The following is a 144,179-nucleotide window of genomic DNA, read 5'->3' as shown; positions in this document are numbered from 1 at the left end:
ACACACCAAAAGTTTATCATCGTGGAATGCCAGACCATTTACATCTTTGAGCTTGTGTCCTTGATGACCCTTCAGAGTTCTTTTTGACCAACATTCTGAAAGGTCAAAGGTCAAAATAGGATCAGCAGAACATGAAATAGAACTACAGTTAACGATAGGCTGTACCACAGGGGACAGATGAAAGTCCCCTGGGGTGGGGAGGAGGGTTTTTTGTGCAACAGTTTACCTTATTTGATTTTATTAATTTTGACTGTGATATTTCAAATAAAGAGTTCAACTCCACACCGTCTGAATACTTATATATACCGACAAGTCCTTATCTCCTCTCCAACTTGTGTATTCACCACTGTAATTGCTCCGAAAACATTGCCAACTTGCTAATCCGCTGTCCGTATCAGCAGTCAGACGGTGTGGAGTGAACTCTTTATTTGAAATATCACAGTCAAAATTAATAAAATCAAATATGGTAAACCGTTGCACAAAAAAACCTCCTCCCCACCCCAGGGGACTTTCATCTGTCCCCTGTGGCTGTACTTGATGTGGTATACCTGGAAAGTGAAAATAACTATAGACACAAATAATAGTCAAATACAAAGTCAAATGTTCAGCCAAGCTTTTTAGTGCATTTATCATCATCATATCATAAATTTTGATACCTTATTACCATGGTAACACAATTGTTTGTTTTGTCAGAAATGGTCATTTCCAAATGTTGTTTACCAATATCTCAGCTTCTTTAGGTGTTTTGTTGATCAAATTTGATTTTAGTTCATTAGTGCTGTAAGGGGAAGTGTGTCCAATGTAGCCAATGAAGTGACAGCTATGTTGCCATGGCAACATTTTTTACATTACAAATCGGAATTCAAGAATCAAACCAGATATGAACTGAATATGCTCACGTGTTTTACAACAGGTTCATTAATCCTTCACAGAACAATAAGATATATGTTATCACTATATGTAGCAGGTTTTTTTCAACTTCGCACAGTACTCTCAGAGTTTAATCACTAATTACAAAACTTTATTTAATATGCAAATGAGCTGTTAATTAACTTGACACTGCTCAATGCTTCATGGGACAATTAGATATCCATCAGGTCAACATTTGTAGCACGTTTTATTTAATTTAGTGCTGTAATTTTAGAGTAATGTCACTAATTACAAAGTTCATTAAATATGCAAATAAACCCTAAATTAACTTGACACGGTTCAATGATTCATAGCACAATTAAATATTTATCAAATCAATTTCTGTCACACGTTTCACAAAATTTAGTGACGTAATTTCAGAGTTATAAACCTAACTACAAACTTTATTAAATATGCAAATGAGCTAATAATTAACTTTACGCTACTAAATGCTTTACAACACAGATATCTGTCGGATCAGTATATGCAGCAGTTTTCATGACGTTTGATGCAGTTATTTCGGAGTTATATGACTAATTATAAAACTTCATGAAATATGCAAATGAGCTAATTCTTAACTTGACACTGCTCAATGCTTCTCAGTACAATTGGATATTTATCAGATCAACATCTGTAGCAAGTTTCATCAAAATTAACGCTGTAATTTTTGAGTAATATCACTAATTACAAAGTTCATTAAATATGCAAATGAACCCTTAATTAATTTCACACTACTAAATGCTTTACACTACAGTTAGATATCAGTCAGATCAGTATCTGCAGCAGATTTCATCACATTTGGTGAAGTTATATCGGAGTTATATGACTAATTACAAAACTTCATAAAATATGCAAATGAGCTATTTGTTAACTTGACACTGCCAAATGCTTCTAAGTACAATAAGATATATATCAGATCAATATTTGTTGCAAGTATCATCAAGTTTGGTGCAGGAATTTCAGAGTTATCTCACTAATAACAAAAGTTCGTTAAATATGCAAATGAGAAGATAATTGACATGACACTCACAGTATCATCATAATGTTCTGAGACTGTCATCTGTGAAAAGTTTCATGAAATTTTGTGCAGTATTTCTTGATATATGTCTACACTGTCATTACCGTCTCCATAGGGAAACCATTGTACGAAAAAAAAACGATATTGCATAACTTCATTAATATGCAAGCCACACTAACCAAAATCTAATCAGTTCTTGCAAGTAGCATATGGTACCTGTGTACCAAATCTGGCTTGAATCCGTTCAGGCGATTTTGAGTTATCGTCTTAACAGACAGACAGACACACACACACACACACACACACACACACACACACACTAACACACTAACACACGAACACACACACGGACAGACAGAGAGACATCGCTATAACATTAGCCAACGTGTTTACACACGTGAGCTAATGAATACATGACAAAATGGTTTTTTTTTGGTAAATATGACATTTCTGCAAGTTCACCAGATGAAACAAAAAACTTTTTACCATTTAAATTCCGTAATTTACAATGTGAATAACATCATGTCCGTAAATCTTGTGCTCATTTGTGAATGGTGTTAGTCCTCACGGACACCGTCGGGGGGGGGGGGGGGACTTATAGGTTTGGTCATGTCCGTTGGTGCGTGCGTGCGTGCGTGCGTGCGTCCCTCACAAACAGATATCTCAGAGATGCAAGGAGCGATTTCATTCAAACTTGGTACAAGGATTACTTCATATGTCATACAGATGCACGTCAATTTGTTTTGTGATACGATCCAATATGGCCGCCAGGCGGCCATTATATTACGATTTTTTCATGTACAGAGCCATAACTCAGACATGTTTCAACCGATTTTATTCAAAGTTGGTACAAGGACATTGACTAATGTCATAAATATGCACATCCAGTTGTTTGTGATACGATCCAATATGGCCGCCAGGGGCCATATTATTACGATTTTTTCATGTACAGAGCCATAACTCAGACATGTTTCAACAGATTTTATTCAAAGTTGGTACAAGAACATTGACCAATGTCATAGATATGCACGTCAATTTGTTTTGTGATACAATCCAATATGGCTGCCGTGCGGCCATTTTGTTACGATTTTTTCATGTACAGAGCCATAACTCAGACATGTTTCAACCGATTATATTCAAAGTTGGTACAAGGACATTGACTAATGTAATAGATATGCACGTCAATTTGTTTGTGATATGATCCAGAATGGCCGCAGGCGGCCATTTTATTACGATTTTTCATATACAGAGCCATAAGTCAGACATGTTTCATCCGATTTTATTCAAAATGGTACAAGGACATTGACCACTGTCATAGATATGCACGTAAATTTGCTTTGTAAATTTGCTTTGTGATACAATCCAATATGGCTGCCCTGTGGCCTTTTTGTTACAATTTTTTCATGTACAGAGTCATAACTCTGGCATATCTCAACCGATTTTATTCAAAGTTGGTACAAGGACATTGACCTATGTCATACATATGCACGTCAATTTGTTTTGTGATACAATCCAATATGGCTGCCGTGCGGCCATTTTGTTACGATTTTTTCATGTACAGAGCCATAACTCAGACATGTTTCAACCGATTTTATTCAAAGTTGGTACAAGGACATTGACCAATGTCATAGATATGCACGTCAATTTGTTTTGTGATACGATCCAATATGGCTGCCCTGTGGCCATTTTGTTATAATTTTTTCATGTACAGAGCCATAACTCTGGCATATCTCAACCGATTTTATTCAAAGTTGGTACAAGGACATTGACCTATGTCATACATATGCACGTCAATTTGTTTTGTGATACAATCCAATATGGCTGCCGTGCGGCCATTTTGTTACGATATTTTCATGTACAGAGCCATAATACTCAGGCATATCTCAATTGATTTTATTCAAAGTTTGTACAAGGACATCAACCTATGTCATACATATGTAGGTCAATTTGTTTCTATGATATGATCCAATATGGCTGCATGGCAGCCATTTTGTTACAATTTGTTCACGTCCTTAGCCAAAATTTGGGCACGTCTCAACTGATTTTATTCACCAATTTTATTCAAACTTAGTACAAGGACATTGACCTATGTCATACATATGCACATTGATTTGTTTTATGATACACTCAAATATGGCCGCCGTGTGACCTTTTTTTTCTGATTTTTCATGTCCGGAACCATAACTCAGATATGTATCAAGCGAATTTATTCAAAGTTGGTACAAGGACATTGACTTATTTATACATATGTATGTCGATTGGTTTCATGAGATGGTCCAATGTGGCCACATGGTGGCAATTTTGTTATGGTTGTTTCATGTCGAGAGCCATAATTCTGGCAAGTTTCAACTGATCTTATTCAACGTTGGTATGTGCATGGACATTGACTTATGTATACATATATACGTGTTGACTTTTTAAACAGTAAGATCAAATATCGCTGCATGGCGGTGATTTTGTTACAATTTTCAATGTACAGAGCTATAACTCAGACATATTTCCACCAGTATCATTCAAAGTTGGTACAAGGACATTGACCTATTTCATACATATGCTTGTCAATGTGTTTCGCGTCATGTAGCAGTAACATGTCAATTATTGAAGTTTCGTAAGTAGGCTGATATGTCAAGAAATATTGCACCAAATTTCATGAAACTTTGTACAGATGTTAAGCTCACATTGCTTTAACACTGAAAAAAAGGCATTATCAGTGTCATTTTAATTAATTTGTAATTGCATATGTAATGAACTTCCTAATTAGAGTGATATATCCACAAATTAATACAACGTCAAATTTGATGAAACTTGATACAGATGTTGATCTCATAGTGTTGTAAATACTGCATCAAACTTTATGAAATATTGGACCGGTGATAGTCTTTTAAGTGTTAGGATTGTATGCAAAAATGTTTTGCAACATCCTGTTGATAATTCTTAGTTGACTCATTTTATGAACTAAGGACGGTGGCCTACATTGGTTTTATGTTGTCATCACCATGGAACTCATTCTTGGCCATTGAGCGCCATCGGTATCAAAGTTTTTTTATCACAGACCTAATTAATGAAGAGGACTCTATCCTCTCTGAGGACTTGTATTAACGAGTGGGGACTGTGTCATCAATGATGACTTGTTCTTAGTGTAACTTAAATGTGATAAATTTACGGATGTTTGTGTTGTCATAGCAACACTTGTGGTCCAAATGTTAAAGTTCATCACCTGAATTATGCTGTCTTATCAGTAATGTTTATTTAAAATTCTCTAACAGTACAGGTACAAAATTACACAGCACAGTGGACAATGCCCTAAAATAATGGGGACAATGCCATTTATATGTGTGTTATTTATTTATTTAATGATAATTTTAATTGTTTTTATAGTTCTCATTTAGCCACAATTTGTAAAAATATGGCTCCTTTCAAAAACTTATGATGTCAAAATTTAAACGATAAAGTTTATTGCATTTGATTTATCAAGTGTTTCAGTTACTGTCAAATCTTGCTTTGTTTATCTACTTGACATGACCAACAAAGGGCAACATTTTACAAGTGGTATAGCCACAAAATGATGACATCAAATCACCGTAAACAAAACACAGACGCCTTGTAATTATGGCACTGTGTATTGTGTACGGCGATTTGACGTCATCAATTTGTGGCTATACCACTTGTTAAATCGCGCCCCAACAAAGTTGGTTTGTTTATCAACTTGACATGACCAACCAAGTTGGTCATTCTCTTTAAGGGACTGTGGATAATTAAAACGCATGCACAGTTGACACAATGTCTGCATTTAGGTAGAAGGGAGTTTGGCTGTGTCTCCATTACCATACACAAAATTATTTCTGTCCCAACATCTCGCCACACGTTTTGTAAATCGCAAAATATTGCACTACATTGTTTGGAGTGTACCAGGCCAATGCATCACCAGCACTACATGTACACCAACATTCTTTTGACATACATGCGGTTCAGTACCCGTGTGAAAATCATTTAAAATTTGGATACACATATCAATTCATTTCATTCAATTCGTCATATCATTGTGGAGTTGGAGCTGCACAAAGATTGAATACAAATGTAGGGGTGGTGGTAATTTGTTGCAATTTCATAGCGACATAATTACCAGTTGTACCATTAGGTAGAATGAGGCTTGGTTGGATTTTCCCACTTCCAAACTTTGTTTTGGGAGGGGGGGTTTGTGTTCAAGGCCACACCCAATTACGTGCATTTAACCAGATTTTCCCGCTTCCAAACTTTTGTTTTGGGGGGCAGGGGTGTTCAAGGCCACACACAATTACTTGCAGTTTAACCGTGTGCATGTCTTAATTATCCACAGCTCCTAAGGAGAATTTCCTTTGTTACATCGATTCAAAAAAAGTAACCACACCCTATATTGGCTATACAGGGGAAACTGGTTTCTCCATTTTCACTTATTACCTTTATCATAAAACTGTGTATAAGAACATTATGTATCTGGAAATTTCCAAGTCCTCCATCAAAAAGTCATCAATAATTTCCTGTTTATTCAAATTAAGCAATGAGAATTAATAGGTCCTTAAAAGCGAATTATCTCTGAATTTTGATACGACTGACTGCTAGGGTTTTTCATGTCATTGTAATTGTACAAATCATGTTAAATTATGGGTAATTTGCATCACACACTTGAAAAATTACTTAGAATAATTTCAGATGATATTTTTTTGCTAACAACTTGACGTTTTTCAGTACAAATGTTTTATTTCTCTATTGTAGGTCAATTTACATACAATGGAGTCATCATGCATGTACAGTATTAGTGTGGGCCTTCTGGAACCTAATCAGCATTTTATGTAAGTTGATTTTAAATTCATATTTTATGATCTCAACATAAACAATAGTACCATTACATAACTAGAAAAGATTTTGCTCATTGTTAATATTACTTATATAAAGTTCGGGTCATTTCCTAAATAGGCTATGCTACACCATAATATTTTTTTTCTTCCTTTAACCAGTAAGCAGCCAGCACACCATCAGTAAAAGTTTGACACAAATAGCTCCAGAGTGTATTTCCTGGCAACCTCAACATGGGTTCACGGTTACGTAAGCCATGGTGTGTTGCCTAAAACTGCTCCGCTGCACCATTCACACAACTTTTGAATGTATTATTATCATAGATCAGTGTCAAAAATATTTTCAGTAATTGTTAAAGTGGTTGTTAGAGTGGTTGCATATTCATGGCAATATACAGATGTCATTTGTGAAATGAATAATTAATCATGCCGTACATTCTGTCAAAATGGCGTATCATGTTTAGTCTGGCTTAGACAACCAAACCCCATATATTGATTTGATGCCCGGACTCTGGCCTGAAATCCTGCAAAATATCAATGGCGTACCTACACAGATCCTTCAGAAAACCCAATTTGTATTGGATATGGCAGCCATCAAAAATTCTATGCGAGAGAGATGAAGGAAATCAGGAAAGGGTAATCAAAATGAATCGTAAATATCTTGGTTTTGCTACTTTGCTTGATGGTCTTATTGTTTGTTAAAGTATTCTTGGAGAACATAAGATCATGTTCATCATGAAAGAAGTGCAGTTTTATATTTTAAAGCCTACATGATACAATGATGGCAGTGTTCGCGCTAGCGCTCGCCACACTCGCAAAATGGGAATAAAACTCTCATTGGCGAAAAATTTTTGAAAGTCATTAGCCACGCTTGCGAATTGAATTTCTCGCCCCCCCCACCCCCACCCAAATTGTTTGGACACATCGTCGGATCAGTCACTTCAACTACGCTCGCCTCTGCACTATTGCTTCCGGGTGCTGGAATACTCAGTTCACCAGAATAGGAATATGTGTGAGCAAATCCACTACCCGAACTCACGGGCTAGCAGTTTTTACTGCCGGGCAAGTAATTTTTGGTACCTCTACTAGACCGATAGGCTAGCGTAATGTAGGAGACAGCTGAGGAGAGTAGCAAAGTTGATCCGGAGCAAACGACATGTAGAAACGCATTGCCTGCAGCAAAACGAACACAGAGACAGACGTTTCCGAGCCTATGTAACTGACATAAAATTTCTCAGCCAAGTTTGATTTCAAAGAACGTATGCAATTCTGGGATGAAGAAGACGAATTTCTAAGAAATTACAGCTTGAATTTAATCTCGGAAAAAAGACAAACAATTCATACGATTTGACGTCAAGCTCATACGTAAAATTGCAACTGATATGGGTCTAGTACATGCATGCACTGTGATTTAGCCGTAGCAGCATGCAAAACACAGACTTTCAAAGATAAAAATAAACATTATAGCAATGAAATTTGTTGTTGTCATGAGTGAAATTCCTCAAATAAAACTATCATTCATTTGGATCGTGCTGTGACAGATGAAATCTCTCTTGTCAAGAAAGAAAATAATCGTCCATTGCGACGTTGAGATAACTGGACGGCATAGCAGCTATGGCGGATATGACATCAAAAAAGACTTTTCTATTAGGGCAGAGGATCGAGGATTAAAAATACCGCAAATAAGTTTGTTTTACTTGCCGTTCCATCACTTGAACTTCCATTCCCATTATTTTGTTATCCTCTACTGCTTTCTTCATCAGTAAGGTAATTTTATTAAACGTAATGGGTTTGTAAACGTTCCTGATATTTGCTCACCCCTTTCAACAAATAGTCCCCTCATCATGACCGTCCATGCCTTTTAATACAACACATGCATGTACTAGGAGTCAACCACCATCACACGACAGGGTATTCTATAGAAATAACGGGCGACGCGCTGACCATTTTCGTTTATTTGTGGGCAAGGGCGAGAGGAAAGCCAAAAATAAATATTGGCATATCCGGAGATGTTTTCAGAAAAAAGTATCTCAACTTGACCTACAAATTTTATTTTGTGATTGATTATGATTTACGTTTGAGCTGTAAAGTTACGATACTTTGAGTTGTTAATCTTATTATTCATATACAAGGGCATGTTAACAAACCATTACTGTGTATTTGTGGTCAGTCACGTGGTTCAGCTCAACCAATCAAAATGCGACGGACAGGGCATAGGGTTATTGTGTTCACAGAGATATTCACATGGAGCTCCCGACGTTGTAGGAAAGCGCAAAAGTATAGTATAGTAATATCATGTATAAACGGTCATGCTCTACGCTAATAAAATAACTGATTCGTATCTTCAAAGACAAGGATAAAAAAGTCTGTGGTACTTTGCTACAATTTTTGGTACAAAAGTTTCATAAATTTAGGAAAAAATCATCATGTCAGACTCAATTTTTCCCTCACATTTTCAGCTGAAGAGCAGGCAGTGAAACCATAAGCATAAGTCACAGGCAGGCCAGTTGAAACAGGCTGGGCAATTTTTTTGTCTTCTAGCCCGTGAGTTAGTGACTCAAAAATGATTTGCTCATGTAGTGTGTTTAGAAATGTTACTGCGACGTCCAACATTGTTTACTTTGAATAAGAGAGTCACATCAGTGGCACATCTTTGTGTTTTGAGTAAAATATTTGCGTGGCTAATCAATTTTTGCTGTGGCTAATGTTTTTTTGCATGAATTAGCCACACCAGCAGACTGTGGCAAATTTGAAAAAAATCCTAGCACGAACACTGTGATGGCAAACCTGCAGTGAGTGCAATCTTATCAATAACATAATTCAATCGGTGATTGGCTGATCATGGAAATAATATTATGGTATAGCGTCGCCAATTTTGGAAATGACCCAGTTTGTGCCTCAGAAATGAAAGAATTTTGCTCAAATTTTTCTCAAGCAAACTCTCAAGCATTCTCTTTCAAAATCAAGAATAAATTCAGAGGTCATGCAAATTTTGGTACTACCAGACAAACAAAGTGCGTATATTCACCAAGAATTGAAATTCAAAATGGCTACCATCCCCTATGTTATCTCTAAAGGGAAAAACAGTGAAATTCCTGATTTTCTCAAAACACAGCCGATGAAAACTTTACTCTATATAAGCCCCCACAATATGTTTCTCTAACATTTTTCCCCAAGGCACATTCTTTAACATTGAACTTATAATAAATTCTTTTCAACCTGTCAGTGTTACTAATTACCCCTACGTGCTAGCCGTATTACAGTACTGGTATGTGTGTAAGAAGTTGTGTTGATATCACTCCAAAATTAGGAAAAGTGGTAATACAGTGAATATTCCATGGTAGTGCTGGCATACTAGCATTCATCATGCACAGTTTTCCCCTACTTTTTTATTTCTTGTGGCAAAAGTTTGCCATCGGATATAAAATCAGGTGGCAATTATGAAAAATCTGGTGGCAGTTTAACACATCATGTGATCGGTATAATACAACATTTTGTCATTGCGACATACTCATTCTAATTTATAAATTCTTGAAAATATGGTGAGTACACGTCACAAAAAGTCAACCCATACTGCAGGCCTCGAAAAAAAATTTTCAAACTTACTAACCGTGGGACACGTGAATTTCATTTTTACTTGCCCGAGAGGAAAAATTACTTGCCCTAAATTTCTAATAACTTTACCAGTAATTTGAAAAAGAGAGCAAGAGTTTGGCTATATGAAATGAATTCAAAGAGGGGAATAACAGATTCAAACATGAACTACATGTACATCTTGTTAAAATGAAGGACTATTACCAAATCTGAAATGTAGCAGAAGAAATGTGAGAATACTTTAGTCTTTTCTGTAGATTTGGCCATCTCGAAAACATCTTTGAATTTGGAATTTTTCCACAACCTAATCCAAATTAAAATCTTTGCATAAGAGTAATAAGCTTGTGTGATTTACAATGTGCATGGCTGGCTGCTGCTCTTTATTATCACGCTGAGATCACAAACAACTGCTCTGCTAGTAGTAGTGTTTATCTTCCAATGCATACGCACATGTACATCTGCAACCCTTTTAACTGTTTACATGTTTGCTCACTGAGCACAGCAGTCTTTCAAAGTTATATTTTGATAAATGTATTTGTGAAGAAAGCAGATTCAAGTTTTGTTTTCGTTACTCTTCAGTGCAGATTTGTTTTCTGTAAGTGAGAACCGATCCCTAACAACCAAGGTCACGTAATTTGAAACTGTCTGCATCTCACGCACTACGTAGCTGCAATATGTGGCCTCCTTGGTCGACTGAGCCCGTTTCGACTACGATGTAAACTTGTACTTTTTCAACAGGGTGTTGATTTACGTTGAACAGTAAGCATTGCCGAGATCCATGGCTTCGAATAAGTTTACATCCATTTACCAAGCACATGATGCAATTACACTATCGCGTGAAGCCGATCGACTGTCATACGACTCATACACTTGCACAAAGAGAATGGCAACCACTGTCAAGAGCATACCACTTTACGGCACACATACAAAACAGTGAGTTCACTCCGTGTCGTCGGAGAGAACATGTCGCAAAACTCTATTTTTACGACTTTTTGTGTTTTACAACAGCAAGAACGATTATTTTGCGATGTCGGGTGGATTTTCGGGGATTTTCAAGGGTTTTCAGAAAAAACTTCTGAGAGTTGAAGGACTTACAATGATTGTAGGCGTGTACAGACCTAATGAAATACGTTTTCAAGCTTGAATTGTCCAGAGCTAAGTTAATTCAACCGCTGGTGCACTTGCCCGTCGGACGGGAAGCATATTGATTTTACTTGCCCGAACGCAAAATTCACTAGCCACGGGCGTCGGGCGATAGGAATTTTGAGCCCTGTACTGGCTAATAGTCAATCTAAGCCAAAAAAGTGGTCAACCTAGGACTAATTGCAACAGAAATTATTTCTTCACCATGCATTTTGGAAAGGTCCTAGAAATAACATACTAAAAGTATAATAAAATATAAGGGGTGCAGCAGTGCCTAATTTGCATAAATGTAAAAGGGAGCTCATGGGTATAAAATTGTCTGTGATAGATGGTTTCTGCTTAAAATATGAGGCTAAACATGATTTTGATACAGGTTTTTTGGCTTATTTGCCTCGTTTTTGGTCTAGGCAATGTTGATGGAAATATTTTGATGTCATAGAAATATTCCTCATTTGCATAAATCCAATATGGCCGCCACAACACTTCACTTTTCTTTGTTTTTCTCTAATTAATAACTATTTTTAAGCTACTACTGACAGCAATAGAATAATTTTTTCACATTTTATTTTAGAGAAGTCCTAGAATAACATACTTTAAGCCTAGTACAATCTAGAATTGTAAACAGTGCCTAATTTGCATAATTGTAAAACGATTATGGCTACAAACTTAGTGCTGATAGAATGTTTCTGCTAAAAATAATTGGCGAAACATGATATGTTATGCAGGTTTTTGGCTTACTTGGCTTGTTTTTGGTTTAGGTAATGTCAATGGAAATATTTCGTCGTCATAGAAATATTCCTCATTTGCATAAATCCAATATGGCCGCCACAACCTTCACTTTTCTTTGTATTTTTCCCAATTAATAACTATTTTTAAGCTACTTCTGACAGCAATAGAATTATTTATTCACTGTGTATTTCAGAGAAGTCCTACAATGACATACTAAAAGCCTAGTACAATCTAGAAATGTAAACAATGCGTAATTTGCATAAATGTAAAAACATTATGGTTACAAACTAGTTGCTGATAGAATGTTTCTACTAAAAATATTTGGCTAAACATGATATATGCAGGTTTTGGGCTTATTTGCCTTGTTTTGGTTTAGGCAATGTTAATGGAAATATTTAGTCGTCATAGAAATATTCCTCATTTGCATAAATCCAATATGGCCGCCACAACACTTTGCTTTTCTTTGTATATCCCCAATTAATAACTATTTTAAGCTACGTCTGACAGCAATATAATTATTTTTTCTTTGTGTATTTTAGAGAGGTCCTACAATGATATACTTTAAGTCCAATACAATCTAAGAGGTATACCGTTACCTAATTTGTATAGATATAAACGGATAATGGGTGCAATACATTCACTGATAAAAGAAATATGCTGTTTGAATTGAGAAAAATGCGACATTATGTTCAAGTAATGTATGCATTTATCTTATTTTGTGTCCAGGCAACATTTTTTGAATACATTTTATCACCCGAGAAATATTCCTTATTTGCGTAAATCAAGTATGGCTGCCACTGTGTTTCACTTTTCACTGCATTTCACTTAAAAATTATATTTATTCATACAACAAGTAGTTTTTGTTTCAACCCTGTATTGAATGTATAGAATGACAAACAATATGACTAGTTAACTCTAAGAGGAAGAGGTGAGACAGTGCATAATTTGAATAAATATAAAACTTAGTAATGGGAACAAAATCGTTGCTGTTAATAGATTTCTTAAAAATATATTGAGCAAATTGACATTTTATTCAAGCAATTTGATCATTTAATGTATTTTTTGTGTGTAGGCAATGCATCATATGATATCATTTAAGATTCCTCATTTTACATAACTGCAATGTGCCCCTCCCACCACTTTACTTTTCCCTTTCTTTGACCTATAAATGACTATTTATAATGTTAAACAACAACAGAGATCATTAGAACTATTTCTTCATTGTAAATTTTAGTAGGGTCATGGAAATTACATACCGCAAGTTTAAAGGCCTTTGTTGGCACCAGATTGTCTCATCAGAAAATTTACCCACCAGATTACAATTTCAATGGAAAACAAAAGGCTATCAAACCTCCATAATCTTCTTACAGACTAGAACAAAGGCGATCTCAGGGATCGTGAACAGTGCCTTTAATGAAGTTGTGCATAAAACAGCTAATTTACCCAAATGTTAAATGGATCATAGATACTATACAAACCGATGCTGATAATCTATTTACGAAATAAGCTGACATTGTAATGACTATGTAACATCATTTTACGCTCCCATATATGCATATGTATATATGCAAATGGGAGGTATTCGTATAAGGTGGCAAAATGGCGTCTGTGTGTATGTATGTAAGTATGTATGTATGTCTGTTAGTCCGTCCGGATCAAAAACACAAAAACTACAAGACGATATGTCTTCATATTTGGTAATTAGAGGCATCCTAGGTTGGAGATGTGAATTTGTTCAAATGAAGATGTATGTGTCAAAAATATTCAAATGAGGTACAAAAAAGTGAAAATTGGTGAAGATGCTGTAACTCGGTAACCACCGGGCAGAATGTGTTGATATTTTGTGTGTAGGTAGGTAGCGTCAATCCTTTAAAAAACTGTTAATTTTAGAGGGATATTATTAATTTTATATTTTTAAGAATTTTTTTTTCATTTTTAGGTTGAATATCTTTGTTCTTCAAAAATATTTGTTTGAGAATCTTAAAACTTGGTGTCCACATTACTATGGATTATCCATGCATTTTGTATGTATTTGAATGGTGATGTTTTGGTTGTTTTATTGTAGACTTTTTTTTTAACACGCATTGAAAGTCAATGTTCAAGGTCAATTTATTTTCAACTGCGTCACTGCTGCAGAGCCAGCTCCACCTATTTCAACGCGTCATTGCTGTTACGGTTATAGTGTAGCACCCTGTTGTTGCACGCTGAAGAGAGACATGTAATTAGGGAATAGTAACAATTGATGTAATAGCCAAATTGTGACGCAATACATGCCATTGTGCGTAAAGAAAAGTTGAAGCTTGAACTCGCTACTACTCTGGACTTCCAGATATTTCTTGCGTTTTGCAAGATTTTTGGGTGCACTTCACGAGTCAGAAGGTAAGCTATTCTCTATGTCTATCAATACCTGTTTTAAAATGTATGGTCTATTATATTTATGCATATTTTTACATGGAGAAGTTGTGTATAGTGGATTGTAGTGTGTGAACGGGTACTTGAACTTTAGCGCTTGTGAAATTGTTGAGAATGGCATTGCCGAGTCAAAATATTCCGAAGTGACAATGGGGATTACATGTTGTGAGGTTACTTTGAGATATAGAGTGTTGCGTAGCATGCATTTTGATATGAATTTGAAACTGCATGGTCAGTTGTCGATTTTCATCCGTTCAGCTACAGTGCACGGAGCTGAGTTAACGGACTGTGTGGTTAATCACGGTCCCTCCACAAAAAATCGATATTATACGGCGGTTCAGCCCATGCGCAGCGTTGATGAACTTGATGTCTGTTCGAACCGCTGAAACAACAGCAAAACCTTTCTTAAAAAAAACAACTCAGTTGAACACATACACGTGTATTGTTTAAAGTAGAGGTTTCAAACAGTGTGTTCCTGAGATATTCCGCGGTACTTAGATACGTCAAACTGTGTGGACTTTGAAGACGTGTTCTGTATCTAATAATACGCTGGGCGCGCACATCATGTAATTTGGCGAGGCGGGGTGCTAGAAAACGAAGATCGATGCAAGTTTTGGATTCAAAATCGACTGTATTTTCTGCAGGAGGACCAGCGGTTTTTTCTATATCAGTCTGTAGGGCTGTGGTGGGAGGCCGTATAACGCCGGTAACACACATCCTGCCATGCAGAGCTATAGAGGCCGTTTCTAAATGAGCTTGCGTGTTTGCGTGCTGTTCAAGTGAGGCTTTTTTCACTTGACGTTCAACGTTACGCAGTTTGAACCCTTCCTCAACTGAGCAATTTCCGCCGAAATAGGAAGAAATTGATCGGGACCAGCAACAACTGTCGTGCATGACGATTCGATTTGCCGCTGCGTGGGTCACGGCCGCAATGTGCATGCATCGCGTTTGTAGGTAGGCGACGTTACAGTCAATCGTCATTTCACACGAGACTGCCTTGAGCATATTACTAGTATACACGTGACGTCATAACTCTCGCGAGACTAGGGTGTTTGAGAAAGCATGCACCAGCTGCAATGAATGCGGAAGTAAATGTAGTTTGAGCGGGTCATTGAGAGAGAAACGAAAGTCGACAACGACTAGAAAACAGACCAGTATTCGAATCTTGTTTTCCACTTCGTCGAGATAAAAATCAACTTTGCCTTGGGACGATTTTCCTTGCCACTTCGGTTTCAAGTGTCATCGCCGCACGTGGCGATCCCCGTGAATATATCTGAATGGGCCGCGCTGTAGGATGCGCTTTTGTATACAGTGCATTTCAAAAGGACGAACCTAAAACGGTAAATGCGTTTTCGTTTAATATCGACTCGTGTCGGTCGTGTGAAGTCGATCGGGTATCAGTTAATTCGAACGTAGGTGTACTGTGGCATTAGTCTGTGGCATCAGTTCGTACAATTAAAGGTTCATAATTTGTAGGTGTGTGAGTGGGTTATATCAGTTAATGTCGGAGAGTACAGCGTTAGTTGCGTGGCAGTTGTAGTAGTAGGTACATGCATGGTACATGTGACCTGTTTCGTTTTCAACTCAACTTCAAGTTGGCTCATGGTTCATTGGTTGTAAATAAGTTTGCTTGCTTAATTTCATTATCATATTTGTGATAAGTTCTTGTTTTAACAAAGACAGTATTTTTCCCTTAGTGTGTAGTAGGTAGCAATGAAAAAAAATATATCAAATTTGACGTTTCATTGTCTAAAAAAAACAGTTGCCCATGTGGGCTACGACTGAAAGTAGTACAAGATGTATATAGTTGCACAAGGACCAACCCTGGTATACCAATCTGTTAGCACAGAGATACCGGGGAATTTCGAACCCTTTTAATTTATTTAATGTGACTCTTTATTTAAATCTTATCCTCTTGGGAGAGATGATTTGAATTAAAAGGGTATCTACAAACAAAAAGATTTGTTTTATTGTTTCTTCTCTTGCTGTTTTATTGTATCATGTTTGTGAGGACTTCTGGTTGACTACACAACAACAATTATGATGCAATGTGTTGCACAATATTTTCTTTCAGGGTGTTTTGAATTGTTATTTATGCACACCTCTTTTATTCAAAAAAACATTGAATTGTAGGATGCCTGGGTATCAATTAAAAATATTCCCTATTGACGTGGAGTTAGCATAACTAATTATGAATTAATACTTTATCTCTACCAGTCTGTAAATAGTTTTGAAAATTATATTTTGTTTTTAATACATAGGTTGAAAATACAGCATGCCAAAGAAGAAATATTGGCGAAAATCAGTTGTGAAACAACGAGTAAGTGTGTACAAAATTCTGCTCACGGGTGAGCAGGCTTAAAGGGCTAGATCATCGGTTGTAAGTCTAGTCTGGTGTTAGTGCTTTTACATTTAATTAGTCTGTGTGTCTCAACATCCTGGTATGTTTGTGTAAGCTTACCACCATAATTCAATTATATGATTGTTCAGCCTCAGTAGACACCTTATGCATTAAGTAAACAATTTCAGCAGAGTTATCGGCATATTAGCACAAAAGGATGCACGGTTAATATTTATTTACCAAAGACCATGGAAAATTACCAGAATGCAAGGCCATGCAGTGGTTATTGATATGTTGCGATAATTATATGTGGGCTTGTGGATGCTTTGGAAAGTAAAAGCTCCTATGTGTGGTACTTTGTTGCCTATATTTTTTGTTTTCAACACCACATTGCTTGAATGTAAACATGGTCACTGAGGAATAACTCAGCCACAGGTAGTGAACAAACTGATTGCTTTGTAGTTTCATGGTTCTGTTGAATTATTAGAATTTCTGTTCAATTGATGGTATTTTGAAGACATGCTTCGCAATGTCACTCAACATACTCTCTTCAATCACGGGCCCTACTTCACATTTGTGACATGCAGGTGTGTGTTTATGTATGAAAAAATTTTGGTCATACTGGCCTATACGATTTATTGTTGTTGTTTAATTCATTTTTTTGCCAGTAACTATATTCATATACAACTGTCTGGCATTCCAGCCTAACTTAACATAATACAGTATTGTTAACAGCGTTTGTGATTCTTTTCCTTCATGCTTTAATATTTGAAAAAGGCACATACAATAAACAAACTAGTAAAAACATGTCCTGTTATTTTCATATTAATCAACATACAAATTTTCTATGTAACTAATTTAGCCATTTAGGCTTGTCTTGTAACTTATTAAAGTTTTCCACCCAACATTATTTCAATTCAGGATATGAGAAGGACACATATGGTCAGGTGAAACAATCTTATGAAGAACTATGACAATGGCAGATTTGTCTGGCCAGGCTAAAGTCGCTCTCTGGGGTCCATGCTATGATACTGATTTAAAAACCGAACAAGTTATCATGGTATACATTGTAAGAACATCACCAAGTTATAGGAGAATCACTTCTTAACTAAAGGCTATCATAACAGCAACGATGGTAAGCAATTAACACACTGTTGACCCTTGATGGAGTCATTCCAATTTAAGATATCAATATCAGTGGCCATAGTCTGAACTTTTCCAAAATTACAAATATTGTAACATTGCCATCACATTTGGATACAATTTAATAATTAACATTAATACATATTGTTTCAGATGTGATATTTTGTATACAGGTCCCTGGAAGTGACCATCATCGTTATTATGGAATCTGCAAGTTTAAGTAGTCAAGTCTGTTAAAGTACAACTTTAAAAAAAGTCGTCACTCAATTACTGTTTATGCAATCAGAATGTGATGAATCTTTGTCATTTAAGGCGACTTTTGCCGTTTGGTCACACAGTCAATAAAATCACTTATTACAGTACTTTGAAAGTGTCACTGTGTGTTAGGGATGCTCTAAAATTGCTGTATTTTACTCTAAAATTGCTGTATTTTGCTCTAAAATTGCTGTATTTCATTCTAAAATCAAAATTCTCATCTGCCATTTCAGGACAAAGAAAAGTGGTAAACGTTTTTAACAACCTGTTGGATGACACAGATGCTGCTTCACATTGGATAACAGCTTCAATGTATGTTTTAGCTGGGCTAAAACGGATTCATCTGTGCTCAACTCAGACTTGTGATCAGCATAGACGTAAATGTCAAAAATATGTAAGACCCTCCTTCCTATCATTATAGCAATAGATATGGAATCCAGCTGTTAGTGCCAGATCAAGAATACATGTGTGCACATACATGTTCCTCTCATAGAACCAGCTTTTTTCCCCAAATACTGAAAATGTATTCATACAGAATATCTATACAGCTCCAGATGAAACCTGTTTAAAAACATTTCCAGTGTCTTTCAACTATGATACAAGCCTTTTTCATTCTTACCTATTATGATTACTTTGTTGGTCTGCACCTAGGTTTACACAATTTTACATGTTGTTTCGATGCTCTCTTTGACAGCATTTCACCAATGCAAGGGAGGATTACCCAAGCTGAGTTGTTATAGGTCCTATAGCTTCTGTAAGTAGATTGCAATCGACCATAAGGCATACTTCTCGCAAACAGAGGAAAATCTCCTACTGTAACACTGGCACAAGTTCAGGACCTCAAAATTATATGCCTTGCATTATACTGACTCATTTGCATTTTGGCACTTATATCAAGGTCCCATGCAAAAATAATCATCTCAATACATATCAGTAACACCAGACAATTAAGTTTGAAGCCCTGACAATGTGCATGTGTCACCTCTCACAGTGTTGCCTTAGATTTGAAGTTAATAACATGAAAATTTTCCCTTGAATAAACTGTAAGAGATGACACCTGAATTCCACTTTATACACCTGAATTTCACTTTATATTTCATCTACAAACAAATCATGTTTCACCATTCTAATCTTTGATACTGGGATATTATTATCATTTCAGATTTACTTTCTGCAGGAAGAGTTGGTCCCCACAATCACAATCTGGTGTAGTTTTTACATTGCACCTCAATGATGCTGTTCAGTCAACGACATACACAGTTTTCCACAAGCAAGCAAAGATTCTTCTCGTCAACATCTCAACTAGGCAACATGAGCAACACAGCTAGAGCAGCAAATGCAAAAAGAACTGTCTAATGTCTGTAATGACAAACTTCACCAAGAAGTTAGAGTGAAGGTTACAAAAGCTTAAAATTTAGTCACACCATTTGGTGAAGATTCACCCTTAGGTTTGAAAATGAATTGTGTAACACTTTGTTCCCCAAAGATTCCATTCACTCAATCAGGTACAAAATTTTCCCCAAGCAAGCAAAGATTCTCCTATGCCATCTCAAAAAAACATGTACAATATAGAACAACTATTAAATGTCGATGGCATGTAATACCACCACTGACATTACAAAAGTTGGCAACAAAATCTGTTTGTGTGTTTTATGAGGATCAAGTCTGTGTTTCTGGCACCAAGCAGTATAGTGTTGAAGTTACACATAAAAGTCACAGTGAGAGCTAGGTCATACCACTTAGTGCAGAATATTGTGTTAAGTTTGAAAATTATTTTTTTCTGACTTTTAAACTATTTATTTACACCCTACTAGTTTGAAACTTTTCATTTTATTTTCTTTTTAAGTGATCGATAACTTACTGATCACCGTTTGGTGAAGATACAAAGTTTCATTTCTGTCATTGTCAACTGTATTTTCATTAAATACTATATTCTCAAATTTTCTCTATTTCTTTATGTGTGTACAATGCATGTATATATGTCTGTCCATGTCATAAACTTGACCAACTTCCACACACTTCACCTCACCAACAATCCAGCTACTGACTAATTGCTGGGTCATCCATTTATTTTTGCCAAAATTTTAGTCCCAACCTAACCCATACACCCACCACCTATCATACACAACACCACAATCCCTAATAGTTGACCTAGATGAGGATATGTGCATAGTACGTCCGCTGGTTTTGGACCAGATTTTTCCATCATCATCACCTAAAGTCAAATAATATTCATTTCCAATTGTAGACATAATTTTTTGGCATTCCATCAATGAACTACAAGCTACATAAATTCTGGCTGGAACTCCAACTCTCAATGTACATTACCCTATCACCTAACACAAACATCCCAGTCAAACCACTCTGATGAAGCTCACTTTTAAGTAGTGGTTCACCAAGCGTCCTATAGTATAGTGTAGTTGCTACAGTTTTCTGACTCAGATCCGCTGCATCGTGTAGAACTCATGAGGCACCCGCACACAAACCAAGCATTGCTCACAAATTTCTCACTCCCTCAACACTCTTGTTACCACCCATATGGGAGCGACAGTGTCATTGACGCTATTTTTTTGTTTTAAGTTTAGGCAATGTTTTCAAATATATCTTACAGCAATAAAAAAGTTCTTATTTGCATTAGTCAAATAAGTCAACCATGTCACTTCATTTTTCTGATTGGAACATGAATTGTTTCTTCACCTTAAATACTTAAAAGGTCCAAGAAAAGGTATATTCAAAGTCTAATACATTCTACATTGTGCAACAGGGCTAATTGTAAAAGATTTTATGGGAAATTCCTACACTCTATTAAATTTAATACTTGAAACTTGAATGTTATACAATATCGTACAGAGAGGTTGGAATTTTTTACTAACATGCTAAATAAATGTACCTAATTTTGAACGATTCCTCATGTGTATAAATCCTATATGATGATCATTTAATAATTTCTTTAATTTTTCAAATTGATGTCAATGTATTTTAATTAATGATATTATCAGTAAAACGAGCAGTTACATTGAGAGAACATACTTGTTTAAGTTATTTATTACTTTAAGTACTTCCTATCGAAAGATGATCATTTTATAACTTGAATGAACATTTTGCTCAGTACAAAGAAATTGACATGATTTTTTATATTTCTGTGTCTTTTAACTCATTGTAATGATTATAAATAGGGCGTACAGACTGAAAAGCCCTGTAAATAAACAATGGTTGATTCGTATGGTTCGTTTCAATTATCTAGAGAATTTGCATAATGTCAATAATATTTGGAACTTACTGGCGGATTTGGATTATCTTAATGCATATCAAAATGCTTGACCAAATAACCAACACTTTGTATTAAGGGAGGCTGAAGTAAACTTGTGTTTCAGCTCTATTTTCTTCTATTTTCACACAACGAACATGTAGGAGAAAATGACTGAACTATTGACAATGGATGTCAAAAACTTGAGCACGTCCAATGATTTTTCATGAATAACCTTATTGTCGTTAAAGAAAGAAGACAGTATTCTGATAACCTTTATTTAAACAGTAATGCTCTGAAACTCTTCTCTTTATTCATTGCACTTCTGACTAACCAGAAAATGTCCATGAAAACTATTGTAGTCTTATTGTATTCAGAAGACCGTTTGTGTCAAATTATGCAAATTAGGCCTTTTATATTAAAATAATTAGCATACAAATTAGGTCAACCCCATATTTTTTTGCTATGAAATTGATAATTCTTGCAAAACCTTAACAATTTCATAGAGAAAGAATATGAGCTTAAACATTCATTTTGTCTGAAATAATTGACAAACTGCGAATATATGCAAATTAGTTAATTTGCATGATATTTATTGTTCAAGACATTTAGAAAATGACTTGTTGAACCTTACTAAATTGTGTTGCAATGAAAAAAGTCACTTGAAGTCAGTTTACATGCCCAAAATGTGAGTATAGCTGTCATTTTAAAGGCGATATATAGCTAATTTGAATATATGCAAATTAAACAAGTTGCACCCCTTAGATTTTCCTATACTTTTAATATGTCATTAGTGAGACCTTTCGAAAGGCCATGGTGAAGAAATAATTTCAGTTGCAATTAGTCCTAGGTTAAACCTAGATTGACTGGACTATAATGAATTGCAAGTATTTATCATCATTTAATTCATGCAGGCTGCAGTTTGGCTTTGTTTTCAAAATGTCACAACATGCTTTTATCTTGTGCGGTATGACTGCATATGCGGCTATCACAGAGGGCAACAACATGTCAAGTGTACAAAAGCTGCCAATCGCAAGTTTGAATTCACACTATGTTTTCATTCATGCCAAAATGTCGTAATTAGTTGTTTTTGTTAGTCCCCACGGACACCGTCCGGGGGGACTTATAGGTTTGGTCATGTCCGTGCGTGCGTCCGTCCGTCCGTCCGTTCACGCAGATATCTCAGACATGCCCAGGTCAATTTCTTTCAAACTTTGCACAAGGATAGTACCCTACCCCATACAGATGCACGTCGATTTGTTTCACAATGCGATCAAATTTGGCCGTGTTAGAGGACTTTTTAGTTTTCACCTCCATAGACTCCCATGTATAAGGCAGTCTCCATAGACTCCCATGTATAAGGCAGTCCATAGACTCCCATGTATAAGGCCAAGAAAAATAAAAATTTAGTTTCTCATCGTATTCATATCGCAAAAAGGATGCAGTGACACAGTTTTTAGTCCCCACGGATGAAGTCCAGGGGGCTTATAGATTGGGTCATGTCCGTCCGTGAGTCCATCCGTTCACGCAGATATCTCAGATACTTTGACAAAATGTCATGTGACCTTGGTGACCTTTGACCTCAAATATATATATTTGTCCATAACTCAGTAACCACAAGTGCTACACCCTTCATATATGGTATGATGGGACAGCTTATGACGCCACATATTGTACCTCATTAATTATGCACATATCTAATTTTGAGCAAGCCAATAGAGCTAGAGGTCTGATTTTTGGTATATAGGGATAACTTAGCAATACTATTTTTTTTTCAAAATGTCACGTGACCTCGGTGACCTTTGACCTCAAATATACATATTTGTCCATAACTCAGTAACCACAAGTGCTACACCCTTCATGTATGGTATAATGGGACAGCTTATGACGCCACATATTGTACCTCATTAATTATGCGCATATCTAATTTTGAGCGAGTCAATAGAGCTAGAGGTCTGATTTTTGGTATATAGGGATAACTTAGCAATACAATTTTTTTGACAAAATGTCATGTTACCTCGGTGACCTTTGACCTCAAATATACATATTTGTCCATAACTCAGTAACCACAAGTGCTACACCCTTCATGTATGGTATGATGGGACAGCTTATGACGCCACATATTGTACCTCATTAATTATGCGCATATCTAATTTTGAGCCAGTCAATAGAGCTAGAGGTCTGATTTTTGGTATATAGGGATAACTTAGCAATACAATTTTTTTGACAAATGTCACGTGACCTCGGTGACCTTTGACCTCAAATATACATATTTGTCCATAACTCAGTAACCACAAGTGGTACACCCTTCATATATGGTATGATGGGAGACCTTATAATGCTTCATACTGTACCTCATTAATTATGCGTATATCTAATTCTGAGCAAGCCCATAGAGCTGGATGTCTGATTTTTGGTATATAGGGATAACTATAGGATAGAAATTTTTTGACCAAATGTCATGTGACCTCGATGACCTTTGACCTGAAATATACGTTTATGTCGATAAATACGTAGCCACAAGTGCTATGTCCTTTATATCTATACCCTCCAATTCTGATAGGATATTAGACCTTAAGATGTCACATCTTGTACCTCATTATTATGCGCATATGTATTTCTTAGCTGGCCAATACAGTTAGAGGTCTGATCATCAAAGTGACCATTAACAAGTGGGGACTGTGTCATCAACGATGACTTGTCTTTTTTGCTAATGAGTTTTTCCGCTGTCAGACAACGCGTGTTCCTTCAGTGTTCCAAGCCGTAGGATCGATGACATGATGACCCACAATTTAGTGGCAGAAAAATACCACCTGAAAAAAATTTTGGTGGCAGATTGACAGTTTTTGGTGGCAAATGCCACCATTACCACCGATTATTTCGAACACTGTGTATCGTATTCAGACTTGGCACAACAACATTACTATATATCATTCTACAGTCAGTGCAAATGGTGAACGAATACCCAAAGTTGCACTTTAGATGTCAGATCAGGCAGTACTGGATCAATCTGGCTTCCTAAGTCAATGTCATGGGAAACGCTGTCTCTAGTATGATTCACATACTTATATGTCAGACTGTCTAACCAAATTGTCATACAGAGAATATATTTCCTGAAAAGATTACTCTTGAAATCAAAATTACTCAAGGTGACACATCCTTGTTGTGACTTGAAATGACAACAAAGTTCGTCATTCTCTCGAAGGAGGTTAAATGTAAATTTCCTTTGTTTCATACATTCAAAAAAGTAACCATACTTTGTATTGGCCATACAGCTGAAATTGGTTTTTCTATTTCTTGTAAAATTTATCATGAAGCTGTCTACAAGAACATTTTAATCTTTCTAAAAAATGCCATCTCTTCCACAAAACAATCACCATCAATTTCACATTTTTTTCAAATTACACAATGGTACTAAATAGGAGCCCAAAACTACCGGTACATCCTTTAAATTTACTGAAATTTGTCTGAATTTCTGTACACTAGATTCTTGAGTTTTTAAAGACAGTGTACAAATCATGTTGAATTATGGGTAAGATCAATTTCTTTGCAACGTAACCTTGGAATAATTATATATGGAAATTTTGGAGGATACATTTTTACTCACAAATTGATACTTTTAGTTAAAAATTATGTTTTCATCTATAATAGATCAATTCATATACAATGGAGTCAGCATGCATGTACAGCTTTATTGTGGATTTACTGGTACCTGTTCAGCATTTTATGTAAGTAAATTTCAATTCATAAGTTGTTAGTCCCCGCGGACGAAGTCCGGCGGAGACTTATAGATTGGGTCCCGTGCGTGCGTCCGTGCGTGCGTGCGTGCGTCCGTCTGTCCGTCCGTCCGTCCGTCCATCATCAACAGTTTCTCAGACACTGCTGAACCAATTTTGTTCAAACTTGGCACAAAGGCATAGGACTATGACCTACAGATGCACATCAATTTATTTTGCGATATGATCCAATATGGGTGCGAGGGGGCCATTTTGTTGCAACTTTCATGTCTTTGGACCATAACTCAGACATCCTTAAACAGATTCTGTTCAAACTTGGCACAAAGGCATAACACTATGGCCTACATATGCATGTCAAATTATTTTGCGATTAGATCCAATATGGCTGCAAGGCAGCCATTATGTTTGCGATTTTTCGTGTCTTTGAACCATAACTAAAACATCCTTGAACCGATTCTGTTCAAACTTGTCACAAAGGCATAACACTATGGCCTACATATGCATGCCGAATATATTGCGATACAATCCAATATGGGCATGAGGCGGCCATTTGTTGCGATTTTCATGTCTGACATCCTGAACCGATTCTGTTCAAATTTGGCACAAAAGCAAAAAATTATGCCCTTCATATGAACATTAATTTATTTCGTGATATGATCCAATTCTGTTCAAACTTGGCACAAAGGCATAACACTATGGCCTACATATGCATGCCGAATTATATTGCGATACAATCCAATATGGCATGAGGCGGCCATTTTTTTGCAATTTTTTCATGTCTTTGAACCATAACTCAAACATCCTTGAACCGATTTTGTTCAAAGTTGGCACAAAGGCAAAGCACTGTGGCATACATACGCATGTATCAATTAACCTTGCGATAGGATCGAATATGGCTGCAGAACTGCCATTTTGTTGGAATTTTGCATATCTTTGAAGCGTAATTCAAAGGTCATTACACCCATTTTGTCCAAACTTGACACAAAGATCAAGCACTATGGCATACATGTACATGTCAATTTTCTTCGTGACATGTTCCAATATGGCTGCCAAATTGTCATTTATTTCCAATATCGCTGCCAGATTGTCATTTTTGGATTTTTTCATGTCTTTGAGGAATAATCGCAATCATACCAATCCATAATCAAATGACAGTAGGTCAGAATTCGCAAGACAATAGTTGTAAACATAGACACAAAACAGCACAGAACAGACAGTAATAGACGCTACACAAACAAAGTCATAATTATGAAAGAAAGATATATGGACCTCTGGCCAGAAGACCAGAAGTGATGTCAGGTGTTTCGAAAATAGTAAGCGCATCCTGCCCCATCATATGAGGCTTAATCATATGCAAATATTCCTTAACCAATGTTGTTGAGACTTGGTACAAAGATAAAGTACTATGGCATACATATGCATGTGTACTAATTTTGTGCTATGATCCATATGGTCAATAGACAGCCATTTGATTTCAATTTGTGTGTGATTTTGTTATGTCTTTGAAACATAAACATAAGCATAGGTCACTGTCCCTCGATGGAATGATTTTGTTCAAACGTGATACAAGATAAAATACTATGGCTGCATTCTAGTGCACATTAATTTGTTTCATTATATGATCCGAAATGGCTGATTACAACAACATACCCATCCCATACCATTTCGAAAATTCCACCAAACCATGTGTATAGTATGTGCCGTCATGACACTAGAGGCAGTGAGGGCATCGTTATGTGTGATGTAATCAAAAGTTCCTTCAGTGGTCATTACCGGCAGAGATGAGTCATTTATTGAACGTTCCTCAGATTACTTTATTATGCAAGTCACAGGCCTGATGCACCCGTTGCATCAATGTCATTCCACAGCTACCTAGACCACAGCTACCTAAACACCAAAGATTATAACAAAATAGACAAGCGGGGACTGTGTCATCAACGATGACTTGTTCTTTTCAGAAATGAGCAATAATACTAAATAACTGTTACATTGAATTAATTTAAAAGCTTCTGCCTTTCATACAGATTTATGCTGAATATTAAATATTTCTTTTCAAACAGGTCTATGTCATTGTTAAAAACTACAGCCATTGTACAAATACAAATGTTGAATTATGGGTAATATCAATTACTCTGCACTTGAACCTTAGAAAATTCCCTACATTATTTTTGGAATATATATTTTTATTTACAAATTCATACTTTCTAATTACAAATGTTCTTTTTCTCTATAGTAGGTCAATTCACATACATTGGAGCAGCATGCATATACAGCTTTATTGTGGATGTCCTGGTTGTTAGTCCCCACGGACACCGTCCGGGGGGACTTATAGGTTTGGTCATGTCCGTGCGTGCGTGCGTCCGTTCACGCAGATATCTCAGAGATGCCCAGGTCAATTTCTTTCAAACTTTGCAAAAGAATAGTACCCTACCTCATACAGATGCATGTCGATTTGTTTCACAATACGATCAAATTTGGCTGTGTTATAGGACTTTTTAGTTCTCCCATGTATAAGGCAGCTCTCCATAGACTCCCATGTATAAGGCCAAGAAAAATAAAAATTTAGTTTCTCATCATATTCATATTGCAAAAAGGATGCAGTGATACAGTTTTAAGTCCCCACAAATAAAGTCCAGGGGGCTTATAGATTGGGACAGTCCGTCGGTGAGTCCATCAATGAGTCCAGCCGTTCACGCAGATATCTCAGACACTTTGACAAAATGTCATGTGACCTTGGTGACCTTGATCTCAAATATATATTTGTCCACAACTAAATGAATATTTCTTGATGTAACCTTTTTTGTATCATTCTTTTTTGCCAATCCTGTAACCATTTATATATATGGACATGCTCATTGTCCGAAATAAAGAATTAATAATAAAAAATAAAAAGTAATCAAAAGTGCAAAACCTTTCATATATGGTATGATGGGACACCTTATGACGCCACATATTGTACCTAATTAATTATGTGCATATCTAATTTTGAGCGAGCCAATAGAGCTAGAGGTCTGATTTTTGGTATATAGGGATAACTTAGCAATACAATTTTTTTGACAAAATGTCACGTGATGTCAATGACCTTTGACCTCAAATATACATATTTGTCCACAACTTGGTAACCACAAGTGCTAAACCCTTTATATTTGGTATGATTGGACACCTTATGACGCCACATATTGTACCTCATTAATTATGTGCATATCTAATTTTGAGCGAGCCAATAGAGCTGGAGGTCTGATTTTTGGTACATAGGGATAACTTAGCAATACAATTTTTTTGACACAATGTCATGTGACCTCAATGACCTTTGACCTGAAATATACATATTTGTTCATAACTCAGTAACCACAAGTGCTACACCCTTCATATTTAGTATGATGGGACACCTTGTGACGCCACATATTGTACCTCATTAATTATGCGCATATCTAATTTTGGGCGAGCTAATAGAGCTAGAGGTCTGATTTTTGGTTTATAGGGATAACGTAGCAATACTTTTTTTTTTACAAAATGTCACATGACCTTGGTGACCTTTGACCTCAAATATACATATTTGTCCATAACTTAGTAACCACAAGTGCTTAACCTTTCATATATGGTATGATGGGACACCTTATGACGCCACATATTGTACCTCATTAATTATGCACATATCTAGTTCAGGGCTCGAAATTAACATTTTATCCTGGTAGTCATTTTGACCACCACATTTTAAATTTGGTGGTCATTTTAAGGCAACTGGTAGTCAATATTTTTTTTAACTGAATCATATTATCAGGCTTTTTGTATTCATGAAAAGAGAGGTCAATGTTATGGTGGGAGTCTTTGAACATAGCTGTACCCAAAATGTACATGTCTGTACAGTGGATAAAAAAATAATACCTATTAAACAGGATAAGCAGTGTTCTCCCACCCAAATGTTCATAGCATATTGGCTAGCTTTGAACATTTTTCGAACAATAAATATGCAGAAATGTGGCCTCTGTTGCATTCATGGACAAATAGATGAAGTTCTACTTTTTAAAAGGACATGTAACTTTTTCATGATTTTTTTCATAAGCTTACAAGCCTTTTAAAAATACTATAAGACTTATGGTATGCACATTAGATATATTGGCATTAAGACAAAAACCTTCCAAGACAACAGTGCTGTCATTAAACATGTTTGGTTTGGACATGGAGGTACTTTTACCTCCATAGTTTGAACTACGCCGAGTACGCGTACAGAACTAGATTTTACACTGAATCGTGCTACCAGCAGTCCACAGTCAAGTTATATTTCATTTGTTTACGTTTGCGGCCCGCTGAAACATCCTGCATGCTCGTTGGTCTTCAACCAAAGTTAACTTGGCGATTGTTACCGCGATATATTGAAGTGATCACAAGTTTACATTCCACAAAACAAGACGAATTTATCATAATAGGCACGTCGAGGTACACGATCCGCGGTGTGTACACTCGAAGGCGAAGAGGGCCGAGGGCTGCCAATTGTTTCAATAGGTACCATTTTACGACAGTCACACAGAACTCCTATGCGCTGTGCGCCAAAATGTCGCAAAAATTTACGTCTTTCAAAGTTTTACGGTAGAATGAACTCATGATCGTTTCGCGATCTTTTTTTCAGAATTATCGGGTATCTGTCCAACTTTTCAGAGTCAATTTAATTATTTTAAGCTTTCAAAGGACCAAGAGACCTAGCAGTCGCTCAGGCTAAACTGTTTAATCAGAGATTACGCGTTTGTTTTCCGCGAGTTGCGAAGTAATATCATTCGTCATGTCATCGACATTTTCTCCACGTTCGATCTCGATAGCGTAATATTTTGCTATGAAATCTTGCTGCGGCAGGATAACCGTTTATGTTGTAAACACTAAGAAAGAATATAGCAGCCAAGAAAACGGAGTTGGTTTGAATTTGTAAGAATGAAGGGCTGTACTTTGTACATTTGTTTGTATACGTGTAAATTCCGAACCGTAGTGGTGCTATTGAAGTGTACAGGCCCGATGCCGATACGCTATCGCTAGACAAGTACAGTGCTATTGTAATACTGTATCACATTGTTGCACCTAAATCAATCCATTCCATTGCTTGCCGAGAACGTAATTCATGTTAAATGAACTGAATATTGAAAGCATAATTTTATTCGCTACACTGTGCCTCGGGCGTCGATCGGAGGAGATTAGAGTATGTTACATTTTGGATACAACGTGACGTGTGCCTTTGGTCTCAAAAACTTGGGTCCCAGCCGTGGCGCGAGCGGCTAATCGCTCTCGCGGAATTTGATTTGCGCGAGTGGTAGGCGAGCCATCAGACAAACCGGCAACCGCTAAATACTACATCTTTTCATGGTGGTCAAAATGACCACCAGTTACAGAATTTGGAGGTCAAGCGTGGACAAATGGTGGTCATTTGATGCAAGACCACCGCTAATTTCGAGCCCTGTAATTTTAAGCAAGCCAATAGAGCTGGATGTCTGATTTTTGGTATATAGGGACAACTATAGGATAGAAATTTTTCGACAAAATATCATGTGACCTCCATAACCTTTTACCTTAAATATACGTTTATGACAATAAAATAAGTAACCACAAGTGCTATGTCCTTTATATTTAGTAGGATGGGAGACCTTATGACAACACACGCTTTTACCTCATTAATTATGCACATGTCTAATTCCGGGCAACTTGAGACATGCCTCTTAGACATGCCTCTTGTTATAAATTTGGAAAAATGACATAAACCTATGTGCCCATACATCTGAACATATACACTCCAGTGGTACTTCTTAATGACCACATTTCCCTGCCCCATGAAGACTATACTCCTATTACAAGTGGGGACTTTGTCATTGTCAATGACTTGTTTCTCAGTATTTTATGTAAGTTATTTTCAATTCATAAGTTATTCTTTTAACAAATGAACAATAGTACATTGCGTTACTTGAAAAGTTAAAAGTTGTGCTGAATGTTAAAGTGTTTCCTTTCAAAAAGGTATCTGTCAGTGTTAATTACCTCTATGTGCTGGCCCTATCACAGTACTAGTATGTTTGTAAGAAGTTTTGTTGATATCACTCCAAAATTTGGAAAAGATGGGATACACTGAGTATTTCAATCGGGGTTCGAAATTTATTTTTTTGTTTGGTGGTAAAGTTTGACCTCCAAATTAAAACTTTGGTGGTCGATTTGTTAAATCTTGGTGGTCAAAAAAAATTAATCATTATCAGAGTGTAATTCTTGTGGAGGTCAGGGTCCATAGGGGTGAATAGTGGGCTGTACATCTTGTTCTGGAACCATTCCACCATGCTGCTACACATGTATGTTGGATGCCCAGTAAATCCACTAGAAAATTTTCAGTATTTTCACAACAGATCAACTTGACTGCTACATGAGTGACTGACTGACTGGTTATATGCAAAGGACTTGTTTTACAGATTTTAAGTTTTGACAGAATTACAAACTGAGTAATCAAGAAATGACAATTCCTGCTGATAACATGACAATTGAATTATTGCATGTTTTTAAACTGTTATGAAGTTAGGTTTGTAAGAGTTGTGTACCTTGATCTATGTCACTTTAATGACTAGACGAAATGTGCAAGGAGATGTTGTGCAATGTTTGCAGACTTAATCACAATAATTGTTAGCAGTAAACAGTAAAACAAAGAGAGACATTGTCTAGCCAAAGGAACACCTTACTTGAGTAGAGTGGAGTGGGGTTGAAGGACTGACATTGAACCACAGTGGCGGGACTGTGGTTGAACAGACAAGATGTGTCTACATAACTGCTAAAACATCTATCTCTGAGGACAATATATTGTTTCTGGATACTCCTAGCAATAAACTGTGAGAGGCATGTAAGATTTACAGCTCTGCAGTGCACTAGTGTGACCTCTGAAAACTTGGTGGTCAAGATTGACCACCCAAAATAGAATCTGGTGGTCCAAATGAGATAATTGGTAGTCTTTTGACGCATGACCACCGGATATTTTGAACCCTATTCATAGTAGTGATGGCATGCTGGTATTCATTATTGTTCAAAATTTTCACCAATGTTAAAACCTTGCATAAGAACAATACCGCCGGTATAGATCATTCCATGGTCAGTGCAAATAATCATACGTATTTTGCATATCAAGCAGTACTTTAAACTAGATAGCTTCTTATGCTGGTGTTGTGTACGTGACATAATTATGTCTTTAGTATGATTTGCTTGCCCTGTCTGTTGGGGGGGGGGGGGTGAGCAAAAAGGTGTACATTTCTTAATTATTAGCATAACTAGAGTTGTGATCAATGTTTATCTCACACGTAACATCTGAGTTTATGTCACAGCAATGTTTGTTTGAGTGTGTGTCTGTCTTTCTGTCTGTCTTACTATCTGTCTGTCTGTCTGTCTGTCTCAAGAATGAAATATCAGAGAAATACCATATTTCAAATGAAATATGGTACATACGGTACATTCTGACTTTACCAAAGTTTACAAAACTTGTTATGTATTCGGAAGATACTATGATAAAATACATGTATTAATGATATTTGTTTAAGCATTTTTACATCAGCTAGTTACGAATTTGCATATTTCACATACTTTCCCAATTACTGAATTAGCAGCAACAGAAGACTGGAAGGACTTATTAGTAAAATTTATAAAACTTACTATTGATGAGTCAATGATACAATTATGGAACACATTTTGTATTTTCTTGTCAGCTAATTGATAATATGCATTTTAATGAACATTTCAAATTTGGCACATTAAACTGGAAGGACTTGACCAAAGCTGATGAAAGTTGCTATTTCTGCTGATTAGTAATTTGTATATTTAACAAACTTTTCAAAATTAGTGATAACTGGAGAGACAGCCAAAGTTGATGACAATGCTACAGGTATGTAAATTGATAAGAAAGTTGTACAATAGTAGTGAAAGACATTGTATTTTTGTGTCATCAAATCTCTAATTTGCATATTTAATGATCTTTCACAGTTTGGCATATAGCTTGAAGTTCATGACCAATTGCAGTAAGTGGTGATACAATGACAGCAGTCAAAGAAATTAATTTCATTTCAACTAATCATACTGGTATATGCATTTATACTTAAAGAGTGTTGAAATCAATCTGTGGTTAATATTGTTCGTGGTTGACCACAACAATTTCAATGAAGTTCCAAACTTTTGGCAAGAGTTTCAATTTACAAACAACGGCAAGATATACTGAAACACAGGAGCATTTTCAGTTCATATTTTGTTGCAATTTGAGTTTAATCAAGTAAAATAGTAAAAAATATACTAGTGCTAAAAGGGCACCTATCTCCTCAACAAGCGTAGAAAATTAATTCTGAAACATAGAGTGTTTACAATTAACAGTATTACTTACCAGATTTACTTCCAGAATGTGTTGTACGACTAGACATCTTAGAGGACACTGAACCACTAGGCATCTCTTCACCACCAGTACTAACTGAACTCCTCTGTTCCTGTTTACTTTCAGGCATCGCTGTACTACCATCAGATTTCTCTTTACGTCCAAAGATACGCTTGGAGATCTTGCTGAAAATGCCACCAGAGTCTTTCTTCTCTGTGGATGGATAAGAAATACCTACATCAACAGTAAGTTCTGTCCTATTATTTCAAACACACAGAACTGATGTTTATCAATGGACTGAGGATGAACATCTCTACATGTCGGGAAATTCCTTTATCCAGCAAGTGTTCGACAAACTTCCCCTAGAATGTAAGATGTTCCGCGTCAGATCATTGGTTTGTTGGAATACATTTCTCATATTTCTCTTATACTTGTAAAAATTACAGTCAAATACAGTACAGTAGTGTTATTTATTGCACAAAAAAACATTGGTATCAACTGGGTATTTCAGTCAAATTAAGCAGAGAAATGAGAAAAATATTCTTGATCCAACAATTCTGTGAGGGAATTACTCAGACAAATTATAGAATCTCATAAGAGATCTCAGTCCCAAAAAATTAAAGAAATGATCTTTGTCTCCTTCAATGACCATTCCCCAGCTGTTGGTACATGTAGTATTCTTTGATCTTCCATTAAAACTCCAATTACCAGTGCTCATTTCAGTTCCTTTAATGTACATAGGCAAAATGCACAGGCATTTATCAGAATATTTTTCTCAAATTATCTGTTTACTGGTTTAACTGTATTTTTTACCCTATCAAGGCCAATATTCAAATTTAAGACTTTGCAAAAAATGACAACCAATGGCCAAATAAATATTTTGCCTTGTGCAATGTTCACTGGCTATCATTGTACAAGTACTTCACTTTTACAGGCTGATGTACAGATCCGGTATTACTTATCAATTGCAGTAGACAATGAAAAACATATGTTACGTTTCTGATGTTCTTTTCCCATGGTAACTAGTCTTTCTTGGACGCTCTTTTCTGCAACATGTGCTTCAGGTAACATTGTTGTGTCTTTTCTGATGCCCTCTCCCAGCACCTGTGGTTGTGTTGGTGTGGCTGTCTCCATCTCACTTCCATCCCTGCCAATCACCGCAGGATGTGTTGATTTGGCTGTCTCCATCTCACTTCCCTCCCTGACCGCCATCTCAAGTTGTGTTGATTGGGCTGTCTCCATCTCACTTCCCTCCCTGACAGCCATCTCAAGTTGTGCTGATTTGGCTATCTCCATCTCACTTCCCTCCCTGACAGCCATCTCAAGTTGGGTTGATGTGGCTGTCTCCATCTCACTGCCCTCCCTGCCAGTCATCTCAGGTTGTGTTGGTGTGGCTGTCTCCATCTCACCTCCCTCCCTGCCAGTCATCTCAGGTTGTGTTGACGTGGCTGTCTTCATCTCACTTCTCTCCCTGACACTCATCTCAGGTTTTGTTGGTGTAGCTGCCTTGATCTACTTCCTCCCTGACAGTTATCCCAGGTTGAGTTGGCTTGGCTGTCTCATTCTCACTTCCCTCCCTGACACTCATATCAGGTTTTGTTGGTGTGGCTGTTTCCATCTCACTTCCCTCCCTGCCAGTCATCTCAGGTTGTGTTGATGTGGCTGTCTCCATCTCACTTCCCTCCCTGCCAGTCATCTCAGGTTGTGTTGATGTGGCTGTCTCCATCTCACTTCCCTCCCTGACACTCATCTCAGGTTGTATGGGGGTAGCTGTCTTCATCTCATTTCCCTCCCTGCCAGTCATCTCAGGTTGTGTTGATGTGGCTGTCTCAATCTCACTTCCCTCCCTGACCGTAATCCCAGGTTGTGTTGGTGTGGCTGTCTCCATCTCACTTCCCTCCCTGACACTCATCTCAGGTTGTGTTGGTGTGGCTGTCTTCATCTCACTTCCCTCCCTGGCACTCATCTCAGGTTGTATGGGGGTAGCTGTCTCCATCTCACTTCCCTCCCTGACACTCATCTCAGGTTGTGTTGATGTGGCTGTCTCCATCTCACTTCCCCCCCTGACAGTAATCCCAGGTTGTGTTGGTGTGGCTGTCTCCATCTCACTTCCCTCCCTGCCAATCATCTCAGGTTGTGTTGGTGTGGCTGTCTCTATCTCACTTCCCTCCCTGGCACTCATCTCAGGTTGTATGGGGGTAGCTGTCTCCATCTCATTTCCCTCCCTGACACTCATCTCAGGTTGTGTTGATGTGGCTGTCTGTATCTCACTTCCCCCCCTGACCGTTATCCCAGGTTGTGTTGATGTGGCTGTCTTCACTCACTTCTCTCCCTGACACTCATCACAGGTTGTGTTTGTGTGGCTTTCTCCATCTCACTTCCCTCCCTGCCAGTCATCTCAGGTTGTGTTGGTGTGGCTGTCTCCATCATACTTCCCTCCCTGACACCATATTAGGTTGTGTTGGTGTGGCTGTCTCTATCTCACTTCCCTCCCTGACAGTCATCTCAGGTTGTGTTGGTGTGGCTGTCTCCATCATACTTCCCTCCCTGACACTCATATTAGGTTGTGTTGATGTGGCTGTCTCTATCTCACTTCCCTCCCTGACAGTCATCTCAGGTTGTGTTGGTGTGGCTGTCTCCATCTCACTTCCCTCCCTGACAGTCATCTCAGGTTGTGTTGATGTGGCTGTCTCCATCTCACTTCCCTCCCTGCCAGTCATCTCAGGTTGTGTTGGTGTGGCTGTCTCCATCTCACTCCCCTCCCTGCCAGTCATCTCAGGTTGTGTTAGTGTGGCTGTCTCCATCTCACTTCCCTCCCTGACACTCATCTCAGGTTTTGTTGGTGTAGCTGCCTTGATCTCACTTCCCTCCTGACAGTTATCCCAGGTTGAGTTGGCTTGGCTGTCTCATTCTCACTTCCCTCCCTGACACTCATATCAGGTTTTGTTGGTGTGGCTGTTTCCATCTCACTTCCCTCCCTGACACTCATCTCAGGTTTTGTTGGTGTGGCTGTTTCCATCTCACTTCCCTCCCTGCCAGTCATCTCAGGTTGTGTTGGTGTGGCCGTCTCCATCTCACTGCCCTCCCTGCCAGTCATCTCAGGTTGTGTTGGTGTGGCTGTCTCCATCTCACTTCCCTCCATACCAGTCATCTCAGGTTGTGTTGGTGTGGCTGTCTCCATCTCACTTCCCTCCCTGACAGTCATCTCAGGTTGTGTTGATGTGGCTGTCTCCATCTCACTTCCATCTCTGACAGCTGTACTTTGTTGCAGTGTTTTGTCTTCCTCATTGTCAGTTATTTTTGTTTTACTCTTAGCATCATCCAGTGTAGTGCCAATGACATCTACAAACAGATTTAAAGAATAGATATGACAGCTAGTCTGTGGTAATCTTTTGTCGAAGTTTTAAAGGTCAAGTAGTGTCTGCAACTTTTGATAAATTTATTTAACGTTTATTGCAAGTTGTTGAAACACCCCTACAATTTACCTTGTCAACACAACTCAAAGCCACTGTTAATCTGAGTCACATTAATAGATATTCATGTGACTCAGATAAACAGTGACTTTGAGTGACCCATTTACCTTACAGGTACATTTAGTGACACTCAGTGCTCTAATTTAATGTTGAATAAATCTTGGTCTGAAAGCATTGACTTTACTCCATGTTCTTTCACATATCTTTACTAAGAATTCACTTTTGCATTATGATTAATTTTCCCTGGTTCAAAATATCATATCTAATCATTAGTTTTATAGTCTTTTTGTCATTAAGTTGGAGAGACTCAAAAGATCTTACCTTTGGTCCTTCCTCATCTTCATGATATGACTTCCAATTTTCATTTCATCCTTTCCTTGTATTTTCAACTCAGGGAAAATCTCTTCCAGACCTGACAGTTTTGCCTCTGGATCACAGATGATCTTTTCCTTCTCTGTCAGTTCAGATGAAAGTTTCTCGTGCATAGACTTGTCAACACGTTTGGTCAATTCCTTTTCAGTTATGTCTATTGTCTGAGTTAATTTTCTAATGTGTTCTACCAAAGTAGCCTTTTCCTGTTTAGCTTCTTCTAGTTGATGATGTAGAACTGACTTTGAAGATCATTCTCACTTATTTGTGCTAACAGCTGCTTAACTATGTACTCTGTGATTTGGATCTGGCTAATTTGACATGGAAGTAAACTTTTACAAAGTAAACTTATAACATTTTCATCTGATGCTGGTAGAGTTAGAACCTTAGTGCCATCTCTTATGAGTTGTACCTCCATTTCTGTAATGATGGAAAATAAGTTGATTATAAACACTACAATAATCAAGGTAGTTGTCAGGAAAAACAAACTGATTGATCTGACTGAAGGCTGCCTTGTGCAATCAGTGATTACATTTATGAAATTTATGGAAGAAGTGATTTCAACACAGTATTCAAAAACAAATTGTTGTGTAATATGTCTTCCAAAAAAGATACCATTATCATTGTTACATAAACCAAGCAACCTCTCTTCTTGATGTTGAGTATGAAATAAAAACCTGTACAAAGCAGGGCTTTCCTGTTAATGCATTTTAAATCAGCAGAATGATATATACATGTACTTTGTGTTTCAATCACTGAGCTGTAATTTTCATGTTAACAGTTTCATAATCACACTTATGGCCACATTTGAAGTAATTAAAATTGCTCTCTACACTCATGAATTAATCCAAATTATAAAATAATATTTCCAGTCAAATCTATATAAAGACAATCATATTACACACATTGTACAGGTATTTGTGACTCAAATTTCTTGTTATTGAAAACTATAAATGCACACAGATCTTTCCCAATAATTCAGATTATAAACCATCAGAAGCAAATAACATACCACTTTTAGTATGCCTGTGTAAATTTTTTGATGATTTCATTTTACTGAAATTAGTCGACAGATTTATTGACACAAATCCAGGAATGCACGTCACCACAAGTTAGTGTTGAGTGAAATTTTACATTTGCCAACAGTACTTGTTGGTAATGCTGTTATTACCTCTTTGGAATAATCACAATAGCTGTAATTGTTACCTTGAGTATCTAAGTCCTGAGTTGCTGCATCAGTCAAGAGATACCTTGTAACACCCAGCAGTGCTAGGACATCCTGTCTACAGGATAGGATATGTTGAACTGTGTCTGTATTTGTTGTCAGTACTTGCAGCATATCACACTGCCTTCCTTTCAGTCTGATACACTTCTCAGCTTTGAACATTGTCTGTACACTAGTCTCAGTGGATGACTTAATTTCCAGTGCTGGGTCAACCTCAAGTAGCAACAACTTTGATGGATCCTTTTCTGCATCAAAAATTATTAATATGAAAATGACTAAGGTTGCAACTAATTTGGCTAGAATGATAAATCATTTTAAATTGACATAGTTGCATTCCTCTTGATTTTGTTATTTTTTTTGAATGTTACAAGTGATTATTATTTTGGCCCTTGATAAAAATATGACTTTTTTGTTATGAATTAAGCTCTGTGCATATAAATTAAGCCATTCTGTGTGTGTAACTGAAATTACATAAATTAGAAATAAATAGTATGCTGGTTATGTCATGTTTGATGAAGAGCTTTTATTGATTGTTTTTCACTGATTCAAAATGCTGAATCATACTATTGTGTCAAAGGTAAAACCTATAAAGTTAGTACCTACCCTGTTTAAGATCATCCTCAGAAATATCTGCGACGTTGTCTTCAACATAACCAGTTTCCTCAGCCTTCTAAAACATAAAGATTATAGCATTATTGTACATTTGCATGCAAAACTTTGTTATGCTTGCTTATTAGTCCCTGCTGACAAAGTTGGGGGACTTATAGTTTCGGTTCCGTCCAGTCCGAACTTCCACACAGATATCTCAGACATGCATACGCCAATTCCTTTCTAACATGGTACAAGGGCATAATATTATGGCATACATATGCACGTCCATTATTTTGGGTGTGACATACATAATTAGTGATAGTTTGCATAATTAGTGATATTTTAGAAAGAGCTCTGTTTCTGGAGTGAGAGTGCCAAAGTTAGTGAAACTTTGTACACATGTTGGTCACACAGAGCTCTTATAGCACACAATGACATTATCAGTATTGTGTCAATAACTTGCTAATTTGTATCTTTTAAGAATTTTGATGATTCCAGTAACATGTCAAGAAATACTGACTCAAATTGGATGAAATTTGGTACAGATATTCATATACCAGAGCTGTTACTCTGTGCAAAGATATTAAGCATGATCATGTCAATTGATTGCTAATTTGCATAGTTGATGAATTTTTTGTTAGTAGGGTTATATATCTGTAAATACTGCAACAAATTTGATAAAACTTGGTACAGAATTTAGAACACAGTCCCATAATAGTGTACAAAGACATTGAGAATTATCATGTTAATTAATTACTCATTTGCATATTCAATGAACGTTCCTCGTAAGTGTGCTGTGTCCTGAAATACTGCATCAAATTTGATGAAAAGTTGTACAGATGTTGATCTCTCAGAGCTCTAATAGCATGCGAAGACATTTAACAGTACTACGGTATATCAATTACTTGCTAATTTGCATATTTGATGAATTTTCATAATTAGTTATATCTACCTAGAAATGCTGCTGAAAATTTGATGAACCATGGTACATGGTACAGATGTTGATCTCACAAGTCTTGTAATAGCATGCAAAGATAAATTTAGCAGTATCATCTCAATTTACTGCTCATATTTCATCAATTGCAGTAACATCAACATAACCTGATATGTCAAGAAATGCTTCATAGAATTTGATGAAACTTTGTACAGATGTTTAACTCACATCGGTTTAACAGTGAATAAAGACATGTATCAATGTCATGTTAATTATTTTTTAATTTGCACATTTAAAGAACTTTCCTTATTAGTTTGATATGCTCAGAAATACTGCATCAAATTTTAAGAAATCGTGGTACAAGTGATAATCTGTCAGTGTTATATTAGAAAGCAAAAACGTTTACCAACATCCTGTTGGTTAATTACTAATTGACTTATTTAATGATAGTTTGTAATGAGGGTGGCAGCCAAGATTGGCTTTACGTTTTTACCACCTTGGTATGAACAACCTCATTTTTATCTGTACTAAGTTTGGGCCTCTAAACAGGGAAAGAAAATTTTGTAATTAAAAGTGATTAACATCCTGATTGATCTCACTAAATATGATGAAACTTGCTGCAGATGTTTATCATGTAAAGATTTAACAGTCAGGATGCATTTAGCAGTATTTATTTTTAATTGTGGTAAGTCTCTTCTGTACTGAACATAGAAGCATTTTTTATTCATATTAGGCCTGGTGACTTTTTGCATATCAAAGCCATTACGTAGATATGCCTGGACCAGTTTCTTGCTGATTAGTTGAATTTTACATTTCACAATATACCCATATACAATATATCTATCTAAGTTGGTATAAGTGCAATTCATACTAATGCCACCTTGTTTACAAACCAATCCAATACGGGCATGTTACCCCATTTCTTTTTTTCAGGTGTGTCATATTAACTTCAATTTACAGGTAGTTACTTCCAGTGACAAATTCCAAATCACAAGCGGGGACAATGGCATTTACAATGACCTGTTATTAATCATACTGTAATTCATAAGTTCATATCTTTTGAAAGTCAAAAGATATGTTCCATCATTCATAGACCACAATGGGATTGACCACCAACATAATTGGTAAGTTTTGTTAGTGTTTGAGTGGTTAGGTCAAGTATATTCACTGGCTAATGTTTAATCCCTTGGATTTAGATAAGTACTGCAACTTACTTCTTTTTGCCCAGTAGCAAAATAAACTCACAAAGGAAGTTGAAATGAACTCTCTTGTGTTTTTACATGTGCACAGATTTCTACCAGTAACATTTGGAATTCACCAAGGGTCAATCAAAGCTATCACATTTTGCTGTATGTTTTATTAAACTTTGCTGTCTAGAGTTATTACAGTAAAACAAACTAACAACTTCATTCTAACTCTACCATTGCAGTGTCACATGATAGGCATCATGGTGCCATGTATTGTGAGTTTTAATTGAATTTAGAATTTACTGAATTCAATAACTGTCATTGCAGACTATCTCAACATAATGAAATGAAATAATACTATATTATTTTACTCACATTGGAACTCATCTGCACATCTTCAGCACTGTCTTCTGCCAGGACATCATGGATTTTCATTGGTTGAATTCCACCACCATCTCCTGCAATATTTTAAAACAACTTAAAGTCATATTCAATGATTTGAAAGCAGTGCGAAAACTGAAGTTGTCTTGAGTGATTGCACAATATAACGCAAAGGATAGTTAATGACTCACTGATTATGCATCAGCATATTAGGAGGCACACCACTTCATTCATGGTTGAATAGGTCATTGTTTTAATTAATAAAACTTTTCCGAATTATTCTTCAGCCATTTATTATAAATTTAAATTTGTCAAAAGTGAAAACAAGTGTAATTGAACGATAAAAAAGTGATTCAAAGAAAAGGCAAATAATGATACATATAATACTGAAACAATTATCATACTATCTTTCCCATCAAACCATATGCAATTATTACAAAATTACAAGGCAATCTATTCAGATTATCAAAACTTACGTTTGATGAAGAAAAGTTCAACTTTCTTGAATCTCTCTTGGTTGTATGTTGCCTTCAACTGTAGTTTGATTCCAACTTTTGCAGCAATCTCTCTCATTTCATCTGTTATCAGTAGTGGTTCAAATGCTTTGGCCAGACTTCCACATCTACAAGTCTGTTTTACTCTGTAGAGATTATAAAGAGTTAGTAACCTAAGCAAGATTCCCAAGGACTTTGCTGTCAAGCTTGTTGAATCCACCTCATCACCAAGTTTTTTCTTGCAGACTTTCTTTACCTCTCCACAGTCGTCTTCATCAGCCACTACCTGTTCTACTCTGCGTTTCATTGCTCGTTTACAGTCTGTCCATACAATGTTCAGTTTGGTCACCATTTCATCCATCTTTTCCTTTCTTAGTTGAGCTTGGATGTCTTTCATTTCTTCTTCTAGTTCTTTCAGACATTGGTCATAGATATTGTTGTCCAATTCTATCTGTACATCAAGAGATTCTGTAGAAATGAATGGTGTAAAGAAGACAGCATAAATGGAAAAAGGACAAAAGCCTGTACAATTTTGTTTGATACACTGTCTTTGTATTGGTATCTACAGTGACATGAATTATAACATATAACTTTTGCTTGAAGGTTGTGACTTGTTTCACTACGTCTTTCACATGATGAAAAAATAGTGTATATTAGATAGTGTATATTGACAGCCTCAAACAAGCTTTTGGAATAAAATTTGGAACATATTACAGAAACACATGGTTAAATTACACAAAGGAGTAACCTTTGCCAATATTGAACCAGTATCAAGTAAAATATTGACATCCTAATAATGATAATGGATAATTTTTGTTGCAAATTCGATGATATTTATATCCAATTAGCTTTTGCTGCCATCTTTTTGACTTAGGAAAATTCCAAAAGTTTAAGACTTGAACTGTGAACTATGGACATTTTATCTGTTTCGTTTTCCATAATCTACTCAATTATTTTGTAGTTTCTCAACTTCAATTTAGTTCTTGCTGTTACAGTCACTGATTGATCTCATTGTCTTAAGTTGTCTGTTTTACAATCACCAGAAGAGGAAATGTAAATGATTGTGTTTAAACTTTAATTTGAGTATGCACGCTTTATAAGAATCCCACATTACAGTACTTATTCTTTCAAAAGCTGTTGCTTAACCGCAAATTTCATTTCCTAATCTAAGTTCTAAAAAATTTCATTGGAAAACTTTGTAAATGATACAACTAAACATTTTACAATTGACAACAAAAAACACATTGATTTTGAATGTTAACTTTGATTTCAAAATTGATGACTATTTAATTGCCTTTTAAACAATTACAGTCATTATAGAAATTCAAACTAGATGAATACCTTTCTTGTCTTTCTCCACTCCTTGATATTCGCTGTCATCTCCACTTTGTTGCTTGACAGGTGTAGTTAAAAGGGTGGCAAACCTTGCATAACTTGTTGATATGACTTCACTGTTCACTAAGTCTGTTTTCAGGCACTTTGCTTTCTTAAAGGCCACATGTGTGTTTTGAAGATGGTTCACTATTTTCTCGGACAGGTTCTTTTCAGGACTTTTAACAATGGAGTCATCAGTGTGATCTTCAAAGTGTTCCATGATGAAGTGAGCCAGATGAGAATTTTCATCGACAGCTGTTGGTAAACCAGATACCATTGCTTCTAATCCATAAAAGCTGTAATCAACATAGGAAGGCAGGGGCAGACAGAGGTGAGACTGTTGTAGAGATCTGAGCAGAGATTGTGCTGAATTGCCTGGATGAAGTGTTGGTTGATATAAGGACACTTCATCTTGTCGAATATGAACTTTTCCATTGTATTGTCTGCTTGTTCGGAGACACCCTGTAGCTTCCACTTAGGAGAGTTTGTGTGCAGTGCCTTCCATTGATTAGCTGCAGCACCAATAGAAGCTGCCATGACATCACATCTTTCTATGGCTTCTTGTGTATCAATCTGACCACATGTCAGTATGTAGTGTTGTTGAATTCTCCCTTTTGTGGATCCTTTCCCAACTGACAGCTGACAGGTCTTGGGAGAATTTCTTCATGTGGAATCTCTGACAAGTATTTACCATTGACCTCAGCCCTGTATGCATTCTGAAAATACTGGTGGATTTTGGGTCCGATGGAAAATATCAGGTCTGCTTTACTTGCCATGTGCAGCATCTTTTCTTCAAATTCATGTATACCGTACTCTTCAGCTTGTAAGCAGTCAGATTCTGGAGAAGCATGGTTGATGAGAACTAACTTTGCACTTGGAAACAGTTTTGCTCTGATATCAGCAGCAGCATATCCTGTCTTTGGAGCATAACCGAATACGTACTGGACATTTTCCAATTCTCTCAGGTCTGGATAGTATGTCTTATGATGTGCCAACCTCATCAAAGCAGGAAGTTCATCTTTGGGATCAGCTAGTTCTTCTATTTGTGCTGGAATTAAGGTAACACCATGACTCTCTGCATCTTTCTTCTGGTCACCACTGATTTTGACATCAAGTACCATCGAGTAGGCTGTCAGGGCTTCTCCACTTGCCTTTCTTTCACAGAAATCTTGGATGAGGGATCTGTGGAATGCTGTGAGACCTAGCTCATCTTTATCCCAGGAATTTGCAACAAACAGTGCAGCAGGTTTAGAAGGCACCAGGTGCAGTTTGGCTTTAGGGAAGAGACTTTCATGTATCGCGGATGCAGCATTATTTGTCTTAGTTGACAGTGCCACCACATGCCCAATATCTTTCAGTTCTCCTAGCTTTGGATAGTATTTATCATAGTTGAGAAGCCAGTGTACTCCAAGTGGATCTACAGCAGGATCAGACCACTTGGGTCTTTTTGCAGGGATCAAAGTTACACCATAGTGTTTTGCATCTTCCTCTTGTAATTCACTCAGTTCAACATCAAGGATAGTGCAGTGAATTGCAGACAACTCAGTAGCCTTCTTCTTCAGTCTCTTTTCACAGAAGTCACTGATCAGCTGCCAGGTTGTTGAACCCTGTGGATTTTTGTTCCATGATGGCAATACAAGCAGTGCATCCATGTTGGCCTTTGTTTGTTGCATAATATTTCAATTGACCATATACAGCATATATACAGCTAATCAATGTCAAAGTATCTAGGTTCACAGGATTTTTTTTTTCACTGATTAAAGTTGTTCTTGAATATGAAAGACTTTAAAATACTTGTTTGTACAAAAGGACCTGTATCAAAAGAGAAAACAAGGCAGTATGAATTTTGAGGAATGATGTTAAGTTGCTTTCAGGATTTTTCTTCTTCTAAGTTGAAACTGGTTCAAAGCTTGACTATACACAATACATGGGTGTTTATATACCAGTATATACACAAACTAAAAGCCAGCAAGGCTGATGTATGTGCTCATGATATATCGAGTTTGAGAATCCAAATGGGGCAGTTTTTGTTGTGTAGACACACTGAATGTTACTAATAAAACAAGCTCACTCTCTGTTGTTGTTTGAAACCGAATTAACCTTTCTCCACATAATGATTTTCATGAATGTCAAATCTTTGATTACAGGATAAAAGCAGCTGCCACTATTCTGATTTTTAAACCCAGATATGTTTTATGGTAGCTTGCCCTCAACATACCGGTATGCATAGAGTGTCTACCATTAACCTAAACAAACAAAAAACAAAATATTGGAGGGGCCCACAAATTACCAAGTAAGGCAATATACATGGGTCACTATACTGCTGGATAATTTGATGATAAGGTGTCCAATGTCCAGCACCTTGCCTGTAACCTTCTTCTCCTTTTGTATTCAGAATATCCTATCTTTTCATCCAATGTGTAATCATTCCATCAATATCTCTATTGATGTGTGTGAAATCGACACCTGACTCATGTCCTCTACTTTGTAATATAATAATAAATACTTTATTGATCTCAATAAAGAAATTACAATATCTGCTTCAAAGCAATCCGGCAACAAATAATAAAAATACCATTGAGGACACTGTGTGCTCACATTCGGTTTGAATTGGTCCATTCACGAAATATTTAAACAAAAAAAAACATGGATGACCAAAAAAAATAAGGTCTCCAACTTAGGTACTGGAGGTCTTCTTCAGGAACATGCATATCAACTTCTATTGCAATGGGACAAGCAATTCTAAGGACATTTGTCAACAAAAAATTAGCCAGAGAAAGCTTGTTTAAAAGAAAAGGGAGTGGGGAAAAATGTACAGGGGATCTGGTAAAAAATAAATGCTACCTCATCAATTTTCTGGACCCTACCCCCTCTTGAAAATCAAATGTTCCATCCCTTGGTATTGACCATGTTTACATAAGGCCAGATGGCAGGAAATGTATTTATAGTGGTGCAGCATAACAAAATTTTCATAACAATTGTGCATTTTGTGATAAAAGCATGAAATTTGTTACGAATGTAGATTATTATAATATGAATCAATTTGGATACCGAGCCACCACAGGTTGAGCCTCGTTCTGGTGTGGCGGCCATTTTTAAAAATGGCGACCATCAGTCACTATAAAATCCCATAGTTGCTGCTCTACAGATGATTTTGAGGTGAATAGAGGACGTATTTCCATCATAAATGCCTTAAGATTACCATTTGCATATTTATTGTTTTAAAATCAATTTGAATACCGATCCCTCACAGGTAGAGCCTCGTTCTGGTGTGGCGGCCATTTCAAATATGGCGACCATCAATTACTGTAAAATCCCACAGTTGCTGCTCTTAGGGATGAGTCTCTTGTGAATAGTGAATGTATTACCATCATAAATGCATATTAAGATTACTATTTGCATTTTTATTGTTTTATAATTTCATTTTACTGGAAAAACGGTTCTCTTAATACAATTATTGACAATATGGTTGAAACAAGGCAAAAGTGGAAGATTCAAAATTGTCAAATTGAAAGTATTATACGATGGTCAGCTGTCAGCTGTTCTATGTAGTTAGACTATCAGAAGGTATTGTTTAGAGTTTTTTTTATTTTATTCTTATTTTTAATCGTTGGGTGCACCAGTTTTGAGCATTTTGGAGTTGTAGCTGGTGCGTGAGACACTCACCAGGTTTTGCAAATAGGCCTAGATTGGCCCATGGCTGTGGTGGGGAGGGTATGATGCGTCCAAGTGTAATTACAGCCTGTCCCATGTTCTTCCAATGGATGGAGTGTTCTTGAGTAGAAATGACGAATATGTGCAATATTTTGACATTGACTAATATCTTTTCTAATTGTTATAAGTCAGCCATTGACAAGTTTTGCAGGGTGTTAAATCACAAGGCCTGACATGGAAAATTGTGCGGGGAATTTAACCCTATCTCTCACTCTCGTTCATCTACATTCACGCGTAGGCCTACATACAAAAAAGTACAATAACATTTATTGTATAACAACCCTTCTAGTTTTAACGTTGAAAAATAATAACATTTTGGGGGAAATCTCTTATATATTCCCATAATTGTCAATGTTAGAGATTTATCATGTAACTACACTTAGTACATAAGTGCGGCCGTTTAAAATTTGACCACGTGGAGAACACGATCATATTTTTATATTATTTTTCGGCTATATGTACTATATTTTATACATAACTTTTCATAATTCATTTCACATGAAACTTATCTTCTGTAATTTGATATCAATTTCATGATTTAGATATTGGTTTTAGAGTTATTTCAATGTGGATGGTCTATTGCATAAATATATATATATATGATTCATGCCTATAATATTTTGAACATCGTATATTTTGGGACTAATTTCTTGGTCGTACATAACTTGCAAAATGCAAAAACAAGGCACCATACATTAAATTGTATTACTCGACTTTCTTTTGTTTAAACAAACGTGAAAGGTAGGGAAAGTAAAGCTAAAACACAATCCTGCACTTTTGTCCGTCACGTCCGGGCTTGGCACTCCCCGGATCTCTGCTTGCTTTTGCATAGCTAGTCAGCTTGCGAGTATTTTATTCCTTTCCATGGTGTTTACATAGGCTGAGACAAGAAGTTTAAACGACAATCCTAAATATTTGCCAATCATTTTCTTGTTATCCACTTGACACGTATACACCCAAGACCTAAGCAAGGTAGTGTGGCTGGCCAATTATTGATCAAATGGGAACCTTCCTATACAAACAGTGACACTGTAGTCCAGATTAAAACATAAATCTCAGAGAATTTACGCAGTTTGTATTCACAATAAATCATTTGCACATTCAGTGACATACAATTACAGAAAAGCTATTACCAAATTTGAACGTTTTGAACATGTCAGCCCAGCTAAATCTGAACTACTTTAAAAAAGTATACTGAGTGTAGAAGCAATAATGAGATCGATCAAGTATCAGATACATGCTTTTAAACTATTGAACATCCTTTGATTTAATTCGTAAAGATTAGAAACGATAATTAGATCGGTTCAATATCGGATATATCCTGAAAATATTTTACTGAAGAATGCCAGCTAAACTTGAGCCAATTTATAAAGTTTAGAAACGATAATTAAATCGACCAAATATCGGATATATCCAGGAATAAAGTACCTAATAATGGCTAGCTAAATTTCTGCTTATTTATGAAGTTTAGAAATTATCATTAGAGCAGCTAAATATTGGACATATCCTTATTTTGTTATTGAAGAAAGCCAAGCTATATGACATATCTTTAGACACTTATTCTAATTTATGAAGTTTGGAAACGATAATTAGAGCAGCTAAATATCAGGTATATCTATTCCATAATATTTTGTTAATGAAGAAAGTCCAGCTTTCTGATATATCTATACAATTTTTTCTTCAGGAACGCCCAGGTAATTTTGATGTAATGTATAATGTTTAGAAACGATTATTGGATCAGCTAAACTGTTGAATTAGCTGTGCTCATTGATACAGTTTATAAAACAAACTTGAAACAAAATAATTTAATATACGATGCTGATAATATTTTGAGATCATCCGTGACTATGATTTTGGCTGACTTCTTTCATAAAGACGTGTTTGATAAAAATTTATATGTTTCAGGAAATTTGCCGTATCTGTGTACCCCTAGAAATATGATCCCAGTGGCGACTAAATTATATTAAGTTCACTTCATATTTTGACATACGTCTGTTACAAACAAAACGGATTTCATATAAGCATTATATTGCCTTCTGTATTGTGTGGAGCAAAAGCAAATGGTAAAACGTAAGCCGTAATTTGAAATGTAATCTTTTGGGGTATTAGGTAAGTCTTGGTCCTATTTCATAAAAAATGTAAATGATATTTGTATACTACAAAAGTTCACCTTAAAAAAAATAAATCGCTTTACTAATGATACCCCACAACCAGGTAATGTATAAGTTAAGCTCGGCATATGACTTAAACAAAGACATGGTTAATAAAAATGTTCGTGGGTCTCAAAATCATGATTTTGCGGTACCCTTCAACACATGACTGTGACAGCTGTTGCGTCCCAATATTTTTTCAGTTAAAAGTCTATTTCATATTTGTGACACGGCCTTCTAGCAAATAAAACAGATTTCACACAAGGCATTGCCCAAAAGTCTATTTCGTATTTGTGACAGGTCCTTAAAGCAAATAAAACAGACTTCATACAAGGCATTACCCTTTATTATATGTCTAGGTTAAAAAATGGTAGAATTTGACGTTTAAAAAACAAGATGCGATTCGCAATACTTTGACTTTACAGTTCCCTTTTCCAAATTTTTTTTCTGTTAAAAGTCTCTTTCATATTTTCATATGTCTCCGTAGCAAATAAAACAGATTGCACACAGAGAATTGCCCTTTTAATATGTTTAGGTAAAAATTGGTAGAATTTGAGATAAGCAGTGACAGTAATTTGCAATATAAAGTTTGGGGTATGGGGTAAGTTTTGTCATATTTTATAAAAGCTATGGAAGATATTGCATATTAAAATATGTCATCTAAAAGAAGAATAAAATCCCTTTTCAATTTTAGCCCACAAGCTAGGTTATGTAAAAAATAAGCTCAGCAGATGACTTACAAGAAGACAGATATAACGAAAATGCATGCGAGTTGACAATACTGTAATTTTGCGGTACCCTTTAAAGTATGACCGGTAGACCTATAGCATCCCAATATTTTTCCGATCAAAAGTCTATTCACATTTTGACATGTCCCTGTAGCGAATTAACAGATGTCATACAAAGCATTGCCTTTTTTGTTATGCCAAGGTAAAAAAGTGGTAAAATTTCAGATTTTGGGGTATTGGGTAAGTTTTGGTCCCATTTCATAAGAAATCTATCGAGGATATTGCATACTACATATGTCATTTTAAGGAGGAATAAATTTTCATTCTAATGATATCCGACAAGTCAGGTTATGTTTAAAAAAACTTAGCAGATGACTTACAAGTACTACAAGAAAAATGCACGTGGGGAGCAAAATGTTTATTTTGGGCAACCGTTCAAAAGTCGACCATAACAGCTATTGCATTCCTATATTTTCCTGTCAAGAAGGCTTCTAAAAAGATAGGTTTGTTATCCTAGGGGTGCAAGTAGACCCCTCTAGCCTACGGACTAACATATCTTGACTGTTTACATAGCGTCATCCTTTTATAGGATATAATACCGTGCATTTTATGCATAAGAATTGTGTTTTTTGTCTGTATTTACCCGTTTAACAAGTCAGGTGGTGAAGAAAATTAAAATGAATTTTCAAATAACTCTTTTCACAGTTTCTTATTGAAAATATCCAACCTAAAGTTACCTCAAAACTTCTGCAGTTGACATTTACTAGGAGAGAAATACCTGTCTGGCAACTATTTTGGAAAAAAATGGTTGCCATGGCAACGCTTTGGCAGATTTTCAGTGGCTCGGTATCTGAATTTATTCAGCACATATTAAGACACATTTGAGGCTAGTTTGGTACTTTTATCACAAAATGCACAATGGGTTTGCCATGCCGCACCACTATTACAACCGTGGGGATTTTTAGCTCATATTTGGTATGTATAAAATACCAAAAGAGCTTATATGGTGAGTCGGTGGCGTCTTTTTGTCTGTATGTATGTATGTGCGTATGTATGTGTGGATGTATGTCCGTCACACGGAAAGGCTCCCATACCGCCAAAGCTACCATCTCAGTATTTGGTGTACAGGTTGATGCAGGGGTTGAGATGTGACGTTGTTCAAATGAACACGTCAGTGTCAAAAATGTGCAAATGAGATAAGAAAAAGGGAAATCCTGCAAATGTGCAGGAGTGGTGGCATGCCAGTGACTGAAACAGGCTACTCAACTGACCTTGAGTCATTTTCTGTCATTGTTTATGAACTGTTACATATTAACAGACCTGCTCAAACTAAGAGGGACTAGCTGTTTCTGCTATGCATGTTGCTAAAGTTGCTATGAGTGCTATCATTCGAATGTAAACAGCGCTTAAGTTAGTTACAGATAGTGAAACGCCTTCCACTGTGGGGGTGATTATTACATCTGGAATTATCCTGGATCCAAAGTTCTTATCAGTTCTTGTGTGTCTTACATGAAAAATTTGCAAAAATTGGTCCGCAATGAAAATATTCCCTCAGCTTTGTTTTCTTGATCAAATTTTCCTAAAAATTGATACCAAATATGACAAAATTATGTTCACAGCCGTCGAAACCTCTCACAGCATCTCTGGGTTGGTGTTGGTCATTTAAGGTCACATACTGAGAAAATTACCTAAAATATACAAATTTGGGGGTTTCCTAACACTTTGAGCAGAACATTTACCTAATAACATCCCGGGACTTTTATACAAATTACAAAGCTATCAGACAAGCAATTTTGAGAACAAGTTTTCTTGACCAAAAATGACAAAATTGTCTTAAAATAAAAATTTGTATATTTCAGGACAACTTCCACATATCCAACTATTGTCATCCCCGGACATCTTTATACCAAATGTAAAAGCTTCTGTGCAGGGGCTTTAAAAGAAAATATTTTTAAAGATTTTTGGACCAAATATGACAAAAATTGCCCCCAAACAGTTATTTTTTCCAATTTTTGTCATAATTTCAACAAATTAGAAGGGTAACACCCTTGCAAGCATCAACCCAGATTTGAGAGCAATGGTACTGGCAGTTTCAGAGAAGAATAATTTTGCAGTTCTTGCAGTTCACTTGGGGTGACCTCACTTAAGTTTGTTCAAATCGCGGTGAAATTTGCATATTTGTATTTTTGGGGCATTTTTAGTCCTTTGGGCCAAAGGCCCAAAGTACTAATGTGATGACGCGGCCTCTGTTGTTGCATACAGTGGGCCGTATGCTGTGGACGCAGGTATCTCAGAAACGCTTCAGTAACTTTTTCTGAAATTTGGTCTGGTGGTCACTTGGGCATGTATCTCAAACGGTCTTTTTTCTTTTTTTGATTGAATCATTTTAAAGTCACTTTTTTAGCTTTTTTCTGATAACCACTATTTTCAATTTTTCCTCAAAACCACTGATTTGATTATTGTGATATTTGGCATGGGTGTTCGTATAGTTGAAATGCCGTCAGAAATGTTCAAAATTTGGTGATACATGCCTTGTATTATTTTAAACAATATTTTTATCCATTTTATTTTATATTACTTGATTTTGACTCGCTTTCGTTAAAGCTACCGTCTGCGCATGCGCACAACTCTAGGACAAAATCTGAGTTGAAGAATCGAATCGGACGCCATCTTGTTTCTCGGTGTGGGCACATTTTTTACGTTTTTGAACGTTTCACTGTGCATTTCAATATATTCTATAGTTATGACGTTGACAGTGATGCACTTTTACGGCTGTCGTGTATTTTTTGGTACGAAAGGCGCCTTTGATCGACTGAAGAATGATGGTACCGGCAGGCATATCAGTTCTACTGAGGAAGTAATCCACTGGCCCGCATAGGTCAGGGACTCACTTAGGGGAGAACCACTTGATTTGGGGGGGGTATGGAGGATTTTGAGAAAAAAATTGTCACCAGGTGAAATAAAAGAAAAAAATAAGCCTGTAATGGCTTGAGAAAAAAAATTCTCATAACAGACAGAAATAAATAAAAAAGGAATTGTCATAATGCAGTTGAAATGAGCAAAATTTTGGAAATTCATTCTCATGTGTTCTTTGCTGGCATGCTGCCATAGGCAGCGCAAATGTTTTTACCACAAGCAATTCTCATGTGTTTTTTTTTCCCCAGCACTTATGATATAAGCATTCACTACTTTACACCTCAGTGCACTCGATGTTTTCCTTCCCTTTTCTGACCCAAGAAATCATATTTCTGGATTTCTGTTGCAATATCTCAATGGTACAGGCAATATCTAGATGGGACTATTTGACTTCTGTACATTGTGAAAATTGAAAACACAAGACAGGAGTCAATAAACTAGTGTAAAAACCAATATATTATTCTCTCAACATAAATATGTTAGAAAGATTACAAGTTGTCAAAGAAAAATTGAGGAACAACAAATATAATGAAATACAATGTGTGAGCCTTGTTTCTCTGACCACAAAAGATAACATCTCCCCTGAGAACTTAAAAGGAATTGACTGTTATAAAGAAAAGCAGGTATAGTACTGATCACTGTTGATTTGCCAAAAAAGTGTTCTATAATTGAAAGTTGTATATATACTAGACTTTCCATTTTGTTTTCATTTGTTGGAATGTAAAATGAATATATAAAAACCATCCTGTGATATGTGAAACACTGGCTTAAATTTGAAAAATTGCACTGCTACTCCATTTGATAAAAAAATTGATGCAGGTGTGACAGTTGAAATTAAAAAATGCTGTCTCTCTGACAAAAAAAGTTCCCATACCCACTTCCTGCATACCCCCCCCCCCGAAATCAAATGGGTCTCTCCTTAATATGCGCATGCGCATATAACAAGTTAGCGTTGTTTTGCAAGGACCAGCTCCTGGGAAGTTAGTAATAGCTGGGTGAGAGCGAGAGAATTCGCTCTGTCCTTCTACCTCCATGTCATAACAAACTAGCGTCGTTTTATGTTGATGTACTGTCCTTTCGACACAGCGATAACTTTAAGTTTTCTGTTGCTTATTTTGGGTAATTTCGACAGTTGTGCATTGATTTTGACATCATTGTTGAAGACAGTGTGTGCTTTAGACTGTCGACAGTCCTCGTGCCTTCTTTTGACCGGATCCGGAGTCACTTGCGGTAGTAATCCAACGTAGGCGATCGAGCGCCGAAGCATCATTGTTGAAGACAGTGTGTGCTTTAGACTGTCGACAGTCCTCGTGCCTTCTTTTGACCGGATCCGGAGTCACTTGCGGTAGTAATCCAACGTAGGCGATCGAGCGCCGAAGGCGCAAGGTCGAGTGCCGAAGGCACGAGCTTGTATAAATACGGTACCGAAAGCTACGCGAGACCAAGCAGTACAAGCGACTGGCGAGAGTCTATGTCTGCTTTTGTTGACCGATTTACGCGCACTTCAGAATCACGGCATAATCCGACATGGTAATTTGGCATGATCATCAGATCATACATGATCCGAGATTGCACTTTAGCAAGGTCACGATAACTAATGTTGTTTGTTTCACTGTCGTTTAATACCTATATTTCCACTAAAAGACCATTAGAATTTCCTCCTGGCTACTTTGAAATCGTGCACTGGCATGCATGTAGTTGTCAACATCACTATGCTTGAATGTAGTAGACTCTTACTATGAATATATCGACTGTCACTGCATATTGCATATGTGTGCAAGTCACTCCATATCATATCAAAATATGTAGTATTGCGATGTTTGAGCTGCCAGAAGCCAGAATTTACAGTTTATGAGAAAGTTATCTTGCATGTAAAACTCAGTTCTACTGTGAACAAAATGCAAGCTATGTTGCATAACTATGGTGAATAACATAATATTTTACCTATCACCGTGTCAGAAAATCAGAAGGAAACAACCACTCAGACAAACTCTGGTCAGGATGATACTGTCCAATTTTAATATTTTCTCTCGGCACACACTAGATACTCATGACTGTAAAACAACATTTCCATATAATTGTATATTCAGTTTTTATATTTAGTTTGCTTTTCACCATATTCTATGTCCTTCCCTGCACTACATAATTCAAAATTAAATATTGTTTTTGGCCTATACGTACTTGAGGGGTAAGCTTATTTAGTCTCATACATTAAAGATGCACTGTTGACCTTCAGAGTCAAAACTTTTTATCATTGTATTGTAGATAGGTGTACACTCCAAATACTAAGTACAAGTGTGGTGAGTGTAACAAGCAAATGTTTTTTAGTCAATGGCCCAAATTTATTTTCTATTTGATGGACAATAAATACATGTGTAATCAATGCCAACAATCCAGTTTAAGTAATTTGGTTTAGATTAGCCATTGTCCATTATATTACAATAGTTTGTGGCTAAATTTTCTCCCCTTCTGTATCATATAAGTTCACCGTTTCCTGTTTTAGATATTGTTGATCCTATTGAGTTCCATCTCTTATTCTTGATTCACTTTCACATTAACTTTCATTTATGTCCAAACAATTTGACTTTTTGCCAGATTTCACATTTATGGCAAATAATAAACAGTAAGGAGGCACAAAGGACGTCGGTGCCCCCGGGCCCCATGTTTTTACTGTTTTGGTTAAAAAATCTTCTCTGAAACAGCTTGTCCGATTGCTTTAAAATTTGATATGCAGTTACTTTAGGTGACTTCAGTTAGATTTGTTCAAATCGTGGTGACATTTTGCATATTTGTATTTTTAAGGAAAAAATCTTTAAAATCTTCTTCTTCAAAACTACAAGTCAGATAGCTTTGATAATTGGTACATAGGTCCCTAGGGATGATCTATTTTAGATTTGTTCAAATTGTGCAGAAATATGCAAATTTGCATTTTAAGGCAATTTTTGCCATTTTTTGGCCAAAAAATGTATTTCTCCAGAAGTACTGGTCCGATAGCTTTGAAATTTGATATACAGGTTTCTATAGATGAACTATGTAATATATATTAAATTTCTGATGAAATCTGTAATTTTGTATATTTGGGGCAATTTTTTTTCCATTTTTGGTCAAAAAATGTGTATTTCCAAAACTTCTAATCTGATAGCTTTGAAATTTGTTACACAGGTTCCTATAGATAAAGTTAATGATATTTATTGAAATAATGATGAAATCTGCAATTTGAATTTTTAGGGCAATTCTTTTCCAATTTTCGTCAAAAATGTGTTTCTCAAAAGCACTGTTCTAATAGCTTTGAAATGTGGTGTACAGGTTTCTAAAGATAAACTAAGTAATATATTGAATTTCTGATGAAATCTGTAATTTTGTTTTTGGGGCAATTTTTTCCATTTTTGGTCAAAAAATTTGTTTCTCAAAAACTGCACATCGATAGCTTTGATATTTGGTATACAGATTCAAGGGTTTATTTTTATATATGATATATTGAAATTGTGGTGAAATCTGCTATTTTAATTTTGGGGGCAATTTTTGCCATTTTGGTCAGAAAATTTCATTCTCAAAAAGCTACTGGTCAAATAGCTTCGGTTGACATGTTCTTAGGGATGATCCAATGTGATATATTCAAATTATGATGAAACCTTCCATTGTGTATTTTACAGCTATTTTAGCCACTTTTTTCTGGCCACTGAAAGAGTTATCATAGATTTCCACCTTCTCCATCAACATGTATCAAAAATAGTTATTCTCTACAAAAACACAGCGGAGCTATATTGGCCGTTAGGTCACTTGTTGAATTATCTTTTCCAATCTAGTTTTCTCCTGGATTGAGATGTTACCACACCAACAAACAGCTCCAAACACTAATTACTTTGTACAGTAGGTGAATAAAAAGTGTAAAAAATGTTAGGATTTACCTCAAAAGACCGTAACTTATGCAAGCAATACAGAAGTGGTTGAGCTTTTTTAATGATATTTGAAGTGTTTTCCGTGCAGTTTAATTTATTGTCCAAAATTTGACCACGGTATTTGTAAGTACACACTCTGTTGACTGTTTTCCCCTTAATGCACACTGCTTCTTGCTTATCGTGCCTACGACTAAAATCAATCACCATCTCTTTAGTTTTAGTAACGTTGAAGTGTAGAAAATTTTGATCACACCATTTCACAAAACTATCAATTTCACACCTGCAATAACTATCATCGTTGTTGAATCAGAATATACAGCCAGCTGAGCTTTTGTCATCAGCGAATTTGAACAAGGGGCACGAATCATGACTATGTCTCGCTTCTGCTGTATAAAGAGTGAACAGAAATGGGGCAAGTACCGTGCCCTAGAGTGCACCTGTCTGTGTGTACATAATCTTGAAAAGAATGGTGCTATGCTTAGCAGAGCCAAGTTTAACAAACTTGGGCCTGTTGGTGTGGTAATCAAAAATCCATGCGACTGTTGAAGGGGAAACATTCATTTTCCGCAACATTTGGACTAAGATGTGTGGTAGGATAGTGTTGAAGGCAGAGCCTCACTTAAAAGGACGCCAAGGTATGGCGGCGTTTATTGTGTAAGTGGACACCAAATAGCAACACACGGGCACACGCTCCAGAAAATGCCACTTTTTAGTTTTCCCCGGCCACAAAAAACACAGACAGACTGCCAAGCGGTCGGCTTGAAGTTGCTGCCGATCGAACTCTGTGGTTATATTCAATGTCTAACGCAACTGGAAGACAATTTTTTAGGAAATTCGAGCGTTTGTGGCGCGGAATTGCAATGACCGTTGGCAATTTGAACTGACCGTCAATCAAAAGCTTGCATAAACTCTGTTTGCAGGATTAGCAAAATGTGACAAAAGGTTGAGGTCAGTTTGTGTAATTAATGTTATGGAAATCAGACATCATACTGGCCATGTGTTTGAATGGGAGGAGAACTCCACTAATGCGAGAACCTGGGATTGAAAAGTGCGGCTTTAAATGCGCTAGAAAAATTAAAAATAAACATCAGAGGGACAGAATTTCTACGTCAATCCAAGTGTGAATAAACTGTGTTTAAAACCTGCAATATGGCATCATCAACACCTCTCTTTGTTCTATATGCAAATTGAAGTGATAAATTGAGAAACTTCTCTTTTTAAAAGGTTTAAAACAATCCTGTCACAGACCTTCATCACCGCTGACGTAAGAGCAACTGGTCTGAAATCATTCAAAGTGGTTGCGGAAGGCTTTTTAGGGACCTGAATAATGCATGACATTTTCCAGGTATGACATAATTTGAAACATAGGTTAAAAATAAAGATGAAAATATTTGCTAATTGACTTTAACAAGTTTCCAAAACTCTAGGGGACACATTATCAGGTCCGACAGCTTTGGTGGAATTCAACTTACACAAAATCAGACTGACTACCTCCTCGTCGGTGATTATTTTATCGTCATTGTCCCTGATCAATTCAGTAAGAGTGGTGTGAATCAAAGAATGTTCATCACTAAAATCGTGTTGATCAATTTTTGTATAAAAATCGTTTAGCTCATTGGCATATTGTACAGTATCGCTAGAACTGGGTTGATTGTTTACAGTTTATTCGTATGTTCATGAGTTTCAAACCCTTCCAAGCCTTTTTCATATTGTTATCTTTAAAGGTTAGTTCCATTTTTTGTTTGTACTCATCTTTACCAATTTTTTTTCACCTTTCGTAGTTCTCTTTGTGCCTCTTTTAACTCATTCGTGTTCTTACTTGCAAAAGCTTCCTTCTTCTTTTTGAGAGTGTTTTTAATATCTTAGTGATCCACGGTTAATTGTTTGCAAACACCTTCACAATCTTTGTCGGAATGGTACAATCCACGCAAAATCCACTCTGACCTATGACCTCATTAGTATGCAATAAAGTACCATACAGGTAGAAAGCTTTTTGTCAACTCCGTAATTTCAAAATAACATTGTACTGCAGATCGACAGCTTATCTTGCCAGAAAAAATCTTCACTCTCCATAATATCAGTATCAATGATTTTGATAGTTTTAAAAATGACTGAAGTTGTTGATTTCAAGTAAATCTCCATTCATAATCAGCATCCGTGTTGTTCTTAATTTCAAACATAAACACCATTGTAATGTGGTGATTTATGAAAGAGGTCACTCGTGACTATTGTGGGCCAGAGCAGTCAACTCGTACTGTCAATGAGTTTGATACATACCAGTAGGTATAATATCTGTATATCAGCTGCAGGTATCTGAGAGATAAATATTCTGGAATAATATTAACTTGAACTATGAGATTTAATTGGATGAATAATCTATACTTTTGATATCTGGAAATTACTAACTGATGACATTTTAGCTCCACTGTGAGCGACATGGATCGGCATCCATCATTGTTTGGTGTCCTCTGTCAACTTATCAGTTTTTACCTAAAATTGCTGCTCGGAAATCTTCCATGACTGCACTTAGATTTGTTCGAAAGATAAGGAAATGTGGTAATTGCAGATTTTCTGAGCTACATTTCCTCAATTTATGTAAAACTTCTTTTTCTCTAATATTGCTTGCCTATCAGCTTACAAATTCAAAGCATAGCTTTCTTAGTAATGCCCATCAAGTTTTAGGAAAGGTACTGTAACATTTGCACACAGACACCTTTTACATTTTAGCATTGTGGTTGCTTAATATTCTTAAACAATTTGCAGATAAAAATTTTCAAACCTTTTCTCATTTTTTCTCTGAAACTTATTCAGAAGTAATTCAATTTGGTTTCATGTCAATAGGGATGGCCTTATTCAGTTTTATACAAATGATGATGAAAGTTGCATATCATTGCCAGCCTGTAGGTCATTTTTACCTGTAATAGTTGAATTATTTAAGTTGCCGTTGTGTTATCAAAGCTTCAGTAAACCGATTTGTATTTGCCTCAGATAAGAACTATTAAATTTATAACAAGTATGAGATGGCTTTCTTCGTCAGAATTCACATCATCAAGGTACATGTATAGTCAACCACCAAAAGAATCATAACAGTAATTTTGCTGTAGCTTTTTATGAAGTAGATGAAGCTGTAGCAGGGTATTTGCTGGACAACTGACCATGCACAATAAAAGTCATCATATTTGTTGTAAGTTGACCTTTTGATAAAAAATGCCATTTGGTGGAAAATTCAACACAAGCTATCCATACAATTACTTCCTGTAAAACTGTCTCACATACTTTGGTGTTGTTATGTATACATGTAAGTCTTGTTCACTGGTCTATCCTTACTTGTAAATACATGCAAATCTAAGCTGAAGTTGTGAGTAACCCACAGGGAAGCAGTTAGAACCAGATTGACATGCAGAGATACTGCACAAATGATCTCAGGTGATTTGGGACCATGCCAATGTACTGGTAGGTTGTTACAGCGACCAAAGTCCACTTTAAAGACATTAGGACTGTTGAAAGCGTGATTTAGTTATTTATTTATTTAGTTATTTACACTTTTAATGAGTAACCGAGTTACTAAATGAGTAATTTTCATCAGGGCTGATGTATCATTTGTTTGCAAATCATTGGCATTTCAATGCACATATTATTTTTTAGCTAACATTTGGCATACCAATGTATAAGGTAGTATAAGGTGAATAAATTTCCTTTGTTAACATATTAAATATTTTTTTGAAAAGAGCGATGAAATTCGTTTCTTCACTTCGATAAAGTGTGTATGTGCAACGTATGATAGTGAGCATGCGTGCGTGAGTGCTTCACGAACTCTACAACATAAGTTGAGCGGTCTCAGTCAGAAAAATGTAACAACTTAGCCGGCTATTGAACCACTCTTTTTTTTTGGAGTGGAGATTTAGCCGAGCGGTTCTGTCTGTGGCCTCTCAGCTTGGCGACTGATGCCGTATGTTGTGGGTTCGAATCCGATTGTAAACTAGCCGTAGTAGAGCATCATATTCTTCACAGGATTATGTATTTCAGGGAAAACATGCCAATAAAATCTTCTCTCTCTATGAATAGGCAAGGAGCTAAAAATCACGTCTCAGCTAGTGCTTGTGGTTTGCATCATATCAAGACACATTTCAACACGTAATTTCAAACATTTACACCTTTGTAAAGTGGTGATTTATGATGACCATTTGTGGGCCAGAGGAGTCAACTCATACTTAATTCTCTGTGATTACTTCGTGTATTTGTATCATCAGTTGCAGGTATCTGAGAGATACATATTCTGGTGTACTATCAACTTAAACTATGAAATTAAATTTAGGTGGATATGATCTGTATTTTGGATATCTAGAAATTACTGATTGAGAACTTTGTAGCTCCACTAACAACAGCAAGATCGTTGCATGAATGACAAAGTGCCAAATTTACTACACAGGTTCGCATATACCGGTATGTGTATCAGAATAAGCTCTTGTTCCAAAAATTTGGGCCACCGGACAGGCTTGATGACATCATAAATTGAAAATGGCTGCCATTATATTGCTTAAAAATGTTAAAATACAGTGTATTCTGGCAGTTTTGTGCATTTTATTGCCTGAATTGAAATTAACAATCCAAATTACAGACAAAACATAATTTATGCAGATTAACGATTGAGATGACGTCATAAAACCAAAATGGCAACCGAAAATTATAAAATGACCGATTATAAAGTTCACCATGCTTGGTACAATAGTCCATTAACGTTACAAAATGATAGTTTCAAGGTAATGTACAATTTTTGGTAATATTCCATAAACTCAAAATAAACGATAAATGTACCAAAACTTAGCCTATAAGCTCAGCACAATTAACAAACTCTTATGGTATTATTGATTATTAGTCCTTTGGACAATGGTCCAAAGGACTAATGTGATTACCCTATATGCGCCGTATGCCCTCTATATGCCATATGGCGTGAAGACACCCACTGTTTGAAAACGCTTTCGTAACTTTTGCTGAAATTTTGCAAGATGAACGCTTTGGTCAATGCCTCCTGCATGCTAGTTGGATTTTTTGAATGAATCATTGCAAGTGCTATTTTTTGTGATATTTTGAGTTTTTTTACCCATAAACAGCCAGCTGCTAAATTTACCACATTAGTTTCCCCTTTATACGGTATGAATTGTTTTTGGAAAATGATGGCCAGCGTTTGATCGCCCTTCATCATTTTCCAGTTCTTATCACATTGTTTGATTAGATTGGTTTTGATGCATTGATAAAGGTTGTGCTGACAAGTTTTTTGTAACATCATTAGTTCCAGAGACCAGCTCTGGAACTGTTAGTTTTTGTTCACTTTCCTTCTTTCTTTCTTTCTCTTTTTCCGGTATTACTACCACGGAACATGCTTACACATAGTTTACCTTAATTACCCAGAATGCATTGTGACACGCTTATGACATCATCGCTCAGCTCAGACGGGTTTTACAAGCATTTCTTGTGTGTTTATTTATTTATTTTTTATTTGGCATTGCTCAACTATCATATTGCGTTCAGTTATTAATAATTCTAGCTTTCTTTCGCTTTGTTTTTGTTGCTTTTTGATTTTATTTTTCTCTAAATACTCGCCGTACGTGGCTATACTGTTTCGCCCGAATGCTCATGGGTTGAATGACATTAACAATGGCGGCGTATCGATCGCTTTGCTGGCACAGAGACAGAAAATTAGGGTTTCCATAAGTTTACAGCGTGGCTGGGCACATCGTGTACCTAGGCGAGGTGGGTGTGCTCGAAAACGATGATCAATGCAAAATTTGGACTCAAAATCGGCTGTTTTGGCGGGAGAAACTGATCGCCGTATTTCTGAGGAGCCACCAGCGGTTTTTCCTATATCAGTCTGCGGGGCTGTGGTGGGAGGCCGTTTAACGCCGGTAACACACAGCCCTGCCATGCAGAGCTAGGCATTCATAGTGAACGTACTGTCTGTCACGCACCGGCATGCGTTGGCTGCACGTAAAAGCAACTCAACTCTCCAAGATCAAATGGTCAGTATCTTGTGAAAACAGCGACATAGCAATGAAAATTGTTTTAGTCTGTGCTTTTAATCAAATGAAAATGCATGTGGCTCAATTTCAACGGCCTAGGTCCGATGTTTCCTCTCGTCTGATCATCGTCGTAAATCACACGCCTCTTTACGGCAACAACTCAGCGCTACCCGTCAAGCGATTGATTTTTGTGTTGGTCAGCGGAGCGAGAATTATGCTCTGGCTCGCGAGAATGTCGTCTGATAAACATTTCCGTGCGTTGTCGCCCCCGTGTGTATCTGTTGCGTTTTTCCGTACATGTAGGCATTTATAATCTGTGTACTATAATTCCCCGGACTGCCTTGCTTTTAGTTGTATTGGTGTTTACTGCTATCAGCCCTGAATATTAAAATCCAAAGCACTCTTTCATTCTGCACCTATCTTTGTCACACATTCTCTTGTTCTTCCGCTGCTCTGGTCTCTGGAACTTCGCTTTTGCTTGCAAATGCTTTCTAGTTACCCTTATTTTTGTTGATGAGGAAAAGCTGATATTTTTTAAATTACTTCTTTATTATACAAGCTACTTGTAGTCTCGTTGTTGAAGTTTTGCTGTTTGAAGTTTTTATGAAGTCTAAATTGTTGCTGCATGTGTGAACATACCTGAGTCATAAACCTTTAATTAAGCCTTTGAAGTTAGGTGACAGGAATTTCTTAATACACTTTGTCAGATGGTTTTGATTGCATCTCTGACATTTGAAATTGAAGACCACTATGTCAAGGAATGAGATTGTGTCGATAGAATGTTCAAATATGAATTCCTATGTTGAACGTAGGGTGCAAGGTGTTGCACTCCTCGACCAATGTTCTGAATGTTAGAAGATAAAGGGCCCTTGACATGCCCATGCAACCAAACGTAAAATCACTCTTTGGGTCTTAAAGTTAGCTTTCGTCAATTGCTATGCCTCTTCCTTTATTGGTGGGTTTTTATCGTGATTTGTTTGATTTTTGGATAGATTGTTTAGAGCATTTTTTCTGCTAGAGCCATGTCCTTTCAGATGTGGGTTGCGCATGGAATTTCCCCTATCGATCTGTAAGTTGCTTCGAGATAGTTTTACAATTTTGGGTTTTCCCACTGTTAGTAGTGTCCAACATGGACTTATCTAAGAACAGATGTCTGATTGATTTTTTTTTTTTTTTCCAATCTTATGAAGCAAATAAATTTGTTGATATCTCAACATGATATCTCAAGTCAACATTTGTTGACTGATTTGCAAGAATTTTGATGAATCTGAGAATCTTTCTCAGTTCTTGTTTATGTTTAATCTTCAATTTCAGTTTATGTGCTCACTGGCGTTTTTTATGTTTTAGGTCTCCAAACAGCAAAATGTGTCGCTTTTCATAAAGTTGACGGAAGCTGCAAAAAGGCAAGGTAAGCTAGCTTCCAAAGGCGAGAAAAAGTCTTCTCTTTGTTCATAAACCCTTTCCCAACGGTCCTTTTTAAGGCCAGCACATCCTCTAAATACCGGTAGAGAACTACTGTAGCACAAAACTATGTTTCTTTCACCACACATCAACACATAAAAAACCAGAAAATTAAACAAACGAAAAAGGCTTCTTAAACAAAGGAAGCGGAAAACCGAAATCACAAAAATAAATCTTTTTTTGCGGGGACCAAAGGTCACATGACCAGGTTCAAAACACTATTAATTCCGCCATGTGTTTTGTTATCATGAAATCCAACTAATATTGATCTATTCACTATACCATAACATTTTCAAAGGTAGAACCGATGAGTAAAGTTGCCTTCAATTCCTTTACATCGATTCGGTTTTCAGACAGAGATCACTGTGATAATTAATAATTTCATAATAGTTTGTAACTTGTGTTGAGCTTATTAGCTAAGTTTTGTTACATTTATCTTTTATTTTGAGTTAATGGAATATATATACAAATTATACTTGTACATTGTACATTACCTTTTAACTATCATTTTGCTACCTAAATGGGCTATTGTACTAATCATAATCTAGGTCACTTGTTGCCTGTAATAGTTGAATTATTTGAGTTGCTGTTATGCTATTCAAGCTTCAGTAAACCAATTTGTATTGTCTCAGGTAAAGAACTAACGAATTTATGGCCCGTATGATATGGATATTTTATCTGAATTCACATCGTTAAGGTATAATCACCCAATAAAAGAATGATAACAGTAAGTTTTTGGCAAATTTTTATGATAAAGATTAAAAGAATAAAGTTTAGCATGATATTTGCTGGACAACTGACCATGCACAAACAAGGCAATTAAAGTCACCATATTTGTTGTGAGTTGACCTTTTGGTAAGCATTTCCATTTGGTGAAAAATACAGCACAAGCTATCAACAGAAATTCTTTCTGTAACACTGTCTCACATACCTTAGTATATGTACAAATCTCATTCACCGCTCTATCCTTATTTGTAGATACAAGGAAATCTAAAGCTGAAGTTGTGAGTAATCCACAGGGAAGCAGTTAGAACCAGAATGATACCCAGAGATACTGCATGTATGACCCGAGGTGATTTGGAACCAGGCCAATGTAGGTTGGTACAGAGCAAAGTCCAGTTTACAGGCATTGGGAGTGTTGAAAGTCTGAAGTAGCATTTGCTGATCACTGACATGTCAGTCCATTCTCTTGGCACCATTTCTTGAGAATTTGTTTTGCAAACAGTTGCATGTCTACCTACTACCGGTACATTAATTACTTCAACAACTCATTAATTTGATATTTCATCAAAATGTCAATGTAACAATACTGCAGCATTTGACTCTTACTCAAGATTCCAAGACATCCCATAATACTGGCCGTCTAATGGTTTGTACCATTTATTAATTTAAGACAGAAGTAAACTGTTTCTGAATGTCAAGTCAGTGTGATTATTAAATTTTCCAGCATTGTTATCAAGTCTTAAATTTCAGATTTAGTTATTTCATCTTATTCTTCATTTTGAGCTACATCAAAGTGTTGAGTCTGACCTCACTGAAAACAAATACCGATAGTAATGTTTAAATGGATCATGACAAGTACTTCAATTTCTGTGACATTGTTCCCCTTACAAAATTTGAAATATCAGATTACTTTATGATTGTAATTATATTTGTTACAAGATATTTTTCTGACTAAGTCAAGGACCCAAATTTAGTGACTTCATTGATATTTAGACAGTGCTGTCATCAAAAGTGATGTTGTTTGATGTATATAAATTACTTGACTTGTTGTATGTTATTCAATAAAAGGAAAAGATCATGGCGGCGGAGTGTGTTTTTATGTAAATGAGCGATGGTGTAAAACCGTGACTGTCCGTGATGGAATGTGCACACCTGATATTGAGCTATTGTCTATTTCTCTTTGTTCGTTCTACATTCCCAGAGAATTTTCTCAATTGTTTTTCACTTTAGTCTACGTACACCCACGAGCGAATGTTTCTACAGCAGCTGAACACATATCAAATAATTTACAGAAATTGGAATCACTTGCCCCGGATACTCCGAAGTTTGTACTTGGTGACTTCAATCATTGTGACTTTTAGCAAGAGTGCAAAAAATATCCACCAATAAGCTTATGTTTCGTGTCCTACTCGTTTTGATAAAATACTTGATAGGTGTTATGGTACAGTTCCTGACGCATACAAATATTTTGCGTCGCCCTCTCTTGGATCTTCAGATCACAATGTTGTAATGCTTGCCCCTATATATTAACCAGTCATTGAGCGGATTCGTAGAGTAACAAAAACTGTGAAGAACTGGTCAGTAGACAGTATTTCTTGCTTACAGGCGTGTTTCGAATGTACTGACTGGGAGATGTTTTATCATTCTTGTATCGATTTTAATCAACTTGCCGATGTCATTTCTTCTTATATTCATTTTGCGCGGATTCTCTTATTCCTACGAAAAATGTTAAAATTTTCCCCAATAACAAGCCATGGGTGACCAAAAAATTAAAGTTTATTCTCAACCAGAAGAAGAGAATATTTTTTCAGGGTACATCAGGCGAGAAGCAGTTGATAAACAAAGAAGTCAAGAGAGCGATTAGGCAGGCAAAGTTGGATTATAAAAATAAAATTCAATCAAAGTTTCTTTCTGGTAACTTTCGATCTACTTGGCAAGGTATCAAGCATATGGCAGCAGTAAATAGGGTTACTCCTTCAGAATCAAAAGTTACACTAAATAACTTAGACTCAGCGGCGCTGCCAAAGGTCCTGAACACATTCTTCACTCGTTTTGAAACACAGGATTTTTCATCTCAAATCTCAAATCTAAAACAGTCATTATCTCCTGAGTTAGGGATGTCTATTGAGACAGAGAAAGTAGCTAAAACTTTAAAATCATTAAATGTGACATAAGTCCAGGTCCTGATTGTATTTGTGGTCGCACCCTGAAGTTCTGTGCTGATCAGCTTAGTGTAGTCTTACAACACCTTTTCCAAGTTTCTCTTGATACAGTTAGTATTCCTGCCATATGGAAAAATTCTATAGTAGTACCAGTCCCAAAGAAAGCTAGCTCTAAAGAACCCAATGATTTCGACCTGTTGCTCTTACTTCCCTGGTAATGAAAACATTTGAGAAAATAATTAAGTCCATTATTCTGACAAAGGTTGGCAACAAACTAGACCCCCTACAATTTGCATATCGACCGGGAAAAGGTGTTGAAGATGCTAAGCTTTTCATTCTCAATACATGGTACAAACACTTAGAAAAAACAGGTGCTCATGCAAGAATCCTTTTCGCAGATTTCTCCAGTGCTTTCAACACAATCCAACCCCACATCCTTGCAGAAAAACTCTTAAAATTTAATTTTAGCAATCAACTTGTACTTTGGATTATTGACTTTCTTACAAATAGATCACAAAGGGTGTTTGTCAATGGTATTTTGTCAAGTATCATTCAAACAAATACAGGTTCTCCTCAGGGTTGCGTTCTGTCTCCTCTGTTGTACATCCTTTATACTAACGATTGTAGAGGTACACATGAAGGTAGCCATCTTGTTAAGTTTGCTGACGATAGTGCTCTGCTTACACTTCTACAGGGATCAGAATGTCATCATGGTCCCGCTCTTAGTGAGTTTGTTGAGTGGTGTGATAATTCGTATCTAAACTTAAATGTTAAGAAAACTAAGGAAATGATAATTGATTTTAGGAGGCAAGAACGCAACCCTCCTACGTCCATTGTTCACGATCAAGAAGTCGAGATTGTTTCCAAGTATACATACCTTGGTTCAATATTTGACAGCAAATTGAAATGGGATCATAACACCGATGCTATACTGAAGAAGGAGCAGCAAAGATTGTACTTTTTAAGGAAACTGCGTTCATTCATGGTTGATAGACAAATTTTATCTCTTTTTTATAAATCTTACATTAAAGCGTTATCTCATTTTCATTCATTTGTTGGTATCAAAATCTGTCTGTTAAAAACAAAACTTCACTTGATAGAATTGTTTCACTTAGCTCAAAACTAATTGGTATACCCCAGAGAAGTCTTTCTACGTTTTATAATCAACAAGTACTCAGGAAAGCCCGCTCAATTCTTTTGTCTAGTGATCACATTTTATCAGCAGAGTTCGACACACTTCCCTCTGGTCGGCGTTTTAGATACCCGGCTTGCAGGTCAAACCGGCGCAAGTTGTCATTCGAATTCATTCCAACCGCTGTGCGGCTTTTAAATGATTCCTAAACTGTTTTTTGTGTAGTCCTGCGTCTCCTACCATTTTGTAAATTTGTATTATATATTTTTGATGTTGTATTTAAGCCACGCTTTTTAATTGCCCATGTTTGGGGTAAATAAAGTTCTATTGAATTGAATTGAATTGAATGAATTGAATTGAATTGAATTGAATAAAATTTTAATACCCTTACTGGCTGCCATTCAATTTTGCTGTTGCATGCTACCAATGAATAAAGATTTTATAAATTTTGGAAAGTGTTTATTTGCATGATTGTTCATACACAAATTACTATAAACTGGTATACTATCAAACTTAAACTATGAAATGTGGTGGACTTTGGAAAATAAAGATTATATCGGATGACATATGGAGTTGTTTGAAATGAATTTCAAGATATACTTCATCTTCAACCAGAAGCATAATCTAACTGTTCAAGGTACATGTACTGTTGGTTTGCGTCTGTATTTCTACTGACAAAGTTGGTCAGAATGCATGTGGTTTTCACCATATCTATACATATGAAATATATGTGTGTAAGTATTAAGTCCAAAATTTTTCAGGATTTCTGATTTTAAGTGGAAACTTTCAACATACCTTGAAGGAGTTAAGGAACCTAGCTGCTTTTCTGAACAAATTTATTTTAATCATTATGGCTGGTATACTCATAATTGTACAAAATTCCTAAAAAGACAGTATTCTTTTGAACTATGGCATCGGGCACAATCAACCATTCAGAAAAATGGATGAAATAGCATTCAACATATTAGCTCACATTTGGTATATATAAGGGTTACTGGTGAAATGATTTTACAATTTTATCTCTACAACTTGTTTCTTTAGCCACGTGATTCACTAGTAAGGAGACTAAACTGGTGTGAATATACATCTACATGGGGTACACATCGCTGATTACGCAGATGGCAGAATCCAAAATTCTTGGATCCTTTGTATAGATGAGTTAGTTCACTCTCATGCAGAGTGCTTTGGTTATACACATTTATCAGTGTCATGTTAATTTTTAATTGCATATTTAATGAATTTTCTTAATTAGAGTGATATGTCCACAAATACTGCATCAAATTTGATGAAGCTTGGTACAGATGTTGATCTCACAGTGTTGTAAATACCAGTACAAATCAATGACCTATAGCAGTATGACTTTCATAAATTGCTGATTTGCATATAGTAATTTTCTTGTTTTTAGGGTGAATGCCCAGAAGCACTGCAATAAACTTTATGAAAAATGGTACAGGTGATAATCTGTCAGTTTTATAATAGGATGCAAAAATGTTTAGCAACATCCTGTCAATTGATTACTGACTCATTTAATGGCCTTTTGTAATTAGGATGGCAGCCTAGATTGGTTTTATGTTTTCACCACCATCGAACTCATTCTCGGCCATTAAGCCCTATCTGTATCACAGCATTTTTAAACACAGACCTAATTAATGAAGAGGACTCAATCCTCTCCATGCACCTGTAATCAAAGTACCCATTAACAAGTGGGGACTGTGTCATCAACGACGACTTGTTCTCTAATAGTCCTTGTCTGTCAGCTTTAAAATTCAAATCATAGCTTTTTAGTAATGCCCTTGACAACTTTTGGGAAAACTTATTTCTGTAACATTTGCATACAGAAATTTTTCACTTTTTAGCAATGCAATTGTTAAATACTATTAAACAATTTGCAGATATAAACTTCAAAAATTTTCTCACTTTTTATCTGAAACTTACTCAGAAGCAATCAAATTTGGTTTCGTGTCGATAGGGATTGTCTCATTCAGTTTTGTACAAAGGATGATGAAAGTTGCATATGCCAGCCTCTTGGTCATTTATTACCTTTAATAGTTGAATTATTTGAGTTGCAATCATGTTATCCAAGCTACAGTAAACCGATTTGTATTTGCCTCAGGTTAAGAACTATTAACTCTTTGAGCGCCAAAGTCAAATTATGTCACCTTTATCATATGTACACCAATCAATATTTTCCGAATTTTTTGCTAAAAGTTTGATAAAAATCTGTAGCCAATGAAATATAATGTCCATTTGGTCCAAAATTATTTAAAAAATACATGAAAATTAATAAAATCTGTAAAATGTTCCATAAAAAATTTTGGCGGTATAAATTACAGCGCTCAAAGGGTTAAATTTATAACAAGTATACGATAGCCTAGCTTCTTCATCAGAATGCACATCATCAAGTTATAATCAGACAACAAAAAGAATCATAACGGTAATTTTTCTGTAGCTTTTTATGATATAAATGAAACATTAGCAGGATATTTGCTTGGCAACTGACCATACACAAACAGGGCAATAAAGTCACCATGCTTGCTAAGGTGACCTTTTGGTAAATACCGCCATTTGGTGGGAAATTCAGCACAAGCTAAACACACAAATTCTTTTTGTAAAATTGTCTCACATAAGCTACTTTGGTATTGTTATGTATAAATCTCGTTCACTGGTCTATCCTATTTGTAGAAACATGGAAATCTGAGCTGAGGTTCTAAGCAATCCACAGGGAAGCAGTTAGAAACAGACTGACATGCAGAGATACAGTACTGCACGTATGACCCCAGGTGATTTGGGACCAGGCCAATGTACCAGTAGGTTGTTACAGCGACCAAAGTCCACTTTACAGACATTAGGACTGTTGAAAGCCTGATGTATTATTTGTTTGCCAATCATTGGCATTTCAATGCATGTATTAATGTTTAGCTCACATTTGGTATACCAATGTGAGGTTATCGTATAAGCTGAATTGGGTGGCGTCTATATGTATATACATGTACATGTATGTGCGTATAGTTTGTCCGTCAACATCAAAAATTCGCGAACCACTGCACATTTTAGCATGGTATTTATGTATGCATCCTGGGCTGTAGATGTGATTTTATTCGAATGAAGTTTGCATTGCTCAAATTATGCAAATGAGCTAAGAAAATGTGAAAATGGTAAAAAATGGCTTACTTAAGAACCGCTCTTTTGATTGCTTTGAAAATTAGTATGCAACTAACTTAGGTGGACCCTATAAAGTTTTATGTATATTGTGAAGATATCTTGAATTTTGTTTTTTTGCTGAATATTTTGGATATTTTCCTCATTTTAAGTAAAAATTCTTTTTCTCTGAAAGCGCAGGCCCAACTGCTCTCAAATTAGTGTTGGGTGTTTGCAAGGGTGTTACCCTTATGATGTGTTGAAATTACGGCAAAATTAGCAAAATTACCGTTTTAGGGCATTTTTATTATTTTTTGTCAGAAAATCTTAAAAAATATTTTTTCTTTAAAACCGCTATACAGATAGATTTTATATTTGGTATACAGATGCCCAGGATGGCAATAGTTGGGTATGTGGAAATTATCCTGAGATATGCAAATTTGTATTTTTAAGACAATGTTGACTTTTTGGTCAAGAAATCTTGTTCTCTAAGAACTACTTGTCTGATAGCTTTGTAATATGGTATAAAAAGTCCCGAGGGATGTTATTAGATAAATCATCTGCTCAAAGTGTTGTATATTTCAGGTAATTTTCTCAGTCTGTGACCTTAAATGACCTATACCACCCCAGGATATGTTGTGAGACAGCTTTGAAGGCTGTGAACATAATTTTGTCATATTCGGTATCAATTTGTTGTAAAATTTGATCCAGAAATGAAGCTGAGATTGATTTTTTATTGCGGACCAATTTTTGCAGTTTTCCATGTAAGACACACAAGAACCGATGAGAAATTTGTATCCACGATAATTCCAAATGTCATAATTATCCGATCTGAGTCTGACTTAAAATGATACTTGAGAACAGTTCCAAATGCCCCTGGACCCAGAGTCAAGGGGTCAACCTTAGTCCTAGCTCAGACTTGACATCTGCGGCTTTCTCACTGCAACGTTTATGCTGGCCCAACACAGCCCCTGATCTGAGTATTAGTTGTAAACATGGCCGCCATAAACGCCGATGTGAGATTTCCCCATCTCAAATTTTTAGTCGTTTTAATTTGTATGACTCTGTACCGAACACACCTAGTGCACACAGAACGAGTAAACACAAAGGGATTACCCCTACAATGTCAGCTCAGTTGTCTGTAATAGGTTGCAGTCAACTAAGTATGCATGAAGAAAGGCTTAACATTGGCTAAGTCTCCATTTGATTGGCTAAGTCCCATTTGATTTTTGCCACAAATCGCTCTCCTGTACCTCAACCCGAACCATGAACACCTCAACAGTTTCTGAGATGACCCATCAGAATGCCTGGAGGTTGAGAGACGGAAGTTGCTTTCACGCCATTTTTGAACTTGAATAACTTCCCTCTCTATAAATAGACGAGAAGCTAAAAATCTTGCCTAGTCAGTGCCTGTGGTTTGCATCAACACAAATTTCCTCACGTAATTGCAAACATTAACACCATTCTAAACTGGTGATTTATGATGACCTTCGTGGGGTCAGTCAACTCACACTGAATTCTCTGAGAATACTATGTGTATTTTTAATATCTGTTGCAGGTATCTGACAGATCATACATATTCTGGTATACTATCAACTTAAACTATGAAATTAAATTTTGATGAATGATCTATATTTTGGATATCTAGAAATTACTGAATGAGAATTTTGTAGCTCCATTGTAAGTGACATGGAGCCATCCATCATTGTCTTGTAACCTCTGTCAACTTTGCACTTTTTCTCTAAAACTGCTGCTCGGAAAATCTTCCACGACTGCATTTAGATTTGTTCAAAAGACAAGGAAAAATGTATTTGTAGATTTTCTTAGCTACATGTTCTCAGTTTTGTAAAATTGTTTTTTTTTTTTCGCTGATTTTGTTTGTCTGTCAGCATTCAAATTCAAAGCAAAGCTTCTCAGTAATGCTCTTATTACGTTTTAAGAAAATATATGAACGCTTTTTACTTGTTCCTTTCCGTACACATCCAACAAATAGGAATTGAACTTGGTTTTGAATTTGACAGTATGTTATCTCTCAGTTTTGTTCAAATAATGATAAAAAGTGCATTCGCAATATTTTGCAGCAAAATTTTCACTCTGTGTCCGAGAAACAGTTTCCTCACATATTGCTGGTTTTACAGCTTTCAACTTTGATACTTATGGCTTTTAGCAATGTAGCCACTAGATATTATCAAACAATTAGCAGGTGTATGTACACTTTTAAAATTTTGTTTCTCTTTTTCTCTCAAAGTGTTTATCCAGAATCCGGAAACAAACAGATTAGGTTTTATGTCAGTAGGAATGACGTCATTCAGTTTCATACAAATGATGATGAAAGTTACATATGTCAGCGTCAAGGTCACATATTGCCTGTAATGATTGTATTATGCGAGTTGCCGTTACGTTACCAAAGCTTCAGTAAACCGATTTGTATTGTCTCAGGTAAAGAACTAACAATTTTATAGCAGGTATGATATGGCTTTCTTAATCAGAATTCACTTCATCAAGGTATAATCAGCCAACAAAAGAATCATAATAGTAATTTTTTGGTGATTTTTTTATAACAAAAGATGAAATTTTAGCAGGATATTTGCTTGGCAACTGATCACGCACAAACAGGGCAATAAAAGTCACCATACTTGCCTTAAGTTAACCTTTTGGTAAACAATGGCATTTGGTTGAAAATTCAGCACAAGCTTTAACTACACAATTACTTCCAGTAAAAACTGTCTCACATACCTTAGCAGATGTATAGATCTCATTCATTTGTCTATCCTGATTTGCAGATACATGGAAATGTGAAGCTGAAGTTAAAGGGTAATCCACAGGGAAGTAGTTAGAACCAGACTGACACCCAGAAATACTGCAATATGACCCCAGGTGATTTGGGACAAGGCCAATGTAGGTTGGTACAGAGACCAAAGTCCACTTTACAGACATAAGGACTCTCGAAAGCCTGATGGATCATTTGTGTGCTGATCATTGACATTTCAATGCATGTATTAATTTTTAACTTCTCTTGGCACCGTTTTTAGAGAATTTATCTTGCAAACAGTTCCATGTCTACCTACATTACTTCAACAACTCATTAACTTGATATTTCATCAAAATGTCTATGTGACAATGCTCCAGCATTTTACTTCTACTCAAGATTCCAAGACATCCCATAATACCGGCTGTCTAGTGGTTGATACCATTTATTAATTTAAGACAGAATTAAACTAGTTCTGAATGTCAAGTCAAGGTGATTGTAATTTGCAATCATTGTTATCAAATCTTAATTTTCAGATTTAGTCATTTCCATCGTATTCATTTTGAGCTATATTAAATTGTTGTGTCTGACCTCACTGAAAGCAAATACCAATAGTAGCGTTTAAATGGGTCATGACAAGTACTTCAATTTCTGTGACATTTTTCCCCTTACAAAATTTGAAATATCTGTTTACTTTATAATTGGAATCAGATTTGCTACAAGATATTTTGCTGATCCAGGCAATGGCCCAAACTTAGTGACTTCAGTAATATTTAGACACTGCCCTCATCCAAAGTGACATTGTGTATGTAAATTACATGACATGTTGTATGGCGTTCAATAATACAATTTTAATACCCTGGCTGACATTCAATTCTCCTGTTGCATGCTACAAATGAATAGAGATTTTATAAGTTTGGCTAAGTGTGTTATATGATATACCTACCAGCTTTATGTCGTTTTTCCTTTGAAACGTAGGGATTGATATATTTGTAAGTTTTGTGTTTTTTTTCCTTTGGCCTATATCACACACTTTATAATTTTAGTACGCATGCGTGAGGAATGTGCCCCTGACACTGTTGAGGTCAAGACAATTGATTGATGAATATTGAGTGGAGGACAGTTTCCTGTGCTGTCAATGACCGACTAATTCAAATGTATGTATCAAGTACCTCATGAAATGTACGTCATCAAAGGTCAAAATGTCATGAAAAAGTTAATTCAATTGAATGTAAATAGGTCAGCAAATCATTCATTAGCATGGCAATAATCAGTGAAAACAGTACGATGTTTCTCAAACGTGAGCTCACAATCGAAATCAAACACAACGTACATACTACGTTGCGCATAGAGATCGGTACATGGAATCCTTAGGCCATTATCTGATGTTTCCATTGAATAATCAAGATAATGTTAATAGCTGTGTCCCCGCCAGCTTGTGAATTTGAATTTCCCCCTGGTCTTAACAACGCATAAGCAAACGGTTCAGAGTTCAGACAGAAAAACCTCGATTCAGGGTCTGAGAATGCTGTGGATGCAAACTTCAATACCAAAGCTAAAAAGGGTTCATGTTCGTGGATGGATAAAGAATATCAACCTTGGTGTAATTGGGAGAAAGTCATCACTAACAGAGAGGATTGTTGTCATAGGTAGACATTGCATCATTATACATTGCTTTATTGGACAGCTGAAGTAGATTGAATTCATTTGATGAATGGTATAAACAGAATCATAGTTCATATCAAGGTTAAGGTGTCTTGTAGCGTATACAAGTATTATAACTGTTGAGAAAGTCGTCACTTAAGTCATCATGAATTTCATATATAGAGGAATCTGTCTTGGACATTGATCATGTCTATTGTGTCATGCAAACACAAATTTTAGTTTTTTTGATCGTGAGAATTTTGTTTCTCGCCGATTTATGGCAAAGAAAATATTCCATTAATTCTTGCCCATGAATAAAGTAAAATCTCGGAGAATTCTCGCAAAAAGCGAGCAAGTGTCAATTTCTCGCTACCTTCTCGCAATTTCCTTTAGATGATGAACCAAGAAAAAAGCAATACAGAGTAATGGATCATCAAGGGGGTCAAAGGGCAAAGTTCACACAGTGCTTTAGATGTTGTCGGTCTTCAAATTAACCCTGACATAAGTTTCTTTCTATTCTGTTCACTAAAACCTGAGCACATGTATTATAGTCGGCATGGTAAGAGTTATAAGTGAAACAAAGAATCAGTGAGAAGGCTAAGAGAGTTTTGAAATTTAATGTTTCAACTTATTTATTCAGTGATTTCCTCGAACAAGAACAGCAATTGTTCCATTGCCTTATCAATAAGAACTGGAAATCGGCAATTGTTTCACAGAACAATTCAGTAATCTTTCCTACAAAATAATTCGCGTTTCCTTGTCATTCTCTTGCATAAATGTAAACCAGCCAAAAATGTTTTAGATTAGATATGACATCACCTTCCATTCTGCCTCCAGCGGAAAAGAAACAAATGTTGGACAGGTCTATAAATAAGTTTCTCAAGTCACTTATTCCAATTCTTCAACCAGTAAATATTCCTCTACTGGATTATGACAGTTATCTGCCCATACTACAAACATATTGAAATATCATTTTTACACATTCGGGTCATCACTGATAAGATATATGGCCATGTACGTCGACTCCTGAGAGCAGTCTAACTGAACTTCACTGCTCGGTAGATACACTTTCATGTAGATCTTGTCTCCCTCTTTAAGTTGGAACAGTCCACAGGTGGTCAAATCAACCAGTGATCGCGAAGCCCCCTGTAAACGTACATAAATTTATCTATTTATGTACGTTTACAGGGGGCTCGCGATCAATGGTTGATTTGAGCACCTGTGGAACAGTCCAGAATGGAAACTGCTGACGTGGGCACGGGCGCCCACTCTAATGTGAATGCTTTCCATCAGGTCAGTGTGATAGCTGCAAGATGAAAAAAGTAAATGAATATGCATTAGCCCAATGTTGAAGAGCAGACGACAAGCTGAACTTAAACCACGCATGATTTCACCAACGTTTTTTGCGTAAAAACAAAGACCCTGGAATGAAATCTTACGCCAGGCTCTGATGTACAATCCCTATTTTTCTGTGATAAATTCTCAAATTTGACCCACAAATTTACGCAATTGCAAGGTGTGGCCCATCTTCTTTCTTTCTTTATTACTTTTTTGCTCACGTGTTCATACACGTGGGCATATGTCGCAGCGATGTCTGTCTGTCTGTCTGTCTGTGTGTCTGTCTGTCTGTCTGTCTGTCTGTCTGTCTGTTGGTCCATTTTCTCAAAAACGGCTGAACGTATTTCAGTCAAATTTGGTAGACATCTTCAGAATTCAAATGGCTAGAACTGAAAAGGTTTTGGTGGGCGTGGCTTGGATATTAATGAAGTTATGAAAGTTTTAATTTTTCTGTTACGCCGCGTATGACAAGTGAAAACAATCGACTGTTTGAGGGCGCTGTGAAATGTGCTTGTCCAGGTTGGCTACAGCTGGATAGCTCTGGTTTCAACCACGGTCCCTCCGTGTTTCAACCTCGTATTGAACATTAAAAATATGATATTTTATTACTCATTCAACTCACTATTCAAGATAAAATATCGTTTAGCAAATTGGCTTTATCCTTGGTGATTGATTGTTTCCCTCGCTGCTCGATCGCCAGAAATGAGTACATACGTTCTTAGCCCTGCATACGATGCTGTGTGTTCCGCTACAGCTAATAGCCCCGCTCACCACAGCCTTGCAAAGACCCGTACGTAGAGTTGGTGACTTCAAATCCATTTTTGGACTTGACGTAAAAAGCCAAATTACTGCCGAAATTCAGCGTTCTTGGGCCCAAGTCGTATCCCTGCCTACCTCAGCTACTCGATCGCTTCCAAAAATGCCAGTCTTTTATTCTTTTTTCGTAAATAACCGTCGATGTCGGCAACTCTCTCGCTAGCCCTGCGTACGTACGCAGTGTACGCTGTGCATTCCCTGTGTGCGTTCCTATGTTTGCTCTCCTTTGAGGTTGTTTGTGAAACAAATTCCGGGATAGGCCTTGGAATGCATACGATCGGCATCGCGGCAGTGCATGTAGCTAGCCCTACGAGCATGGCGAGAGTGTCCGGCTTTGGCTACGCCGCCTCCCACCTCCGGTAGGCGGCGTAGCCCCCGGCGTAGCCAAAGCCGGACACTGTCGCCATACTCGTAGGGCTATGCATGTAGCGTACCATGCTTGTGTAACTGCCGAGCTCAACGTGCATTCACGGTTGATACTCGTGTACAATCATGATGTGTTCAATTCTGATGAAGATTCATAAGTCTTACTTTTGCAGTCTTTTTTCCGTACGATAATCCCGACAATACGTGTTACTGTTAGACGAGGTGGCCATTTTATGATAAGTTTCAATACTGAACAGCTACATAGCGTCACTATCGTGTGATCGAGGTACAGCGTTGTTGAACGGGATACAGAAATTCTGCAGAGGGAGAAACGATCGTTGACATGAACAGTCAATGTACTTCAGCACGTAGTCCGCAGATAGCGGATCGAGAAAATAAACGTGTCCCAGTAAATAACGGAATATTTATGTACATTAACTCGATATTAATCAAATTTCCAGCTCATCGCAAAAAAATGTATTGCAAAGATTAATTTGTCACTGACAAATACTGCACTGTATGGAAAAAAACAGTCTGTAGAATAGTTCAACTTCAAGTGGTATTACCCGAGACAAACACTTGTGTTGTCAATTTTGATTTCATTTCATAAACTTCATACTTCATCGAGTATCGTGTATTTCAGCCTTTGTGAAGCCATTTTATTGATATTTTCAATTTTTGTCTTGGCTTTGTTGTGGAACATGTTGAATCGTCTCCGTGGACATGTAGGCAAAAGTGTGACGGGTCGAAGTGACTTGGGTACCTGGGGCCGACCAAAACCAGTGTGAATTACTGGGGTCAAAGCGGACAGCGGCCGGGATGCAGGGGATGACGTGTTCCCCAAGCGAGCTACCTTCAGAAGTCTGTTTCATCGCAAAAAACGTCAACTTTTAAAACCCGTCATTTATTTACTGATGTTATTCTCAGCATCACAAACATATACACCTCTGCTATGTATCACAGCAAATAGTTATATTTGAGCGCCCCGTAAATGGATCCTCGTTTTTTTGCGAACCCGGAAGTGTGTCTTGCTCAATGCATTTCCTACCCATAGCGAGGGAAACTGCCCGCGTTCCCATGCTCCCATGCACCCTTTTTCAATGCCAGTGCAACGCCATCTGTGCAAAATTTGTGGTGGTATGCTCCCGTGTGATGGAAAACCTCTCTTATTCTAACAATGACGTAGTTGACTTTGGACTTCGATTTCGTAAATGTGATGTCCTATGCAGTGAGTTTGGGTTGGCGCGCTTATAATGCAATCTTCGCCCGCCTGCGGTCCGATATCCCGCATTTATTAGCGATATTTATCTGTTTTGACTTGACCAAAGTTGGCAAAACTTGCTATGTACATTAAAGATACTATGATACAAGATTATTGAAAGTCATTTGACATTTTTTTCAGCCAATTCCCAATATGCATATTTAATGAACCTTCCAAATTAGGGATATATACTGGCATTTACTTGATAAAATTTGGCGAAACATGCTGTGTACATTGATCATTATACCAGGTTATAACAGTATTGAAAGTCATTTTGCATTTTCATGTCAGCTAATTCATAATTTGCATAAATAGCTAACAAGCTTTCACGGTTTGGCATATAGAGCTTGAAGGACTTGACCAAAGGTAATTACACATGCTATATTGTGATACAATGACAGTACTCAAAGAAATTAATTATTTTTATTTCAGCTAATTACATATTTGAATACTTAATGACCTTAAGAATTGATCTGTGGTGAAATTCATTGTGTTGATCATAACACTTTAAATGTAGCAAAGCATGTAGCAAAGGTTCAAACTTGCACATAAATGCAATATATAATGAAACACGTGAACATTTCAGTTCATATCTGGTTGGTTATAATAGAGAGAAGAAGAACCTGACAAAGGGAAACGGACATACTGTAAAGGAGCCGCCAGAACTTAAAGTTTAAAATCGTGTCTTGTCTTCTTTGGTCACTCAAAAGGATTCTCTCTCACCTTCGGCACTTGCATGTATTACTCACTTAACACAGTATGATGCAAATATTCGTTAAGGTCCACTCTGTGGCCGTGGCCTGTAGTTCTGCTATCCAGAAAGCCAGCCTGTAATCAAAGCACGCAAACTTGATTAAGGGACAATGAATGCAAAACTTTGGATATACTTTTCATTATTTTGTTTTATAAAATACACTTCTAATTTTCTCGTAAGTGTGTTGAAATATTTAGCTTCCAATTTATAAACCTGACAACAACGCTAGTGTGTAATGTCGTTTTTTTTCCAATAACACTTGTCAAAACTAAATATCAACAACTTGACTATAAAAAAACGGACGGGTTGTATATTAGCAAGTGGAATATTAGGTATTTCTCAATGATTTTAAGGTAGATACGCATCGTGGACAGATATTCGAACTCTCAAACTTTTACAATTCTTCTCTGATCTACCACTTGTGGGTCTTATTTTGCAGCTCTTGGGGTACGCACAGTTTTCACTTGCGTAGTGTTGTAAAAATCAGAAATTATATTCCCCATGCAGATAACACAAGGATAGCGGCGACTTTTTTATTCCCAATGTCAGTAAATATTGAGTTATTTTTTTCTCAAGGAATAAAATTTGCACGGTGGCTACCAATTTTTATCGTTGATTTTGAAAGAGAATGATTGAAAGTTCGATCAAGAATTTGAGCAAAGCTTTGATCTTTCACTTTCGATGCCCGGACTACTGTAACTGAGGCAAAACGGTGTGTTTGGATTGATTTACAAGAAAGAAAGGTAGCTCTAAAATAGGTTTTTGAACAGGAGAGAGAGAGAGAGAGAGAGAGAGAGAGAGAGAGAGAGAGAGAGAGAGAGAGAGAGAGAGAGAGAGAGAGAGAGCGCGCAATTAGTTATCCGGCATGTGCATGCCCTTTTTTGTTTGCCCACAAAATATCTGTTTTGATTCTCCTTCTCAGTCAATACGGTTTTTTAAATTAAATGTCCGCTGAATAAAGGATACTAAAGATTCACGTATCTCAACTTTGAGAAGACATGGTAGAGTCCAGACTTCGGTACAACCATGTAATACTCGTCACTGGGCACGTATTCGGTGAAAGACATCCCACTGAGGGGACCATAACCGTAAAACTCTTTGAGAGAAAAGTCCAATATCCGTGCAGTGGTAGCAAAGCCATTTCGGTTATTTCCTTTAGAATGTTAAGAATGGAAAATCTTGTGTGAAACATTGGAAGAGCGTCGTTAAAAACAAAATTGGACAATTCTTGCAGGGCCAGAACAAGACCATTCACGATAAATAACAAAAGTGAGGAACGGGAGAAAATCCATTATGGATGACATTCCACTGCTGCAGTACAAATAACTTCGCTTCTTTGTAGTAAGGAACATTATACAAGATAGTTAACTAGAATGCAACTGGATAATGGATTAAGGGGGAAAAGGAAGTTCTCAATAGCTGCATTCAACATAATATAACAAAAGTGAAAAACTGTCAATGATATCTCGTTTTCTCACTTTCTGATACGCCTTAGACGAAGGAGATAGGGATGTTTCATTTTGTTACTATCTGCAAAAGTTCTGTCGGGCATATTGCATAACCTCTTGCACTTTCACTTTGTATGATCACACCATGATTATTTATAGTGTATGTCGTCATGGGCAAACAAACTGAAGACACTATTCAAGGTAGTTCAGTTCTCGCCTCGAAAATGAATGATCATAGCTTTGCTCAAATTTTCTTTGAGCGAACTTTCAACTATTCTCTTTGAAAATCAAGAATAAAAATTTGGGTTTGCTGATTTTCAAAAAAGCCAATGGAAACTCTGTGTTTCCGAAGAGCTTCAAAATAAGCCACACAAGTAGTAGATCAGAAAGGAATTGTGAAAAATTGAGAGTCTGAATATCTGTTACCGAGGCGCATATTAATAAGACTCACATGATTTTTAAAAAGCGCCCTCCAGCGACGGGTTCTGAAAATTCTAAACATGTTTAGGGGTTTCTCCACTCCAACCTTTTTCTCTGAGCGTAAAGCTGTGTGGCAAAAGATGTATATTTTGAGTTTTAGTAAGAATTAAATGCCCAATTAATCAAGATGTAGACAATGTTATTTCAGTATTACTTGTCAGAACGGATGCTAAGACTTTGATGCGGAAACAAATGTAAAGGATGTTTTGTGGATCTCTAGTGTTAAGCACAGTGTCTTTGAAAATAGTCCTTTTGAGAACAGTGTCTTCTATTGACATCAGTTTTAGTACAGTCAAGAAGAGAAGATAATTCTTGTAAGAGAGATATTTGCGAAAATGTAGTTTTTAATGAATGTGACATATTTTGTTGTATCCTTTAATAAGTACATATATGGACAGTGCATCAAAGTAAGCGTTTTGGGAATACTACCTTGTGGACAGATGATAGAACTTTTCAATTCCGGCTGTCTGCAAATTAAAATCTAAGTCTGTAACATTCAGTCTCATCTTCAAGCTGTGAGTTACACTTAATGAAAAGACCGGTCAGTGATAGTGAAACAAGCTTTTTGTATAAATAAATTGCAAGAACTCTATGCGGTCACAAATAATTCATAAATGTTAAATTTCTCATGAGTGAGACAACACTAGCTATCGTGTACCAAACTTATGTGCCAGAAGTTTTGTTATATATATATATATATATATATATATATATATATATATATATATATATATATATATATATATATATATATATATATATATAATTTAAACTAATATTTCATTCGATATGTATAGGAAATTATACGTATTTTTAGAAATTTCGGCATGAGTGGAGATGAACGGAAGCATTTTCTATAGTTTTGTGACCCTCCAACTGAGAACTCCATTTCTAACCCTCACCCTAGTGGGACTCCATAGGTTACTAACGATAAAGGTTATACTCTCTAATCCTCACTCTTACGGAAATCATGGAAAATCATAAATTGGTTAGAACAAATTGTCAGTCTTTTACGAAAAACGTAATCATTGGGATGAGTATGTGCTTCATTCATATCATTCAACGATTTATTCTCAAAAATATAAATTATTAAGGTGTCATATGTACTCCGATTTCAGACATTTCTGCACAATTGTAGTTCTGTTGAGAGAATGTCAGTTTGTGGCACACATAAAGTACAGGCATAGGACTAAGCAATGCTATCAAAGTGGAAAGATAGCAAGACAGAAGAATACTGCAGTGGGCTAACAATGCACATGTTTACAAATCAATATAATCCTAGATGCTTATTTTTGTTTACTTCAACAGGAAAATGCTGTCTTTGCCTACATAATGTACACTGGATTCAGTGTTCTTGCTATTTTTGCGATTACGACCCGTGCCTATCGGCATCGCAGCGGTTGTGCAAACAAAATCTGAAAAAAAGTTATGTACATTTCTTATAATTTGTTAAATGGTCCAAAATTGCAGTCTGTCGATGTCATTTTCCCTCCGTGTCATGGATTTCTTTTGTTAATAGTCCGGAAATGTTACACAAATCATAATTCGTGACACTAACTAGTTACTGCGGTAGTTCTGGAAGTGAAATTATTAGGAAGGAAATGATATCACATGATGGTAACTTTGTCCCTATAACAAACGGACAAAGCAGGTCGATCGCCGATAAATAACCAAATTTACGATAAAATGGCACAGGTTTGATTAGAAATTTTGGTAAATTTTCAACGTCGTACAGTTCTTGAAGTGAGAACTGGTTCGTTGGAAATGCCCCTGAAGACAACTCACATAAAACAATCTCAGCGAGTCACAGGTGAATAAAGTACGTTAGACTCCTCCTCTCATCGTAGCTTATCAATTTATGATTAATTTTTTCTACAGGCCGCGTAAAAAATGCGCCGCCAACGCTGTGTTATGATATTGGTTTTCATTGAGAGAACACGGTTGATAAGCAAATTCAAAGGCATTTACCTTGTGACTTAAAATATACCAAACACTGTTTTATAAATGTCCAACTGTGAGCTTCGATTACAGGTAATGCCTCTCTGTATCTCTGCTGGACTTAATGTTCTTGTTGTCTGTATCAAGGCTTTGCAGCTACATTACTCCAAATAGCTGCTTTGGAAGTCTATGTTTTTCCACTGCGTTTACAGGTCATCATTGACCATGTACATTCCCATGTACGTCGACGGCTCTTCACATCCCATCTTCACTTCACTGCTCGGTAGGTACACCTTCATGTAGATCTTGTCTCCCTCTCGAAGTTTGAACAATCCGGAATGGAAACTGCTGACATTTGTCACCTCATCTTCTCGGATGCGAACACTTTTCATCAAATCTCTATCGGTGTTACCTGTTAAAAAAAAGCTAAACAAATCAATACTGATGAATCCACCGCATGGTCTTCATCTCTACATTGCTTACCAAGAGTTTCATTTTCTATGGTGCAACTTTTCAACTTTTGCAAAATATATCTTATCTTTATATTGAGCGTTCATTTAGGTATGGTTGAGACTGAGCAAAAAACTAGCCTGTACTTGAATTGTCGGCATTATGTAAAATGTAGTATTCCACAAGGATAATTACCTCTGTGTTCAAGTTGATCAATGGAATGAATTTTTTGTAAAATTAAGAAACGTTTTCCATGTCTAGATCAAAACTAAAAAGTAAACGGTATGATATTAAAGTTGAAATACATACCAAGACTAGTGAGGTGTAACAACTCGTTGTCGATATTGGATCTTCCAGTCTCCCTTTCATAGACAAAGTAAACCTAAAAAGATACATGCATTGGCGTGATTAGAAGACGTTGCGAACCATCACCGAGAGTAAAAACAGAGAACTTCTACTGTCGGGAAGAAATAGCTGAGTGCCAAACTCTCTCAGCCGCTCGTTCGCTACGAGGCTCCAATCTTCGACCACATATGGAGATGCGCCCTCACTGGCCATTATAGCAAAACGAGGCTCAAGACGGTAACTAAAATAGCTATATGTTGAAGATGAGAATCCGCAATATAACATTTTTACCACCATCGTTAATGACAAGCCTACTGTCATAAATTATGATTCTGGACTTGTTTACTCTGACAAGGGGGGTAAGGGTTAAGGTGACGACATGTTTGCATGTGAAATGACATGTTTTGATCAAAGATGGAAACTAATCCGTGTTCTGGTACTTTGGTCTGTTTTTGACACCAAACTGTCGTTTCAGATGTACTTCTACTGACCTGTGAATAGACGAGGTAGAGACCGGACTTCGGAACGATCAAATGATAGCCATCACTGGCCACGTTTTCACTGAATGCAAGCCCATGGGATGCTTCCCATGGACCCACTTTGATCCAGTTCCCTTCTATCTGTTGACCTGAAATTTAAATTTATTAAAATAAATAATAGGTAAAAGATTCAACTGTCTTGGGTTTACTGGTTCATTTATTGATTCGTCCGTTCGTCCGTTTATCCCTTCATTCATTCATTCATTCATTCATTCATTCATTCATTCGTTCGTTCGTTCGTTCATTCATTCATTCGTTCATTCATTCATTCATTCATTCATTCATTCATTCTTTCATTCATTCATTCATTCATTCATTCATTCATTCATTCATTCATTCATTCATTCATTCATTCATTCATTCATTCATTCATTCATTCATTCATTCATTCATTCATTCATTCATTCATTCATTCATTCATTCGTTCGTTCGTTCGTTCGTTCATTCATTCGTTCATTTATTAGTTCGTTCATTCATGCAATAACTTATTCACAACTAGCCCATTTATTCATCCATTGGTTCGTCTAAGACGCATGACTATGTCATTATTTAACATTCAGTGTGGTCGATTAAATTTTCAACACCCTTACTATCGCACAGTGTTTTCTACTCCACGATCGTCTAGTAAATATAACTGCAAAGCAACCGTGGTCACAAAATACTGTCAATTTATTGTGGTTTCCGTAAAAACTTGCGTGGCTTGCGCACCGAAAATACTACCAGATATGTCATCTCGAAACTAACTTGCTGATCGAAACATCGTCGACGACCGTTAAGGAAATGACTATTGCCATCATTATATTTTTACAGGAACTATGATGTGTGGAAAATTGAAACCGTCCTGGTTAATTGGTATGGTATTGTTATCTTGTCAAGCTGTTGATAACACAGTAAATCAAAAATTGCAGTTAGACGCTCTAAGAGAGTATGCACCTCGAAAAGTTCAAGACTTAATTTTTCCTCAATGAGAACTTTCAACCAGTTTCTTAGCAAATCGGGAATGAAAATCCGAGGTCACAATGCAAACTTTGGTACGAGGCAAACAAATTACATAGTATTTACCCATATTTGAAATTCAGTATTGGAAAATTATACTCTTTAAATGTCGAAAAACAAAGATGGTATTTTTCTTACTCCAAGAGCTTTAAAATGAGACCCGACGAGTGGTAGATCAGAAGGCGCATTCTACCATGAGACTCAGTCAAAAATGATGGTCGCGCACCCTTTGTACATCTAGGCGTTGACCTCCATAAATTAGGTTTTCTATTAAATTCAATAACTTTTCAATAATGTATCATCGACTAGTACTAGTTTATCTTTGTTTTGGCAAGTGGTACCGCTTGGCGATATTAAATACCCGTACTTTCGATTTGGTAACAACACTATAGATAGACCAAGGGGGGATATTACATAACAACACAAACTACAGCTCAAGAACACAGGTTCTATTATATTGATAGTTTCGTAGACGAACTGAGGGCCCTATGAAGTCAACAATAATCGTACGATATCGCTGAATGGTAATGTAAATCTGATGAAATATTCTGACGAGCTTATTGCTACCAGCAGTCTTGTACAAAATTTAAGCCTGCGGGCACACGTGGCCTGCGGGTGGCGTTTCCGTTACCAAACAATACGATCGAGAGCTTTTCATATGTAAATTAACAGACCCTAAGTTGTCAGGATGACGTATTTCGACGAAATTAGGGAGCGTTCAGTTTTTACGGCCTGGGGGGGCGGCAAAATCTTGTCGCCGGTGTTCAAAAAAATATAGACCCCCTGCATTTTTTGTGAAAAAAAGATGACCCCCCCTTTGTCAGATTAAAAAAATTGATGACCCCCTCCCTGAAAAATAACCAAAACCCATATGTCAAATTTACCCGCATGGTTTGGATTTGAACTCCGGTACGCGGCGCACTTTATTCGTGTAGCAGAGATGCCAGTGCACAAACTTCTCAGCCACATCCATTGAAACGTCTGTTAATTAGGACGACTGTAAGGCAATTTTTAACTTCATTTCCATAGACAACTTATGTCCATGGACATTGTATATAGTAAACTTTATTAAAGTGGTTCGACAAAGGCAGCCCTCCGGTTAAGGGGGTCATGGGCCATTATGTAAAGTCAACTTTATTCTAGTGGGCCACCAAAGGTGGCACGCCGGTAAAGAGGGTCGATCATGGCTATTGCATAAAGTAGACTTTACTGGACAGGGCCGCTGAAGGCGCGCGGCCATTACCATTATTCAGTGCGTGATCCAAGGGGTCCCTCAAAAATGTTTCTAATACAAGTCGCGGCTTCAATTGGGATTTTACGGTAAGATTGCCGTGGGGTATTACATAAAGTCAATTTATTATAGTGGGCCGCCGGAGGCGGCCCGCCGGTAAAGAGGGTCAATCATGGCCATTGCATGAAGTAAACCTAATTGGAGTGGGCCGCCAAAGGCGTCTGCCCATTAAGAGGGTCATGGGTAATACATAATGTATATTTATTGTAGTTGGCCGCCGAAGGCGGCCCATCCGTAAAGAGGGTCGATCATGGCCAGTGAAAAAGCGATGACCCCCTTTGCGGATTCCAAAATTACGATACCCCCCTGGATTTTGCCGCCCCCCCCCCCGGCCGTAAAAACTGAACGGTCCCTTACCTCGTTTTCGTTCCTAGGAACGCTCAATGAAGTCATCAAATAGAGTGCAAGTGAATTTTTCCTATTGTCTCAACCTGTAGTGCACTTTGATCTGCTTCAATGGAAGCTGTCTGTCTGTCTGTAAATATCTTTATGCATAACACGTGGGCGTTAATGTTGCTATACCTTGCCCCGGTAGTCCACCAACCAGTATTTTTCTGCTCGTGAAATGATTTCTCTGTAATCGTTTTAATTGGCCTGTAGAATGTCATGACCCGTGTACATGTCTAACAGAACGGAAACCCTATAAAGATGTTTGCACCACGAACCCTAAGTGGTGAAAGACAGACATCCCTTGCCAATGCTTGGATGTTTCCGAAGTGCCGACGTGATCATTTCTGCTCGATTTCAATGGATATTTCACCGTAACAACTCTAGATGTCTTTATCTGGAAAGATAGTAACGTCTCATTTTCTTTCACCTTCTTTTTAAATACCAACGATCACTTTGCTGTACTCTGCATTCTATACGCATCATCGCATAAACACAGTGACACTATGGCAGTAGCTCACAACTTTAAGGGGAGAACCATTTGATTTTTTTTGGGGGGGTATGGAGGAAATGGGTATAGGAACAATTTTTTTTTCCTGTCACAGTGACAGCAATATTTTTTTCTACTGTCAGAGCTGCATCAATTTTTTTTTTCAAATGGAGTAGCAATGCAATTTTTTTTCTTTGTCATCAAGTTTGTGATGCGATGTATATAAGGGAGCCGTCATTATTTACGGCCTGAAACTCAGAAATTTCAAGTGACACCCCCCCCCATCAACCATGACGAATTTGAGTAACTCCCCTCTCTAACTCTGAAATTTTGACTGATCCCCCACTTAGAAAAGTTAAATACAAATACATGTATTTGTAAATTTACAAAATACAGCAATTTAACAGTAAAGACCTTTCAAATCCTGATGTACTCTGCTAGACTATCATCAGTTATCTCATGATGGTTCAAAAAAGGTGAACCCATCAAAATGAAATTGCAAGTCACAATAAAATAAAGATATAAAAGCTCACGCAGTATCTAACCATATAGTATATTGTTTAATTTGGATGGGTATTATGACAAGGTTTTCACTAGGATATCTGACCGGGCAGAATTTGAAAGTACAGGGGGAGAACACGTGAGAGGCTTAGGGGGAAAGTGTCACAGGGGCTTTCCCCTATCTTGCATGGAAAGTTTAAGATATTGATGTGTGCAATGGTGCAGTCTGGTGCGATCTGAGAGGTGTTTTTTAATTTTTTTTTACTAAGTGAAACTGTTAGAACACCCCAAGGGGGAGAGCACGAGAGGGGGTTTCCCCCTCTCGTATTGGAAATTTTGGGAAATTGATGTGTTTAATGGTGCAATCTGAGAGGAGTTTCAGGTTATTTTGCATTTGGTAAAACTGTTTGAAAATGACATTGAACACTGCAATATTTTTTTACATTTTATGCATGATCAGTGTTTGTGTCACAATATTCAACAACCAAACAATGACAATACAATCTGTGAAAAACAGTTCTGTTTGCCAGAGACTGAAGATAAATAAATATACAGGAACGGAAAATTTGTGACCTTCTTGTGTCATTTCTCCAGCTGCCAGCTTCTAATGAAAAGCATGAATATGGTATGTTTAACTGTCAAAATGGTCATTGAACTGAGGTAAATAAAAACATGTTTCTGTGATAATAAAGGATGAATTCACAACAGTTCAGTTTTGTCCTAGATCCTGTGAAAATTTTGAGAAATTGATGTGCGCCACGGTGCAGTGTAGTGCAATCCGATAGGTATTTTAAATTGTGTTTTACCAGTAACAGTGTTAGAAGAGCCAGGGGGGGAGCACAAGAGGGGGTGCCCCCTCTCGCATTGAAAATTTTGAGAAATGGATGTGTGCAATGGTGCAATCTGAGATGTGTTTCAATTTATTTCGCCAAAATAAATTGAGTAACCCGTCCCCTTCTTCCTCTCCACATTTTGAGTAACGCCCCTGAAATTTTCAATTTTTTAGTGACCCTCTCCCTTGTATTTCATTACATTTGTTGTTCCTCAATTTTTCATTGTCAACTTGTACATCTTCCTAATATATTTATACTGAGAGAATACTATATTGATTTTAAGACTAGTTTATTGACTCCTGTCTTGTGTTTTAAAATTTTCACAATTTACAGAAGTCAAAAAGTCCCTTTAGATAGTGCCTGTGCCATTGAGATATGCAACAGAAATCCTGAAATATGATTTCTTGGGTCAGGAAAGGGAAGGAAAACATTGAGTGCACTGAGGTGTAAGTAGACCTATGTAGTGCATGCTTATATCATAAGTGCTGGGAAAAAAACATAATAATTGCTTGTGGTAAAAACATTTGCGCCGCGTATGGCGGCGCGCCGGCAAAGAATACATGAGAATAGGGTTTCCAAATTTTGCTAATTTCTGGTGCATTGTGACAATTTTTTTTTCACTTCTGTCTGTTATGACAATTTTTTTTTCTCAGGCCATGGCAGGATCAATTTTTTTTCTTCTATCTCACCTGGCGACATTTTTTTTTCTCAAAATCCTCCATACCCCCCCCCCCAGAAATCAAATGGTGTTCCCCTAAACACAAGTTTTTAATTTTCTTTCTCTTTCTCGTTAAGTTTTCTCAGAAGACCCATTCAGGCCATGCGTGTACATCTTTTGTTGGAGTCCCCGCTGCCCGATAGAGAGATAGGACGACAGATGAATAGGTAAATAAATGAATTGCTGCGAGGATTTTCACACATTGCACTGTAAGCTTATTGGCATCTAATCACACATACGACATCACAGACTTAAGGTAGAATGCACCTCGGGGACAGATATTCGGACTCTCAAATTTTTACAGTTCTTTTCTGATCTACCACTTGTAGGGATTCATTTTAAAGCTCTTGGAGTAAGAAAACTTTTAACCGGCTTAGTTTTTCGAAATTCGAAAATTTTATTTTTCTCCATAGAGTTAACACAGGGATGGCGGCCATGTTGAATTTTGAATTTCGGTAAATCTTGAGTTATTTGTTTCTCTCGTACCAAAATTTGCACGGTGACTCTCAATTTTATTCTTGATTTTGAAAGAGAATGGTGGAAAGATTCTCCAGGAGAGTTTGAGCAAAAGTTTTAAATCTTTCACTTTCGAGGTGCGAACTACCTTATGTCCAATAATATGTGAAGAGCAAATCCATGTGTACTTACCAGCTGTTGCGCATGTCGAATCTCTGGTCACATGAACAGCAACGGGAATTGAACTGCGGCTACTACCTAAACTTGGCTGTACTTGAGTTCTGTTGTTATTCAGAAGACGCTGAATTTGCCGCTCAATCTCGCCACTAGTTGATTGTCGGATTTCTAAATTGAGAAAATAGGACAACAAACCTCACAATATGCCAATGACTTATCGGTGATGAAACTATCCCATCGCGCAGTAGAATTGTCAAAAACTTGGAGGTGACTAACTGGAGATGTTTGTGTAATGCGACCTTGATATCCTAAGATATCTTTCTCTCCTCCCCCCCCCCAAAAAAAAAACCCCAACCACACGTATCATTAGGAGCATTCGGGGTTTTTTTAACGGTGGGAAGGGTCGGTGGAAATGAGAGGGGGTGACTTTTACGGAACCGTTTTTTTTTTTTTGGGGGGGGGGGTCAAATTTTACAATCAGTGATTGAGGGAGGCCATATTTTACGAAGTTTTGTATGGAGTTACGGGAAAAGTTGATTTTGGAATTACTTAAATGTTGATTCACCATACATTGTAGTCTATGCGGAAACTATGAATATTTTTTTAAAATACAAAACTAGCTTAATCTGTGTATTATAAATGTTTGACAAGATACATAAATGTACGTTATGAGAAAATTGTGTTTGCAAGAGCAAATGTAAACAAATATGATATTGGATTCTTTGAAGGTTCAAAGGTCAAATGAGAAGTTATATGTCAATTAAAATATCACAGAAACGGACTCTGATATCTTGGGACGGTCACTTTTTTGGACATGAATATTTTGGAGGATCACTCTTTTTCTTGCAAACACTTTTGAAGGTTCAAATTTTTCACCCCAGGGGGTGCAAAATGTTAAAGAATCAAATCTGAATCGAGGTGGGGGGGGGTACATTTTACAATTGATGAATTGGAGGGGGTGTCAAATTTTAGAAATTAAATTTGGACAAGGTAGCTATTTAAATTTCATTTGTCGCTCAATTTCCACCGCCCCCCACCCCCCGTAAAAAACGAATGCTCCCTTTGCTTGTTGAAGACCACGGTTTGATAAATGAGGTTCTTTCTGTCTTTTATTTTCGGTCTTTTTTCTGCCTTCTCTGTATCGTTTGTATTTCTGGTCCCCGTTTGTCTGTCTGACTGTCTCCTCTGTCTGTCCACCTGACTCCCCCCCTCTCTCTCTCTCTCTCTCTCTCTCTCTCTCTCTCTCTCTCTCTCCAAACATCAATTAGTTGCAAATCTATATAGGTAAATGTGGCAATGTGGTTTGTTACGTATACAATGCAAGATATTTTTAGAAATAAGAATCGAAAAACGGAATTAAATGGTCACGCGTCGCTGCTATTTTTAGGGTTGAAACTACTTACCTTGTCTTGAATGATCGAGTAGTTGCCTCTCGTCTTCTAGAGCTTTTGCAATCAACTGTAAAAACAGTGAAATAAATCATTTAATGACGGAAAAAATCAGTAACTTTTATAATAGTTTCATTACTTTCACCTTGTAAGACATCTTCATCGCCGCATCCTTCTACCGTAAATGTAATGTTCGTAATTGCGTACAATAAGCGATGTTATTGTTGACAAATGAAAACTGGTCCGTACTAGAACATTGAACATCACACACAGACACAGACACAGACACAGACACAGACACAGACACAGACACACACACACACACACACACACACACAGGCTTCGTTGATATGTGTAACACACGACATCTCACACAATTTACGGAGCAGAACCGAAGTTGCATCTTACAAACAGAGAAAGTACACTAAAAATTCATCAAAACGTTATCACTTGTAGTAAATTCACATATAATATTCTTTCTTACGGATTAAAATGACAAATATACGCTTGGTTTTGAATACCATGAAAACAGTCATTGTTAGGGTGGTCTAACTTTGTACGACGGGTGTGGTTGAATCCGAAATGGGGTAAAAAGATATCTTTAAAAGGTAGATCTTTTCAATCGTATATTGTACTGGATACATCTTAGCATTTTAATCTTTCGTACTTCTCTCTTTTGAATATGGCTTCGCATTGGAAATAAATTGTGAAATTTGAAACGAATTAGCCGCCAAAAAACGGGAGCTAAAATTGTGCCGTCACTGCTTACTACTGAATGACATACCATGAAGTCTGTGTACCCTGTCCTTTGTATCAGTTAACAATGAGTAGGGGAATCCCCCAATGCACTATTCACTAGTGTGAGAATATCCGTGTCGCAGTGCATACTATACGCTCGAAGGAGCCAGTACAAAGAAATATAGTGTCCTTCTTTTACCTGTTCTACCGTTTCTTGTTTGCTGAGCAGCAATTTAACAAATTTGCCTCTCTCCTCCGTCTTGACTGTTCGTGTCGTCAGCATTTACGCTGCCATGGCCTCCCGTCGTCTCCGAATCGAGACCAGGGTTACTGCATATGCAAGGTATTGAATTGCCGCCAGCAGTTAACAGGTTAACGTCGCCCTCGACTGATCTCCACTGGTCCGCGAGTTGTCCAAATTTCCATGGAAAGTTTAAGTTTGGAAAGCTCGCTCTGGAAGTGGAGCCATAGAATTGCGATGACGAGAGAGAAGATGACAATGTGATGATCATCTGTAAGCAGGAAAACACACAGTCCGCGACACAATTTCACCACCTTTCTGCCCCTCATCAGCCATAATGATCGAGTTCAGCGAGACGGGGAAAAATACCTATGGATTGAATAAGAAATAAAGAACCCGCCTCCAACTCCCTGCCTCTCACCGTAAAATCTGAATAACGCTGAACGGTGTCGTTTGATTTAAGGTTTGCATAAAATGTGCAAAAGTATTGTATTCAAACTCTATACTGGCACTGGCCTACTTATTTACGAATCGAGTCACGTGACTTGTGGGAAATACCGCTGACACCACCGTGCATTACGCCACAGAAAGAACAAGGGGAGGGTAATAACATCCTATGCTATTTTTACACCCTTTTATTCCTATTGAAAAATCAAGCAAAGTCCACGAAATTGAAAAAAATGTTGTTCTGCTTTTGATTAAATATATATCGCTCTCTTAACGCCTCTACTAATGACCTACGGAGATCCAAAACAAATATCTGCTTCGAAAAGTTCGAAATAAAGTGCGACTAACTTTGTCTAGCTGACGCACAAAGTACGTTCAAACACGATTGGAACCAATTTTTGGATTATTGGATGGTGAAGTAATGTCGGTTTAATCTTCAAATGTAAGCTTATCTGCATTTCTTTTTATGATACACTTTCTTTTATGAGTATGTTGTAATATTGCAACATTCAGCTATAGGGCACCCAACATTTTTGAGAAATTTGAACAATAAGAAGATCCAACTCTCCTAAATTAGTTCCAATCGTGTTATTCAGGTGACAAAAGATAATCGAACAGATAATCGAGAGATAGTTAATTTCTGTTTCATTGCATCGAATGAAGGGGTTTTTCGTAACGCGTTTTAATATAATTAGATACTTTTGATTTCCTGTCGTCACTGACAAGTACATTTCCTGGTTTTCCCCAGTACCGTCAAAATGTACTATAACACGTTGTGCATGCGTAGCGTATAAAAAGGTGATATGAGACGTTTCAGTAAAAAGAACATTTTAAGTCAAAGAATCATGCAAATGTTGATGCAGGGACAAATAATACACACGCTATGCCATCAATGTTAAGAAACTCCGGACCAATGTAAAGTTAAACGTTAGGAAGGTTTTCACCTCGTGAAATATGAAAACAAATTATCAAACTTAAGTAAAGTAAGCCGACACACTGCTTAGAAGACGCAAAACTGTGAACCAATTTTTATGAAGGTAGTTCCCACCACGAATTGAAATACGTTAACTTTTGCTAAAAATTTCCGAAAGAAAACTTCAAGCCACCCTCTTTTGAAGTCATAGATATAATCCGGAGTCACCATACAAACTTTGGTACCAGAGAAAGAAATTACCCAGTATTACATGACACTTCAAATTCAACATGGCTACCATCCTTGTATTAACTCGATGGCGAAAATCAAAATTTTAGATTTTCAAAAAAAATAAAGCAAAAATAAACAATTACATGAGCCCGTGAAAACTGTATTTACTTCATGAGCTTCAAAAAAAGGTCCTCTCTGTTAAACAAACGCTCTGAGCTGATTTCACTAATATGGTGAATTCACAAATTGTGACATGAATATTTACGGAATGATCGAAAATATACCTGTATATTTACAATACGTAAATAATATCACTTTGATCTATTCATAATTCTTGCATAAAATTTGAATAGATAAAATTTCTCAAAACTGCCACTTGTTGGACTTTTGTAATTTACAAAAAAATCAGATTACACATAATATACACAACTCTTCCACTCTACTTTGTCAAAAAATTCTCACACTTTAGCGTAAGAGGTGAGGTAAAGATTGCTTTGACCGGCGCGAATTATCTCAATATCAATAGACGAGTCACGTGATAATCGCTACACCGTATGGGGTTCCGAATCAGGTACAGACTTAGGCCTACATGTTGATCTTAGAGTGTAAAGATGAAGTCACAGTCACAGAGGGACTGTGATGAAGTTAACGACGGTCACAGCGCATAAACTTGTCTCTGCACGTTAACAAAAGTCAGATCAGAGTCTCAGTTTGGAGTTCTCTGTCTTAAATACGATTCCTTCTAAAATTTTACAGTAGAAAGAAAAGAGCTACCCAAGCAGTTCCAGTGACACGATAAAATTGAATAGTTGATAAAGTTTCCACTTTGATAAATTTGTCATTACACTGATTTCTTACGGATTTCATGGACATTCTTTCAGTCAATCTCGTACTAGACTATGATGTTAACATTCTCTTGGATCGAATAGGATTCCTCGAGTGAGTGAAAAATGGTCTTTCAACTGATAACAGCATCCTGACTGACTGAATTAGCATACTTGTAGAATGACACCTGTCATAGTACACTGTTGCTTCACACATGATGATAATGTGTGATGCACAACTATGAGGCATTCAGTTTTTTTAACACCAGCATATTAGTATATGAGAGATAATTTTCATTTTAATAAATCATTCAGAAATCATAGCCATTCACTATCCTAGACACACGTGTGAATCGGTACAGTGGTGAGCAGCGTCTGAAAACATCCATGAGCTGAAGTTTCAAATAAGTTTACGACTGATTTGAATTGCTTTTTTATCAGTGTATCATTCTGATATGTTGAGTAATCAAGGCTAATCAATGCACGTACACATTCACCAATCCCATTTTGATGTCATATCAACATTTGAAAATCCATCACACTTTCATTTCCATAAGCATGTTTTTTACTACACTCTTATATTAGTTATTGTGTGATTGACTTTATTCAGTAATCCAGGATGTAATATCGATGACGCGTTCTCAAGAATTTCCAGTCTCTGAAAATTTGTGGACATTCTTACAATCACAAGGCCGAATTACTGAAAGTTACAATTCCAAAATATCATTTACGCTTTAAAAAGGAGAACGAGTAAAAAAATTGTAAACTACATGTCATATATAGTGGAAGCGGTTATTAACATTTCCAATCACATGATCAGAAGAGATACTCTGTTGAAATATATCCAGGTTTGATATATCAATAGTGCAGGCACAGTTACATGGAAGTCCCACACAGAAATTCATTGTAATGAATATTCGATCCCTATCGCACTGTAGCAGACTTGTAACTCACTTTCTTGGCCTAGCAAATGACTGTGTTTGCGGAACGATAAACAAAAGTGGCTGAATTAATTGCGAGCTAAATGACAACAAATGGTTGGGAAGCTTTTCAAACCCTCTTCCAATGGTATTGCAAAATATATACATGTCAATCAAATTAATGAAAATAGAAAAAAATCAAACAATGAACCAAATTCATATTTCTAACCAACCGAACTTTCTTGTGATTTAGTGTATTGGTTGTTTCCTCAAAGTGCATTTCTCCTTGTCATGCATTTACCAGTATACATTAGATCATCATTGGACTTTCAGTTGGCTACAAAATGTACGATTATCTCACAAAATGAAAGTATATTGATGAGTGTGGTTTACTCCAAGCCTTTGAGCTTCTTACAAATAGCACGTGGTTCAAAAGCAAGATATGTAAACTTTGCACAAACTTTCCTCAAAAATACATGTACGTCACTTTCTTTCAGAAACAAAAACAAAACAAAACGTGGATACTGTGGAAACTTTGATACCAATGAAATAAAGTACAAAACCACACATACTTTAAATTCAAATAGCTGCAATCTTTTGTAATGACGATTAAAATCAAATTTTAAATTCACAGAAAAAAAGGAGGGGATGAAAGTCACTAGTGGCTCATCAAGTTTGAAAATGAGTCCAAAGAAGCAGCAAGTAAGTATTGAAAGAGTCCAAAGTCTGCTTATTTCACCCCATGGTGTATTCTTACATGTAGTTCAAACTGAATGACTTCAACACACCAACCTTTGCAAACTCTGTCGTGCACTGCTCATACTTTTCATAGTGGTGTGATAGTTAGCACAAGAATAGAGTGATCTCGAAACCCAAGCAGTTCATCAAGGCTCAAAACGGAAGAGTACATAGCAAAACAAACAAAACAAAGTCATAAAAAGACAAGATTTGAAGAAGTTCTCAATCTCTGTTAAAAACAGAAACACATCAAACAACTACAAGACTAGTTGACTGGTGTATTCTTCATGTAAATGTTTCAATCTACTGGATGAAATTTCACTGTGAGAAAACATGTATGTCCTTCCCCTTAGAATTAGTCACAACAACGTAGCCAAATGGTTTGTCATTTGTACAAAAGATACCTCTAGGGTCACCCACCCCATTATCTTCGCTGTCAATACGACCGATAAATTTACCATCAGATTCATACTTCATCACTCTGTTATTACCTTTGTCACACACATACACATTGCCATCACAATCAAGTGCTATCCCCGAAGGGTATCTCATCTGATTATCACCAGATCCTTCACTTCCAAAGCTGTACAGATATTGACCCTCAGCATCAAACACTTGAATGCGATGATTGTGCCGATCAGATACAAAGGCTTTGCCTTCACCGTCAATTGCAATGCCTACAGGTTTACACAACTGCCCTTGGCCTTGTCCTTCACAACCAAAAGACTTACAATAATTGCCATCCTGATCATAAATGTGTACGCAGTGTCCTCTATAATCAACAACATAGACTCTGCCATCCAAGGGATTTATTGCAATTCCCAAACAATAATTTATCACTCCTTTTCCAAAACATCTCAGTACTCCACCATTCTCATTGTGCACGATTACTTGACCACCACTGCCATTACTCGTAAAGATGGTACCATCCTCTGATACTGTAGACCAATTAGGAGAAATTGTCGTTGAAATATCACTGAATGTTGTTGTAGACTGATATTGCCCATTTAATGTGAATGTCTGCAATCTCTTGTTCCCCCGATCACATACCCTAATATTGCCATCTCTTGTTACCATGACACCAAACGCATCTTTAAACTCTCCATCACCTGTCCCGTTCCTGCCAAATTTACAAATCAAACCTTCTGGGGAATGACTCTGACTGTCACTGGTGATCTTGTGATTGGTTTCTTGGATACAAACACTGTGATTTCATGAGTCCCAACAACTGTGGCAACAGTTTTCAAAACTCCACGTACTGTCACCATTGTCTGCTGCTACGATGTTTTCTTGGCTTTTATCCGGTTTCAGCAGGACTGCGTCCACCTTTAACACACGCATCTTGCATCGCTTATGTCGTGTACCTGTTTCTAGGGTGATGTCAATATTCTCATTAACCCTGACATGCTCAGGAACATCAAGCAATGTACAGCGTTCTGCAAGGTCGTTACACAGCACACCCAGAGTTTTTGCTTTACAAAAATCATCAGATGGTTTGAACTCCATGTAGTCAGTCTCAGTCGGGTCAAGTTTTGTTTCCACTCTCAGTAATTCTTCCATTTGAGATGAAATTCCCTTCTTGGCTGACATCAACTGTGCAGCATTCCCATAATGCACCAGTTTCTCAGCATACTCCCTTGCATATGACATGTCACTCTCAACGCACTCCAATTCTTTCAACTGTGCGTTTAAGTTTACTTTCCTTCTGTCGTACTCGTCTTTCAATTCTCCGAGAAGCTTGTCGCCCTTTTCTCGAATGATACGAGTGACGTCATCGATTGTTTTCTGAATGTGTTGTTCCATGATCTCTTTCTCTGCTTGGTAACAGCTATCAAGTGATTCAGCCGTTTTCATGACAGCAGCTTTGCTTCGGTCGGCTTCATGTTCTTTTACTTTCACTTTTTCGATTGCTTGCTTTAAAACTTTGTAGTATTCCGTCGCCACCTCTGTCAAGTGACTGTATTGATGCTCAGGTCTGGAGTGTTCGAAAGCTGTACACCTTACACAGATGACCCTGTCACAGGTATCACAATAAAATTCAACTGGACTCTCTTGGTGATCGGTACAGTAGACAGGAGGCTGCACGGAAGAGGGATCATCGGATTTGGCAGCTTCGAACTCTTCCTGGGTCATCTGTTGATGCGACCTTGTAGCCCTAAATCGGGAGTGAGAGACAGCGCAATTTCTACACATGTCAACCTCGCATTCGATGCAGCGTTTGACAGATACTGCTTCCTGGCACCCATCGCAAGTGTTCGGCTCCATGGAGCCCCCTTCACTCTTTTTAAACATTCTCACCAGTTCGTTGATGAATACATTACCACAGACACCTGCCACGCCAGTATCCGGAAGTTGGTGCGAGCGCCGACATATTGGACAGGTTATCGTCCCTCCTTCCTCTGCCACTGCCAGCTTATCAAGACATGGCTCACAGAAGCTGTGAAGACACGGCAGCAGTTTTGCATTGTTGTACCGCTCTGAGCAAATGATACATGACAAAAAATTGTCGTCAATTTCCTCTGAAAAAGTCGGTTCTTTTGCTGCCATTGCCTAAGTTCGAAATAGTTTGTCACTGGTACAACACTGGGTATATAATCTTGGGTCGGTGCGGGGTGCCAGCTAGCCTGTGATGATGAGAGCTAAGGTTTCGTTATGAGGTCAAGGGCAGCTAAACACTTCTTGATCACAAAACAGCGCAGCCAGCGGCAAGTTGGGACAGGGAATCAGAATAACAGAAACACACGCATTATTAGCTGTTAGCCCTGACAATAACGCGAAAATCCAGGAGAAGCATTAGTAGTTGGTTAAGGGTGGTTTCTCTGCTGGTGGGACAGCAATTTCGTAATATGTGCAGGCCAGAAAAATTTTGTCGTGCGTATGCTGGCATGTGGACCTAATTTTTTTTACATTTTAAATTTGCAAGGTTAAGGGGAGATTCCTGCGGTCGAAGAGGATGAAAATGTTGAAATTGAGTGGGCAATCCTCAACAAGTGGGAGGGGGCAGTCGCGAACAACTTCCATTTCCCCTCCAAATTTGATTTTTAATTTGATTTTTATAATTCATAATTTAGAAAAATACAGAACTAAAATGTGAAAATTAGAGAAACTCGTTCCTCTCTATGTGGGTGTCCCGACTGAGTGACGATTAAAATTAGCGCGTCAAAAGTTTTGAACAAATTTCAATATTTTGATGAAATTTAGACATTTACACATCATCTTGGTGTTTCTGTCTACTTAGAAAATACTACAATTTCATTGCAGGACCGGTACGATCCACTAACAACAGCAATTCTATCACCGTTGGCGGTCACTGCAATGTACTCAGGCCAGCTCAATTCATCTTGGAAAAGATTATGTCCCCACATTCTATCTTCACTCCAAATCGAAATCCTAGCATTGTTCCAATCACAAACATAAACATTGTCAGCGCCATCAACGGCAATGCTGTATGGGTAGAACAGCTGAGCCTTGCTGTTACCGTGGTGATTGTATTTGTACAGGTAATTGAACTGAGTGTCAAAACACTTGATGCAGTCATTGTAACTGTCAGACACCATGATGACATCCCTACTGTTGATAGCTACAAAGTAGGGGTACTGGAATCGTGTATGGCCATCACCTTGACGACCAAACTTGTAAAGGTACCCTTCGTCCAGGCTGTACTTCAGGACGCAGTGACCGTTGACCTCTGTAATAATAACAAATCCCTTCACAAGAGCAATGCACCAGGGATCTGAGTGTGTAGGTAGGCTAATTATTCTGATAACTTTATTATTTTGATCACAAACAACTATTTGCACATTACTCTTATCAAGGATGAAGTAGAGGTTGTCCTGAGAGACAGCTATGGACCATGGCTTGAATGGCTTGGCAAACTGACCACTGAAACTGCCCAACTCCTTTTCACAAGTGTAATCTTGGTTCAGTATGTGTACAATATTGTTGTCGCTGTCACACACCAAAAGTTTATCATTGTGGAATGCCAGACCATTTACATCTTTGAACTTGTGTCCTTGATGACCCTTCAGAGTTCTTCTTGACCAACGTTCTGAAAGGTCAAAGGTCAAAATAGGATCAGCAGAACATGAAATAGAACTACAGTTAACAATAGGCTGTACTTGATGTGGTATATCTTGAAAGTGAAAACAACTATAGACACAAATAATAGTCAAATACAAAGTCAAATGTTCAGCCAAGCTTTTTAGTGCATTTATCATCATCATATCATAAATTTTGATACCTTATTACCATGGTAACACAAGTGTTTGTTTTGTCAGAAATGGTCATTTCCAAATGTTGTTTACCAATATCTCAGCTTCTTTAGGTGTTTTGTTGATCAAATTTGATTTTAGCATATTAGTGCTGTAAAGGGAACTGTGTCCGATGTAGCCAATGAAGTGACAGCTATGTTGCCATGGCAACATTTTGTAGTTTTTGGTTCAAAAATTATAATTTTGGTATAACTTCTGAGTTTCCTTTGTTTTTATGAAAATTCTTTACAAAACTTTTTCTGATTATAGCAAGCATATTGAATTGTCAGTACATTATGAATTCAAGAATCAAATAAAATGACAAAATGCTTTTTTTTAGGTAAATATGACGTTTCTGCAAGTTCACTAGATGAAACAAAGAACTTTTTACCATTTAAATTCCATAATTTTACAATGTGAATAACATCATGTTCGAAAATCCTGAACTCATTTGTGAATGGTTGTTGTTGTGTAACTTAAATGTGATGAATTTACAGATGTTTGTGTTGTCATAGCAACACTTGTGGACCAAATGTTAAAATTTATAAGTGAATTATGCTGTCTTTATCAGTAATGTTTATTTAAAATTCTCTAACAATACATGAACAAAATTACACAGCACAGTGGACAATGCCCTAAAATAATGAGGACACTTCCCTTTTTATGTGTGTTATTTATTTATTCAACGATAATTGTAATTGCTTTTATAGTTCTCATTTAGCCAAATTTTTAAAAATATGGCTCCTTTCTAAAACTTATGATGTCAAAATTTAAATGATCAAGTTCATTGAATTTGATTTATCAAGTCTTTCAGTTACTGTCAAATCTTGCTTTGTTTATCAACTTGGCATGACCAACAAAGGGCAACATTTTACAAGTGGTATAGCCACAAACTGAAGACGTCAAATCACCGTACACAAAACACAGACGGCCTTGTAATTATGGCACTGTGTATTGTGTACGGCGATTTGACGTCATCAATTTGTGGCTATACCACTTGTTAAATGGTGCCCCAACAAAGTTGGTTTGTTTATCAACTTGACATGACCAACCAAGTTGGTCATTCTCTTTAAGGGACTGTGGATAATTAAAACACATGCACAGTTGAACAATGTCTGCATTTAGGTTGAAGGGTGTTTGGCTGTGTCTCCATTACCGTACACAAAATTACATGTTTTTCTGTCCCAACATCTCGCCACACGTTTTGTAAATCGCAAAATATTGCACTACATTGTTTGGAGTGTACCAGGCCAATGCATCACCGGCACTACATGTACACCAACATTCTTTTGACATACATGTGATTCAGTACGTACCCGTGTGACAATCATTTAAAATTTGGATACACATATCAATTCATTTCATTCTATTGGTCACATCATTGTGGAGTTTGCGCTGAACAAAGATTGACTTTACAAATGTAGAGGTGGTATCATGCCAGGGGTGTGGTAATTTGTTGCAATTTCATAGCGACATAATTACCAGTTTGTACCGTTAGGTATGCTGATACAGAATGAGGCTTGATTGGATTTTCCCACTTCCAAACTTTTGTTTGCGGGGGTGGGGGTGGGGGGGGGGGTTCAAGGCCACACGCAATTACTTGCATTTACCGTGTCCATGTGTTAATTATCCACAGTTCCTATGGAGAATAAATGGCATTTTCTTGTTACATCGATTCAAAAAAGTAACCATACACTATATTGGCCATACAGGTGAAACTGGTTTCTCCGTTTTCATGTATTACCTTTATCATAAAATTGAAAGAGCATTATATATCTGGAAATTTCTAAGTCCTCCATCAAAAAGTCATCAATAATTTCCTGTTTATTCCAATTAAATGATGAGAATTAATAGGTCCTGAAAAGCAAATTGTCTCTGAATTTTTATATGACTGATTGCTAGGGTTTTTCATGTCATTGGACAAATCATGTTGAACTATGGGTAATTTGCATCACGCACTTGAAAAAAATTACTTAGAGTAAATTCAGAGGATATTTTTTGCTAACAACTTGATGTTTTTAAGTGCAAACGTTTTATTTCTCTATTTTAGGTTAATTTACATACAATGGAGTCATCATGCACATACAGTATTAGTGTGGTCCTCCTGGAATCCATTCAGCATTTTATGTAAGTTGATTTTAACTCATATTTTATGATCTCAACATAAACAGTAGTACCAATACATAACTAGAAAAGATTTTGCCCATTGTTAATGTTACACGTAAATAGTTCGGGTCATTTCCTAAATAGGCGACGCTACACCATAATATTTTTTTCCCTTTCTTTAACCAGTAAGCAGCCAGCACACCATCAGTAAAAGTTTGACACAAATAGCTCCAGAGCGTATTTCCTGGCAACCTCAACATGGGTTCATGGTTACGTAAGCCATGGTGTGCTAAAACTGCTCCGCTGCACCATTCACAAAACTTTTGAATGTATTATTATCATAGATCCGTGTCACAAATATTGTCAGTAATTGTAAAAGTGGTTGTTAGAGTGGTTGTACATTCATGGAAATATACAGATGTCATTGTGGAATGAACAATTACCGTAACATGCCGTATTCTGTCAAAATGGCATACCATGTTTAGTCTGGCTTAGACAACCAAACCCCATATATTGATTTGGTGCTTGACTCTAGCCTGAAATCCTGCAAAATATCAACGGCGTACCTACACATGTCCTTCAGAAAATCCACTTTATATTGGATACGACAGCCATCAAAAATTCTATGCGAGAGAGATGAAGGAAATCTTGAAAGGGGTAATCAAAATGAATCGTAAATATCTTGGTTTTGCTACTTTGCTAGATGGTCTTATTGTTTGTCAAAGAGTGTTTGGATGACATAGGATCATGTTCATCATGAAAGAAGTGCAATTTTGGATTTTACAGCCTACATGTGGGCTGAAAGTAGCCGATAGTGATTGATACAATGCTTGTAAACCTGCAGTGAGTGCAATCTTATCAATAACATAATTCAATCGGTGATTGGCTAATCATGGAAATAATATTATGGTATAGTGTCGTCAATTTTGGAAATGACCCAGTTTGTGCCTCAGAAATGAAAGACTTTTTGCTCAAATTTTCTCCAAGCAAACTCTCAAGTATTCTCTTTCAAAATCAAGAATAATTTCAGAGGTTACTATGCAAATTTTGGCACTACTAGGCAAAGAAATTGCCCAATATTCACCAAGAATTGAAATTCAAAATGGCTACCATCCCTATGTTATCTCTATGTGGAAAAAAAGTAAAATTCCTGATTTTCTCAAAACACAGCCGATGACAACTTTACTCTCTATAAACTCCACAATATGTTTCTCTGATATTTTTCCCAAAGGCACATTCTCCTTTAACATTGAACTTTTTCCTTTCAAACTAGTACTGTCAGTGTTAATTACCACTATGTGTTGGCCTTATCTTTCCTTTCAAACTAGTACTGTCAGTGTTAATTACCACTATGTGTTGGCCTTATCTTTCCTTTCAAACTAGTACTGTCAGTGTTAATTACCACTATGTGTTGGCCTTATCTTTCCTTTCAAACTAGTACTGTCAGTGTTAATTACCACTATGTGTTGGCCTTATCTTTCCTTTCAAACTAGTACTGTCAGTGTTAATTACCACTATGTGTTGGCCTTATCTTTCCTTTCAAACTAGTACTGTCAGTGTTAATTACCACTATGTGTTGGCCTTATCTTTCCTTTCAAACTAGTACTGTCAGTGTTAATTACCACTATGTGTTGGCCTTATCTTTCCTTTCAAACTAGTACTGTCAGTGTTAATTACCACTATGTGTAGGCCTTATCTTTCCTTTCAAACTAGTACTGTCAGAGTTAATTACCACTATGTGTTGGCCTTATCTTTCCTTTCAAACTAGTACTGTCAGTGTTAATTACCACTATGTGTTGGCCTTATCTTTCCTTTCAAACTAGTACTGTCAGTGTTAATTACCACTATGTGTAGGCCTTATCTTTCCTTTCAAACTAGTACTGTCAGTGTTAATTACCACTATGTGTTGGCCTTATCTTTCTTTCAAACTAGTACTGTCAGTGTTAATTACCACTATGTGTTGGCCTTATCTTTCCTTTCAAACTAGTACTGTCAGTGTTAATTACCACTATGTGTTGGCCTTATCTTTCCTTTCAAACTAGTACTGTCAGTGTTAATTACCACTATGTGTTGGCCTTATCTTTCCTTTCAAACAGTACTGTCAGTGTTAATTACCACTATGTGTTGGCCTTATCTTTCCTTTCAAACTAGTACTGTCAGTGTTAATTACCACTATGTGTTGGCCTTATCTTTCCTTTCAAACTAGTACTGTCAGTGTTAATTACCACTATGTGTTGGCCTTATCTTTCCTTTCAAACTAGTACTGTCAGTGTTAATTACCACTATGTGTTGGCCTTATCTTTCCTTTCAAACTAGTACTGTCAGTGTTAATTACCACTATGTGTTGGCCTTATCTTTCCTTTCAAACTAGTACTGTCAGTGTTAATTACCACTATGTGTTGGCCTTATCTTTCCTTTCAAACTAGTACTGTCAGTGTTAATTACCACTATGTGTTGGCCTTATCTTTCCTTTCAAACTAGTACTGTCAGTGTTAATTACCACTATGTGTAGGCCTTATCTTTCCTTTCAACAGTACTGTCAGTGTTAATTACCACTATGTGTTGGCCTTATCTTTCCTTTCAAACTAGTACTGTCAGTGTTAATTACCACTATGTGTTGGCCTTATCTTTCCTTTCAAACTAGTACTGTCAGTGTTAATTACCACTATGTGTTGGCCTTATCTTTCCTTTCAAACTAGTACTGTCAGTGTTAATTACCACTATGTGTTGGCCTTATCTTTCCTTTCAAACTAGTACTGTCAGTGTTAATTACCACTATGTGTTGGCCTTATCTTTCCTTTCAAACTAGTACTGTCAGTGTTAATTACCACTATGTGTTGGCCTTATCTTTCCTTTCAAACTAGTACTGTCAGTGTTAATTACCACTATGTGTTGGCCTTATCTTTCCTTTCAAACTAGTACTGTCAGTGTTAATTACCACTATGTGTTGGCCTTATCTTTCCTTTCAAACTAGTACTGTCAGTGTTAATTACCACTATGTGTTGGCCTTATCTTTCCTTTCAAACTAGTACTGTCAGTGTTAATTACCACTATGTGTTGGCCTTATCTTTCCTTTCAAACTAGTACTGTCAGTGTTAATTACCACTATGTGTTGCCTTATCTTTCCTTTCAAACTAGTACTGTCAGTGTTAATTACCACCATGTGTTGGCCTTATCTTTCCTTTCAAACTAGTACTGTCAGTGTTAATTACCACCATGTGTTGGCCTTATCCTTCCTTTCAAACTAGTACTGTCAGTGTTAATTACCACTATGTGTTGGCCTTATCTTTCCTTTCAAACTAGTACTGTCAGTGTTAATTACCACTATGTGTTGGCCTTATCTTTCCTTTCAAACTAGTACTGTCAGTGTTAATTACCACTATGTGTTGGCCTTATCTTTCCTTTCAAACTAGTACTGTCAGTGTTAATTACCACTATGTGTTGGCCTTATCTTTCCTTTCAAACTAGTACTGTCAGTGTTAATTACCACTATGTGTTGGCCTTATCTTTCCTTTCAAACTAGTACTGTCAGTGTTAATTACCACTATGTGTTGGCCTTATCACAGTACTGGTATGTGTGAAAGATGTGGTGATATCACTCTCATCCAAATTAGGAAAAGTGGTATACAGTTAATATTTCATGGTAGTGCTGGCAATAGCTAGCATTCATCTAGCACAGTTTTCAGCTATACCATATTCAGACTTGACACCACATCATTACTTTATATCATTCTCTAGTCAGTGCAAATGGTTTCCCAAAGTAGCATTTTAGATGTCAGAGAAAGTCAGGCAGTACTGGATCAAGCTGTCTTCCTATGTGAATGTCATGGGAAACACTGTCTTTGGTATGATTCACATGCTCATTAATTGTCATTCAGAGAATATATTTCCCAAAAGATATACTCTTGAAACAAAATGTATACTTGTGGCTGGATTACTCAAGGTGACACATCCCTGGAAATATCCTGGCAAATTTTATGAATACTGATCTATTGATATATCAAGACTTACCGGTACTGTAAAATTTTGTACTGTGTATCAACTTGAAATGCAAACCAAGTTGGTCATTCTCTCGAAGGGGATTAAATATATTTCCTTTGTTTTATTCATTCAAAAAGTAACCATACATTGTATTGGCCATACAGCTGAAATTGGTCTCTCTTGTTCTTGTAAACTTTATCATAAAGCTTTCTACAAGAACATTTTAATCTTTCTAAAAATTGCCATCTCTTCCACAAAACATTCATCATTACTTTCACATTTTACTCAAATTACACAATGAGACTAAATAGGAGCCCAAAACTACATCCTTTAAATTTACTGAAATTTGCCTGAATTTCTGTACACTAGATTCTTGTAAAGTCAGTGTACAAATCATGTTGAATTATGGGTAATATCAATTTCTTTGCATTGTAACCTTGGAATAATTACATATGGAAATTTTGGAGGATACATTTTACTCACAAATTGATATTTTTTGTTAAAATATTGTTTCCGTCTATAGTAGGTCAGTTCACATTCGATGGAGTCAGCATGCATGTACAGCTTTAGTGTGGATTTACTGGTAGCTGTTCAGCATTTTATGTAAGTAAATTTCAATTCATAAGTTGTTCTTTTAAGAAATGAACAATAATACCAAATTGTTACATTGAATTAATTTAAAAGCTTCTGCCTTTCATACAGATTTATGCTGAATGTTAAACTATTTTCTTTCAAACAGGTCTGTTCAAAACTTCAGCCATTGTACAAATGTTGAATTATGGGTAATATCAATTACTCTGCACTTGAACCTTTGAAAATTCCCTATAGTAATTTAGTAATATATATTTTATTTACAAATTTTACTTTCTATACAAATGTTCTTTTTCTCTATATAGGTCAATTCACATACAATGGAGTCAGTATGCATGTACAGCTGTATTGTGGATTATAATCCTGGTAGTTGCTCAGCATTTTATGTAAGTAATTTTCAGTTAATAAGTTATTTTTAACAAATGAACATAGCACATTACGTTTACTTGAAAATTTCAAGTTTTGCTGAATGTTAAAGTGTTTCCTTTTAGAGGATAAGGTATTGTCTGTCAGTGTTAATTACCTCTATGTGCTGGCCTTATCACAGTACTGGTATGTGTGTAAGAAGTTTTGTTGATATCACTCAAAATTAGGAAAAGTGGTGATACACTGAATATCTCCTAGTAGTGATGGCATGCTAGCATTCATTATGGTTCACATATTTAAAACTGCCACAAGAACAAACTATAGATCATTCTATGGTCAGTGCAAATGATAATCCGTATTTTGCATATAAAGCAATACTTTAACCTGATAGCTTCTTACATGTATGCTGATGTTGTGTATGTGACATATTGTCTTCAGTATGATTTACATGCCCGGTCAGTTGGGGGGGGGGGGGAGGAGGGGTGAGCAAAAAGGTGTACTAGGTTTTGATCATTTTATCTCACATGTACATCTGAACGTATGTTGCAGCATGTTTGTTGAGTGTGTGTGTGTGTGTGTGTCTGTCTGTCTCTCTGTCTGTCAGTCTCAAGAACAGCTGTTAGGATTGAAATGAAATCTGGTACATATGGTACATTCTGACTTTACCAAAGTTTACAAAACTTGTTATGTATTTGGAAGATACTATTATAAAATGTTAACGATATTTGTTTAGCATTTTTACATCAGCTAGTTACTAATTTGCATATTTCACATACTTTCCCAATTACTGAATTATCAGCAACAGAAGACTGGAAGGACTTATTAGCAAAGTTTATGAAACTTACTATTGACAAGACAATGATACAATTAAGGAACACATTTTGTATTTTCTTGTCAGCTAATTGATAATGCATATGAACATTTCAAATTTGGCGTATTAAACTGGAAGGACTTTCCAAAGCTGATGAAAGATGCTATTTCTGCTAAAAAGCATAGAAATTAATTCTGAAACATGGAGTGTTGACAATTAACATAATATTATTACTTACCAGATTTACTTCCAGTAGTTGCTGTACGACCAGACATCTTAGAGGACACTGAACCACTAGGCATCTCTTCACCACCAGTAACTGAACTCTGTTCCTGTTTACTTCCAGTAGTTGCTGTACCACCAGACATCTTAGAGGACACTGAACCACTAGGCATCTTCTCACCACCAGTACTAACTGAACTCTGTTCCTTTTTACTTTCAGGACATCGCTGTACCACCATCAGATTTCTCTTTACGTCCAAAGATACGCTTGGAGATCTTGCTGAAAATGCCACCAGAGTCTTTCTTCTCTGTGAATGGATAAGAAATACCTACATCAACAGTAAGTTCTGTCCTATTATTTTAAACGCACAGAACTGATGTTTATCAATGGACTGAGGATGAACATCTCTACATGTTGGGAAATTTCTTTTTCCAGCAAGTGTTTGACAGAATTTCCCCCAGAATGCAAGATGTTCCGTCTCAGATCATTGGTTTGTTGGAATACATTTCTCATATCTCTCTTATACTTGTAAAAATTACAGTCAAATACAGTACAGTATTGGTATCAACTGGGTATCAAGGACATTCTTTGATTGATATCATTCCATAGTCTCACTCATTCATATGGTACTTAACATGTAACATAAAAGTTTAATTCTCACAGCTGTACCTTTCACCAGGTTATAGAGCCATTATTTTTAGATGTATTTCAGTCAAATTAAGCAGAGAAATGAGAAAAATATTCTTGATCCAACAATTCTGTGAGGGAATTACTCAGACAAATTATAGAATCTCATAAGAGATCTCAGTCCCAAAAAATTAAAGAAATGATCTTTGTCTCCTTCAATGACCATACCCCAGCTGTTATATACATGTACCGTAGTATTCTTTGTCATCTTCCATTAAAACTCCAATTACTAGTGCTCATTTCAATTCCTTTAATGTACATAGGCAAAATGCACAGGCATTTATCAGAATATTTTTCTCAAATTATCTGTTTACTGGTTTAACTGTATTTTTTATCCTATCAAGGCCAATATTCAAATTTAAGACTTTCCAAAAAATGACAACCAATTGGCTAAATAAATATTTTGCCTTGTGCAATGTTCACTGGCTATCATTGTACAAGTACTTCACTTTTACAGGCTCAGTTATCAATTGCAGTAGACAATGAAAAAATATGTTACGTTTCTGATGTTCTTTTCCCATGGTAACTAGTCTTTCTTCATGGACGCTCTTTTCTGCAACATGTGCTTCAGGTAACATTGTTGTGTCTTTTCTGATGCCCTCTCCCAGCACCTGTGGTTGTGTTGGTGTGGCTGTCTCCATCTCACTTCCCTCCTTGCCAGTCATGTCAGGTTGTGTTCGATGTGGGTGTTTCAATCTCACTTCCCTCCCTGACAGTCATCTCAGGTTGTGTTGGTGTGGCTGTCTCCATCTCACTTCCCTCCCTGACAGTCATCTCAGGTTGTGTTGGTGTGGCTGTCTTCATCTCACTTCCCTCCCTGCCAGTCATCTCAGGTTGTGTTGGTGTGGCTGTCTCCATCTCACTTCCCTCCCTGCCAGTCATCTCAGGTTGTGTTGGTGTGGCTGTCTCCATCTCACTTCCCTCCCTGCCAGTCATCTCAGGTTGTGTTGATGTGGCTGTCTCCATCTCACTTCCCTCCCTGACAGTCATGTCAGGTTGTGTTGTGTGGCTGTCTCCATCTCACTTACCATACCTGACAGTCATTTCAGGTTGTGTTGGTGTGGCTGTCTCCATCTCACTTCCCTCCCTGCCAGTCATCTCAGGTTGTGTTGGTGTGGCTGTCTCAATCTCACTTCCCTCCCTGAAACTCATCTCAGGTTGTGTTGGTGTGGCTGTCTCTATCTCACTTCCTCCCTGACAGTCATCTCAGGTTGTGTTGTGTGGCTGTCTCCATCTCACTTCCATCCCTGCCCGTCATCTCAGGTTGTGTTGGTGTGGCTGTCTCCATCTCACTTCCCTCCCTGCCAGTCATCTCAGGTTGTGTTGGTGTGGCTGTCTCCATCTCACTTCCCTCCCTGCCAGTCATCTCAGGTTGTGTTGATGTGGCTGTCTCCATCTCACTTCCCTCCCTGACAGTCATCTCAGGTTGTGTTGATGTTGGCTGTCTCCATCTCACTTCCCTCCCTGCAAGTCATCTCAGGTTGTGTTGATGTGGCTGTCTCCATCTCACTTCCCTCCCTGCCAGTCATCTCAGGTTGTGTTTGTGTGGCTGTCTCCATCTCACTTCCCTCCCTGAAACTCATCTCAGGTTGTGTTGGTGTGGCTGTTTCTATCTCACTTCTGTCCCTGACAGTCATCTCAGGTTGTGTTGATGTGGCTGTCTCCATCTCACTTCCCTCCCTGACAGTCATCTCAGGTTGTGTTGATGTGGCTGTCTCCATCTCACTTCCCTCCCTGACACTCATCTCAGGTTGTGTTGATGTGGTGTCTCCATCTCACTTCCCTCCCTGCAGTCATCTCAGGTTGTGTTGGTGTGGCTGTCTCCATCTCACTTCCCTCCCTGACAGTCATCTCAGGTTGTGTTGATGTGGCTGTCTCCATCTCACTTCTGTCCCTGACAGTCATCTCAGGTTGTGTTGATGTGGCTGTCCCATCACACTTTCCTCCCTGCTAGTCATCTCAGGTTGTGTTGATGTGACTGTCTCTATCTCACTTCCCTCCCTGCCAGTCATCTCAGGTTGTGTCGGTGTAGCTGTCTCCGTCTGACTTCCCTCCCTGCCAGTCATCTCAGGTTGTGTTGGTGTGGCTGCTCCATCTCACTTCCGTCCCTGACAGTCATCTCAGGTTGTTTTGATGTGGCTGTCTCATCTCACTTCCCTCCCTGCCAGTCATCTCAGGTTGTGTTGATGTGGCTGTCTCCATCTTACTTCCCTCCCTGACACTCATCTCAGGTTGTGTTGAGTGTGGCTGTCTCCATCTCACTTCCCTCCCTGACAGTCATCTCAGGTTGTGTTGGTGTGGCTGTCTCCATCTCACTTCCCTCCCTGACACTCATCTCAGGTTGTGTTGGTGTGGCTGTCTCTATCTCACTTATGTCCCTAACAGTGATCTCAGGTTGTGTTGATGTGCTGTCCTCCATCACACTTCCCTCCCTGCCAGTCATCTCAGGTTGTGTTGATGTGGACTGTCTCCATCTGACTTCCCTCCCTGCCAGTCATCTCAGGTTGTGTTGGTGTGGCTGTCTCCATCTGACTTCCCTCCCTGCCAGTCATCTCAGGTTGTGTTGATGTGGCTGTCTCCATCTCACTTCCTCCCTGCCAGTCATCTCAGGTTGTGTTGGTGTGGCTGTCTCCATCTCACTTCCCTCCCTGACAGTCATCTCAGGTGTGTTGGTGTGGCTGTCTCCATCTCACTTCCCTCCCTGCCAGTCATCTCAGGTTGTGTTGGTGTGGCTGTCTCCATCTGACTTCCCTCCCTGCCAGTCATCTCAGGTTGTGTTGATGTGGCTGTCTCCATCTCACTTCCCTCCCTGACAGTCATCTCAGGTTGTGTTGGTGTGGCTGTCTCCATCTGACTTCCCTCCCTGCCAGTCATCTCAGGTTGTGTGGTGTGGCTGTCTCCATCTCACTTCCCTCCCTGCAGTCATCTCAGGTTGTGTTGGTGTGGCTGTCTCCATCTCACTTCCGTCCCTGCCAGTCATCTCAGGTTGTGTTGGTGTGGCTGTCTCCATCTCACTTCCCTCCCTGACAGTCATCTCAGGTTGTGTTGATGGGGGTGTCTCCATCTCACTTCCCTCCCTGACAGTCATCTCAGGTTGTGTTGGTGTGGCTGTCTCCATCTCACTTCCCTCCCTGCCAGTCATCTCAGGTTGTGTTGGTGTGGCTGTCTCCATCTCACTTCCCTCCCTGCCAGTCATCTCAGGTTGTGTTGGTGTGGCTGTCTCTATCTCACTTCCCTCCCTGCCAGTCATCTCAGGTTGTGTTGGTGTGGCTGTCTCCATCTCACTTCCCTCCCTGCCAGTCATCTCAGGTTGTGTTGGTGTGGCTGTCTCCATCTCACTTCCCTCCCTGACAGTCTTCTGGTTGTGTTGGTGTGGCTGTCTCCATCTACTTCTCTCCCTGCCAGTCATCTCAGGTTGTGTTGGTGTGGCTGTCTCCATCTCACTTCCCTCCCTGCCAGTCATCTCAGGTTGTGTTGGTGTGGCTGTCTCCATCTCACTTCCCTCCCTGACAGTCATCTCAGGTTGTGTTGGTGTGGCTGTCTCCATCTCACTTCCCTCCCTGCCAGTCATCTCAGGTTGTGTTGGTGTGGCTGTCTCCATCTCACTTCCTCCCTGCCAGTCATCTCAGGCTGTGTTGGTGTGGCTGTCTCCATCTCACTTCCATCTCTGACACTTGTACTTTGTGGCAGTGTTTTGTCTTTTTCGTTGTCAGTTATTTTTGTTTTACTCTTAGCATCATCCAGTGTAGTGCCAATGACATCTACAAACAGATTTAAAGAATAGATATGACAGCTAGTCTGTGGTAATGTTTTTTCTAAGTTTGAAAGGTCAAGTAGTGTCTGCAACATTTGGTAATTTTTTTGAACATTTATTGCAAGTTGTTGAAACACCCTTACTATTTAGCCTGTCAACACATCTCAAAGCCACTGTTAATCTGAGTCACAAAGATAATAGATAATATAGATTAAAATATATTCATGTGACTCAGATTAACAGTGAGTCTGAGTGACCCATTTACCAACAGGTACATTTAGTGACACTCAGTGCTCTAATTTCATGCTGGATAAATCTTGGTCTGAAACCATTGACTTTACTCCACGTTCTTTCACATAACTTTAATAAGAATTCACTTTTGCATTATGATTAATTTTCCCTGGTTCAAAATATCATATCTAATCATTAGTTTTATAGTCTTTTTGTCATTAAGTTGGAGAGACTCAAAAGATCTTACCTTTTGTTCCTTCCTCATCTTCATAATATTGACTTCCAATTTTCATTTCATCCTTTCCTTGTATTTTCAACTCAGGGAAAATCTCTTCCAGACCTGACAGTTTTGCCTCTAGATCACAGATGATCTTTTCCTTCTCTTCCAGTTCAGATGAAAGTTTCTCATGCATAGACTCTATGCCAACACGTTTGGTCAATTCCTTTTCAGTTATGTCTATTGTCTGAGTTAATTTTCTAATGTGTTCTACCAAAGTAGCCTTTTCCTGTTTAGCTTCTTCTAGTTGATGATGTAGAACTGACTTTTGAAGATCATTCTCACTTATTTGTGCTAACAACTGCTTAACTATGTACTCTGTGATTTGGATCTGGCTAATTTTACATGGAAGTAAACTTCTAGCAAGTAAACTGACATTTTTATCTGATACTGAAAGAGTTAGAACTTTAGTGCCATCTCTGATGAGTTTTACATCCATTTCTGTAATGAGGGAAAATAAGTTAACTATTAACACAACAATAATCAAGGTAGTTGTTTTCAATACAGGAAAAACAAACTGACTGATCTGACTGAAGGCTGTCTTTTGCAATCAGTGATTTCATTTATGGAACTCATGGAAGTAGTGATTTCATTTATGGAAATATAAAAGTAACACAGTATTCGAAAACAAATTATTGTGTAGTATTTCTTCAAAAAAGTACCATTATCATTGTTGCATAAACCAAGCAACCTCTCTTCTTGACGCTGAATAGAAAGTAAAAAGCTGTACAAAGCAAGGCTTTCCTGTTAATGCATTTTTGAATTAGCAGAATGATATATACATGTACTTTGTGTTTCAATCACTGAGCTGTAATTTTCATGTTTAATTTAACAGTTTCATAATCACACTTATGGCTACATTTGAAGTAATTGAAATTGCTCTCTACACTCATGAATTAATCCAAATTATAAAATAATATTTCCAGTCAAATCTATATAAAGACAATCATATTACACACATTGTACCGGTATTTGTGACTCAAATTTCTTGTTATTGAAAACTATAAATGCACACAGATCTTTCCCAATAATTCAGATTATAAAACATCAGAAGCAAATAACATACCACTTTTAGTATGCCTGTGTAAATTTTTCGGTGATTTCATTTTACTTAAATTAGTTGACAGATTTATTGACACAAATCCAGGAACGCACGTTACCACGTAAGTTAGCGTTGAGTGAAATTTTTCCTTTGCCAACAATACTTGTAGGTAATGGTGTTATTACCTTTTTGGATTAATCACAATAGCAGTGATTGTTACCTTGAGTATCCATGTCCTGAGTTGCTGCATCAGTCAAGAGATACCTTGTAACACCCAGTAGTGCTAAGACATCCTGTCTACAGGATAGGATATGTTGAACTGTGTCTGTATTTGTTGTCAGTACTTGCAGCATATCACACTGCCTTCCTTTCAGTCTGATACACTTCTCAGCTTTGAACATTGTCTGTACACTAGTCTCAGTGGATGACTTAATTTCCAGTGCTGGGTCAATCTCAAGTAGCAGCAACTTTGATGGATCCTTTCCTGCATGAAAAATAATTAATATGAAAATGATTAAGGTTGCAACTAATTTGAATAGAATGGTAAATTACTTGAAAGTGACATAGATGCATTCCTCTTGATTTTGTTATTTTTGTTGGAATGTGACAAGAGAATGTATTACTTTGGCCCTTGATGAAAATAGGACTTTTTTGTTATGAAGTAAGCTCTCTGCATATAAATTAAGCCATTGTGTGTGTGTAGGTGAAATGACATAAAATTAGAAATAAATAGTATGCTGGTTATGTCATGCTTGATGAAGAGCTTTTATTGATTGTTTTTCACTGATTCAAAATGTGAATCATTCTATTGTGTCAAAGGTAAAACCTATAAAGTTAGCACCTACCCTTTTTAAGATCATCCTCAGAAATATCTGCGACGTTGTCTTCAACATTACGGGTTTCCTCAGCCTTCTAAAACATAAAGATTATAGCATTATTGTACATTTTCATGCAAAACTTTGTCATGCTTGCTTATTAGTCCCTGCTGACAAAGTTGGGGGACTTATAGTTTCGGTTCCGTCCAGTCGGAACTTCCACACAGATATCTCAGACATGCATATGCCAATTCCTTTCTAACATGGCACTGCTACAAGGGCATAATATTATGGCATATACATATACACGTCCATTATTTTTGGTGTGACATGCATAATCAGTGATAGTTTGCATAATTAGTGATTTTTGAGAAAGAGCTCTGTTTCTGGAGAGAGTGCCAAAGTTGGTGAAACTTTGTACACATGTTGGTCACACTGAGCTCTTATAGCACACAATGACAATTTAAAGATTCGTGGTACAAGTGATAATCTGTCAGTGTTATATTAGGAAGCAAAAACCTTTAACATCATCCTGTCGATTAATTACTAATTGACTAATATATTGATAGTTTGTAATGAGGGTGGCAGCCCAGATTGGCTTTACGTTTTACCACCTTGGTATGAACAGCCTCATTTTTATCTGTACTAAATTTGGGTCTCTAAACAGGGAAAGGAAGTTTGTAATTAGCGATTTACATCCTGATTGACCTCACTAAATATGATGAAACTTGCTGCAGATGTTTATCATGTAAAGATTTAACAGTTAAGATGCATTTACCTGTATTTATTGTTAATTGTGGTAAGTCTCTGCTGTAGTGGAATCTGTGTTTTATCACAGATGTGTTTTGTGATTACACCTAGCTATCTGCCTTCCTTACATCTTCACTGTCGTCCCCTTAGCCAATCGGCTCTTCTACCCATGACTGTTATCAATCCTCCTTCCCAGCCAATCAGCCACGTTTGCACACGACACGACATCATCAAGCCCTTGTCTCATCGCTCCCATTCATTCATTCATTCATTCATTCAGCCGCTGGGTTCATGCCATACCAGCTCAGCGTATCCCACCACCATCCCCTGTCTCCTCCTCTCCTTTTCCCTTTCTCTCAAGTGTCCGGGCTTTGGATTCCATCCTGACCCCCATTTCTCGGGAATTCCACTCCTTTCCCACATTTCGGCCTCTCAGGATGGATTCATCATCAAGGTCATTCAGACCTTGACCCCAAGGTCACCAATGACCTTTGCTCGGTTGCTTGATTGAAGTGGCCCTCACCCATATTTTTGCTTATTGTAGGTTAGTTTGCTACTTCTATTTTGACTGTTTTGTATTGTAAGTTTTTGATAATAAGTTTGAGATCTGCGAGGGCACTAGTTCTATGCCCTTTACTGCTTTATATTTGCTGTTTCATTTTGTGCTTTATTCTACACTTTGTCGGTGTTTCAGTTCCTCTTTTTGCAATAAACCCTCTTCTCTTTCCCTCAACTAGCGGTGGTGTATTCATAAACTGAACATAGAAGCATTTTTATTCATATCAGGCCTGGTGACTTTTTGCATAACAAAGCCATTACGTAGATATGCCTGGACCAGTTTTCTTGCTGATTAGTTTAATTTTACATTTCACAATATACCTATACAATATATCTATCCAAGATGGTAAAAGTGCAATTCATACTAATGCCACCATGTTTACAAACCAATCCAATATGGGCATGTTCCCATCTTTTTTCAGGTGTGTCATATTAACTTCAATTTACAGGTAGTTAGTTCCAGTGACAAATTCCCAATCACAAGCGGGTACAATGGCATTTACAATGACCTGTTATTATCATACTGTAATTCATAAGTTCATATCTTTTGAAAGTCAAAAGATATGTTCCATAATTCATAGACCGCAATGGGATTGACCACAACATAATTAGTAAGTTTTGTTAGTGTTTGAGTGGTTAGGTCAAGTGTATTTGTTGCTTAAGTTTAATCCCTTGGATTTAGATAAGTACTGTAACTTACTACTTTTTGCCCAATAGCAAAATCAACTCACAAAGGAAGTTGAAATGAACTCTCTTGTGTGTTTACATGTGCACAGATTTCTACCAGTAACATTTGGAATTCACTAAAGGTCAATCTAAGCTGTCACATTTTGCTGTATGTGTCATTAAACTCTGCTGTCTAGAGTTATTGCAGTAAATAAATTAACAACTTCATTCTAACTCTACCATTGCAGTGTCACATACTAGGCTTCATGGTGCCATATTGTGAGTTTTAATTGAATTTAGAATTTACTGAATTCAATAACTGCATTGGAAACTATCTCAACATAATGAAGTGATAAATAATTTACTCACATTGGAACTCATCTGCACTTCTTCTCAGCACTATCTTCTGCCAGGACATCATGGATTTTCATCGGTTGAATTCCACCACCATCTCCTGCAGGAAAATGTATGGCAATATCTTTAAAACAACATAAAGTCATATTCAATGTTTTCACAGCAGTGTGAAAACCAAGGAAGTTGTCTTCAGTGATTGCACGTTTATAGAGCAAAGGATATTGTATGACTCATTTAAATTTGTCAAATTAAAAAGAAGGGTAGTTGAATGATCAAACGTGATTCACACAGAAAGGCAAATAATGATAACTACTTACAGTAACAATTATCATGCTAAATTTTCAATCAAACCATATGCAATTATTACAAAATTACAAGGCACTCTATTTAGATTATCAAAACTTACGATTGATGAAGAAGAGTTCAACTTCCTTGAATCTCTCTTGGTTGTATGTTGCCTTCAACTGCAGTTTGATTCCAACTTCTGCAGCAATCTCTCTCATTTCATCTGTTATCAGTAGTGGTTCAAATGCTTTGGCCAGACTTCCACATCTACAAGTCTGCTTTACTCTGTAGAGATTATAAAGAGTTAGTAACCTAAGTAAGATTGCCAAAGACTCTGCTGTTGCATTGAGTGGATCCACCTCGTTACCAAGTTTATCCTTGCAGACTCTCTTTACCTCTCCACAGTCATCTTCATCAGCCAGAATCCTTTCTACTACACGTTTCAGTGCTTGTGTACAGTGTATCCATACAGCACTCATTTGGCCATCATTCCCTCCTTCTCTTCCTTTCCTACTTGTGCTTTAAGTGCTTCCTGTTCTTCTTCTACTTCTTTCAGACGTTGTTCATAGACATAGTCATCCAATTCTATTTTTACACCAAGAGACTCTGTGGAAATGAATGATGTAAAGACTTCAGCATAATTAAAAAAAGGACAAAAGACTAAAATTTTCTTTGATATGTCTTAGTATTTGGTATTTACGGTGATATGAATTATAACATGTCACTTTTAGTGAAAAGTTTGTAACTTTTTCCCTACATCTTTCAGATAATTATAAATGTAGTGTGTATTAGTGTTTACACGATGTAGAACAAGCTATTGGAGTAACATTTGGAAAATATTACAGAAACATATTGTAAAATTACACAAATGCATAGTTACCAATATTGAATCAGTTTTATGCAAAGTATTGACATCCAAATAATGATACTGGAAATCCTTTGTTGCAAATATGATGATATTTGTATCTAATTAATCCTAACATCATTTATTTAATGATACCAAAATAGGATCAGTGCGACTGGTTGTGCGACTCGCACCAAGTCAATAACATGGGTCGTGCGATCGATCGCAATGGGGGTCGTGCGACTGGTCGTAAGTAGTCAGAAACATGGGTCGTGCGATCACTTGAAATGAGGGTCTGCGGCTGACTGATAAATCGGGAACTTGGAGGAACTTTGGTAGTTCGAGCCTCCGGGTTGCGTAGTTTGGGCCGGGCGGTTGTAAATTACTGTCAATTTTTTTAGCTGTGCCCGTCGCTAAATAAGTATAACGCGTAGCGGTCATACTGCTGTTCAACTTTTAGCGGTGCACTCGTCGCATTATTAATCTATCCAGTTACATCAAACAACGATTACTATACTATAGTGAACAAACTTCAAAATCACAGACGAAAGTTCTGAAATCGTTGATTTATGACCGCCGATCGCGACTGTCATCGCCTTTCACAGCTGTGTGCGAGGACTTAGTTTGTACAGCCGTCAGTACTCCGATGGGGCCCAGCCAAAACATATTCAAAACCGATAAGTTTATGTTTGCAATCGAATCAATATAAGTTTCGTTCCTACAGTTTGTTAGTTTTTGTTTTTGTTTTTGCCCGGGAATATCAGCTGTCCCCGGGAAAGTTCCCGTAGTAAAAAGTAAGGTCACTTGAACCACGGTCCCTCCCGGGACTGCTTGAACAATGCACCAGTGATGGTTTAATGATCGGCGTTAATTATCATCGACGCCGTTAACGTTTCAGGGGTTTGGGCTATAAATTTGTTAGTTTATATAAAAAGAACTTGAAGTTATTTTTTACACATCGACTGTTAACTGTTTTTGCGTGAGTAGTCTAAATTTCGGAACTATGACATGCAGCAAAGGGCAGTTTGTGTGACCGAGAGCGGGGCGAAGCCGTACGGCGCCAGCAGGATTGTACGTCTGTCAAGACAGCTTGCTTGCCTGCGCTGCTGCTATCATCCCCAGGGAAAGCGTCTAAGCTGTCTACATTGCCCAGCCGCAAGCGTATTTAGTCGAACTGACATGTTGTTTTTTGTACATTTTGACAATTGCAATGAAAGATTGTTTTTTTAGCTCTGCGTATCTCCTTTCTTCAAACATAGACGAAAGTACAAAGTTCCACCACTACGTGTGTCCGTCCATGATCCCAAAAATGAGCTGAAAACATGTGAATTAGCATATGATCAAAGCATCAAGCCGAAAGTGACGGTGTCGACGTCAGTTCATCAGTGACGTGTGTTGATTGACAGGCTCTGAACTTTTTGTATACAGTCGCCCAGTGAAAACATGTGAATTAGCATATGATCAAAGCATCAAGCCGAATTCCGACAGTGACGTGCGTTGATTGACAGGCTCTGAACGTTTTGTATACAGCCGCCCAGTGAAAACATGTGGTTTGCATATCAGTGTATTTACATAATTTATTTGATCTTGCATGTACACTCTCTGCTAGTATGAGTTGAGCATAATAAAGATTGAATGTTTGATTGATCGATGTAATATTTGCATATGAAAAACATTTTTTGTTGATTTTTTTTTTAATTCTGTCATATTTCTGCTTACGATTTCACTGCCCGGTCGATCTCGATTACATGCATTTGGTATAAATGTAAACTTCAACCCTTAAATATTACGTTACGATTATAAAACGAAATAAGAATACTAAGTACTATTGCAATGATTGACACACAGTTCACAGTAATGAATGACCATGCGGTTAGAAAATGATTGATAATTGATACAGATGTCAAACCCCGCAATTAATGGACTGCTTGGCGCGGCGTTTAATGTAACTTCTGTCGTCGTGGCTTGGGAGGTCTGTCAACCCACTAACCCGCCTTTTGGATGAAAACGTGCGTCGATCTTTTGCTGTCGGGAGCTCTTGAACTCCGTAAACAGGGAAAACGTCGACACGATCATGTCATTTGTGTCAGCTTATTTAACTAAATGTCAAAATGACCTATCGTATGATTTTAAAATAAGTTTCATTCCGACTGTTCTTTTTTGGCCCGGGAATCTCAGCTGTTCCCCAGGAAGTTCCGTAGTAAAAAGTAAAAATTGAGGTCACTTTATACATGAATGCACCAGTGATGATTTACAATGATCGGCGTTAATTATCATGGAGTTGTAAGTCGCCGTTAACGTTTCAGGGGTTTGGGCTATGATTTTGTAAGTTTATATAAAGATAATTTGTAGTCATCGACTGTTTTACTGTTTCTGCATAGTCTAATTTTTGCGATGTGCAATGCTAGCGGAATTATGACGTGCAGCGAAGAGCAGTTTGTGTGACCGAGAGCCGGGCGAAGCCGTACGGCGCCAGCATGATTGTACGTCCGTCTAGACAGCTTGCTTGCCTGCGCTGCTGCTATCATCCCACGGAAAGCACTAGGTTGTCTACATTATTTTAGTCGAACGGATCTGTTCCTTTTATACATTTTGACCATTGCAATGAAAATGGGTTTGGCATGAGTAGCGAACAGCTTTCACTTTCCCCTCCAAATTTTATTTTTGCACAAATAGCATATTTCATATTTACTCGTCAAAAACACACAAAAATCGCATGGGTAAAATTTCTTGCACCTAGCCTGATAGACAAAAGTACAGCGTTTGACCACCATTTACTGAATAAATTACGTCCGCGTTGGATTCCGACTGATCTTCCCGTCCGTCAGCTGATTGGTTCGGTGTGTGGACGCGCACTTCGTACAGAGGATTATGTCCAACGACACTAATTGTTTGCAACACTGTCAAATATGTTTCTTTCCAAATCACTATCAGAAAAGACACCAAGAGATGTCAGTCAGAAAACACAGTGTGGTTGATAAATTGAAATGATAAATTGAACTTGTCCTTTGCTCATTTTTTGTTATTTGTGTCCTGAATTAAAGGTTAATGGTGTGAATAATTTGTACTAATGACCAATGCTAGGTATTCCTCCATTTAAACCACTGTCAGTCATCCTAAACATGTACAACGTTAAATATTCAATTTTCAGGGCAATAATTGAGATGTTTGAGTCTTCTTTAATACATGAAGCTTTTGTGGCAAAGTAATAAAAGTACAGGATGAAAGAAATGATGTCATGGAAATAGTCTGCAAACATGTCCATGATTGATAGCATATCTGTAGTCATGTACAGTATTGCTTTTGCTGTTCATTAAATTTTATATAGTGTGCCAGAGGTCAAAACATTACCCAAATTACTTACATTAAAATTGATCCACCGCTGCAAATTTATTATGAAATTGCAATGCTATCATATGTGTATAGACTGTCTGAATATTGTAGAATTTGTACAGCATTACAATTTACATGGTAACTGCTTGATACAATGATTAAGGTACTACAATAAAATGAAGAGAACTCACAACTGAAATTACCATACATTTTTGGCTTGATTGATAGAGCTCTAAATTACAGGACGTATGTAGACATGACAATGTACCGGTATAAAGTAGAATATTAATAGCTACACTGAAGCTGCCATTACAGTTCTCATAGTAACCTAGCTGTCTACATATTACAGCACTGTGTGATAAACACTCTGTCCTGTTTGCTCAGGTACTGAAGGGTATGATCATTCAACCTTTGATGTACCGGTATAGTGATAAACTACCTTGTTGTTCTTCATTACAGTTTCCGACCTTTGCCTCCTCAGTATTTGGGTTTTCATTTTCCATCTCAGACTGTGTGGTCGTTGCTTGGCAAGACTCTGCATCTTCCTTATCCATCACATCACCATGTGTTTCTTTGACCCCTTGGCTTCCAATACTGTCATCTTTAGTCACAGCTAATGTTGACATTTTTCCATTCTCTGATTCCAGAACTCCCTTTGTTGATTGTGTGCTTGATTGTCCAATGTCACTTGATGGTCTTACATCAGCTGATGAGGTATAAGATTAAACAAGGAAAAATGGTCAACGCACTCTCATTATGCTTTGTATTAATGCAAACTCAGTGATCATAGCATATAATTTAAACTGCTTATTTTTACATTCATTAATTTCCACAAGTGTCACAATGGATGTCTTTGTTTTCCATTCCTCATAATTTGGTCATTTTCCTGTAGGGTGGATATCCATAAAAGGCAAAACTAAAACGTTCTGGTTACTTTGACTTCTGATACAAATGCAATATTGAATTTCATTATGCACTGGTTTCTAAAATTGACCAGTCTTTACACGATGAAGTTATGCGTATTTGTTTTCAAGTGGTATTTCTTTGTGAAAATCATGATATATGGATCATACGGTAGAGGAGAAAATGACAGAAACAATTTTCTCGAAATAAAGTTCCTGTCTTTGGGAACAGGCAAATAATCAAAAACATTTCTATTTTATATTTTAATGTTCTAGCTGGTAAAATGATAGCAATAGCTATCCTGGTAAGATTTACAGCTTTTCGGATATGTGATTTTGAACATAAATTCATACCACATTTCACTTCTTTCTTGGCCTTTGCAGTCACCTTCACTTTCTTTCCTTTATTGGTTCCTTTAATAATGATGCAAATTTTGCAAAACTTTCAGTGATAGCTTCACACTTTGTCAGAGCAGTTTTCAGAGCGTTTGCCTTCTTGAAAGAGTCAGGTGTCTTTTCTAAATGTTCTGATATTTTCTTTGACAGATTCACTTCATAATCTCTGATGACACAGTAATCAACACACATTTCTAAATGTTTCATAACAAAGTGAGCCAGATGAGAATCCTCATCGACTGAAGTAGGCAAACCAAAAGTCATCGCTTCCAAGCCATAAAAGCTGTAATCCCAATAGCATGGTGAAGGTAGGCAGAGATGAGACTGTTGTAGAGATGTTAGTAGGGATTTTGTTGAGTGCCCTGGCAGGAGTTTGGGGTTTACGTATCTACTTTCTGCTGCATCAGCTAAAATCTTCTGTTCGATCTTGCCAGCTTTTTCAGAAACTCCTTGTATCTTCCACTCTGGGTGGCTGCTGTAATGTTCTTTTCGACGATTAGCTGCGGAACCAATGGAAGCTGCAATAGACTTGCACCTTTCTATGGCATTCTGTGTATCCATCTGACCACATGTTAGTATGTGGTGTTGTGTGACTGGCTTTTCTTTTGGTTCTTTCTCCCAGAAACACATTTCTGGTCGTGGAAGAATCTCCTCATGTGGAATGTCTGATAAGTCTCTACCCTGAACTTCTGCCCTGTATGCATTCTCAAAATAATCATAGATGCGAGGTCCTATGGAAAACAGTATGTCTGCCTCACTTGCCATTTGCAGCATCTTTTCTTCAAATTCCCTCTGACCATACTCTTCGGCTTGCAGGCAGGCTGTTTCAGGATAAGCATGATTAATAAGAACCAGCTTTGCACCAGGGAAGAGTTTTCGCCTTATGTCAGCTGCAGCACGTCCTGTCTTTGGAGCATAACCAATTACATGTTGAACATTTTCTATTTCTTGCAGGCCTGGATAGCAGATTTCATGATACAGCAACCATTCTACCTTTGGAGGATCATCTCTGTGATCAGCTTTCTCTTTCCTCTGTGCTGGTATCAAGGTTACACCACAGTTCTCAGCATCTTTCTTCTGGTCATCACTGATTTTGACATCAAGTACTGTAGAATAAGCTTTCAGAGTTTCTCCTCCCTTGGCCTTTCTCTCACAAAAATCTTGGATAAGAGTTCTGTGAAATCCTGTAAGACCTAAGGCATCTTTGTTCCAGGCTTCGTTAATGAATACTGCTGCTGAGGGTTGGTCAGGTGGTGGATGAAACTTGGCACCAGGGAAAACACTTTCTTGAAGTGCGGCTGCAGTCTTCTTAACATTTGAAGACAATGCAACAACATGATTTATATTTTCTAATTTTCGTAGATTTGGATAGTAGGATTCAGGAAAGAGAATCCATGTGATTGCAGGGGGATCTTCAACAGGATCAGACCGTTCAGGTCTGGAAGCTGGAATCAAAGTTACACCATATCTTGCTGCATCTTTCTTTTCTTCCCCGTCCACTTCAACATCAAGGACAGTGCAGTGAATTTTAGAAAATTCAACCGGCTTCTTCTTCAGTGTATTTTCACAGAAATCTGTGATCAGTTTCCAATTTGCTGGGCCATATGAATTTCTCTTCCATGATGTTATAAACAGTGCTGCAGATCCTTCCATTTTGTATATTGGTAAAATTCCAGATTTAATTGTGAGCTTCTTATCCTGAAAATAAGTTGAAAATGGTATCCTAATCAAAGTCACATGCTCTCTTGTGTGGTAGCAGTTGGCCAATAAGCTTCAAAGTTCAAGGGAAAAGATCATTAGAAAATATGTTGCCATCATTGTTTGTAGAGTTGACAATTCAGGAACAATATTTTGATTTCATTGTAAAGCCAGTTGTTGTCCACATCTCAGTTCATAATAAACCATTGTAAAACGTCTCACATTTCAGAATTAATATGGTAGATCAAATATTATATTTGCAGACACATTGCCTACAGGGCTCAAGTTTTACAGTTATTGCATAGCTTGGTCTAGGAAGGCATTTTTACCCACCTGACTTTGCACATACTTAATTCTGGGCTTAATAATAGAGCTAGAGGTCTGATTTCTGGTAGTAGGGATAACTATGGGATGCAATTTTTTTGACGAAATATCACATGACCTTGTGACCTTTGACCCCAAATATACATTTATGTCCATTACTCAGTAATTGGTGTGATGGGAGACCTTATGACGCAACAACCTGTACCTCATTAATTATGCACATATCTAATTTGGGCAAACCAATAGAGCCTGGAGGTCCGATTTTTCGGTATATAGGGATAACTACGAGACACAATTTTTTTGACAAAATATAATGTGACCTGGATGACCTTTGACCCCAAATATACATATATGGCCATAACTCAATAACCACAACGGCTACACCCTTGATATTTGGTATGATTGGAGACCTTATGGTGCCATATCCTGTACCTTATTAATTATGCACATGTCTAATTCTGGGCAAACCAATAGAGCTGGAGGTCTGATTTTTCGATATATAGGATAACTGTGAGACACAATTTTTTTGACAAAATATTATGTGATCTGGATGATCTTTGACCCCACAAATACATATATGGGCATAACTTAATAACCACAACGGCTACACCCTTCATATTTGGTATGAAGGCAGACCTTATGGTGCCATATCCTGTACCTTTGTTAATTATGCACATATCCAATTCTGGGCAAACCAATAGGGCTAGAGGTCTGATTTTTGTTATATAGGGAAAACTATTTGATACAATTTTTTTGACAAAATGTCACATGACCTCGATGACCTTTGACCTCGATTTCACAAATACTACTGTAGCCTTTCATCTTTTTTGCATATTTATTTCTTTTTTGCCCCTGTACACTGAGATGTCTCGAAACCCGGTCATCGCTGCTTTGCAGCTATATTTCATTCTGCTTTTAAAATACCAGAAGTCAAGGTTTTCGTATTAAACTATCACACTCTGACAAATTAAATACTCTACAAACAAAATATATGAATTTATCAGTTGTCATCATTGATGAATTTAGCATGGTTGATAACAGTTTATTCAATTTTATTAATCCCCGTCTTCAAGAAATCAAAGGAAATAAAGATATTTGGTGATGTGTCAATAGTCTCTGTAGGTGATATGCTGCAACTCAAACCTGTCATTGATGGATGGATTTTTAAAGATCTGTACCAGGGATATGGCCCTTTATCAATAAACCTCTGGAAAGAGTACTTTACAGTGCATGAACTGACAGATGCGACAGAAAGATGATAAACATTTTGCAGAATTACTTAATCATCTAAGAGTTGGCCAATATACACAAGATATAAACCTACTTCAGCAAAAGGCTGAAGAATTTTCTGGTCAAGCAGATCAATGTGAAAATGCAATTCACTTGTATACTACAAATGTAGATGTCACTTGTATCTACAAATGTAGATGTTGAAAACACAATGAAGCAATTTTCACTAGAGTGCTGACAGAGAAATTACGGTGGCTCACCTACATTCCAATGTAGTAATAAATGATAATAGTAATTTATTTATAAAGCATCAATATCCACAACAAAGTGATCAAGGACGCTGTGATAAAATTTACATATCACAAAAAGCAATTAAAACAGTAAAAAAACTACAATAAAACCATCTAAAACCAAAGTCTAAAAAGCAGATTTAAAAAGGAAGGTTTTAACATTAGTTTTAAAAATTGACAGGCTAGGAGAACGCCAAATGGAAGACTGTTCCAGAGTATGGAATGAGCTGCTACACTGAACAAACGATCTCCATACTTCTTTGTGCGCGATCGCACCGGACAAAGTCTGAACTGATCAGCTGACCTCAAGTTACGACATGGAACATAGAGTGAGATCATATTTGAAAGATAACTGGGAGCAAGCCCGTGAATACACTTAAAAGTCAGGACTAACATCTTAAATACAATGCGCTGTGTCACCGGTAACCAATGCAACTGGTACAGAACAGGGTGATAGAAGACAGATTTTTGAACGAGTTACAATTCTTGCAGCCATGTTTTGAATACGTTGAATCTGAATGATTAAATTATTGGTAAGTCCATACAACAGAGAGTTAAAGAAATCAATACGAGATGTGATAAAAGCATGGACAAGTTGTTCTGTTGCAGACCTTGATAAATATTTACGAATAGGTGCAATGCGTCGTAGATGAAAGGTTGCTGTACGGCAGATCTCTGAAACATGAGGTCTCAGTGTGAGATGAGAGTCAAGGATGACGCCTAGGCTTTTGGCCTGATAGCAAACAGGAATTTTAGCATCTCCAACACAAATTTCTGTGATATTTCTATCTGATGGACTATCCGAGGAGAAAATTACAAATTCTGTTTTATCATCGTTTAAAGTGAGAAAATTTGTAGACATCCAGAGTCTGACATATGAAATGCAATTTTCAAGATTTGAAATCATTCTAATGGCATTATCCCTGGTGAAAGACATATACAATGTTGAATCATCAGCGTAAAAACTATAAAGACATCCATGACTGGCGACTAATTTACCGAGCGGAGAGGTATAAACATTGAAAAGAATTGGACCTAACACTGATCCCTGAGGTACTCCAGTATCAAGTGGATGAAATGATGATTGAGTGGAATTTATGAGAACACACTGACTTCGATTTGAAAGATATGACTCAAACCACTTAAGTGTATAACCAGAAAGACCAAATCAGTCTCTTGAAACGATCTAATATGATAGTGTGGTTGACAGTATCAAATGCAGCAGAAAGGTCAAGTAAGACCAAGATTACATCACACTTATCATCGATCGAGGGCAAGCAAAATATCATTTGTTACCTTTAAAAGAGCTGTTTCAGTACTATGTCCTGGCTTGTAGGCAGATTGCATTGGTTCATCTAATGAATGGCTGACAATATAGGTATTTCATCTGTCAGCCAAAGTACGTTCTAGAATCTTCGATAAAAACGACAAATTTGAAACAGGCCGAAAAGTTTTTGAGAATTTCCTGATTTAGAGATGGTTTTTTGAGTAGTGGTTTAACAACGGCGAACTTAAATATCGGTACATCAAGTACAGAACCTGACTGCTAAAGAGTCTTTGAAAATCTGCATGAGTAAGACGTGATAAAAGAGCATTTACAATAACAGGGTTCTTAAAAATCTTTGTGGGAATTGGGTCTAAGCAACAGTATGTTGATGGTGAAGAACCGATAATGCTAGATATTTCATCAGCAGTTGTGGGTTTAAAAACATCGAGTTTAGACTCAACACTCGCTACAGTGGTAGGCTTTGAAAGTTTATAATTTGAAATAGTGGGTAAAGTATCAAACTTGTGAACAAGTAACCACACACGGTCAAGAAAGAACTTAGCAAAGCGATTTGCTAATTCCAGATGATCTTCATGAGTTGGCAGGGCCTAGAAATCTCATCATGGCCAAGTAATTGTCTAACGATTTGAAACAACAGTTTTTGGTTACTACCATTGTCAACGAGATCAGCGTAATGTTTTTTCTTGGCAGCTTCCACAAGGTGCACGACATCAGTCCGATATGATCTGTAAATTTGGCGATGTATCTCTAGTCTTGATTTTCTCCACACTCTCTCTACTTCCAATCTGTTTTTCCGCGCAGTGACGATAGAATTGTCGATCCAGTGAACTGGCTTTCTGTTTGGGATGAGTCTTGCACTTGTAGGAGCATGGCGATCAAAAGTGTCACGAATGCTATTGTTAAACAATTGCATTTTGCTGGAAATTCCATGGACTGTTTCAAAGCAGATGGTCAAAGATAAATCTGTTGCAAACTGGACAGCAGAAAAGGATTTCATATTTCTTGCAATCACAGATTTCCGGGTATTTTTCGCTTGAAAATGACTATTTAGAGAGACTAGTGAATGGCGCTTACTCACTTTACCAGTCGCCTGATAATAAAGCGCCACATACTCCATCAGGACAGATTGGTATTAATGGATGCAACTTATATTAATGAGCCGAATCATGCCATATATACAATTAAATGTATCTAACACAAATCTCGTGTATCCCATATCCCAAACCCATGCCTCCAAGTCATTTACTGCTTACCAACAACCAACTACTTCAACGGGCCTCACACTGAGCAGCTTCAGTGTCCTTGACGCTATTTCATCATATTTTTTCAATGTACATAGCAGGTTTCGTCGTCTTTCATTAAGTCAGTCAAGATTTTTCCCTAATTAGAAATATTTGTTAAATATGCAAATTAGTAATGAGTCATTTACAAAATTAAAAGTATCATAGTATCTACAATATACATAGCAAGTTAATCAACTTTGGTCAAGTCAATCAAGATATACAACCCAATTAGGAAAGTTCGTAAATACGCAAATTAGTAATGAGCTAAAACAAAAATGCTCAATGACTTCAATAATGTCAAGGTGTTGATTGATCTCACTTTCGACTTGAATTGGAATACTCACATTGATCGTATTTGCATGAAATCTCATAGATTGCTTGGCATGATCAAGCGCACTTGTGGCTACAAATGTGACTCTAAAACACTTAAAGCTCTTTACTGTTCACTAATGCGTAGTCATCTGGAGTACGGAAGTGTCGTTTGGGCAGCCCAGTCTAAGCGCAACTTAGTAAAAATTGATCTTAGTAAAATCCAAAGAGCAGCAACAAGGTATATTCTTAATTATCCCACTGACATTGATTATAAACAAAGATTAGTTGCTGTAAACCTTTATACCGTTGTCATTTCGCAGGGAGATTCTTGATCTGATTTTCTTTTATAAATGCACTACTGGGAAATACTCTTTAAATGTTCATAAGTATGTCAAAACTCACTCATCTAAAATTAATACACGTTCTAGTGCTGATACAAATGCACTGGATAGAAACCATTGTAAAACTGTCACTTTCCAACACCTTCTCTTTAATAGAATTGTCATTCTCTGGAACAATTTACCGGCGACAATTAGAACCACTGCTTCACTTTGTACATTTAGAGTAACATTGACGAAATGGTATTGGGATAAATTTTATAACTGTTTTGATCCAGACAACACTTGTACGTGGATTTCTCGTTGTCTGTGTAGCAGGTGTAGACCTATGTAGATTTTATTTGATTTGTTTTAGACTTTCTTCATTTTTATCTCCTGTATGTTATTGTTGTTTGCTTTTTTCATTTGTACATATTTCATTTCATTAGGGTGACTGGCTTTGTATAGGTGGTTCGCACCTGTTTCAGTCATCCTATCCTATGTCGGTACACGTATCGTGTCCGCTGTGGATGAATATTATAAATAAATAAATAAAATCATAGTATCTTGAATGTACATAGCACATTTTGTCTACTTTGATTAAGCCAATCAAGATATGTATCTCTATTTTAAGAAAGTTCATTGAATACGCAAACTAGTAATTAGATGTTCTAAAATATCTAAACTGAGTTTTGGTCATTATATTTTCAATGTACAGAGCAAAATTCGACAATCCAGTCAATCCAGATATATGTTCCTAATTTGGAAAGTTCACTGAATATGCAAATTTGGAAGGAAATGCTTAATGACTTTCAACAATGTTATATCACAGTATCTTCCATGTACATAGCAAATTTCTCCAAGTTTGTTCCGGTCAATCAAGATATATAACCCTAATTATGATAGATAACTAAATATGCAAATTAGGATTTGGCTTTGAAAAAATGAATAATGGCTTTCAATACTGTTTTAACCAGAGTCATCATTGTATAGCATGTTTGCAAACTTTGATAAAGTCAATCAAGATATATAACCTAATTATGATAGATCACTAAATATGCAAATTAGGATTTGGCTTTGAAAACATGAATAATGGCTTCAATACTGTTTTAACCAGAGTCATCATTGTATAGCATGTTTTGCAAACTTTGATAAAGTCAATCAAGATATAAAACCCCAATAAGCAAAGTTCATTAAATATGCAAATTAGAAATTAACTGAAATAAAAATGCTTAATGACTTTCAATAACCCAGTATCATTGCATCTTCCATGTGTATAGCAAGTTTTATTAACATTAGTGAAGACATTCAAGGTATATATCCCTAATTAGGAAAGTTCATTCAATATGCAAATTACGAGTAAGCTGAAGTGTTAGTGCTTAATGACTTCCAGTAATGTTAAATCTTAGTATATTCAATATACAAAACAAGTTGCATTTCAATTTCGATAATGTCAATTCAGAGATATATCCCTAATAAAGAAAGTTTATCAAATATGCAAATTAACAATTAACGTTCATGTTACCTGTTGATGTCTTTCATAGCAGACAAGTCCCTGTGTGATTATAGTAAATCTCATTCAATTCTGTGCAGCAGTTCTTAATGTCATTCTGATTTTTCCTAAAATCATTCATTATGCAAATGAGCATGAATATGCAAGTCACATCTACCTAAAACTTATCAGTTCTTGCCATTTTCAAACAGAACCTATACATGTACCAGATATGATTCTGGTCTAATCAGCTGTTTTAGAGATACCGGACCCACAGACAGATGGACACATTCACAGACAGACAGACAGACATCCCTGCGACATTAGCTCACGTATGTGAACACTCGAGCTAAAAATGACACAACAATTACGTTAAAGTTGATTATATTTTTGTTATATTGGGTTACTGCATACCTTCTTTTTCTTTCTTCATGGCCTCCATATAATTTGGTCTATATGTAGACCATAATCAGCAATCGAAGGGATATACCTAGACCATGTCCAAGTAAGGCCACTTCTCTAGTCAGCATGGAGTAGAAATCCACTGGTTAAGACGGTAGAAGTGCACGCTTTTTAAAGATCGGAGCCAATCAGATTACTCCAAGCCTCACAGTACTTTTTAGCTATGCATCAAGTTCCTTTCCACAACAATGGAAATCTGCCAAAGTTACACCTTTATTCAAAATAGGTGCAATCGATAATGTCTCAAACTACAGACCGATTTCAGTTTTACCTGTTCTTTCTAAGCTATTGGAAAGACATGTTCACAACCATTTTTATGATTTCTGTCTTGTCACAACTTATTGTCCAACAATCAATCGGTTTTCGTAAGCTTCATTCCTGTCAAACAGCTCTTACTTACCTTACAAATTTATGGTATCAAGAAATTGACAAAGGCAACCTTATTGGGCTTTTGTTGATAGACTTCAGGAAAGCATTTGACCTTGTTAATCACAATATCTTGCTGCGAAAACTGAAACTTTACGGGTGTTCCAACACAACTCTTCATTTCCTTACACCATATTTAACAAATAGATCCGAGTCAGTTAGCTTCAATGGAACCTTGAGTGACGCTCTTCGAATTAGTGTTGGAGTCCCTCAGGGCTCCATTCTAGGTCCTCTTTTCTTCTTGCTTTTTATTAATGATCTCCCCCTAGCTTTAGACAATTCAGAAATCAATATGTATGCTGACGACACAGCGGCACAGGCGGTTGGCCACAATATCCAAGAACTTGCAACTAAGCTCAATAGCGATATGGCATCCATTTTGAGCTGGTGTTGTAATAATAACATGTGTATAAACATAGAAAAGACCAAGGTGATGGTCGTTGGAACCTCCCAGAAAAAATCTAGCACAGACAAATGTATAAACGTTGTTTGTAATGACGAGCAGCTTGAATGTGTTAAGCAAGAAAACCTTTTAAGTCTGTCAATGATGATACTTTGACCTGGGATAAACATGTCAGCAAAGTATGTGGTAAAGTTGCTTTTAAGCTTTTACAGTTAAAGCGTATACGATCATTCGTAACTAAGAAAGCAAAGTTGACGTTTTATAATTGTTTCATTTTACCTCATTTTGATTACTGACTGTTCGAACATATGGGGTCATTGTTCAACCACTCTTTTATCTCGTATAGAAAGACAGCAGAAAACTGTTGCTTGAGTGATTTAAGATCAAGATTTTAATACTCTAAGTTATGTTGTATTTAAATCCTTAAGGTGGTTGCCAATTCGTGAAAGAGTTTCATACAATGAATCAGTTTCAATGTACAAAGTTCTGAATAACCTTGCTCCTGATTATCTTAACGTTTTTAGAGGTGTAAAGCAGATCCATGGACGTAACACAAGGTCTGCAAACAGAGAAGATATGTATATTCCAGGGCATAGAACCCAAATTTCAAAAGAAGTTTTATGTACCGGTACAACGGGTTAAAATATGGAATACTTTGCCTGGAGAGATCAAATCTAGTTCTTCGCTTCTATCATTCAAAAGAAATTGCAAGTGCTTTTTTTTAATAGATGGGTTAATCTTACTGTTATGTAATTTTTAAATTTGTTTTTAGATTTTTTTACTTGTAGCGTTTTTACATTTTTTTTCAGTATAAAGTTTTCTTCCTGAATTATTTTTTTAATGTAAATATTGTAAATGTTGTTATACTCGACTCTGTGTGAGAAGAGCCTCAGGCTCAACAGTTTATCGAGTTTAAATAAAGTCTAATAATAATAATAACAAGGCAGTATTGCTGAAGGCAATGAGTACTTGGGCCGTGATAGAGTAATTTTGAGGACAATATATACTACTATTCAAATATGGTCTTGAATTTCCTCCTGTCAATTAGGCATTTGATTAACTGGTTATTAAACGAAGCAATGGCATGACAACGGCAAAATATGTCTAGCAACTTTTGTGGAGTTTGAGGCAGGGGTTCTTTATTTATAGCGGGAATTGCTTAAACTCCTTAAATATTCAAATTACAGCAAATTTCTTTTGTTCTCGATGGTAGATGTCTAATATTTAGATGGGCATATTTAGATTTCTACCCTATAGTTATCCCTATATACCAAAAATCGGACATCCAGCTCTATTGGCTTGCTCAGAATTAGATATGCACATAATTAATGAGGTACAATATGTGGTGTCATAAGGTGTCCCATCATACCATTTATGAAGGGTGTAGCACTTGTGGTTACTGAGTTGTGGACAAATATATATATTTGAGGTCAAAGGTCATCGAGGTCACGTGACATTTTGTCAAAATAATTGTATTGCTAAGTTATTCCTATATACCAAAAATCAGACCTCTAGCTCTATTGGCGCGCTCAAAATTATATATGCGCATAATTAATGAGGTACAATATGTGGTGTCATAAGGTGTCTTATCATACCAAATATGAAGGATGTAGCACTTGTGGTTACTGAGTTGTGGACAAATATATATATTTGAGGTCAAAGGTCATTGAGGTCACGTCATATTTTGTCATAATAATTGTATTGCTAAGTTATTCCTATATACCAAAAATCAGACCTCTAGCTCTATTGGCTCGCTCAAAATAAGATATGCACATAATTAATGAGGTACAATATATGGTGTCATAAGGTGTCCTTTCATACCAAATATGAAGGGTGTAGCACTTGTGGTTACTGAGTTGTGGACAAATATGTATATTTGAGGTCAAAGGTCATTGAGGTCACGTGAAGTTTTGTCAAACAAATTATATTGTTAACTTATCCCTATATACCAGAAATCAGACCTCTTGCTCTATTGGCTCGCTCATAATTAGATATGCACATAATTAATGGGGTACAATATGTGGCATCATAAGGTGTCCCATCATACCAAATATGAAAGGTTAGCACTTGTGGTTACTGATTTATGGACAATAATGTATATTTGAGGTCAAAGGTCACCAAGGTCACATGATATTTTGTCAAAATGTCTGAGATATCTGCGTGAACCGATGGACTCACTGATGGACTCACGGACGGATATGAGCCAATCTATAAGCCCCCTGGACTTTATCCGTGGGGACAAAAAAACTGTGTCACTGCATCCTTTAGGCAATATGAATACGATGAGAAACTAAATCTTTATTTTTCTGGCATCATACATGCGAGTCTATGGAGAACAGCCTTATACATGGGAGTCTATGGAGGTGTAAACTAAAAAGTCCTCTAACACGGCCAAATTGATAGCATTGTGAAACAAATCGACGTGCATCTGTATGGGGTTGGGTACTAGGCGTGAACGGACGGACGGACGCACGGACATGACCAAACCTATAAGTCCCCTCGGACTTCGTCCGTGGTGATTAAAAACAACGCAACAGTTATTACAGCTACACCGGCGGTAGGTTCATATCCAGAGCCCCGTACGGTCTGCCGCCGTCGCTTGAAAACAATCTCATGCACCCGGCCATATGGGCAGCTGGCCGGTTGCATGACTTCCCGGAGAAGGCGAGCCGTCACGTTCAAGCTCAGGATTATTTGTCGATCAAATTTCAGTAAATTTACCTTACCTAGATGAAATTTTGTCTATAGGCTGAAATTTCGCCGAAGTTTGACAAAATTACATCGATTTTTCAGGTTCATGTGCGACATTTTTGAGTTTTGAGTGCAGACAGAAATAAGTTTTGAGGCAACATGGCTGCGACCCCATGTTGACCCCTAGCCCTGCGTACGATGCTATGTGCTACAGCTAACACACAGCATCGTACGCAGGGCCAGCGAGAGAGTTGCCGACATTCGACGGTTATTTACGAGAAGTGAATAAAAGACTGTCATTTTGGAAGCGATCGAGTAGCTGAGGTAGGCTGGGATACGACTTGGGCCCAAGAACGCTGAATTTCGGCAGTAATTTGGCTTTTTACGTCAAGTCCCAAAATGGATTTGAAGTCACCGACCCAACGTACGGGTCTTTGCAGGGCTGTGGTGAGCGGGGCGGTTAGCTGTAGCGGAACACACAGCATCGTACGCAGGGCTAGTTGACCCCCAAGTGAAAATGTGTTCGCGATCAAATCTTCCTATATTTTTTGCAGAATTTTCAACAAAATCATTGCTTCTTACATCTTTTGTAAAATATAAAATACTAAAATAAAACTGCCATGTCTCCAGATTTCTAAAATATCGTTCGTTGACCGTTCGACGCAAACTTGTGACGCAGTTGAAATTCAATACTGACCGCCAAATAATCTTAATGAGACGAGATCAGTCTAGACACCCTCCAAATTATCCAACCATTCGCATTGGAGTTCAGCTCGCTTAGAGTATCATAACATTTTTCGGCCTTCTTTTAGATCGACCCTAATATCTCCCATTTAGGAAATAAATACACAAGCTACCTCGACAAAACTTCGTGCACCATCCAAGACCAAACGCACTACAAATCTGTCTTGACGTCATCATCTCCTTACATGGTAATCGGCATACCGTATTTTTTAGCAAAGGGGACACAGAATACGTCAGAGTATTCAGTTTCAAAACGTATTACATTGTGTGATGTTGTCAAAAAAAAGTCATGTTACTGCAGTGGTATAAATTACAAAACACAAAAGTTCAAATCAGTTTATTTTGGACTGGCTTTACCCAACATTTCATATTGTTTCTTATGCCAGATTTGACCACGTGCTTACTGGCGACCCCTTTTCATGCAAATTTTGTGTCAAATGATGTGTTCCCCTGGAAAAACAAACATACGATTTCTAAATGAAGGAGGCGAAATTTGCCCTCAAGACTCGAAACCACCCCTTTATGGGGTGTACCTAGCTATTTTTAACGAGCTTCTCGAATCTGCAGCTCTATTTCGAAATGATGGTCTGGTTTTCTCAGCTCAAGGATAAGTGTTCTCCATCGCTGTGGGCATTACTATTCTCAACCGGGGGTACAGTTTCCAGTCGTAATGTTTTTCATTGTGTCCGGGATATAAAACCTTTCCTTTTCAAACTTTCTCTTGATTAACACTAATCCACATCTTGTCAGTGATTAAACATGTTTCAAGTTTAAATGTTAAATTCTGGTCTCGAGCCCTCCTGTTCGACCAAACCGAAATTACCCCTCCCACTTTGGCTCGTCCAGTGGGTGTAGCAAGGGTCGTGCCATCGCCTAGTAAACGGAGGGTACATTAATTGTTGCATTTCGATGCACATTTTGATTATATTCAGAAGATTTTGTGGCAAAAACTCAGATAGAGAAGCATTTATATTCACATCTCACTTATTCAAGACTGGCTGAGAGCAGCACTTCCATTCAGTTAACATCATTACGCCATTTATTATGCCAAGAAAGATGAAGCCAATACATTTTGCCCTCCCTGGTCTCAGCCAGAAATGGTTATAACCTTACAGTTTTTTCCCACGGAATGAAAACAAATGTACTTGGGCTGAGGCCCAAGTACAATAATAATCTTCACTTGGCAGAAACTGCTTCAATGGGACAGCCAACGGAGTTGCTAGGGGTTTATCACCTGGCAGATGATGACTTGCAACTCTGTTTTTGTAGGCAACTAGATACTATAGATATTGATCTTTATGTACCCGAGTGCATCTGTCTTCTCACTTGCTTCAGCTCTTCTTATATCAAGGACCGAATACTGTGTAAGTCTGTCCGCTGAAGTGTAGTTATCTATCAAGTCTCCACCTGTAACTGACATCTTTGACAAATATTCCACCTCGTTTCTCCCATGACAGTAGTACCCCGTAGCAATTCATCATGCTTCTTTCAAAAATATTACAGCATGAAACTTGTACACCCAAATCAACAAAGACATACTGTGCAGCCAGCTGTTCGAGTGCCTCTTGAGCCCATCCTTTGTCGTCACAACGGAATTCAACCTTATTATAGTTTACAGGTCAGTTCTCATTATGTACCGGTATGCTGCAGCAGACATTACCTTTAGAACAATGCTTTCACCTTTCTTAAGTGTGTAGTAAGGAATATAACACTAGTGAGGGAAGGACTCCGAGAAAAAAGACCGTACTACAATAACATAAAAGACCGACCCTTCACCACATTGGCGTCAGCACAAACAGCTGTTTGCCGCATGAACGATGAAGGACAAATATTACACTTATGATGACAATAGACACATCCAACTCACCAGAACAACAGCGAGTCTGCACCACTATAAATTCAGTGTTGGAGGCGCGCGTCAAACTATACTATTTTTGCTAGGTCGTGGGTTTGCATGTAACCAGCCGCTTGATAACTTACTCTTGGTTCTGATGGTCGATCGCATTGGTTTAAACTGTTGAACTGTTGTGGGAACTGCTGGAGGCTCTTCAGCAGAGTCATTGCCCAATTGCTGCATGATCTGCAAATCACATGAGTGTGCAGAAAGGATCAAGACTCAATGCACTAACAGCAAACTCTATTTCTTAACAGGACAGCTGTCTTTTTCTGTCGTTCAATAGCTGGCAACAATTATCTAGTTTTGCCACATGGGCTCAGGGAACAACTTAGATGTTTTCATGCATTTAGTGATACATCTGATATCTTGCTGACTTTTGATGGGAGTGATCACACTCAACATTTTGTCAATAATACCATGTGAGTTTTACGCACTGTATCTGGAGTATAAATTTAATTTAGTTCTTGCTGTTACAGTCAATAATTGATGTCATTGTCTTAAGTTGTCTGTTTTACAATCAGCAGACGAGGATTTGTAAATTTGTGTTTACACTTTAATTTGAGTTTGCATGCTTTATCAGAATGCCACATTAAAATATTTAAAAAAATTACAGTGATTATAGAAATTCCAACTTGATGAATACCTTCTTGTTTTTCTCCACTCCTTTATCTTTGCTGTCATCTCCACTTTGTTGCTTGAACGATGTAGTTACACGGGAGGCAAACCTTGCATAACTTGTTGATATGACTTCACTGTTCACTAAGTCTGTTTTCAGGCACTTTGCTTTCTTAAAGGCCACATGTGTGTTTTGAAGATGGTTCACTATTTTCTCGGACAGGTTCTTTTTAGGACTTTTGACAATGGAGTCATCAGTGTGATCTTCAAAGTGTTTAATGATGAAGTGAGCCAGATGAGAATTTTCATCGACAGCTGTTGGTAAACCAGATACCATTGCTTCTAATCCATAAAAGCTGTAATCAACATAGGAAGGCAGGGGCAGACAGAGGTGAGACTGTTGTAGAGATCTGAGCAGAGCTTTTGCTGAGTGGCCTGGATGAAGAGTGGGCTTGATATGAGGACACTTAATTTTGTTGGATATGAACTTTTCTATAGTATTGTCTGCTTGTTGGGAGATACCCTGTATCTTCCACATTGGAGAGTTTGTGTGTGTTGCCTTCCACTGATTAGCTGCAGTACCAATAGAAGCTGCCATGACATCACATCTTTCTATGGCTTCTTGTGTATCAATCTGACCACATGTCAGTATGTGGTGTTGTTGAATTTCCCCTTTTTGTGGATCCTTCCCCAACTGACAGCTGACAGGTCTTGGGAGAATTTCTTCATGTGGAATCTCTGACAAGTATTTACCATTGACCTCAGCCCTGTATGCATTCTGAAAATACTGGTGGATCTTGGGTCCAATGGAAAATATCAGGTCTGCTTTACTTGCCATACTTTGCCATACGCAGCATCTTTTCTTCAAAGTCTTGTAATCTGCTCTTTATAGTTTGCAGACAGTTATGTTCTGGGCAGACATGATTGATGAGAACTAACTTTGCACTGGGAAACAGTTTTGCTTTGATATCAGCTGCTGCCAGTCCTGTCGTTGGACCATAACCAATTACATACTGGATATTTTCCAATTCTCTCAGGTCTGGGTAGTATATCGGGTGATGTGCCAACCTCTTCAGTGCAGGAAGTTCATCTTCTGGATCAGCTAGTTCCTTTATTTGTGCTGGAATCAAGGTAACACCACAGCTCTCAGCATCTTTCTTCTGTTCATCACTGATTTTGACATCAAGTACAGTAGAGTAGGCTTTCAGGGCTTCTCCACTTGCCTTTCTGTCACAGAAATCTTGGACAAGAGATCTGTGAAATGCTGTGAGACCTAACTCATCTTTATCCCAGGAATTTGCAACAAACAACGCAGAAGGTTTGGACTGTATTTGGTGAAGTTTGGCTTTAGGGAAGAGTTGTTTATGTATAGCAGATGCAGCATTTTTTGTCTTTGCAGACAATGCAACTACATGTCTAATATCTTGCAGATTCTGCAGGTGTTCATAGTAGTTGACATGATTGAGAAGCCAGTTTATTGCAGGTGGATCTTCAGCAGGATCAGACCATTGTGGTCTTGTTGCTGGAATTAAATCCACTGTATGTGCTGTAGCATCTTTTCTTAGATCTTCACTCAGTTCAACATCAAGGACAGTGCAGTGAATTGCAGACAACTCAGTAGGCTTTTTCTTCAGTGTGTTTTCACAGAAATCACTGATCAGCTGCCAGGTTGTTGATCCCTGAGGACTTTTGTTCCAGGATGTTGATACAAGTAGTGCTGCCATATTGTTTGTTGCATGTAATGATTCAATTTACCATATACTTATACATGTATATAGCTAGTCAATTTCAAAATATCACAGGATTTGAGCTGTTGTTTCAGTTGTTTCACAGGATTTCCTTCACTGATTAAAGTTGTCCTGAACATGAAAGACTTTAAAATACGTACTTGTTTGTACAAATGAATACCTGTAACAAAGAGACAACAAGGCAGTAATTTTCAAATCTTTGGATTTTGTGGAATTATAAGTTGGATTCAGGATTGTTCTTCTGGTAAGTTGAGACCGACTCAAAGCTTGACTGTACAAAACACACATGTGTTACCGGTCTATACACCAACTGAAAGCCAGCAAAGTTGATGAATGTGCTTTTGATATCGAGTTCAGCATCCAAACAGGGCATTTTTTCTTGTGTAGATATTGAAAGTTACTAATAAAATAAGCTCACTTTCTTTTGTTGTTTGAAACCGAATTAACCTTTCTCCACGTAATGATTTTCATTTTGAATGTCAAATCCTTGATTACAGGATATAAGCAGCTGGCCCTATTCTAATGCTTAAAACTCAGATATGATTTATGGTAACTTTCCCTCCACATGTGCACAAAGTGCCTACCATCAACTGAAACAAAAAACATGCAAATATTGCTATTATGATAACAAAGGAGCTTGCAAATTACCAAGTAAGGCACTGTACATGGCTCACTATAGAGCTGGATAATTTGATGATTAGGTGTCCAATGTCCAGGTACCTCGCCTAGCCTGTAACCCTCTTGTTCTTTTGTCAACAGAATATCCTATCTTTTCATCCAGTGTGTAATCATAATGCTATCAATATCTGCGTTTCATGTATCTGAGATCTACATCTGGCAAATTGTCACTCATATCCCCTCCTTTTTAGTATACTCTCTTACCTATGACATCATTAGTATGCAATAAAGTACCATAGATAAAGCTGTTTGTCAACTCACTAATTCCAAACGAAAATTGTACTGCAGATTGATAACTACTGTTGCTGGAAATAACTCTTCACTCGCGATGATATCAGTATCAGTGATTTTGGTAGTTTCAAAATTGGCTGCAGCTGTTGACTTCAAGTAAATCTCTATTCATTAGCAGCATTTGTTTTGTAATTTCAAATATTAATACAATTGTACTGTTGTGATTTATGAAAGAGGTCACTCATGACTCTGTGGGTCAGAGGAGTCAACTCGTACTGTTAATGAGGTGAGTACATACCGGTAGGTATAATATCTGTATATCAGCTGCAAGTATCTGACAGATACATATTTTGGTATAACATTAACTGGAACTATGAGATTAATTGGAATTGGATAAATAATCTATACTTTGGATATCTGGAAATTACTAACTGGTGACATTTTAGCTCCACTGTGAGTGACATGGATCGGCATCCATCATTGTTGGTGTTCTCTGTCAACTTTGTACTTTTTCTCTAAAATTGCTGCTCGGAAATCGTCCATGACTGCACTTAGATTTGTCCAAAAGATAAGGAAATGTGGAAATGTGGATTTTCTGTGCTACATTTCCTCAATTTATGTAAA

At 37.2% G+C, this 144,179-nt stretch overlaps 6 protein-coding genes and 1 long non-coding RNA gene across 7 annotated transcripts; 1 reads left to right on the top strand and 6 right to left on the bottom strand.

Moving 5' to 3' along the window:
* Nucleotides 1-18,568: 18,568 nt before the first annotated feature.
* On the top strand, nucleotides 18,569-19,688 carry LOC139137467 (uncharacterized). The gene is made up of 3 exons (XR_011553397.1): nucleotides 18,569-18,770; nucleotides 19,071-19,130; nucleotides 19,539-19,688. It is a non-coding gene; the product is annotated as an uncharacterized lncRNA (long non-coding RNA).
* A 15,514-nt stretch (nucleotides 19,689-35,202) lies between these two features.
* Nucleotides 35,203-35,955, bottom strand: LOC139144037 (uncharacterized). Its single transcript, XM_070714689.1, has one exon. It carries the CDS (start codon nucleotides 35,953-35,955, stop codon nucleotides 35,203-35,205), a length of 753 nt encoding a protein of 250 aa, XP_070570790.1.
* A 1,668-nt stretch (nucleotides 35,956-37,623) lies between these two features.
* On the bottom strand, nucleotides 37,624-120,519 carry LOC139135286 (uncharacterized). The gene is made up of 5 exons (XM_070702609.1): nucleotides 120,073-120,519; nucleotides 119,682-119,766; nucleotides 117,369-117,435; nucleotides 116,744-117,007; nucleotides 37,624-37,981 (listed from the first exon to the last, which is right to left on the bottom strand). The coding sequence occupies exons 2-5, from the start codon at nucleotides 119,691-119,693 to the stop codon at nucleotides 37,782-37,784; spliced, it is 543 nt and encodes a 180-aa protein (XP_070558710.1). The 5' UTR covers nucleotides 119,694-119,766; nucleotides 120,073-120,519; the 3' UTR covers nucleotides 37,624-37,781.
* Nucleotides 38,314-44,024, bottom strand: LOC139146970 (uncharacterized). Its single transcript, XM_070717858.1, has 6 exons — nucleotides 43,715-44,024; nucleotides 42,356-42,841; nucleotides 41,874-41,956; nucleotides 39,390-39,456; nucleotides 38,768-39,031; nucleotides 38,314-38,321 (listed from the first exon to the last, which is right to left on the bottom strand). The coding sequence occupies exons 1-6, from the start codon at nucleotides 44,022-44,024 to the stop codon at nucleotides 38,314-38,316; spliced, it is 1,218 nt and encodes a 405-aa protein (XP_070573959.1).
* LOC139146831 (tripartite motif-containing protein 2-like) lies at nucleotides 84,725-100,751 on the bottom strand. Its single transcript, XM_070717788.1, has 7 exons — nucleotides 99,464-100,751; nucleotides 98,625-99,142; nucleotides 93,168-93,222; nucleotides 91,780-91,932; nucleotides 85,868-86,004; nucleotides 85,341-85,413; nucleotides 84,725-84,993 (listed from the first exon to the last, which is right to left on the bottom strand). Exons 1-7 carry the CDS (start codon nucleotides 100,749-100,751, stop codon nucleotides 84,788-84,790), a joined length of 2,430 nt encoding a protein of 809 aa, XP_070573889.1. The 3' UTR covers nucleotides 84,725-84,787.
* LOC139146670 (tripartite motif-containing protein 2-like) lies at nucleotides 101,435-112,910 on the bottom strand. Its single transcript, XM_070717777.1, has 5 exons — nucleotides 112,784-112,910; nucleotides 112,248-112,424; nucleotides 111,719-111,928; nucleotides 110,768-110,839; nucleotides 101,435-102,252 (listed from the first exon to the last, which is right to left on the bottom strand). Exons 1-5 carry the CDS (start codon nucleotides 112,908-112,910, stop codon nucleotides 101,435-101,437), a joined length of 1,404 nt encoding a protein of 467 aa, XP_070573878.1.
* Nucleotides 114,617-115,920, bottom strand: LOC139135297 (uncharacterized). Its single transcript, XM_070702621.1, has 2 exons — nucleotides 115,452-115,920; nucleotides 114,617-114,980 (listed from the first exon to the last, which is right to left on the bottom strand). The coding sequence occupies exons 1-2, from the start codon at nucleotides 115,918-115,920 to the stop codon at nucleotides 114,787-114,789; spliced, it is 663 nt and encodes a 220-aa protein (XP_070558722.1). The 3' UTR covers nucleotides 114,617-114,786.
* Nucleotides 120,520-144,179: the final 23,660 nt, after the last annotated feature.

Source organism: Ptychodera flava, chromosome 1 (assembly GCF_041260155.1).
Source record: "Ptychodera flava strain L36383 chromosome 1, AS_Pfla_20210202, whole genome shotgun sequence".
NCBI classification, from domain to species: Eukaryota; Metazoa; Hemichordata; class Enteropneusta; family Ptychoderidae; genus Ptychodera; species Ptychodera flava.
Note: the sequence above shows the minus strand (reverse complement) of the source record. Positions and strands in the feature narration are given on the sequence as shown.

What these genes read in the sequence shown, in the direction of transcription:
- LOC139146970 (XM_070717858.1), bottom strand. Translation starts at nt 44,024, where the DNA reads ATGGTATCTGGTTTACCAACAGCTGTCGATGAAAATTCTCATCTGGCT. An exon ending in AGTGGAGAAAGACAAGAAAG is followed by an intron (nt 42,842 to 43,714) that starts GTATTCATCTAG and finishes TCATTTCTACAG; the next exon opens with AATCTCTTGATGTACAGATA. An exon ending in ATGTGCAGATGAGTTCCAAT is followed by an intron (nt 39,457 to 41,873) that starts GTGAGTAAAATA and finishes TTTATGTTTTAG; the next exon opens with AAGGCTGAGGAAACTGGTTA.
- LOC139135297 (XM_070702621.1), bottom strand. Translation starts at nt 115,920, where the DNA reads ATGGATGTAAAACTCATCAGAGATGGCACTAAAGTTCTAACTCTTTCA. An exon ending in AGATGAGGAAGGAACAAAAG is followed by an intron (nt 114,981 to 115,451) that starts GTAAGATCTTTT and finishes ATCTGTTTGTAG; the next exon opens with ATGTCATTGGCACTACACTG.
- LOC139146831 (XM_070717788.1), bottom strand. Translation starts at nt 100,751, where the DNA reads ATGGCAGCAAAAGAACCGACTTTTTCAGAGGAAATTGACGACAATTTT. An exon ending in ACTCGATCATTCAAGACAAG is followed by an intron (nt 91,933 to 93,167) that starts GTAAGTAGTTTC and finishes TTCTCAATTTAG; the next exon opens with AAATCCGACAATCAACTAGT. An exon ending in GTTACACCTCACTAGTCTTG is followed by an intron (nt 84,994 to 85,340) that starts GTATGTATTTCA and finishes TTTTTTTAACAG; the next exon opens with GTAACACCGATAGAGATTTG.
- LOC139135286 (XM_070702609.1), bottom strand. An exon ending in TGAGGATGATCTTAAAAAGG is followed by an intron (nt 117,008 to 117,368) that starts GTAGGTGCTAAC and finishes TTTTTCATGCAG; the next exon opens with GAAAGGATCCATCAAAGTTG. An exon ending in TCAGGACATGGATACTCAAG is followed by an intron (nt 37,982 to 116,743) that starts GTAACAATCACT and finishes CCATCATTACAG; the next exon opens with AAATGGAGGTACAACTCATA.
- LOC139144037 (XM_070714689.1), bottom strand. Translation starts at nt 35,955, where the DNA reads ATGAGTGTCAGGGAGGGAAATGAGATGGAGACAGCTACCCCCATACAA.
- LOC139146670 (XM_070717777.1), bottom strand. Translation starts at nt 112,910, where the DNA reads ATGACTGTCAGGGAGGGAAGTGAGATGGAGACAGCCACATCAACACAA. An exon ending in TGAAATGACTGTCAGGTATG is followed by an intron (nt 111,929 to 112,247) that starts GTAAGTGAGATG and finishes GATGACTGTCAG; the next exon opens with GGAGGGAAGTGAGATTGAAA. An exon ending in ACGTAAAGAGAAATCTGATG is followed by an intron (nt 102,253 to 110,767) that starts GTGGTACAGCGA and finishes TTGACCTTTCAG; the next exon opens with AACGTTGGTCAAGAAGAACT.